Raw genomic sequence first — 126,712 nt, forward strand, 5'->3', positions numbered from 1 at the left:
TAGTCATATAACGCCACTCCTGCGATCGCTCTAAAAACAGACTTGCGGTTGCCATAAAAGACTTAATTAAAGCCCTCCGTATATAACACCGAATTGATTTCAGGAGAGACGGTGGAAAAGCGGTCCGACAGTAATCAAGCCCCGGCCCACTGCGATTTTTCAGTGGGTTTACTCGATCTTTTGTTAATTTCAAAGGCACAATAGTGTAGTGTAGTAGATATAATCTATATCTAATAATGATAATAAAAACGCGTGATCGAAGGATTAATTAATTGCAATGAATGGTTCTTCCAATTGACTATCACTACCTCTTAGAGTCTTGTCTTTCCAAGTAGACCATTATGGTAATGTTGAATTTTATAGTAACTAAACTTGAAAACTTCTTCTTTTCTTTGGAATGTTCATATCGATTGGTTTCGGTTTTGAAAACTGGACTACTTGGTACGTCTTGCGTTCGAGTTCTTTTGATTAAGCACGCAACTTTGAAAGATCCTAAAAACCAACCGTAAAGAGATTGCTTCGAATTCTTGGCGTTTTTGATACATACTTGTAACGCTCGCGCGTGCTTGGTTAAGGGCATAGAAGTAGTATCTAAAGAAGGGGTCCTTGCATTAGCGATTGGCCCGATACCAGACCCGATGCCCACTGTCAACTACTACTTCTCAACCATCTACTGATCTACGTACGTACTATCCATTTGATCTGAAGGCATTATTCCAAAGCTGATAAAAAGCAACCAACTTGTCTCCCGTCAACTGAAAAATTTTACAACTCGAAGTGGAGCCTTGCTTTTGCCTCCATTTGTTTCCGAAATTTATGACTTCGTAGGGTCAATAACAGTAACGCAATCGTTATCTTCTACAAAACGGTAAAGATTTTAGTAAGTTCTAAAGTTTGCGAAGTACTTTTTTTCCCTTTCTTGTATGAAAAAATGTGGAACAAATTATCTGCAAAGAATAAGAGAGGAAAGTTGTACCAACAAGAAGACTTACAAGCTGACAATTTATTGTCAGAGGTAACAAATCAATGGAATCAGACCAAATTGGCGAGTCATTTGTTATCACACACATGTGTAACCAAAAAGGCTTTCGGGAAGACCACATGAAGCCCGAAAACTGTTCTATCCTAAACAAAATTGGCTGCAAACCAGATATATGAAATAGCAATCACTGTGACTCGAAACGATTGAAAAAAAAGGGGAATTTACGGGTATTTCCTAAATGTCTATCTTCTCTATCTTTGTATTTGAATATGTATTGCCTATTTACACCGATGACCTCCATATTCTTCCTTCAAAAGAAATAATTATTATTGATACATCATCATGGTATCTACGCCGGTCTCCTTGTGGGATGTCAAGTAACTCGTGGAAGTCCATACCTGCAAGTTCCCATACCAATTTCATTAGAAATAGTTCATCTAACTGCTAAGTTAATAATGCTTACGATTCAATTTTAGGCTATGTTTGAATCATGACTTTTGTAGATTGATTTAGTAAAGCAAAGGAAAAAGTTAGGAAAACCGAACACTTCACTATCCTGTTATCCCTTGCGTTTTCCTTTGCCTTAACGAATCAACAATTCAAACAAAGTATTACGATGAAGGCAATTGTCATACCAGCTCTTTTTGCAGCTCGGAATAGTACTTCTTCAACAAGATGTTGCGCGGGATCCCCCTCAGGAAACGAAGAAATGAACATCTCAACTTCAGATGTAGCTTCTTCGTTGGTGAAGTACTGATAGAGTCCATCAGAAGATAGTATCAAAAACCTGTCTTTCGGGCTGAGTCTGTGGTGGTAGAGCGACGGGGAGCAGGTGATGTATGGGGAGTTTCCGACGTAATCGACTCTGAACACCTCTAGAAGTGCATTGTTCCATTTGGGCTGCAAAATGACCAGAGGTATACATTAACAACAGGATTTTGAATCAGAAGAGAGAATTAACATAGAAGGCATATCTATTCACTACTCATATTATCATGCGAGATTTCCCTTTTCTATTGATTCTTACTAATTGGATGAACACAATTACTTTATGAGGGCATTCAACAACGCGATCCAATCGAATAGTCAGCAAATAACATTTTTATCCAAGGATCAAACTAAATAGTTCTAAATGACTTTTCATAGTAATGATCGAAATCTGTGGTGTTGCTCTATTTTCTTATTTCAACCAAGCTACATCTAGCATACACACAATCTCCGAAAATGATCAGAGGGGGTGCTTGAAAATAGATTTTCAACTTAACAAATTGGGTAATCGTAACGAAAAGAAGTAAGCAGAAGCAGTCCTCATATGGTATCCATGTCTATCTACAAGTAATTTGAATAAATTTAGAGTTCAGAAAGCACAAGTACCTGCTTGAGATATCCAGCCCCAAAAGCTCTGGTCACCTTCAATGAACCTTTCACCCTTTCATTTGTTACTGCAGAAGCATCATCCTGGTGTTGCTTCTTAATCCTCTTCACTTCCTGAAATTTCACAAAGTCCCAAATCATGTTAAGTCACTACTGTTACAAAACAGAAATTTCGCGAACAACAATCGGCTAACTAAAAAACGAAAAGAATTAGTGTTCACCGCTGCCACAGACGTGCTATGATCCGTTGTGAGCTGAATAGAAGCTAAATTCGCACCACCGTCATCAAGTCCATTGCAATCAAACGTCGGAAGATCTTCGTTCAAAGTTTCCTCGTTGATCCTCTCCAAATCCTTGCGCGCCTTGCCAATCCCAAGATCAGCCTCGGCCTTCCTCGCCAGAACAGCCCGGCTATCCCCCACATTCATCAAGTACACATCCTCCCCTTTCATCAACATCACCAAAACGCAAGAGCCCATCAGAGACAACTCGGGATTCTCCTTCAGCATAAGATCTGCAATCTCCAAAAACGATGCCTCTGTCTTCCTCATGGCTTCGGAGAGCGCTTTCAAAACTTCAGAGTGGTTCACTCCAGCCGCCCCGTCGTCCTTCAGCATCCCATCGAGCTCCAGTCTTTCCCCATCGCATTCGCACTCCCATTTCCACTTATTACTCTCCTCCCACTTCTTCCCTGCCCCTCCGGTCCTGTTCCTCGACTTCCTCCGCCTCTTCCTCCTCGAATCGAAATCCTCATTCGATCCCTCAACAACACTACGCGGGTAATCCTCTCCTGGCAAACTTTTGTCGACCGCATGGTGGTGCCCGATCAACTCATCACCCTCCAACATCAATTCCCTTTCGTGTTCCGATTCGGTCTTACTGTTATTAGTAAGCAATTCCTGGAGCTCCTTGTGAACGTTAGCATAGAGATTATTAAGCAAGAAATCAGTCGCATCCGGGCCGTTAAACCCGTCATAGATCCCAACAAAAACCCATCCGCTCTCCTCCGAAATAGCGATGTGAACCCGGTCCTCACCGGCCTTCCCCTGTGCCCACTGCACATTAGTATTCTCCAAAGACTCATCACAACAATCATCAACCAAACTCCCCTCAATACTCAACCTATTGTTATTATCACAACCCACCTTAGTATTTTCCTTTTTGTTCAGAGGCAGAGATTTTCTAAGGGCCTTTTTTAGATTTTTCATCAAACCCCATTTCTTGGAGTTAGGTTTATACCTCTGGATTTGGTCGTACTGGTTCTCGAACGGGCCCGAGACGAAGCTCCGCTCGATTGGGCCCGACAGGAACCCCCGCTCAATCGGGCCCGACCCGAACCCTAGCCCGGGGGTTCTGAGGATCGGGCCGGACCGGACGGCGGGGCTCGAGTTGCGAGGGATGGGCTGGAGGGGGATGGATGCGAAGGATTCTGAGCTGTCAAAGGACGACGCTTTGTCCACAGAGGAGTTTGGTTGGAACGGCGCAGTGGAGAGAGGCGTGGAGGTGTTGGCGCTGAGGGATGCGCCGGAGATGGACTTGAACGGCGTCGTTTTGTCGGGGAAGGAGCGGGCAGGGTCGGAGCGGAAGTAGCAGAAGGAGTGGCCCAGGCCCTCGTCGAGCGGGTCGGAGAGGTAGATGGAGAAGTCGTGGCGGCGTGAGATCACGCCGGCGTCGCAGGCGAAGCAGAGGTTTAGTTTCCCGACGCCGTTTCCCATTTTGCCGGCGAGTGAGAGTCTGTATAGAGAGAGAAGGGTGATGGGTTTACACTTGGTTGATCATGGAAGATTCGTGGCTGAGTTTTTACTTTTTAGAGAGAGAGAGGAGGGAGATGGGGAGAGGGAGATTTAGAGGGGGGACGAGGGGACAAATGTATGTATAGAGAGCGAATATAGGGGAGAGAGGGGGGGAGTTGACTTTGTATTGTGAATTGGGTATATAGTGCTGGTTGCTTTTGTTGATATTATTTTAATGACTTTTGTTCGAATGATTCGATTGGTGGGAGGAGGAGAAAAGGGAGAAAATACTAGGTGCACAAATTCTTTTGCACAAGTTATGCACAACACAAGGGATGCTGCAAAGCACCTTATCAAGTGGGGTGTCGAACAGTCTCCGGCCGTCTATCTTAGTACCAACGGCTTGGATTGAATTTCAGCGCATACAGATTTGAATTGTTTATTATTCGGTCAAGATTCAAGCCATCGATTCTTAAGATGAATGGTCGAATCGGCCTTTACAACGTTGCCAAACACCCTCACTTGGCAGCATATTGATATTAACAATGATTTTTTGAGCAATTATGAAAAATTCAGTTAAATACAATAACTGTAAGTTCCTAATATAGCATAAATTTTTTATTTTTTATTCAAAATTAAAGATCTTAAAATTTGAAAAAAAAAAATTAGACAATCGGTTAAATACTTACAATCCAATTGAATGGATTATTTTTTTTACGGTTTCGCACATGAAAATATTTAAAAAAAAATAAAAGAAATTTAATCACTTGTATTGGACTCTAAAATGAGTACTTAGAAGCCATATATACACAATTTATGCACCAGGATAAGGGAGTATTTTTCACTATTCAACAGTTGTAGCTTACGAACTTTTTAGTTTGTACTTACTCTAATTTTCCGGTGTTCATGTTCATTAATTTTGCATGAAACTTGTACATATTATTGTGGATTAATAGAAAGGAATACAGCTAAAAGTGTATCAGGGGGAGTTGACTTTTGAGGGCATCGTTCCGATTGTGGATTAGTATATAGAAACACACCCCCTAAAAGCGTACACGGTCGAATCCGGGGGAGTTGACTTTTGAGGGCATCGTTCCAAAAGCGAAGCGTGTGAAGAGCCTAGGAGAAACAATGGAGCAGCTTCTACTACTTTTTTGGAATATATATAGTAAATAAAGAGGGGGAAATTTCGGAAAGTCAAAAGGCACAGGATATTGGGTTAATGCGTGGGTGAGTAGCTATTCGATGCGGTTGACACGTGGCAGATTTCTGGTGGTGGATTCCGTTGACTTTGAATTATTATTATTTTTTAATTTCGAATGAACCACAAAAACTTTTTTTTGTTCTCACTTCCCAGTCTAGTGTCAGGAAAGCACATTCTGTTTTTTCAGTCTTTCTTTATTTCCATAAGCCAAACAGGCCTCAGCCGGTTGTATGCCCTTCTAGAATTTTTGACTCGTTAAAAACTTTTTACAGTCAACTGAATGGTAATGTGCTCGAACGAGTTGAGTGTGTGCGTTGAGGATATGAAGAGGTATTGGATTTGATTTTTCGATTTATCCCAATTCAAGAAACGGAATATGGAACAAAAAATCGTTTATTTTTTGGAGCACATACACAAATAAATTCAACCAATAGAATTCTTGCATCTCATTATTAGGTCAGGATTTTAAATCTCTTCACCTTCGTGTGAGTATTTTTTTCGTTTATTTTTTCTTCTTCGTAATAACCGCCTATTTTCAGCAAAAGTGGAGTTCAAAATATATATACATGTACTCCTACTAGTCTCCAAAATCTAAAAAAATGCATGCGTCCCAAGCTTTTAATGGAAGAGAATACTAAAAGAATAACTTACAACTCTCAAAATTTATATATTCTATCGATTTACGTAACATCATGTTCTTTTCCAATCGCATTTTTTTTAGAATCTTAAATCCTTGCTTTTTACTAATCAAATTTTAGTAAATTGTAGTAATTCAAGTACCCCGGCCCGACGTACGTACATGAGTACATCCACCCTTGGTCCTTTCGTACACTAGTTTTGATTATCTCGCTAATTAAACTTCTCCGTTTCAATCGAGAGTAGCTTTAAATCATCCATGGTTAAAAAAAAAAAACGCAATCGATCACAAACGGCCAGAACATTTTTAGAATACATATATATATATATATATATATATATATATATATATATATATATATTGCCCCGATATAGGGGGCGGGTCAAGAGACGCCTAAAAAAAAACCTAAAAAAATACTCAAAATTTCAATCTTATAATTCCGATCAAATTTTTATGATCAGAACCGTTCCATATGTGCAGAATGTGATTTAAGGGTGCCTGCGAGAAATTAGCAACAAATATGACTGGTTGTTTTGTATAGTTTTTAATTGAACTGTTCATCAAATCAGAGCTAAAAACTGCTCAAATCAAACTCTTTCAGGTCATTTTTTTTTGCTGATTTCTAGCGAATATCTTTGAAATCACGTTCTGATCATATTGACCAGCTCGGATCATTAAAATTTGATCGAAAACTAGAAGATATTTTTTTAAGTGTTTAATTAGTTGTTTTCGGAACCGTCCGGATATAATATCCTTATTGAACCGACTTTTGAGTAATTGCAGTTGAGGAGGAAGGCACTTGAAACGAGTTGAAAATGACAGGAGCTTTGAATACCTTTTATTACTAGCTAGCTCGTATACTTTATTTGACTTGTTTTGTCAATTTTCTCCTCCGTTAAGTAATTGACTTTGCATGCATTTTCGCACAGCTGTGTTTGTCAATTCCATGTGGTCAAACCACATCAAGTACTTTGAACGAACCGAAATTGCACCACCATTTCCAAACCCTCGTTAATTCGCCTTCCCACTCTCTGTTTACACCATAAAATGTGAATGGTGGTCTAGGGGGCTGTAAACGATCCAAATTGAGTCGAGTTTTGTCGAGCTCGACTTCGGCTCGTTTATTAAACAAGCCAAAAATTTGAATTCAAGCTGAGCTTAACCTTTAACGAGCTGAGCTTAGGCATCTACTAAACGAATCTTTTTAATCGCACCGAACCTCCCTTAAACGAGCTGAGCCCTCATAGAGCCGAGCTAAGTCATTTACTAAACGAGCATTTTTAATCTCATCAAGCCTCCATTAACGAGCCGAACTCGAGTTTTGGGTTTGTTTAATAAACGAGTCAAAAACTCGAACTCGGCTCATTTAAACGAGCGTTAATAAGCCAAGCCTAACTTGTGAGCTGCTCGATGCTCGTAAAGCTCGTTGAGTTGAACAACCACATAGAAAAACAAATTGATCAGATACCAATCAATAACTGAACTGGGTGATGTCGAGACTACGGTCATTGACGGTGGTCTTGGATTCTTGGTTCTCAAATTTCCAGTCGTTTAGGAGGATTAAATCGATGGTTTCTCGGTGACTTGGGGTTCAAGAGCTCGATGGGATCGAACGGCGTGGGTCATCGTCCGTCTTGATGTCTGGTGGTTTGGGTTCTTGGCCTTGCGGGTGGTGTATGGTGGTGGTGGGCTACTTTGTGGGGGATCGAGGTGGTTGGCGGTGGGGTTTGCGACGGCGAGTGCAATCTATCTAGGGCTGGGGTTAGGGGTGTGGGCGTGTCCTGGTCCGTTTGGGCTGGTCTTGATCCGTTTGGGCTAGGCCTGGCCCTTATGAGCTATATTGTCTTATTTGGGCTTAGGCCCTTGGGGTTTTTCTAGGCTTGGCTCAATAGGTGTGGGCTTGTCTCAATAAGTGCTTCCTTGATTGATATCTTGCCAATTTTGAATTTGGGTATTGGGAAGGCACATGATTATTTCTAGATTTAGAAATTTTTCTTAGAGGTTTGGGGATATGATGTCATCATCCCTTTTCTTTTAATCTCTGTAACAATTTCAAAGATTATAAAATTTCTTTGCCTTTCAAAAAAAAAAAAGTACAAATTTTAAATTGAAAAATGAATAAATCTTAGCCATTAGATCAAAACCAGTAAAAAAAAAAAAACAATGTGATTTTATGATTTTTCCACAGGCCACGCTTAGCACTATGTATGACTATATTACTACAACGTATGATCACATTTACTACAATGGATGACCACACTTATTATAATATATGGCCACAATCTATACTCATACATACCACAATATATTACTATCGTGTTTACCACAATATATTACTATCGTGTTTACCACAATATATGACCACAATTTATACTCCAACAGTTGAGGGAAAATGGGGCATGGATGCCCCAAAATCAGATTGGGGTATCATAGTTGGATTCGTGTCAACTCATTCTTGTACAAGATAACTATACTACAATCAGGTATCGATAGTATCCGAATAATATGATTTTTTTCACGTGATTGTTCTACTCGACGAGCTTGACGCCACAAGCAAGTCCTGTCATCAAAGTGAATTCAAACTTATTACGTAGACAATCTGTCTCGAATAAAAAAAGAACCCGAAAACAACGCGCGAAACGTGGAAACCCCGTAACCCAAACCCTTCCGATGGGAGAAAAAAGGGAAGTAAATTTAACCCCGTCGTCGAAGAAAACAAAGGTAAAATAAACCCAAAGTCAAATACTCCCTAGTTAAAAACAAACCGAATCAAAAGCTATACATCATACTCAAAAAAGTAGTACTCCCTCCGTCCCTTATTTTGTGTCCAGTATTTCATTTTGGGTTGTCCTTTAATAAGTGTCCATTTTGTAAAGTTAGTGGGTAAAAGTTGGTGAATTGTCTATTTTGTCCCTAAAAGTAAATTCTATTTTGAAAAGTAAGTGAATAAAAGTGTAATGATGATGGGTAAATAGAGAAAGTGGAGGAAAAAGTTGATGTGAAAGGTATAATGATGATGTTTTTTTAATAAGTTGGAGTTACGAAGCAGGACACTTAAAAAGGGACGGAGGGAGTAGTAAACAAGATAATAGATCTTTTCATTGTTACGACTCAATTTCTATGCATGCGTTTCTACCTATGTCACATTAATTTTAATTTAATTTGTTTCTAATGGTATTATGGTCAATGTTTTAAAAGTCGGCAGGCGCTAGTCGGTTGGTCGGCCACTTTTGAGCTTCGAGGCCTAATAATCGACAATTAATTAATTGGCTCATAACAATTAGTAATCGACGATTAATCAATGCATACCAATTAGTCGGATCGAATCGGATAGCCCCTTATCAGCGATTAATCTTAAATTAACTCCGATTTTCAGAACATTGACTATGGTACTAGTAAATGCTTAAATTTAGGATGTGGTTTTGGTGGATGACATCATTTTTGGGGATTATCCATCACAATGACAAGAAGTTCAGTTGAGATGTTGTTGTTGTAATTGATTAGGTTAGATCAAGCTGGAAAAGATGTCACTGCTCGTTGACGTTTCATTTTCTCGAATTCTGCACGTGCATTATACTACTATCTGATATATATGAGTTCCATTTACACCGGAAAAACACGTTAAAACTATGTCGGCAGTCGCACCCCCGTCGCCCAACAATCATCAATAAAGCTATAGGGACCGACGGTTTTCATACCAAAACTATACCGATAGCCGCACCGGGCTATCTCCGGCCACCGGACGGCCGATTCAAGCCGTCCAAAAATTCTATTAAAAAAAACGAGGGGACTTGCGCGGGAATCAACGGCATCCGATGTCACCTATGATTTTGTTTCTAATGGTACTATGGTCAATGTTCTAGAAGGCGCTAGGCACTAGTCGGACGGTCAGCCACTTTCGAGCTTCGAGGCTTAGTAATCGGGGATTAATCGGCCCGCTAGCGATTAATTCCGATTCTTAGAACACTGACTATGGTAGTAAAATGCTTTAAATTTTAGGATGTGGTTTGGTGGATGACATCAATTTTAGGGAGTAACCATCACAATGACAAGAAGTTCAGTTGAGACGCGGTTGTAATTGATACTCCTAAATCAAGCTGGAAAAGATGTCATTAATTGTTCATTGACGTTTCATTTTTCTCTACCAATTCAGCACATGCATGCATGCATTATAAGTTAGTTTATCTGATGATATTAGTTCTATTTTCACTAAAAATATAAAAAAGATTAGTCTTCCGGTCAGACCAATAAATCAATTCGGACTGAACCAAACCGGCCCCATGTGGAAGAAGATATCGGAATTGGCACTCAAAAGCAAAACATTCGTATACTTGTGTGTAGTTTACCCCCATTCATAGGATTTGTACTGGAAGGCCTCATCCGACATAAGGTGTAGATTTCATTTAACTATATTTTGATCAAGAAAAGGGGCTTTATTATTATTAAAGATTAAAATTGATCAAGAGCATGACGGCATCACAACGGGGAAAACGCATCCAAACTATGTTGGCAGCCGCACCCCGTTGAGAATCATCGTGGCGAAAGGCCCGCGAGAGGGCACATCCATGGATTTCTCGCACGAGTCCAGGATCGAAATAGGGCGAGGGAAAAACTAAAGGATTCTACAACAACATAATTTGCATCAGTGATTCCCCCAAAAAACTTAATTCCTCAAAATCCAAAACAAACATGGTCCGAAGACTTGAGCTCCTTAAAAGACACCGTTTTGTTCATAGGGAATAGAAGATTTCGGATCCGAGGAAGGACGACTGTGAACAGTTAAGCTGCTGCTCTTCCTAATCCCATCAAACAAACGGATCATCATAAAGGAGTAGCAGTACATAAGAGCAAACTGAATAGTTTTCAGTTGTTTTATGATCATGATCAAAGTTGACGCCGCGCGCACACCAATGGGTTTTGTTTCAAATGTGTTATTGGGGTAGTTTTTGTTTTATGGAATTAAAAGTCAACTAGCTGACCCATTCGAATATACCTACCTAGGACACAGTACTCTAATCGATTGAGGCAACAAGTGGGGAGAGTCAAACCTTCTACACTCTCGATCGAATAGGATTGAGGAATAGTGATGCCATGCCTCGCCTCACCCTTCCAATTATTAGCACATGCTTGTGCTAAATCAAATCCGGCTACAAGTCTCAATTAATCGGGATCGGCTATGTGAATTTGTTTTCTTCATTGAATTTTGAGTCGAGGAAATCATGCTTCGTGTAGAATGTCCAGAAAATATAGATCCTTCTTTCGCTACCGCTTCTAAAGCCAGTTCTGATCTCTCTCTCCCCTTGGTATATATTTACCTCCTGCTTTAACCACATTGCTTTAACCACATTACGCCGGTGGTGGTGGCATGGTGGCTGTAGTTTGGCTAGGATTAGGGTTTCTTTTTTCCTTTTTGTTGGTTAGGTGTTTCGTTTGGGTTGCTGTTTTTTTTTTTTTCCTTTTCTTTTGCTATCATGTTTGGGTGTTTGGGCCTAGTCCACTTGTTCGGACTGGGCTCTTTTTTGGTGTTTGTTGGCACCTTACCAACTCTTGGGTCTTTTCTTTTCTGTTTTCAAAAAAAAATATGTAAGATGAGGTATAGTGATAGATAAGGTGATACCGTCGTGCATAATGCTCCCTGGTGTATCACTACACGATTTCTGTTTTGTATCATTTTGATTAATGATATGAAGACACTTTTTTGCTAATAAAAAAAAGTACTGCATTGAGCGATCTACAATTGATCATCCATCCAAATCACTTAATCACTTTCCTCATTGCATCAAAGATTTTGGTTATAGTCTTTGGGACTCATTTGCAGCATTCTGATCTTGTCAATCGTTGATCTAAAAAAATTTGTCATAAAAATGTCGTTGTGCAGAATATTTGCCCCCATTGCAACACAAGTTTTTGGGAATTATACCCAAAAACTCAAGTAGCTAGCGAGTTTTTGGGTCTCTTGTTGGTTTTTAGTTATATTTGCTTGTGTTATGTTCTGGTTTCTGCACACCCAATTTCCACACTACCCACATTGTGCTCTGTTCTTTAGGCCTCTTGTTGGCCTTCGCACGCCATCGGTGTTCCTAGGCTTTTCGTTAGCCTTTATCTTTGGGGATAGCATAGTTTTAGTATATTTTGTGTTCTGCAGGGTAGTACTTTGTGTTATATTCCTTAGGCTCTTGTTTGGCCTTTGCTTATCGCTGGCGTGTCTTAATTATTGTAACGGCGATAGCACATTGTACCATGATTATTCATCAATGTATTTCTAACGTGTTCCAAAAAAAAAAAAAAAAGTAGCTAGCAAGGAAACTCATGTACCCTCAATGTGGTCTTTATCATAGTTGTCAATATCACTTTTTACTCATAAATAGCAAATATTTTTGGTGGTTCAATTTTTTCTACTACTTGGAAAAAAAAATTCTACTATCTCTGATTCTCTGTATAGGTGAAATCATCAACTCTCTGCTAATGGGCTCCTGTTTCAGTCGGTAACTCCTCTACTCCCCATGCGGAAGGTCAGAATTCGAGCCCCGTAATGAGCGTTTGAGATTCAGGGTTATGAATAACCTACTGTGGATTAGCTTACTTACACCTCGCTGATGTATACAATATTGAAGAGAAAAACATCAAAACTCCCTCTTTCATATTTATTGAATTGGGAAAATGACGGCCAAGGACGTGTTTGATAATTAATACCCTCCAAGGACATTTTCAGCATTAACAAATGTACTCAAATGTTCTCAGCATGTCCTTGGCGGGTATTAATTATCAAAACACGTCCTGGGCCGTCATTTTCCCTATTGAATTAATGGCAGAATTGTGGTGGGCCCAATAGATATAACCAAAATCAAAACCAGCAAGGAAGATCATGAAAGCCCCTAAATTAGGATGGAGGACCCCTAATTTTTTTTGTTCCATAGATGGATTTTCCCATTGGTCATCACGGGTAAGGGAATTGCTTGTGGGTGCGCTAGCCTGGCATGCACTTATGGCCCATCATCCTGGCAAATGTAATCCATGGGCCCAATGAAATTTTTTTTTTCTCCCCATGCAATCAAAATTCTTCGGGACGATCCGTCGAATACAGTCGGGTGTCTGGGAGTCAATTATTTTTTAGACTCCAAATTCTAAACCGTTGTGCTAGCAATTTTTGAATTTATAATGAAATTCTTTAAAAATGCGTGGATATTACAAGAACAATATATTTTGCAAAAATAAAAAATTGACTACAAGTACTAGTATAAACAGAATATAAAAAGCTCTTCCATAGATATTTTTTGGATTTGCATTCTTAAGTTTATTTTTCAGTATGTATTTTGATAGAATGCATTTTAGGATTAGCTTCTATAGGTAAGCAAAATTCATCAGGCATAATGAGAAGTTTTATAAGAGGGGACTATTTGTCCGACTCCGGCGTCTCGGCTCCAGGCGGTTTTTCTTTTTGTTTTCTTTTGTTTGTTTGTTATATTTTATTTTTGTTTTCTGTATTTTCGGACATGTAGTGTCCGCTTTTATTGTACTGTGTTTTTTTTATATAATATCTGGGATGATCTGGTTTGTCAAAAAAAATAGGGGACGATTTTGAATACGTTAGTACTTTTAAATATATTTAGCTAGAAAGTGAAAACTATGTAACTATTATATACCTAAAAGGGTTGTATAAGAAAATTCACTTTATTGCAATTTATGCTATTTTTATTGTAATCAAACACTAGAAAGTCCCCCGGCCTCTTTTTCTTGGATTGTCTACCATTTTTACTCTAATCCAAGCTTTTGAATCTTGTATCAATCAGTACCTATAGGTATTGACCCAATCTGATACCCTATACCTTTAATTTCTTTCAACTCAAATATCGGTCGGTACTAGCTATTACCGTCAATACCGAACTATGTACTTTTAAATTGTGTTTTTCTTTTTCATTACCTGTCAATACCAGACTAGCTACTTTTAAATTTATTTTTCTCTTCAAGTACTGGTCAAATACCGAACAGTACCGATCAATACAACTAATAGCGATAAGGCTCGATTTGGATGGTGGAAATCTTGAGAAGGAATGAGAATATGATGCCTTATTTCCATGATTCCGACTTTCGAAAGAGACATGAACGAAAATGTGATTCAATATTTTCATGATTCCTATGGTTGGAAGAGGCAATAATATGAGTATAATTCCTAATGACACATTTAATCAAGAATCATTTTTTCAGATTGTTGTTCTTTGCTCTCTCTGTGCTCTTAAAATGTTAAATAATCATTATTTCAGTTATCAAACGAACTTATTTTATTTTTATATAACCTATTCAAATTTTTTAAGTGTTGAATTGTGTTATCAAGTGTGAATTAATCCCTCTCATACCCCATAGTAATTTGAGATTCCTGGCTCATTTGTTTAAAAAAAGAAAATAAATTTTGACTTGATAAGTTTCAAAAATAATTGTTTCCTGCTCAAGATTACTAAATTAATTCAAGTACCAAAATGAAATTACTCCAAATTTAAAATTCATAAAAATTTGATTTATAGTAATCAATTTCCTATTCCTACCCAAGAAAATTTCTGAAAATTAGATTCTCAATAATCATATTCTCATTTGTGTTCAAGATTCCAATCATTCAAACATAGCCCAAATATATAGTAAATTATACTAAATTCTTTGATATGACAAAATAAAACTAATATTGATAGATTTGAAACGGTACCGGTATTTCACCGGTACCTATTTGTACCATACCAATAGAAAAATTGATAACTTAGTCGGTACGGTGTCTGAGAACTTTGAGTGTGGGTCCATTTGTGTTGTGACTGTGTGCATAAACATTTGCATGAACAATATTATTTTTTTTAATGTAAATGCAGGTACCATGACTTGAACCCTTAACATGTGGAATGGCACCATAGGGAAACCAAGCTTTGGTGAACAACATTGTTGTACGAACGTGTTTGTGGTGGTGGACCTTTTGCAAACCAGAGACCGAATTGTTCGGTGTTCCACGAGCCTGTGATTACTCGCACCAATCAGTGGAAAAAATGGACCAGACACTCATTAATCTTCCAGCCAAAAGAGAGCCCACCAATCACAAAGCAAAATGGTACAGGTCCGAAAACTACGGCTTTATGTCTGGTTCTTTCATCAATTCCGGTCTACTGGAGAAACGAACATAACGCCCTTTTCATCTCTCTCTCTCTCTCCATGGAATCATCTCTCTCTCCCCATGGTACACAAGCAGCGCAAGAACTTTCTTTCAGCAACTTGTTCTGCCCCCAAAGCTATCAAAGGTAAAATCTCCCTCAAATTTACTTGAAATTCACATCTAATTAACCCAAACCCAATGGAGACCTTAAAGTTTGCATGTTTTGCAGGAATGATTAGCTTCTGTAATCCTCATTTTGCAAAACTCAATTCCTTTTGGCTGCATGCTAGTATCAATTTGGAAAATATGATTATGTGAAGTACCTTTTTGGTTTGTAAGAAAATGAAGGAAAACAATTTTTAATTTGTTTACATGTTGCTGACTCTGTTCGGTAAAGTTGTCAGTTTTAGTGTTTTTGTTTATTTATTAAAAAATAAAAATAAAAATAAAAAACACGTTTGGTCATGACCATAATAGTTTGTATTTATTTATTTTTTGGACTGCCGAGAGGATTTTCAAAACAAATGAAAACGCATTTTTTGTGTTTCTAGATTTCCATAAATTAGTGGAATTGATTATGCATTTTGTAAAAAAAAAAAACAATAACACAAATATGTTTATGGTGCATGTTTCAAAAAATATCGAAAACAAAAACAAAAAACTGGAAATAAAAACTTTTACAAACAGAGTAAAGTTTTGTTGTTTCTGGGTTTTTTAATCAATCAAAAGTTTAGCACTTCCGTGACCAAGTTGAGGGAAGGGGTTTGATCTGTAAGGTTTCCAAATATGAAAAATATCACCTTTTTGGTTGTGTCTTTTAATTTCTTTGAAATTTTCCAAATTTTATTGCAGCCCCAATGTAATTTACTTTGGTCAATCAAAGACCTGATCACTTGTTTGCTTTTGGTAGGAATAATGCTTTCTTCCTTCAAGTTGATAGCCATCGAATTCCCCTCGTTATGTGTCCATTAGGTTGTGTGCGGATCATGTATTTTGCAGAGAGATTTACGGTCCGTAAATCCCTCTACAAAATGACAGGGGCCTAAAGAAATAAATTTGGCCTTTTTACATCATCAAACATCTTGTTTGTTCCTTTCCTTCCATAAGTTATTTGAAAAGTAAATTATCCAGAACACAATGTGAGTGCAAGAAAGATTTTTGGACTCAATTGCGTTGCAAGCATTAGCCAATTCTTGAATTTGCAACCTTAACATTACATCCCATTTACTTTGTTGATAATCGATCAACGCATGTCGATACTTTGTTTTCAGCGAATTGTAGATTATACAATTGAGGCATTAGATCTGGAGAAACACTCACATGCTAAGGGCCTTTTTGGACACTTGGTAAATGTGAATTGTCAAATTCAAGTTTATGATGTAGCCATCTAGAAAACACAGGACATTGCCATATATCTTCATAGGTCATTTGTCTCTTCATAATGTCTTGCTCTCCCCAAGCATCTAGCAATTGATATCTCATATACGATGTGTTGTTCTGATTTGGTTTTTCGCATGGTACTTAACCATATACAACTATCTATGGGTGCTGAATCCTGATCATTACTAACTCAATATGGATCAATTGTCCATTTGGTGTGGTGCTTAGTTTTTGGCTTCATGTTTCAAATCAGGTCAGGACAATTGGAAGCTTGAAGCTAGACGCAACTGCTTCTGATTACTGAAGTGGGGATTCCTAAGGTTGGCAGGTTTTCATTGCGACAAATGGGGAAGGAGCTGCAGCACCAAGAGTCTGGAATTACAATAAAGAGCAGTAATCCTGGATGCATGTGGGGCATTCTTCATGTTCTTCACCACCATCGTTGGCATCATGCGAGGAGGAAAATGCTACCGCTCAAAAGGCATGGAGGAGGAAAGCATGGTATGGGTAAGCAGTATTTTGTGTTTAGTTCCCCTATTCTATCCATGGTAATCAAATATATCTGGCACAATCTACTCTCCAAAAAAATTATGGCACTATGTCCTAATGCACTTTCCAGCTGCACAATACTGAAGAAATCTCGAATGCATGAACAATTGTACGGCTGGGAGTTCATTGGAATTGGGACAGGATTTCAGGGCTAGAGGATCTCATGCCACCTAACACCTGTACCCGACTTCATATAATGTTCCTATGATAAATGCGTTTTTCATTATTCTTATTTTCCTTCGAGGGAATTTTTTGTGTTCTTCATTGATAGTCATCTTTGTTATAGGGGTTGGAAATCCAGGAAACAAAATTAACGACACCAATGCCAGTGAAATGCAAGAATCCATTGCTGCTGAAATGAATGCCCCCTTCGTAAGTTTGTGCAAGATGATTGTTGTAGCATGCTTTTCATTTTTAGTACAATTAAAAACTTCACCGTTGGTTTTCCCTGCAAAACTTGTCAAATTGTTGCCATTATAAAATGATACCAATACTTGTAGAAAATTCATCAGGTTGGAGAAAAGGTGGCAGAGCCTGTTTCAGTTGCAAAAAGCTCCATGAAATCTCGAATAAAAGCTTTGATTGTTGAGGAAGTGTCCAAGAGAAGGGGCCGGCATCGCAGAAGTTCTTCGTACCCCGCACGAATTCAACTCACACGAACCGATTCCATCCATCATCTAGAGCCTTCAGATTATAATCCCCTTACTGAAGTTGCTTTGAATGATGATAGTCAAAGACTAGTTATTCACCAAGAAAACGAAGAAAAGCCTTCTGCTTCAAGCTCTTTGGACCGACTGCAATCAAAGGGCTGTGAGGAACCAGTAACTAGCAACACAAAGTGTGAGTTTTGCGAGTTAAACATAACAAGGGAAGATTTACTATTAGCACAGACACTGGGAAATGCAAAGGAGGATGAAGGTGTTTCACTCCACGAGTCGAAACAGTTTCTTGATGTTCTTGATGCTTTCAACATGAACAAGGAGTTATTCATGAAAGTGCTACAAGAACCAAACCGTCCCCTGGATCACTACTATTACAGTCGAAGGGCATTCAACTCAAAGATGGGATTCACCAAGTCAATTTCATTTCCTTTTGCCAAAGAGGAAGAGAATACACAAGTTGGCATTCAATTTCGAAAGTCAGCTGAATTTCATTTTTCTGAATTTATAAGCGAATTGAAAGGAAATTCTTCGATGGGCTCACCCACAGCAACGGAAAATCAGCCGGAGAATAAAGGTGGTATTAAGGGTTTCAAGAATCTCAAACAAAGAATAAAACGAGCAATGAGAGAGAGCAGGAAAGAGGGGCACCGGATTACCATGGATGCAGTCCTTCACAAAATCCCTTATGGCCGGAAATTCTCCAAGGATGTGGGTACTGCTGATCTAGGTAGTAAATCTAGCCATCAAATTGGTGAAAAAGTTGGATCACGACAGATGAAAAGATTATCGTCATTCGATGAGTCAATGGATAGATATCGCCGGTTATACGAGTCCAGTTTCAACACACAAGCCAAACAGCATATATCTGAGAGACTAAAGTTGACAGCAGAAGAGACACCTTCCCCTCGTAATATTTGTCCAAAACCATTGGGAAGGATTCTTTCAATGCCTGATATCAGATCAAACTGTTATTTCCAAAGTGAGGACTCTCCGGATGCTAATTCTATTGGAATGCCAACTAGGAATGATTTCAACAGCTTTGCAGGTGTAGATACTAATCGATTTGATGAAAACAAGACATCATGCCTTTCTCTAGGCTTAGAAAATGAGAATCGGTTAGATGCTTATGTTGAAAAGGGTAGTCAGGAAAAATCGGTCGAAATTGGTGCATCAGATATTGTTACCGAAGATGAGGTGGGATCAAGATCATTATCGTATGAGGAAACAGAAGTTAAAGGGGGTTTCGCTTTTGATGACTTGGGAAAGTTGAATACAACAGAACGCGATGACCAAAACGAGAATGAAATCGAGGATATGTTAAGTCCCGATGGTAAGGGGGCGGAACCAAGTCCGATTTCTGTGCTTGAATCTTCTCAAGAGGATATAACCAGCCCAACAAAGTTCTCCTGGTCTGAAGGTAACATATCCACTTCTAGTTTCATCATCTTCTCTTCTTCTTTTTTGCCTTCTGCTGAATCTTCATCGTTTTCTTACCTCACTGGGCACATCTCTCTCTGTCTCCCAAAAGTTAGTATCAGTTTACCATAAAATGGTAAAGATTTGAAGTCATATCTTTCGTATTGTTTGATTGATATCCCTTCATCTGGCACAAGAGGAGCAAATTTTTAGAAATCGTCCCTTGTTTAATCTACGTAGCGATCTATTTTGTTGTTGTTGATGAGTTATAAATATGGTGTGTCCAATTACTAGCATTCAACCCATCAATTTGGAACAAAATCTTTAAAATCGTCCTTTGTTCGTTTATGAGGTTCTTTTTGTTGTTGTTGTTGTTAATGAGTTGGTTGGAGGTATTCTTGTGTTGAAAGAGTTATGATAACTAGCATTCAGTCCATCAATTTCTACCACTCTAGTTAACAAGATATAGCTCTTGGCATGGTTGTTTTTTTTTTTTTTTTTTTTGATCAGCATATAGTTCTTGGTATGTTGGTCATATTGCGAAGTATCCCAATTGTCCTCACTCTGCGTTATATGGCTTAAAACGGAGCTTTCATAAAATTTTGTGCAGAAACAGACTCCAGACTGGAACCAAGGAGCCTCTTTTCTGATGAATCTGAGACTATGAATTCCTTGACCAATGAAGCGAGGATGGATTCCCCTAATCTGTCTGAAAGCATAATAGTCCCTGAGAATATAGAAACCTCTATTGAGCAATTAACCAGTGAATGCTTGCGCGTTCTAGTTAACCCAAAAGATGCAGCTGAATTCAACTACGTAAAACACGTTCTGGAGCTATCTGGCTTCAGCCGGGATGAGCTACTAGGGACATGGCATTCCCCTGGCCAGCCGGTGGACCCCACCCTATTTGAAGAAGTAGAAAGCTGTATGGTTCTGGAACCCCACTATCCTGAAAACGAAGAAGGTGAAAACTGCGATCATCTCCTCTTATTTGATCTGATCAATGAAGTGTTATTGGAGATTTACGAGAGGTCATTCACATACTGGCCAAAGCCATTGTCTTCAAATTCTCACATGCGTCCAATCCCAGTGGGATACCATGTACTTGAAGAGGTTTGGGCTAATATAAGCTGGTACTTGAGTTGGAAACCGGAGGTTGACCTATTGTTAGACGATTCTGTGACGAGGGATTTAGCAAAGGGTGATGGATGGATGAACCTCCAATTTGAAGCCGAATGTGTGGGTCTAGAGATCGAAGATTTGATATTCGATGATCTTTTAGAGGAACTTGTGTGGACTTGAGCTTCTTGCAGCTAAATCAGGTGCACTTCCCGTGTTTCCCTCTTCATGGGCTAGCTTATACATGATGATATTTGCTTTTTGGTTGATTATCTATATGTATTTACCGCATGAAATCGTACATATTGTACATTGATGTAAGAAGTAGGTTTGATGTGCAAATGGAAAGTTGAAAATTTTGTGCAGAATTGCTCAGTTAGAGTGCTGAACCATAGTTTAGTTGAGAGTCTACAGCACTTTGTAGCTGTACCAGCACATGACTTTTATGTATCATCTGTACATACTGTGTGGTAATAAGAAGAAAGTTTTCTTTGATCTGTATCAATAAAACCTGTGTTCTAGTTGGTTTGTATGTACATGATGAATTAATCTTTATGTTTCTCAAGGACGTCGCTTGTAAATCTTGTGAGTTCTAACCTTTTGAGAGCCTTCGATTAGATTGGATAAGCAGGACACAATAAAAATACTGAAAAGATCAGATTCGATAAGCGAATTTCTCCAGGAATTCTGAAACCTTCTGTCTTTGAGTCAGTCCGCCCTACTTTTTTTTTTCTTCCCCAGTCGAATGAAAAGGAATAATATGGCTCTATGCGCACGTGGACTCTCAATAGAATTCAAGCATTTGGAATTGAAAATAGTAATACTGAAAAGATCAGATTGGCTAAGCAAAAGCTGTTGGATTTTTTTTGGGTCAAAAAAGCTTTTGGACTTGAAAGAAGATAAATGAGAAATGGTTAAAGTGATTTCTGAAGAATGATATTTATGAGGAAAAACCCGAAGAACGGTTCATATCCATTTGCTGGCATGCTGTTTGTTCCCTTTAGGTTATGTTCGAATAACGATTTGTCGAGGGTAAGTGAAGAAACTATTCATTTTAACGGAATGCTTGCAGACTTTTGAATCTGTAAATGACACTATGCAACAATGTTGGACCCTTAACCTGCAGGATTTTATCATCTGCAGATTTCATTGTGTAAATGACACTAAGGCTCTGTTTGTTTGGACGTAAAATATTTTCCGGTAAAATGTTTTACCTATTTTTCGGTGTTTGGTTGTGTAAAAAATGAGAAAAATATTTTATATGTAAAACATTTTCCATCAATTGGATGAAAATGACTTACCCTTAAATCTTCCGTAAGTTATTTTCCGAAATGAATCCATTGCCTTCTACTGCAATTCTCATTGCTCAGTTTTCTCGATCGTCAATCTTGACTCACGTTCAATTCCAATAATCTCATATCTCTCCACCGTTTAAGCTCACCATCTCTCTCTACACTATTTTGTTGATTTCTGAAAATATTTTCAAGTGTCAACCAAATACCAAAAAATAAAAGTTTGAAGTTTATTTTTTAAAAAAACATTTTACATGGAAAATATGGAAAATATTTTACATTGTAAAACATCGAAACAAACGAGCCTAATATGCAACAATGCGATATGTGCTTTGAGTAAAGCAGCAAGTTAAAGCTGGTGGACTCAGTACAACTACAGTTCATTTTAGGTGAAATGGTTCATGTGTTCTAGTACTTGCTAAAGTTGTGTTTGGCTCTTGGATATGGAGAGGAGTTTTTTTTAGAGGAAAAAAAGGGAGCAAGGCGATTTAGCTTTGCCAATTTATTTCTTTTCCCACCACAAAATCCAAGATCCAAACACGTTATACAGGGATTAAATGCTTTATTCTAACAGATGCTGCCATCGATGGGTACCTAAAATTGGCTAGTCTAAAAAATAAAATCATGTCAATCACGAATCAGTTCTCGTGGCTGGATTATTATTATTTTTTTCCCGGTCAACTTAAAGAGATAATGGAATTGAGTTCAAGACGAGCTTGGAGAAATATTGCCTTTGAAAATGATCTTAACTTGTTTATGTCATGAGCCGTCAGTTAAAAAAAAAAAACATACTCCATGTGAAAGTACACTACACATTGGAGATAATACTAATAAGCAAAAATAACACATCATTCAGTGATTCTATTCTAATGGGGTAGTTTGATTGATTTCTAGACTCCATTTATTTTGGAGTATTTGTTTGTACTTCAGCATTTGTGGGTGAAGGAAGCAAGTACTAGATTTTGTGTTTCTTGTAGTACTGCACGTGGTAGTACTGGTAGTATTGGTCGTACAAGAGTACTACACCTCTCTCTCTCTCTCTCTCTCTAGAAATTAAGATCATCTTATGGGACACGTAAAATTCACCCCGGCCTTTTTGATGATCCAAATTGTTTCTTTTTGGAGTATGAATCAATTCATAAATTATGTATTAACAAATCCGAATTGATAGTTGAATATTTGAACATAGGAGTACCTGTTTTGAGCAAAACGTAATGTCGAAAAGACAAATGTAATTCAGCCAAGCCATTTACTGATTTTTTGAATGCTTTAATTTGGAGTAAATCCAAGTGGTGCGCCAAATGTTATGTGGTTGGTGTATTTTGTGGGGTTCATGTATATTGTGGTAATGATTTAGAAGACAAAATGACAAATGACATATTGTGTGAATGATGCATAGCAATGCTCCAAAACCAACAAAAAAATCTCTCTAAATGCATAATTTTTGCATGAATGATTGAAAAATTGAACCCTACCAAATGAACAATACAAATCATTCATTAAAAGTTCTATTTTATGTCACAAGAGCGACCTCTTTTTGTCTTTAAACCAAGTGACAAAACCACTCATGCAAAAAAAGTGTAGAGGGTTGCATAATGGCATGTAACACCTCCCATTGATAATGAATGAAAGAAGGCCTAGAAGTGGAGGAAAAACGATTCACTTTGCGGTAGTAGGGCTGCAAATGAACCAAAATGTTTGTGAGCAACTCGTAGTTTAGCTCATTAAGGCTTGACTCGTTTAGTAATTGGATTGGGCTCAGCTCGAGTTTTTGGCACATTTGGTAAAGTAGCCGAGCTCAACACTCAAAAGCTCGACTCGCTAACAAAAGTTCAGATCGTTTGTATAGGCTCTTTAGATAATTTAATCGACCTCGTCTCATTTACAACTGATCCGAATTCGAGCTTGAACTTTAAGATCTTTAATAAAAGAGCCGAGCTGAAACATTACTCTGCTCGGGTTGTTTGCACCCCTGCTTTGTGGCCACATCAAAAGAGGATTCCCTAACCACAACAAAGGGACAAAGCTCACTTAGGGCCTACCACAAGTCAAGGGGGACTTTGGGGCTGAGTGGAGCCCAACTGCTGCTATGTAGTTCATCAATAGTGGGTCATCCATTTGGAATAGTGTTGAAAAGGAAAAGCAACCCCAGCTGTGAACAGTCCAATGTGCTGTGGGGAATTGGGGAAAGAGTGTTTTTAGACTAAAATTTAATAGGTTATTGAGAATGCAATCAAATGAGATTTGCTAGGGAAGAGGGGAACCATTCTTTTTCGATAGTCCAGTACTGTGGAGAATCCATTAGATATCCACGAATTTCTCATTGAGTTGGGTGGTATGATATGCTTTTTCTTTTCTAATAATAATGATGATTTTAAAATGTAAGGTTGATAACATAATTAAGCTTCTTTACCAAATATTGTTGTTTATTTAGTTGTTGGAATATTTAACCAGCAACGACGCGACAATCACCATATTCTTTTAAAAATTATACACTACCCTAAGGGATAAGTCGATATTTATTGGAGTCAAATCAAATAAATTATGATGAAAGTTGATTCTACATAAAGCGCTAGCCAAATGCAAAAAAGTGAAAGCTTTGAGAAATGAATTCTTTTGCACCATAAACAGAAGTTGAAAGGTTGAAATTATATACCCTAAGGGCATGTTTGATTGCAGATTTCGTTTTAGAGAATTCGTAATAAGGTGGGATTAGAATTGGGATTGAGAATGAGGTGAGATTATTAATGAGGGAATGAATCATTTATTCATGTTTGTTTTGCATAGGATTCGATTGTAGGATTGTAAATAACATGTTTGTTTTTTGCTAGGATTGGGATTGAGATTGGGATTGAAGTGGGTTTTTAGACTGGTCTTGCTCAATCCCATGGGAATGGGATTCATAGTAACACCCCCCATGGTATTGCTAATACCCCCATTTTGGAGGATTAACAATCCCATGGGACAACTAGTCCCTCCCGCAAAAGCCTAACCAAACAAGGTATTAGGAGCCCCGTAGGATTATTAATCCAATCCTCCCTCCCAAACCTCCTATCAAACATGGCCTAAAATTGTACCACTAGATAACCATTAGAAGATGGCGGGATTAGACTCACCGGTCTACAAATTAAAATCTCGTAATTGTTTCTCATCTGCATGCTTCCTCTGCTACAAATGTATGTATTAAGGGTCCGTTTCGAATGGTCAGGAATTTCAAAGAATCAAGTTTGATAAAAATAAGAGCTTTCATTAGTTGTTAGTATTTCACTAGGTAGAATCCTTTGAATTAATGAAGGATTTCAAATGCGTCATATCAACCCAAGTTTGAGCTATTCTTACCGAATAGCATTGTCAGATTCCTTGATTTGGAATCCAAACTGTTGAATAGTTTCTCCTATTTAACGAAAAAAATCTTCAATACAACGGTTATTTGTAACGTCCTCTTACATTGCACAATTTACTATTTTTTTCCCCTAAAACAAAGTTGACAATACACTTGGGAAATTGGGAGCCACTGCAGCCTGCTGTGAGCTCCATATAGGGTCCCGTTTTGGCCTCATTAGTTTGATATAAGCCGCGGGTTCAGCTAACCTCCAGTATGCTTGTGTCCAGTAACAGTCAGTGTGTGGCTGAGATGTATTCAATACATCCACTTACATATCAATGGCTACACTTTTGCCATATGGACCGCTTCATTTCCCACCGCAAAAGCCCACTGTTTTGGCTCCCGCCAATACACACTTCCATTCCAAAAAAAAATTAATTTGGGACCCTGTAGAGCAGAAACCTGATTATGGATGTCCTAAAGATAAAAATTAATTATAACTCTTTAAGGCAAAATGATCAGAAAAATAACATCTATCTTCACATAAGTTCAAACGGATTGAAAATTGGAGCACATATAAACCGTCTAAAAAAATTAATTGCTCCAATTTTAAATCCATTTAAATCTGTGCGAAGATTTTATTTTTTTGATTATATTATTTTAAAAGGTCATAATTAATTTTTGTCTCTAAAACTTTCATAATTACGTATTTGTTCTTTATTTGGAACTTTGTAGAATAGAAACTTGATTATGGAAGGCCTAAAAAAAAAAAAAATTTTGCCTTTAGGATAAAATGATAAAAAAAAAAAAAGATTTTCGCACAGTTACAAATGGATTTATTAATTAATTAATTTTTGATCATTTTATTCTATAGAGTCATAATTAATTTTTGTCTTTAGGACTCTTTTAATTAGATTTCTGCTGTATAGGATCTCAAATTAATTTTCTTTGGAATGGAAGTGTATATTGGCGAGTGCCAAAACAGTGGGCTTTTAGGGTGGGAAATGAGGTGGCCCATGTGGCAAAAGTATAGACATGGATATATGTAAATGGATGTATTGAATACATCTAAGCCGGACATTGGCTGGTACTGGACACAAGCATAGTAGAGGTGAGCCGAACCCTATATGCCGCTCATTTTGTTCGTTTTATCGGGAAGATATAACATGCGAAAAAAAATCATACCGATCAACTACTGTTGTCGCATGATCAGGACACGTTTATCATTAAGCTTGTTCTCGAAATCCATTGCCAGTAAACTTTTTTTTCAAGGAAAAAAACCGGTTTCGTCCGTGTTAGTAAACCGATTTCGATCTGTTTAACTTTTAAAAATTATTAAAATTAACGACAAACTCGACGAGACCAACAAAATAGACAACTTGTAACAAATGGATGGGTAATAGTAGTAATACCCACAATCTGTAACAAGTCCGCAACAGGGGCACCCTGTATGAGGTTGCCCATGGAAGACGGGGCAGGGCAAGAATTGGTACCATGACGTCATATCACGACACGTGTTTGGTTCTCAAGCCTCCGCACTCTCTCCCTCCCCAGTATAAATTGGAGTCCTGGGCTTTACCTCTTTCGGCAATTTGAAAGCATTTCTCTCAATTTCTCATACCATCAATCATCATCAATTCTCTTAATCTCTCTCTGTTTCTTAACTTTTAATTAGTAATAAGCTTTCTCTCTCTCTAGAAAAATGTCTTGCTGCGGAGGAAACTGTGGGTGCGGATCTGACTGCAAGTGCGGCAGCGGCTGTGGAGGGTATGCCATCCACTTCCTATTTCTTGTTTTGGAGTAATTTCTTTTGGGCTCGTTAATTATTTTGGGATTAGTCTGCTAACGATACCCTGCATTATCAAAAAAATCAAAACTTTACGTGCCTCTAAATTTTATAACTTCATGCAAAATGGCGAGGCCGGCTTAATAGGTCGAGGAGATGCTTGGTAGAGGTTCGAGCGGCCGATCCAGCCGGTCATCTCGGCACGGACGGCCGGATCTATTCCGAGCGCATAAAATTCTAAATTGTCCGTTGCTCGGATTAAGAATCAAGCCATTGATTGTTGAGATGAACGATTGAATCAGGCGCTTGGCACCGTTGCCAAGCAGGAGTGCTTGGCAGCATCATTGGGTCCGGCTTAATAGCATCATTGGGTCCGGCTTAATAGAAATATTTTTATTGGAACACATACTAGTTATATCATAGAGTTTTCGTTTTTTTACATTGAGATAATTCTGGCTTAATGCAGTTAAAGTACATCAATCAATTTTTTTTAGGCTACTTCAAGTCTTCAACAGCCATATGCTTATTTTTAATTTACGAAAGAAATTAAGAAATGCGAATGTAAAATAACCGATCTTCTATAAAATCAAACCAAAATGATTTTTGAGATTATAAGTAGCTATACATTAATAATTATTGATAATATTCAAAATTAGGTATCATATAACATAAAAAATTTAAAACTAAGGGGGTGGGCCCCACATAGCTCCGCCATTTCTTTTTTGGTTTGGTGAATTACCTAAATAGTGTGATGAAAATCTAAAGACTTGTCGTTGAGGTTTATTCAATACAGATAGTATATATTTAACACCTTTTGTAGCATTACAAGAATGTATACTATATAACATTCATCATTTGATACATTTGTTTTTTAAAAGTCAATTCCTCTGGCCTCTGGGATTAGCATTTTCGAATGTTTAGAGCTGAAATTATGTCGTAAAAGTTTGCGTTTTGCGAAGAACGTGAGAATTGATTTTTTGGAAAATGGAAAATTTGTCTTCGTGGTCATCGTAACCTATACTATATGATTCTATATCATTGTTGTCTTCAAAATTTTCCTTGGGAAAAACTCTTTCTGAACTCCAGTTAATATTGAAATAATTAGGATGCTGATTTTGGAGTGCATGCGTTCAAATGTGGAGCGCCAAAATCAATTTTAATTAGTAGTATATGATTAAAGCTGTAAACATAATCGTTTTTTTAAAAGTGTATCAAATTAAGGCATGCTGATGTATTTAACAAATGATTGATGGCAGATGCAAGATGTACCCTGACTCCGAGCAGACCACCACTCAGACCCTTATTGTTGGTGTTGCACCCCACAAGACGTATGTATCCTTCTCTCTATGTATATAAATGCGAATTGGGGGATTTGTGCCCCATCTCGGCCGTCCGTTCGGCCATCCAACGATCTGAATCTCATTTTGGCAACGAATGACCGAGAGCCGTTCATTGGTGAGATGACTGTGGAACGGACGGCCCAAATTGTGCACAACACGCATGTCGTGCACAGGTGCATGACACGCATCTGATTTTAGAGCTAACCAATGCAAACTGCTAGTTTAGCCTGGACGGGCTGATGAAAAAAAGCACCGGGGCAATAATTGGAACATAGTCAATCTGATCATACAGCTATCAGTCTTTGATGAACTTGATTTTTAGATGGATATTTCGATGGTGATTCTAATAAAATGAGTGGTGCGAATCACATCAGCAAGTCATGCCCATCAAGGCTGCACAACACTGTGTCGTGCATTGGCCCGTTCACCACTCCACAAGCTTCGTTTGCCCATAAAAGAATCTAAACTATTACACGCTACAGTATTCCGTATTTCATATATTGGAATTTCTGCAAAATATGTAAAACAAAAATAACAAATTTGGCCAAACCACGATCTAATGAATCAGAAACGACTCCTCTAATGGGTGTTGCAATGGCCGTGGCTAGTTGAGTAGCTCTTGAAGCATATGTGCAAGCTCATAATTGATGAATTTCTCTTGAATTGGTAATCTTTGGGCTCACATACGTTTCTATGGGTATTATTCATCAAAATTTGAAAACTTCTTCGGATTGATCTGAATTTGGACAACATGGTTTGCACTTTATCAGTTTATCCTACAGAAAAGCGGCAAGCCAGCAGTTATCCCAATTTTGGCCCAACGACCTTATCTTGAATTTGGCAAGCCAAAGGTTATCCCAATTTTGGCACAACGACCTTATTTTGAATTTGGCAAGCCAACGGTTAACCCAATTTTGGCACGACGACCTTATCTTATACAGTACTAGAGATCAAGCTACAAAATGGAAATTAGAAGTATATCGATCAGCAAAAGCTTTTTATGTAGCACTTTTTTCCTCATATATTTGTTCATGTATGCAGACACTTTGAGGAATTTGAGATGGGAGCCGAGAACGATGGCTGCAAGTGCGGAGCCAATTGCACCTGTGATCCTTGCACCTGCAAATGAGAGTCTCTCTCCAAGTACCAGACTTCAGCAGAGATAATCATCGACGACGATGATCTAGTCGCATATATGTCCTACATATGTGTTGTAGTTGTATGTTTACGCTTCTTAGCAGTATATCTATGAAGCTTTTAATCACTGAGAATAAAGTGGCCATGGTTTCATGGTCACTTGTTGTTTAGGTTCTTACTATGTTCGAGTTTGAATGACTACATGAAAACTACTTATTTATGGGAGTGAATTCTAAATGAGAATAGAGTACTTGACACCGTTGTGTCGACCAACATCCCTTCGATGCCTAAGTTAGATAAAGTCCGATGCCTAAGTCAGAACTTTGTCGAAAGAAAATAAATGAATATGAATACTGGGAGAATTGAGTGTAAGCGTGTGTGTACCTTCTGCTTCTCTTGTTTGAGAGGTCTATTTATAAGTGCCTGGTAAGGCTGAGTTGTGAAAATAAATGAATATGAATATGATCATGACATGTTTTATCAATAAGTTTGTTCTCGAAATCATTGCCAGTAAACCATTTCAAGAAAAAAAAAAAAACGCATTTCGTTCATGAAAGTATCGATTTCGATCCATTTAATTTTCCGAGCCCTTGGAAGATTCATCGAAATCTTGTTTCTAAAAATGACCTTTAGAAAGCTCTGTGTAACTTATTATTCTGCTTACCAAACTCGTTTGAGACCAACCCTCCTTCGAAGAGGGCAGCCGAAATAGAAGCTAAACAGACAATAAGTGAGAGATCAGATCCAACATTTCAATGACAGTTACGTTCTCAAAGGTTAAAGGGACAGCACCGTGCTGTCCCGGCCGAGCGCGGTTTGCTCTGGTCTTGCTCCGATGATCGGAAACGTTCACTTCATAGAGAAACACCCATACCTTGTGTCGATATTTTGCTTCTGACTCAGTAATACGTTCCAGCTTCCAAGGCGCGCCATTGCAATAAGATCACAATTGGTAATCTTGCATATGTATTATTTCCTAGAATATTCCCCAAAGAATATAAAATTGTGTCAAAATGGTAGGAGATATTATTGATACAATGAAAGACCAATTACATCAAAAAAGACGATTAGGTTCACCAACTCGAGCACAAATATTTTTCTCCAAAAATCTAAGTTACTAAACCTAGAAGCTACCATCCAAGTTCTTATACCCTAATGATCTCATGTAATCTGTATGAAATCAAGCACAGAAAGCCCAAAACCTGAGTGATTTTTCAGTGTTGAGCGGGTATATACTACGTGGTACCCGTTTGGCGCATCCGACCCGTCCAATACACTTTTGGACGGCTCGGATTGAAACCCTCTCTCTCCTCTCACCCAACACTTTCTCTTTTCTTTTTCTTTTTTCTCTCCAAATCTGAGCCGTTCAAACACGCAATGAACGGCTCAGATGTGCGAACGGGCACCACGTGGTACCCGCTCAGCACTGAAATTTTTTCCCCAAAACCTACCTGAATCATCTTTCTACCCAAACACAACTATCCTAACACAAATGCCTAAACAGTTTTTTTTTTGGGTAGATTGCCATTATCCTCCTGCTTATATTAGCTCAATCGCATAATTATAAATAATGGATTCAATCTGCAAGTATTTCATTTAAATTTTAGGATCCTAAGTACATAATGAATGTTAGACAATTGTGTGAACCACTGATTTCAATATCCCTGTGATCGGAACCGTTGATATTGTAGGACTCGTCGAGACGATCAATCAATTAAAAAATTATCTAGATGGAACATCGATAGGTATCCAAACGCAAAGATTATTTCAAAATATGAACTATTTCGATACATATCAATGTCTGATCAAGATAATTTTTTTAATAACTTCTTGTCTCAGAAGTCCTACAATATCAGCGGTTCAAATCACAAGGATGCTGAGCACATTATTGTCTAACATTTCTTTTAACATTTATTCAGTACCGAGGATCCTAAAATCTAAATGAAATACTTAAGATTGGATTAATTATCTATAATTTTTTGATTGAGCTAATTTTTCTACAAAATCTTTCAAAAAATTATTCTAAAATTATTAAACGACTCGAGTCATTTGTGTGGAATTCTGAAGTAGGCCCCACACAGTTAAAGATATCCTATGAGAGAGATGAGCATGAGTAGGGGTGATTTCGGTTCGGTCTATTCGGTTTCTGGGGGATTTTAACAACCGAAAAATCGGTTTGGTTTTCCTTTTTCTTTTCCTTTTCCATATGTAGCTACCGAAATCGACCAAAGAGGTGACCAGTTTTTTTGGTTTCGGTTCAATCGATTTCGATCGATTTTTTAAATTTGTTTCGGTTTTGTACTATTGGGCCATTGGCCTTGTTTGGGCATTAGAGAATGAATGAAAGGAACAAGGGAGCGCGGGGGGAAATTAAACAACATATTTATTGGGCCTCATTTGGGCCAAAAAACTAACAAACAAATTCCATAATTGAGGTCCAAAATGCAGAATTTGTAAACCAAAAATATGAACTGTTTTGATACCTATTGATGTTTGATGAAGATAATTTTTTTACTAAATGCTTTTCTCAACAAGCCCTACGATTTCTACGGTTCAGATCAAGGGGATGTTGAGCATACAATCGTCTAATTTTTTTCAAGATTCTTTTGAAGTTTAGAGTCCTAAATTCTGAGAGAAAAATTGAACGAATTAGATTAATTATTTTAAAAAATCCAAGTGGGCTAAATTTTTTTGAGATAAATTGAATAATTATTTTTAAATTTTTGAACAGTTTAGATTATTTGTGCAGAACTCTTAAATGGGCCCTATACAAACACGTATAGTCTTGGGAGTCTTGGATTACAAAGTGAACAATGACTTTGCCAAAAAATTACGTCGTTTTGAGGGCCGCTGGTTGGAGAGTTTAGCTCACGGCAGGGACTCGGCGTTCCGTTTACCCACAGGCCACAGCCTTCACCTCCACTCTCCTCTCTCCTCTCTCAAGCAGTTGGAACCCTAGTTTCTCTCTCTCTCTCTCTCTCTCTGGTTTCTCATTGAAGAAGATCAGAAACCCTAGTTTCTGTGACTATCTCTCTCCCGCTTCGTTTGTTCAGCGTCTCAATCGCTAATTCACCAGGGCACTACTCAGTCGATTCGGTAAGAGGAAAGACTAGAAATCCCTTTATATATGTACTTAAAATCGTTATTGATATCATTTCATCTGGATTGCGGATTGCGATTTTTGTTCATCTTGCAAAATTAGGGCGCACTCTTATGCTTTTGTTTGCAAAGCAAAAACTCTTGTTTCGGAGATTGTTGAAAGTTATGTTAATTTGAATGCGTTCAGTATGTTTTTGTGTCAATGTTGACAATTTGTTTCTTCTCCTTGTATTTATTGATTTTTTCTATGGGTTTGGCATAGTACAATAGTCTCATGAAAAGCTTTTCATGATTTGTTGCTCTTCAACCATCACTGTGTTTAAGTTGCAAGTGATTGTATTTGAACCCATATAAATTCTTTCTAGCCCCAATATTCTCCCACACCCATATATAGCAAATTGAATTTAATCCTAAAACACCCTCGAACTCATCAAACTCTATACCAAGATTTTTTGTGCTCTCATCTCCCAGCCACAACGATCAAGGACTACCTCATCCCTCCCCCTGCCTGCCCCTCCACCTCCATAACAACCAACCTCCATTCAAGCAAGCAAGAATCTTCGGCAAGTTTCTCGCTGTACTAATTATACAACTTACTCATTTAGGATTTATTAGGATGAGAATGTAATCCAATCAGGTAAGTTATGCAAATGTGCTAAATCTAGTGTTAGGATTGGCTAATTTACAGTCGAAAAACAATATATAATCACTCAGGTTTATGAAGGTATCTCCCTTCTTGTAATGGGACTGTATAGGTTCTTGGTGGTGGGCCTATGGCGGTGAGGGCTGAGGCCACAGCTTATTGTGGTGGCTTTTAAGTTTGCGGACAACAAAATCAGGTTTAAAGTTTAGTGATGATGACATTCCGGACTTAAATAAATTATCATATAAGGGTGCGAAAGAGAAATAGGGATAGAAAGATTTTTGGGGGGTTAAAATAAAATCACTTAAGTTGTCAGTGCCTTTTAAGTTTTAATTTCTGTCAGATTTATCTGTTCTTCTATTTAGATATTTTGGTACAATTACCAATGCCCTTGATATGTATAAGCACTAGATGCTCGGGCACATGTGATGCTTGTACGAATAGTGTTACGCAAATATGGAAAAGAAGAAAATCTTCAATAGAGATTAATCTGTAATGAAATCTGAGATGTAAAAATACGAAAGAGGGAGAAGAAAATAAGGGCTAGAGTTTTTTTCCTTTCTTCTTGGCAGTTTTTTTTAGGCAGATAGAGGGGGGTAGTTTAGGAAATTAAAATGTTAGCCAGCCTCAAAACTGATGTTCACACCAAAATGGGTGTTCCTCTATAATAGTAATTGATAGATGACAGATGTGGATGAGTCTAATGGCGAAGAAGGAGCTTCACAAGGACCCAAAGTGAGCACCAAATCTAATATTGGAAAGCGTGGTAAGGTCTATTGTTTGGAACCATTTCACCAAATTGAAAAGTGAATCAGGTTCAAAAAGCGCTGAACTGCTTGCAATTGGTGTGATATGGATCCAAAGGTTGATGGAGCAAAATAAAAGTGTCCATTGGGTAATTTGGATTAGAAGCAAAATTTAGGCTTTAAATGCACTAAAGATGTGGCAAGGGAGAACGTTGAAAATATTGTGGCGGTAAGTTTTTAGTGTGGAATTGTCGATTAATGAAGAAAGGCCCTTTAGTGAACGGACCTTGAAGGATTTAAATACTTTAAGCATTTGGCACGGGCTAAGTGGATAATTATCCCACGTAGAATTAGTTGCAAAGTTTTTTTTCCAGATATTTGATAGAGAAGAAAGTTTTGAAGAGCGCACTTTGTCATCAACAAATATGCCTTACCAGGGATAATTGAACATCTTTGAAAATTTTGAATTGAAGGTTCTCACAGGTTTTTTTTTTGTGTGATTGTGATCAGAAACTCCACAGGAAACTTACAAAGGTGGTAGTCTCGGACACTGGCGGATCCAGGAATTTCCTTTAGAGGGGTCATCCATTTAGGACTGGTCATATATTTTTGAAAGTCGTAGGCGAACTCACATCAAATTTTATTATCGAATTCGAAAATGAGTATATAGGTATATCATTTATTTTTCTGGTTATTGTTAGTTAATTTTGAGCTTGTAGGAAAAATAAATAAAATGTAAACTACTAAAGAAAATATGGGTATTTTTTTATTTTTACATGGAATTTATATTTTATTGTTATAGTAATTGATTTGTGTAGCAAGTGACATTATTGTAAATGGCTTTGTGTTACCAATGCTACATGAATTGGTTTTAAGGGGGGGTTCAAGTCTCAAACCAACTAAAAAATTCATGGATAGGTTTTTTCCTAACTATTGACAGACAAAAGAAGAGAGAATGTTGGCGCCAGAATTTAACCCTCTGTCATTTATTCGGAGGCGCAATGCCTTTCCACTGGAACAATTGCAATGCTTCATTAGTTTTCGGGGATGTTATATGTAAATTATTTAGACTTAGGGGCCCTCCTTTGGGGCCCAATTTTCACTGGGGTCACGTAACCCCTCTGTGAACCTACACTGGATCTGCCCATGGGACTCTCGGTAAGGTGTTTGAGCAGTGTTTGTTAGATCGAAAGATTGAGAAGTTTATAACAACTACTGTTCTCTAGGAAAAAATGCAAAATTATTATACTCCACAGTCTATAATAAGAACGAGGTAATCAAACATTCGACATTTAGATCTGTTCAGATCCTGGTTTGCAAAACCCATATACTCATGTGTACAACAGAACAAGATAATGCATTTGAACCAGAAAGTGGTTCGTCTTGTCAATGGATACAAGATAATGTTTCAGTGATTTTGCATATTTGATTATTGTCAGTGAGGCAAGTTAGTTTTTGCAACATAAGCTCTTATTGAGTTGCATTAATCATACACGTCTATGAAGCACACGACTCTATTTTGGCATCCGTACGTGTATCAGATACAGGTACACTCAGATGTGCTCCAGATACGTGGACGATGCATTTTTTAAAGTATCTTGTTTTCAAAATATTTTTTGGTATCCCGATACGTTTTGGATACGCTCGAATACGTGTTGGATACGCTAGGATACGTTTTGGATATGCGCGGGTTAAATATGTTATTACTTAAATATATGGGTTAAGAGCGATGAGACGAAAGGCAGAAACATAGAAGACAGAAGGCAGAAACATTTCTGTTTTAGTTACCCAAAAAAAAAGCCAGAAACAGAGAAGACGATCGATATCTCGCACTCGTCTCGCATCTCTCTCTCGACGACTGCAAGTCTCTTCTCTCTCGTCTCTCTCTTTCTCTCGTCTTCTTCTCTCTTGTCTCTCGTCTCTCTCTCTCTCTCTCTCTCTCTCTCTCTCTCTCTCTCTCTCTCTCTCTCTCTCTCTCTCTCTCTCTCTCTGTATCAGTGTGTGTGTGTGTATCCTGATTTTAGGGTTTTTTCTTGTCTGTCATCTCTCTCTTGTCTGATTTTAGGGGTTTTTTTAACAGTTCAATGGATTCTGCTGGTACTGGTAGTTCTGTTTCCTCATCCATCAACCTAATGAAGGGGATACAAGTAATCCTCTTTGGAGTTACATTACAAAATTAGAGGAATTGAGTGATGCAGGGGGAAATAGTTTGTGGTGGTGCAATTTTTGTAGTGTTGTCAAAAAGAGTTCATACACTAGGGTTAGGGGCCATTTGTTGAAGTTGTCCAATGGAATTTGGACCTTGTAATGAAAAAATTAATTATTAATTGAATTTTATTGTTATTTATTTTTATATTCAATGTATCCCCAATGTATCGTATCCTACTTTTTGGAAAAATCATGTATCCGTATCGTATCCGTGCTGCTTTGGATGACATACTGGGCCAACTAGCTGTCAGTAGACTGTAGTATATATTATGATGATACATGCATAGACTCTGAGGCTCCATCAAGGCAACCAATGTTGGGATATACGATATTTGTTCTCTACTTTCGTTCTTTTTATGTTTTGTTTTTGTTTTAGGTGAATCAAAAGTTCTAAAGCTTTCTCAAAGAGAATTGCTCTAGAAGGTTGATGGATCGACAGGCTCATGATTATGCTGCTGCAATGGCATTTGCTCAGCAGCAGCAGCAAGCAGCTAATATTCAACAGCAGCAGCAATTCGGTTTCCATCCACAACACCAACAGTTTCCTCCATCAGTTCATGGCCCTCCTTTTCTATCCCCACATCCTTCTCTCCAGCAATATCCTTTCCCTCGTCACTTACAACAGCCACACCAACTCCACCCTCATCCTCCCCCCCACCCTCACCACCTTCATCTTCAGCAGCAACAGCCACCACCTTCTTTTCCTCCTCATATGCCCCCTCATCTTGGTCCATCACCTTTACTGGGTCCATATGATTCTCCGCCGCCCCCTGTGGCTCCCCCATCTGATCCTGAAATCCAGAAGTGTATCGATAAGCTTGTTGAATATATTGCCAAAAATGGACCTGAATTTGAAGCCCTGATCCGTGAAAAACAACAAGACAATCCTGCTTACATTTTCCTATTTGGTGGTGAAGGGCATAATTACTACCGCTACAAGCTTTGGTTATCATCTCGGCCCCTTGGTGGGCCCTTCAACCCACCTTTCCCCTCATCTTCTATGATGCATCCTCCAAATCCTATGATGAGCCCATCGCCTTTGAATGCTCCCCTTCTGGGTGGGCCCCAGCTACACCAACCTCCTTTTACACCACCACTTTATGAGCAACAGCCTTTTGTTGGTCATGGTCGACTAGATTATGATCAATCTTCTAGGCCATTCAAAGGTCTCTCTGGACCTCTTCCTTCTGATGTTGCAATGGAACTGAATAATGTGCTTAACAGTCTCAGCGGAACCAAAGAGTCAATCAAAGGTGCCAAGATTTGGTTTATGCAGAGGTCTCCTTTTGCACCAGCACTGGCTGAGGCACTTAGGGACAGGGTGTTTGTCGTGGATGACTCGGAGAGACAATTGCACATAATTTACCTTGCCAATGACATTCTATTTGACAGGTATATTTCCAGTGCTCTTGCCAACTCCAGTAAATAAATTTGGGTGCTTATGAAACTAACTGTATTCTTTTTTGGTGAATAAGAAATACATTAAGAGAAAACAGGCTTACAATAGTTGAGGAAGGCAAACCTTCCAAAACAACAAGGCGAGGAAACTAACTCAGCTAAGAAGCTGAAGAAAAAATCGTATAGGGTATTTGCCAATGGCTACAAATCATGTATTTTAATGGAGTTTGTTTTACAGAAGAGAATTGGGAACTCCTAACACGTACATCAAAACAATCTTCTCTAGGACTTTTAGATAGGGCCTGTTCTGAAGTTCGTTTCTTGCCCATAGCAGCCCAAGCAAGTCTCCTAACTGTGCTGCTGAAAGAATTACCGCTAAATTTCGCAATGAACCATGAGATCTCGGCTTCCCAATTATGTTGTGCTAAATTTCCCAAACGAGCCATAAGATTATTCCTTTCTTTGCTATACCGCTTAACTGTATTTTGGCTTCTTTGCTGGAGTCTTACCTATTGCTTCAACATCTGTTCTTTTATTCTTCTTTTTTTATTTTACTGTGTGATCTTTGTTCGTCCTTCTAATTTAATTGAACAGTTGATAACTAGAGATCTTCCTCACTTTCTCTAATGGTATCTTCCCAAATTTAGTATGTTAGTCCATATGGTAATTGATGACCGAGTGAAGAATATGCTAAGAATCTGGTGAAACATATGTGGTGTGTACTGTCATCTGACGCATAGAAGGAAAGCGGGTTTCAGACAATTGAAACTCCGAATGAATGGAAGTTTATTTCATGAGAGGAGATAAATGTCATAGGCTGTTGGATGGAGTTAGCCCACAAATGAACTTGTTTCTCCATCGCTATAAAATTAAGACCGGGACACAACCTAAGGGCCCACTAAGACATGCCAAGAAGGCAATAAAACTCCTTGAAACTAGATTCTCCTAATGGCCGGACCTCGCGTAATAGAAAACAATACAGCAGACGATCAAACAAAGCAATCTAACCGACAACAAAGCACAACTTGGTTGGCGAGAGGAAAGGGCACGTTTACCTTTCACAACCTTAGAGCGTAGGCTTAAATGAATGCAAGATACTGCACAATTAGTCCCCAAGTCCTTGCCCTTGGGCTTTCCATCCTTGATATGGGTTAAAGGGAGAATCTCTGGATTGAAAGATTAACAGCTTTTCTCCATTGCAGCCTTTAGCTTGTGAATTTGATTCTTAAACCTCCTATTGCTCAAATTTTAAAAGCCTGTTCTCTCCTCTAGGAGAAAGAGTGGAGTCCTTATGTTTAATTCCATCATCTTATTCCATCTACCTAGGAGTAATAAACATAATGGGGGCACAAAAACTTCTTGCTTGCTTCCCCTTCTTTGATTCGTCCACCTTCTTTGGATCACACAATGCTAAAATGTAAAAAATGTAAGTTGAATATGCATGGGGGAAGTTAGATTCCCATTTACATCTAGGTAGGATTTCTTGATAAAATGTCTGTGAGAACCCCACGTCCATCCTGTGGAAAGATCTTTCTTTTACTTGCCTACGCAGTAGAGTGAACCTGCAGTTGTCTGTACTTAGATAGATTATCTGCCTCTTAAATGCCTGCACTAACTCATACTTTTTGGTTCCCACTGGCTATGCATCCATGTCAGTAAGAATATTACACAAGGTAATGTTGGGATTAAGCGCGGTAATCCCACCCACAATGGAAGCGCAACAAACAAAAAACAAATCACATAGCAAGAGAACACACACAACCAAAATACGTGATTCCTCAAACTCGGATACGTCCACAGGAGAGATATTTCACTATATGGAAAAATAGACGATTACAACGTGAGATGAAAAACCCTCTCGAGCTCCTAACACACGGCTCTATACATTGTTTTTACACTCACCCCCAACATCTCTATTTTCCCTCTCATCTATTCTCTCTCACACACACAATCTCACAGTGGGAGAGATGCCAAAGGGGCTCCCAATCTTTCTGCCTTCTCTGCTCTCTACCACACTTCACACACGGCACAAATCTCCCTTAAATACATGGCAGCAAAAGCCTCTAAATTTGCCAAGAATATTCTAGAGCTCATCACCACATTTAATGCTCCATGCCAGCCCACTTAATTTCCTTAAACATTTAATTAACTTAACCAACACCAAACAAACCACTATGGCCTTTTCTTTTTCCAAGTAGCATTCACACCACATGGGCAAAACCCAACAGGTAAGTTATTCATTGATTTAGCGGCGTAGTAATGCGAATTAAGATGTAGTTGGCTGTTGGCCCCATATTATTACCCCTGACTACTATTGCCTGTTGTCATGTTTTCGGAGCGAGTTCTATTTAAATATGCAATAAGTAAATGCCACAGATGAACAAGAAGGAAGGCTTTAGACTAGAAGGCCCTATAAACTTGCATGTGCATCAAAAAGGCACTCCCTCCATTCCTGATTGTTGTTCCCTTTTGGGAGTTCCAACTTTTTAAGGAGACATGTAATGATTACACTTACATTCAAATTTGATGACATCGTTCCACCATTGCCCCTATATTCAACACTTATATTCACTTATGAGGGACACTTTTGGAAAATCATAATTTTTTACTTCCACTTTTTGAAAAGGACCAACATTTTGGAACATCACAAAATGGAATAATGGACTAACAATTAGGAACGTAGCTAGTATTCTAGTAAGATTGCATAACTTAGAATCCCACTATTGTGTTTGAGATGCAAAAGATTGTGTTCTTAAACGCTTCTTTTTTTAGCATTCCGTCTTGTTGAGAATATAAATAACAAAGTTGCCTCTCTCTCTAACAACTTAAGCTTTTAGATGAGTTGGTGGTTAACAATCTAATACGTCTCGGATGTGTGAGTTGATGCTAGGTTGCTAGCATATTTAACTTGGGCTTTTTCTGTCTCTCTGTTGTGTGAGTTGATGCTAGGTTGCTAGCATATTTGACTTTGGCTTATTCTTTAATGCGCAGCTTGCAGCGTAGGATCAACCCTCATGAGCTTGATAATGAAGCACTTGCATTTAAGCCTGTTTTAGGGTCCATGCTTGCAAGGATTTTCCACAACCCTCACAACAAGGAGGAAAATCAGTCACGGTTACAGAAAATCTTGCAGTTCTGGGCTTCTAAGGAAGTCTATGATCATAGCACTATTTGTGCGTTGGAGAATGAGATGATTGGTGGACCGCCGAAGAATTTTCTTCCAGGGCCTCCGAAGGATTTATCTGCTGCTTCGACTGATCCCTCAACTGCAGGTAACTATCCCTCACCCCCATCTGGGCCACCTCTCTCTCTCCATTGAAACTCGCACAGTTTGAAGGCAAATATGATTTCCATGGTAGTAGTTCTTGTTGCTGCGAAAACTAGAGGTCTATCTTACTCTGCTCATTGTTTTTGTTTAGCTCACACTGTCTAAATTAAGTTTTAAGATTATATATGCTACAATCAGGTATGGATCCAGAAATTTTATTTGGAAAAAATGCATAGCACTTTCACCTGTTTTTGAACGAGACAGTTACAATTTACAACAAAAAATTTAGAGTCTTTAGAATATGTAATTGATTAGGTTGCAATGCAGTTTAATTTTGTTGGTTGTAATATAAATGAAGTTGACTGTATCACGTAATTTAGGTGGTAGTATTTTCTTGTGGTTAAATGCATCTTATGTAACATTGTAGAAACACACACAAACAAATGTAGGGGGATCGTAACAGAGAGTAGTAGGGAAATTTTGGAAAAAGTTGGGAGGTACATGGCACCCTTGGCAACTTGGTCATTACATGCCTCCGTCCTAGCTATAATTAAGTTCCATACTCTGCGTATATCATGTTTTCCTCCGCCTATATGAAATGTTTAGACTTTCTGCTACAGCTACGTTTCTTTCCATGCAGGAGTGCCGCTGCAGGGGCCGGTCCCACATTTACTCGATAAGGAACATCCTGGTAAACAAATTCCCTCTATAGGAGCCGTGCCATCATCCCAGCAATTTCTTCCAAATCTGGTCCCAACTGGTACTTTTGCCGGGTCCCTGCCCATGTCATCAACTCAACCACCAAATCAACAGGCTTCTGCTAATGCTGGCGAAAAATTACCCCCATACCCTTTATTCCCACCCGGGCTGATTCCCGGAATGGTTAGAAAGATGCAAATTGGCAGTGGGGTCCCTTACTCTCCCATGAGCCCTCTGGATATCCCAACTATGATACCACCTTCCAATGTATCTCCATCTGAAGTTCTTGAAAGGGTATCAAAATTCTTTAAGGAGATTGGTGAGATCAACCCTTCTGAGGGTCCCATGAAAACATCCGATTCAGACGACGATTACTATGAAGAGAGAGAACCTCCAGTTCGAAAGGGAGGAGCGTGCATACCTCCGCCGCCTAATCTACAAGTGGACCCAGAAACTGGGACTTATGCTGATGGAAGTGTTGATCGGAAACCTGGGTCCACTGCTTCCGGGAGGTTGGGACTGGGGGCCACAGCTGATCCGAATGAGATTAGTCAGTATGACGATGTTTATTCTTCTTATAGGAAACAGAGAAGCACAAATTATCATACGTCTATGAGCGCGAGAGCTGCTACTACGACTACTACTACTAGGTAAGAATCAGTTTGTTGTATCCCTATTTGTAGTCTTAAAGGAAAACTGGTCCTTTAATTTTGTGTCGGAGTTGGAACATTTTGCAAGTTTAATGCATAGGAGCATGTTGGCATTTTTCAATTTCTGGCCCAAATGGTAGTTTTATTTTTATGCATATTCTGTGTGAATGTATATCCCTACTATTACATCACTTGTCAAAAAAGAAGAAAGATCTTTACTATTGGCTTAAGGCAACACCCCATTTTGCTGATCTCGGAGTCCTTGAAGCTTCATCTTCAAAAAAAGACTCCTTGAAGCTTTCTTTATCGTTTTCGTGTTCAAAACACAAACCCAATTCGACTAATGATGGAATCAGATCCGTTTGGAAGAAACAGTTTGTGAAAACTGAATCCAAATAGTTTCAAACCTCATAAGCAATCTCACACATAATGAAGAGGTGGTCTCCTCGTCTCAAGTTTGGAACCTGAGATTTAAGAATTTGGTGCATCTTAGGTCTCAGATTTGAAGTCTCCAAGTGTTATCAATTATCGATTCTTATAGGGCCAATAATTTCAAAGCTTTATAGGGCCAATCGCCAATACTTTCAAAGCGCCCCCTACTAATAATTGGTATGGTCTTCCGTCTATTAGTTGAGGTGCACATAAAATAACCTTAAAACCATCCACCAATGGATGGTAAGGTTTTAAGAATTAGTCAAGAGGCATGTAAACTAATCCAAACATTGTGAAGTTATGAAAAAAAAAACACGAGATAGTCTCAGGTTTAAGATCTAAGTCACACAATGCATGCGCTTGTGCATTAGGATGAGCGTGAAATTCGCAAGAGGAAGTATTAAGAGTGCGAACATTGAGTGAAGTTTGAGAGCGGAAGCAAAGTCTAGGATAGGTCTGAGATTAAGACCTTCAGCAAATTGCGAAAGCATATCAAAGCTCGCACCCACACCACTCCAACTTGAATGTAATTGGTTCATAAACTAAGATTAACTACTTATATTTGGTGTTTTGCCCAGCGACGGTGTATCGCATATTGATCTGTGTAAAACAAACCCCACGAACAAAGCACTAATTCCCACCATTTGTTTTGGTTTCAACTGTATCTCGGACCCATTGCATCCACTACATCTGCCCTTCGGACATCTCCTTGCCTGAGAGATCTTCAGTTTTTCAAATGTACGGACGTTGAAAAAACTGACTACAAGGCCTAAAAGTTAAAAAAAAAAACTACTACTTTCCCAGTTTGTCAGTCTATGGATCTCCCTTGCATTCTGGTTGAACACAAAAGCGGAGGAGGTTGGCAAAAACGAGCAATAAAAATCAAATCTTGAAAGACACAGACAAAGGACGACTAAAAATTCCACAAGTAATGCCAACAGATTACACAAGCGGTCCATGCCACAAACATGCAGAACTCCACTAACATCCCACCGTCCAATATGGAGGTAAAATCAAAAAATTGTCCAGTTGTATATATAGATATGCAACAAGATACAAACTGTCTTAAAGAGTGGCATTTTGCGTATACATATTACAATCCTGGAAAACGTCGGACTGGGATACAATGCTCTCTCCTGGATTGAAGAAAATTCGAGAAACCAAGCGAATGTCACACATCCGTTTCCTCCTTCAGAGTACAGCATCAGTTGATGTGTAAGCATCATCAGCTCCAGAGGTGTCAATATCATTCAGACCCAACTCCTCATTCTGCTCCCACGACCTCTCGTATTCCTCAACTGGCCATTGCCCAACAAAAAAACACAGTAAACAGTTGCAAATGTGCAATTACTAGGAGGAGAAACTCATCAGCAACAAAGAAAGTACAATAAGGTCCTTGTTAGACTAGACTGCATAGGATAGATAAACCAAACATGTTGTATCTCCCATCTTTTGTAGGATACATCCACAGATATTTAGCCCTAGCCGCAAAATTTCTAACCAAAGGTGAGATGTGTCTCCCCTTAAATTTATAGTCACAATCCGATGTTTGAATCCGGAAAAAACACACGGGGCTTACAAAACAAAACAAGATTGTTTCAAAAAACTTGATTACAGGGAATTTCGGATTGACTGTTGACTTAATTCCACATTCCGTGGTGCTCGATAAAGCAGTCAATGTCAACATCTTTGTCCATGACAAGTATATGTATGGCGTCTGTCAAAAAGTCCAGCCATTTGTCTACCTTAAAGAAACCAGGGAACCATTTGAGGTACTTACAGGTTAGTTGATGGTCATCTTGAATATCATCAGTTGCTGGTGCGACAAAAGAATTTGCCAGGGCATCATCAAGTATCAAAGTCCACGGCTCTTCCAAGCTCAGAAGCTGCAGTACCAGTCAGACAGTCGAACGAGCAAACAGGCAGACCCAATAATTTAGACTTTTTACCCAAAGCATACATTTGATGCCCAGACGGAAAAGGTAGAGAAAACCATAATTTGAAAATGAAGTTAAGAAACAAATAGGCATTGTGTATGCAAATAGAAATCAGTCAAATCACATCATCCGCCAACTGGAGCTGCCACGATGCTCTAAATAGATGAATGCATTTTTTCAGACCATGGTCTCTGATAGTAACGGTTGGAAGTATTTTAGTGAGGATTTTAATTACCAGAAAATGAAGAAACGGGGTATGAGATGATTTGTGGAATTTATCTGATAATAACAGAGCAAAAGTTCAGCAAATAAGTAAATCCTATCGTCAAATGGCAGATGTTGGCGCCCTGCCTTTTGGGTTTTGTCCTTTCATTTCCACCTTTTTTTGACAATGATAGCAGTGAGTTAGCACAACTGAAGGCATCATAGTTTAGAGCTTTACTACCTTGTTAAGCCTTGTACTGAAGTCTTGCCACCTGTTTTTCTTATTATCATCGAGACTATCTCCAAAAGTAAATCCCTGTACTCTCTCAAGATCTGCAAATCAACCATGTAATATAAAATTCTATCTGACAATAGAGGTGCTAGTGTATATGGTACAGAAAAAAAATGGAAAATTTTGAAAGCATAACTGAAAACAAAGCAAAGATATGAATATAACAAAAAAAAAAAATCCAAAGTTAGACAATGTGAAGATGCCCGTCTCAACAGTAGTTAAAATAAACAACACCATATTGATCAGATCTGATCGGCCCCAATGTGGGGGGCAAAACTCACATAAAAACGTATGGAGGGAAAAAAAAAAACATGAAACACTTGTTTGAGAGAAATAACCCATATCCAGACATAATGCAATTTCTGAATTCACAAATCTATATCACCCATAAGTGTTTATAGTTTATACCACGTGTGAATGTCAGGATGCAACAACAATTTTTTTTTGTAAACATAAGATCCTAAGTTCTTTTAAAAATGATGATGAAAAACAAAGATATTGTCAAGGAAATTTTGCAGCTTGGAGGATAGAACTACACATCGAATAAAAAAGAAAGGGAACAAAGGGTACTCACTCTCACTGATTTGCATAATCAAGCCTTCAACAGTTGTCACCAGTCCACCCAATGTTCCACTGGCAAGCTCCAAGTCAAGTTCTGGGACTTTTACACTTGCAGTATCTGACTGATATTATGTCCAATGATGTTTTTGTCAGCACATGCCTTTAAGTCTTATGAACATCATTTGTTTTTGTCAGCATATTAACGAGTTCTTGCTCAGCTAGTTGACGGTAGTTTTCATAAAGGTATTACATATACTTAAGAATGCACAACGCGAAACTAATGTCATAGATGCAGCTAGAAGAGAAGGAACTAGAGAAAATTTCAAAAGATATCAAAACTATAATTAATTGATAGTCACGATAACATTTATTATCGGAGCTGGCATACATACACTGCGTCAAACAACTAAATTTCTGAAAATATGAATATAGTAGAAGATGCAAGAGGACATTCCCAACCACATTCTTTTCCAAGCCCTCGGAAGATTCATCTAAATCTTGCCTCTAAAAATGACCTTTAGAAAGCTTTGTATAACATATTATTCTGCATTTCAATGACAGTTACGTTCTCAAGGTTACTAAACGGAGAATGAAGAAAAAGAGGAAAACAAACAAAAGAAGGCTATTGTGGTGAGTGGTGAGTGGTGACTGAAGGGGAACACCCATGCCTTGTGTCAATATTGCTTCTGACTCAGTAATACGTTCCAGCTTCCAAGGTGCCATTGCAACAAGATCACAATTGGTAATCTTGCATGTATTATTTCCAGGCCAAGGGTAAGGAAGCTACTAAAAAAGCTAGAATATTCCCCACATAATATAAAATTGTCCGTAATGCTTTTAGGATCACCAACTCGAGCACAAATATTTTTCTCCAAATATCTAAGTTATTAAACCTAAAAGCTACCATCCAAGTTCTTAAGATACGCAAATGATCTCATGTAATCTGTATGAAATCAAGCACAGACTAAGCCCACAACCTACCTGAACCAACTTTCTAACTGAACACTACTATCCTAACACAACTGGTATCTCCATTTACATACAGAGAGTGTAACAAAAGATCTCATCATAATTTTAACAACTATGCTACTGGGATCGTAGCCCAACATAGTTTACAGCTGTGCAAGAGTTAAAAATTTGGATCTGCCATATAGAAGAGTGCAACATGCTTAACGGTTGCAGAAAAGTGTAAAGGTTGGGATAATTTCCTAAATGCCTCCACTTATTTCAAAGAGCCAAGAGAGTTTGTTACCACGGCCTTGATGGAATCCCCAAGAAAACCCAAACCTCTGCTACAACATCGTTGTCCTTTATAGTTTTTTGTTGTAGATTACCATTCTCTTCCTGCTTATATCAGCTGGATGACTCCAATAAGACGTGAAATATGTTTGCAAATATCATTGACAGCGGGCAAGGAGAAAAAAGTCCTTACACGTAACCCCAAAAATGTCTCACAACAGAAGTTGAGCACCAAGGATAGACTTGTTAGTTGGGGTATGATGGTGGATGATAACTGCTTGCTTTGTTCTAATGGTAAGGAGTCTTACCAAAACTTTGTTTTCCAGTGCCATTTCTCTTAGGCTCTCTAGATTGCTGAAAGGGATAGGATCCCTTATTCCAGAATTTCATGTAGACTAACGGAAGTTATGGATTGGTTTCATCGGAATGTTAAAGGTAAGGGATTTAAATGTCTGATAATGAGGTGTGTAATTGCTGCTACCGAGTACTCTATATGGATGAAGAGGAATCTCTGGGTGTTTCAGAATAAGGCTGCTGTAGATGAGTTGGCTCTTAAGCTTTTCAACTCTATTAGGGAATTTTTTTTTTTTGTGTGTGTTCTAGAAGGGGTGAGAAACCATCCCCATTGAATAAGTCTTTGGGCAGCAGTTGGAGCTTATCTGAGCACATATTTTTAGCAGTTTCCGGTTTGCTTGTTTTGGCTTGTCTTGGGTCCGTTTCTGTATACAAGATTAGCGCAGGAGTTTCTTCTGGCCGGAATGGCCATGGCTGTTTTACTGGGGCCCCTTTGAGGTTGTATTATGTTTGAGCTTAACAAAATGGAGTACTTATCCAAAAAAAAAGTAAAAAATTGTCCTGGTACTCTTATAGTCCTACTTCCTCACACATGAAATTCCATACAAACTCTTGCCCAGCTTGACTTAAATGTCTAGACAAATGTGCAACACTTGAGCATGTAATCTATACAAGAGAAATGGTTTCTCCATGACTAGAACTGATAATCTAGAATTTGACAAGCAAAATACGGGACCGTAAATAGAACTTTTATTAAGTTTAAATGACTTAAATGCCGGAAAAAGAAAAGCAGATTGACATAAATGCCCAGGTACATGAGCATCAATCGGGCTTGGGCAGGTAAAATGCACAAGAGAAATGGTTTTCCCAAGACTAATAACTGATGCATTAGAATTTTTGAGAAGCAAAAGAACGGGTCGTATACAGACCCCTCCTTTGCCAAACTTTCAACTCTTAAGTTCAGCCCATCTATGTCTATTTTGCATCTGTTTTTAGCCAGCTACAAATGTTGCTACCTATTCATTGTGTCTTTGTCTATTTGACTTAGCCTCAATAATTCTCAGTCATGATTGCAGTCCCATCTATACAAACATGACTATTTACTATAGCCTTACTAAATGTTCGAATCACTCAGTTGTAATCATATGACTAAACAACCCACAAATAATATGAATTGAAAAAAATAATATTTCAAAGCTTTGGCACTCTTACCTTGTTCTGCTTTCCCTATAGGGCATGCCTGCTAATTTTCTAGTCTTTACTTACCCAAAAAAAGAGACTGTTATAGTTCATAACTGGTACATGAATTTGTAATACATTACCCCAGAACCTCAGATTTTCCCACTGCAACACAAATACAGTCTATGGCTTTGGGTCTATGACTACACATGGAGAATAACATTGATGCTATGCCCTTGGAAAAAGCAAACTTAATGAAGCTGCTACCTCTAAGCTTAACACAAGAAATGCCCACAGGTCTTACAATGTGTATTCAAGCACATCCTTAACTAGTTAATATCTCTTGCAATAATTTTATGCATGCTCCTCCATGCTTAAAGTAACATACTCATCCAATAAGATAAAAAAGAACATCTTGCAACTCTTAGCAAAAGGATGTTGCTACGAAGCTTGAAAAAAGAAACAACCAAATGCAGCTTCTTTTTTTCCTTACAATCCAAAGATGAGGAAAGATGGCATACCTTTATCACATCTCGGCTTAGATCTTTAATGTTCTTCACAAGAACGATAATTTTCTTTCCTTTCTCAGGAATACGACCACCGGGCTTCAACTGCAAATGTAAAGCATATATTAGCATGTATTAGAGGGGGGGGGGGGGTGTTAATAAGAATGCAAATGTAAGTACAAACCTCAGAACTTCGGTAACCACAAGCATCACAAGTGGATGCCATCACAATCACTTCTTGGAAATATGGAATATCTATCGCTTGTTAAGCTCAACAAACCACGTGCCTAACTGTTTTAGTTACAATGACCCAAGGAAAAAATAGTTCCCACAATCCTCCTTATTGGTTCACCCACAAGAAAATACAACCTCCACAACATAGTGATTTATACACCTAGTACTTTTCTCGTTCTCCAAATTTCTCAAGAACTACTCCCTCCATTCCCAATCGTTGGTCCCTTCTCAGCATTCCAACTTATTGGAAATATCACCATTGCACACTTAAATTATCCTTGAGCTTTAAAGGAACATCCCTATTGCCTTTTTCTTAATTGTTGTCAACAATTCGAAAAGGGAAGGTTAAAAAAGAAAGTGTTGTATTGTAGTCACGAGGGGGAGTAGATCTCGAAGATGTTTTTTAAAATTGAAACTTTAAGTCTAGTTAGTGTTGTATTGTAGTGACCTAATCTATTTTGAAGTTCGTTCCTCAATTAGGCCGTTATTTGTCACCAAATTATTCATATCTCCTCACTTAACACAAGAAACCTCCTCCATTTCCAAGGATACAAAATAAAAAGCTTCTATTTTCCCTTTTTTTTTTATATTGGCAACAAGAAGAAAATTTTGTTTAATTCGAACCACAAAACTTATAGCACTAGCAACTATCATGCATTCGCAAAACACAAAATCCATTGACAATAAACTCTACCATTCGAGGAACACCACCGAGTGTGGTTGGTTCCTTGCTCTCTCTCTCTCTCTCTCTCAAGGGAGAGGTCTTGAGTTCGAATTCTCATGGAGGAGGTGCTAGACTCCTGTTGTAACTACTAACAACTAATTCCTAACATCCTACCGTATGGCAAAAAAAAAAAACTCCACCATTCTCGTCTAAGGACTTCTTCTTCCTCAACCTCAAGAACTCAACACTCATTCCATCCATTTACTTGTCCCCACTACATTTTATCTCAACCCCAGAAGTTTAAAGTTGAAAAGATCATCACATTGATGACTTATGGCCTTGAGTGTCTTCAAAGTTTAACAAAATCAAGGAAGTAAAGAAAATCAATCAAGCTTGGCTTAATTTAGGTTTCCAAAAAAACCGCACCTCTTCTATTGTTGCATGACCTCTCACCATTCATGGACTCTCACAGGAGATAATGTTAAGACCTCTATATTGAAGTGTGCTCCGGAATTAGATACTTAAGGAACATGACAAGGTAACAAGTACCTCACAGATATGCATAAGTAAAACTAATGACAATAAAAAAACGTGGCGCACATAAAGACAGAAAGACTAAGTGGCAAGAAGAAGGTGGTAAGCAGCAAAGTACTTGGGAGAGTTGTTCAAAATGGACTGCAGAGGTAATCTTAAAAAAAAAAATGACGTTTTGAAAAATAGCAACATATCTGCAGCATAATATCTTGCGTGTATTCAGTGGTCAATCTTGTTATTCCCAATGAGAAAGATCCAAAGGATACTGGTCACAAACATCCGAGTCTCACACTTGGCTGCACAAGACCCACATGTTGATGGAAAAGTCATCACCTGTCAGGCAAAATAAAGAAAAAAAATAAATTTCCAATTCTTCGAAACAGTTTACTTAAAATACAAAAGGCACGAAGTATACATGCCGTTCTGCCACACAAAAAAGAAAGAAAGAAAGAAAGAGGATATGTGAGATTTCTTAACAGCGGCATGCTCTATTCATGCTCATTCTGCAAGAAAGTAGCCTCTGTGGTAAATATCCTTCATTTTCACAGAAATAAAAGAAGAGAAAGAGCAAGAAGAGGAATTAACTCCTGAAAAGATTGTACCTCTTCTGGTGCAGAGTACCGAAACAAAGCCTCAGCCATTTCAGCACTATTACCCTGTGCAATAGCCCGATGGCTAGCTGTTGACCCGATGGATCCATGCGGCTCTCTCCTAGTTTCATCAGCAGTAGTGTTTATTTCTTGTGATAATAATTCATCACCAAGTTCTCCCCCTTGTGATGGGTCAACTAGATACCCAAGTATTGCTTGTTGCTCAGGAGTTCGCTCATAAAATTTAATAGTCAGTGATGGATCTGGAGATGGAGCAAACCTGTAAGAGGTAAGCCAAATTCCTTCAGATTACAGGCCCCAACATTTGCAAGTGAGAGCCTCATAAAGAGACCCGACTATACCAGAAACTCCACAATGAAGATCAACAATATTAAATGCTCGTGGTAGAAAAGTAGACATGAATACTATCTTCTAAGGCGATTTTCTTATAACGTCAAGAGTATTAACAGTATAGAGGGCCTGCGATCAACAATTCAAATACTATTCCACTATCGTAATCATCGGATTAAAGCAACCCAATGTATATAAAGTTCTTAATATCACCATGTTCACAGAAGGTCACTTACGGGTTCTCAATGAAGCTGTTGCCAGCAGGATCATCAAGAATCAAGGTAAAGGGAGACTCTGCATTAGCATAAGCTTTTAATTTTAGCAAGAAGTGGCCTATTGCTTCAGCAGTTTCAGGATTGACTTTCTGAAAAACAGAGATAGTGTAAGGAATATCATGGAGAAAAGGGGAGGACAACGAAAAACGACTCGTGAATTCCATTAATGCACCTTTCGTGTTTCTTGAAGGGCCCCCAATTCATCCGCAGCCCGTACCAAAATTCCTTCCACCTAGAACACGGACAACAAGATTAAAAGAGTGCAGACATCAGCACCCAAGTTGCAAACATATTTACCAGTAAAAAGAATATCAAATCAAAGGTCTAAATGAAACAAAAGCTCTGACACAAAAGTGCAAGGGGGAAAAAAGTTTCTTTTTTTTTGGTACTAAATGGTCGCATAATCAACAATAAAACAGAGTGGATAAACTGACTTTTTACCCAACAAATTCAACCATTCCCGATGAAATTTATAATTCTGCCCAATTCACATATTAACAGTTCAACATGACAGCAGATAATTTTTATATAAATAAACATAGAATAAGGTTTTAATGGCCAAGGTGGGAAAAAGCAAAGAGGAATACAACACTCAATATTGCACAGAGAGCAGAACTATTTATTGAAGAGCTTCTACAATATATAGTCACATGAAGGAGCAGAATTCTCTCTTTATCTGACAAAAATTCTCATCTCCGCAAATACAATTCCATAGAATTTTCCCCATCACATTTAATTCAAAACACGCAACTATCCCCATCACATTTAATTCAAAACACGCAACTATGCAAGGAACACTAAACATCTAAACCATAGTAAAATCATAGAGGCACCAGGATGTAAGTTTAAATCATTAATCAGAGAATGTTCTAAAGCAATTCCAATGATCAGATGTGCTAATTATAGTTTGACCACAAGTTGGTCGCTGAGCCTGCTCTTCATGTGAAGCACCCAAACAAAACCAATAAATGGAAAAGCCATAGATGCCAAACATTGTCAATCCACTCCATGTACCCCAAAACATACAAGAGAATAGAATTGGAAAACATGAGGACACAAGCATCACCACATAAAATTGCATGAATACTCAAAGAGGAACCCCTTCCGACGGCGACGAGTCATATTGCTAAAAATAAGTGCAGCCGTCATGGGAAGTCTTAAGCAAAATGAGACAATAGAACTGCAAGAGCAGGAAAGAATACAAAATTATGAGGGTATAGGGCCATACTGTTGAGAGAGAGCCACGCTGAGCCTCTGGAGGGATCTCGAAATCCAGTTCAGGAATCTGCGAAAACAGAAGATTAAGATAAAATGCAGAACTCTTCAATTATAATAACTCTTCAAAAATGATATATACATATGTATATCTCATAGGGAGGTCACACAGACGAGCTGGTCATCTTCTAACATGTGTAACATCAGTATCAGTGACAGTAAGACCAAACACAAAAAAAGTGGAACCAAATTTGTATTAGGGCTGCCTATAGTCAGCACACATCAATAGCAGAGCAACAATGTGCCAAAAGGGGGCAGCAGCCACCCCTTCTGAACTTATTAAACATTTTGGTATAAGAACAAAGAAATACCACAAAGGCAAATGGTTCAACACCGGGCTAGGCAAGGCATGTCACTACTTTTGCTAGGTCGTTTGGCTTCAAAGCCTCGTGCTAGCACATCCTACAAATAAATGGCCGGAAATATGACACACCCATAGGCGACAAAGCACACTTATTTAGAGGAACAAACCAAAAGTCAAGCAAATTCTCAGACCAAATTGAATATGTAACATTCACTACCAACATTATGAACAGGGAATTACCTGCAAAGTACATACATTTAGATATATCGAATATGCAACACAGGAAATGCGGGGCTCACAAAAAGGCATTTTATAAGAATGACAAAGATTGCTTTGATCCAATGATTGTGGTGGTAGTGCCTTTGGGGGCGGATTATAACTACCATATATATGAAAATGTATTGCTGCAATGGAACCAAGTCACATCAGGAAGTACCAAGACCCATGAGCACAGACCTCTAAACTGCAGGCAACTCATCCAATCAAACATAGAATATAGTCTATTGTAAAACAAAGTATCAGAACTTCAGTTGTATCAAAAGATGAACGAATTCAACAAATCTCTGAAAGCAGAAATGTCAATACTTTGAGGTGTCTGAACCCAAGAATATACCTTAATAGTAGCTGTCTCAGATTTCACTACTTGCCGATTGAGCATCTGCATAGAAGAACTCCATAAGTAAAGAACTTTAAAGATATTTTTTCCACAAAACTTCAGAAAAAAAAAAAATCAAGCCATTAGTAGGATGTGAGATCTGGATGAGCTTAGTTGGAATGGGTGAGGCCGCCACTGTATCAGCAAAGAGCGCATAGCTATCTCCAATAAAAAACTTAAAGATGAGAGAAGACTCCACGAATGAAAAGTACAATCATGTACGGATAAAACTGCAATCTCACTATGGTTACAGACTTACCTTTTTCCATGTGACTTGAAATATAAACTCAAAATTGTCATTGTTTTTTTTTTATTAAGAAAAATAGTCATTGTTTCCGCAAAGGTAAACAAAAAAACAAAAGAAAAAAAGTGCAAACATTCTTCTACAAACCAAAAGCTATAAAAACATGTAAATGAAGTCAAATATAGTACATAACAACTAAACTCATGCACTTTCAAATTGAATAAAACTGGGCCAACATTCAGTCTTAACCTATAAGGAGAGTATCTTCAAGTAAGTACTTCAAATACAAAATAGGCAACTTTTCAGAAGCACCAAACCCATGAAGATGGACAAAACAACTAGGAATGAAGAAATTAAGTTGAACTTATCTGATGAAGAAAGTCGGTTTTTGTGTTTTGATAGACAGCGACTGTTATAACTTAAGAAGGCATTCTTTTCATTCCAAACACAAAAAAATATTTCCACAGAAATGCGCATTCCACACGAGACAACCTTTCGATCACCTGATGGAAAGTGCAATTGGAAATGACATCCTCGGGGTTGGATCTCACCAGACTGCACTTCGTTGTTCCTACAAAAAGAGCAGGCACAAAATAAATTGATAGAGCAACTAACCTTACCACAATTAACATCCTCATGCCCATAGGTGTGTAGAATAGCTACCTCTCATTACAATGTGGACACTCAAATGCTGATAGCAGAATCTGCAAGTAAAGATATTTTTTACAAGAGAGATAAGACCTTCGCAAAATATTACAACAATTCAATACATGAAACCTTTCAAACGAAAATAAAATCAACTGTCACATGTCGTGAGCAATAGAAACGTCAACCCATCTGGATTGATTGCCAAAGCTTAGCCCTTCATAAAACCATCTACCTTTGCAAATAATTTTACAACTAAGATACTAGTAGTGACAATCATAAAGACATCAAATCTCCCAACTGGACAATATCATAAAGTTCAAAAAACTTACCTTTCTAAAGTATGGAATTGATGTTAATAAGAACCTTGTTATCCCCTGTTAACACCACCACGCCAGAAAAATTCAATCAATCACAATCCCTAGAAGAAAACTGAATGCATATACAAAAGCTATATTTTCACTTGAGCATCTCAACTCCGTAATGGTACATTTGTATTGCATATGTGCCCAGCAGATAACACAACACTTAAAAAATACACCAAGCCCAGTTACGAAAACGTCAAAATGATAGCCAATACACAACCAACGTGCAACAATACATCTGAGGACATAGACAGAAAATGCACCACAGAAAGAGAACATTACTGTTGAGTTTCACGCACACTATATTTCTATGATCTCCCTCTTGGCCTCTTCTAATATCACTAGACAAATGCATACTATGTAATGATGAATGGTCGTGTTTAGCAAAGTGCCCTAAACAAGGACAAACATTTTTTGTCAAATGACCAAACTACTCCAGTTCTTATAAACAAACAACATTGCAATTGGATGAGAATTAAACTAAACTAAAAATACAAATGTTCTACAAATTTCAGAATCAAACTGTTAAAAATTGGATAAAATGTCATTAACTAGAACGAACAAAAAACGTTCCGTCAAATGCCAGAACCAAAACATTCACATCATGAATCGCAGTTGCATATACTTACGTCCGTTGTGGCGAAAACAGCTTCCCCACACATACAACTGAAAAAAAAATCACATCATGAACCGCACTTGCATATACGTACGTACGTTGTACCCGTCTTCGAGGAAAAACTCCTTGTATATATTTACACATATACAACTGAAAAAATCTCACCGGACAGCCACAAACCGGCTTCCCCAGTCCTCTCTCTCTCCCTCACTCTGGTTGTTTTGCATTCGCTGGCCATTTTCGCCGCAAATTAATTCGCCACAACAACCTGCGAATGCAAAACAACTTGCACGTTGCGGCAAAAACGGACGTAGCCTCTGACACTGGTCACATTAGAGAAGAGAACAAGAGAGTATACGTACGTTTTCGCCGCAACGCATACAGAGGCTTTCCGCCTGGTAAAGAGGAGCATCACCGATGTCATCTGCGGATATAGCTTCCACGACCGATCTCACGTCCACGACGGAGTCTTTATTCTTGGTTTCCATCTTTTGGAGCTTCACTGAGAACTGGCAAAGGGTAGGGGTTTAAGATTAGCTAGGGTTTACCGATGGGTGACGAGAGGAGATGCGTGTGTATATGTAATGAGAATAAATTCTTTGCTCACAGCCGACGTAAACATTTGTTTTTTTCAAATTAATTGCATTGCGCTACGTCATTATGTTTTATCAATTGAGATCACTGTTTTGACACGTGTTGAGATACAATTGATTTGAAAGAAACAAATGTTTACGCTTACGCCGGCTTTATAAAAAATCTATTCTCGTATGTAATTATGTATGTATTGGTGTATGTAATGTATGTATCGTCCTCGTCCAGGAAGGAGAGAGAAACTTATTTCTCTGCAAACAGGGAGCGGCGTTCCGGCGAACAATCGTCCGAATTTTAAAATAACTATTTACACAAATAATTCTTTTAAAATTCAAACATTTTGAATGCTTGAGATTGAACTCGTAAACATTTGACTGAAAACAAGATTTTCTCCGGGAAGAAAGGTGAAGTTTCGAGATGCCGCTGTGAATGCGCGAGAAGGGGGTGAAATCGGTCCGGTTGAACCGAAGGTCTATTTGGGGAACCAAACCGGGAATTCCGGTTTCAAGATAATTAATCCAAGCCCGACCATCTATTAAGAGACGGTTCAAAATAAAATACTAGATTCTAAAAAAAAAAATGAAGGGAAAATGACGGCTAATGATGTGTTTTGATAATTAATACTTGTCAATAACATACTAAGAACATTTGTTAATGCTAAAAATATCCTTGACAGATATTAATTATTAAAACACGTCACGAGCGTTTATTTTCCCAAAAAATGAAGAAGAGACTGCCCAAATGGAATAATAGATTGTTACAAAATGAAGGAGGAAGCATTTAATAGATGGTCTGGCTTGGTTGTTGTGAAGTTTAAGTGGATAAAAGTTGGTATATATTTCATTTTGCTCCTAAAAGTAGATTTCATTTTAAAAAATTAGTGAATAAAAATATAATGATGATGTCTTCATAGAGGGTAAATAAGAAAATTGAAGGTAAAAATTAATGTGAACGGTGATAATGATGATGCATTCTTGATAAGTTGGGATTACGAAGTTGAACACTTAAAAAAGGACAGATTGTTTTTGTGTTTTTGTTTTCTTTGGAAACTAATTTTGGCCTCAAATCACTTACTATTTTTTTTCCTTTATTCAACTTTTTTTGTATTTGCTAATTTTTCGTCGATTTTTTTAGGAATTATTAGTTCGTTAGGAATCTAAAAAGTAACAAATTACAATCGAAACCCAATTTTTTTCAATAAAGACGAAAAAATTATTGGTTTGGTTTTTTGTTTATTTAAAAAAATTAAGTTTTGATTATAATTTTTTACTTTTTAGATTCCTTCATGATGAAATATTAATCCACAAAAAAATTGTCAAAGGAGTAGTGAATACTATGAAAAAATACGAATAAAGACAAAAAAAAAAAAAAAACCATTTGACCACCAAAATAGGCTTATGGTGGTATTTCGGTTTACCCCATTAAACAATAATAAGCACTTATTTCGGGGGTCTAATTCTGAAAAGTTCAAAAAGTATAAGGAAAAAAGGAAATTTACCAAACAAAACCCTTGTTGCAATTAGAATATTTAAAAGGGCGCTGCTATTCGCAGCCCTCTATTTACTCCCATAGCCCGTTAAAAATTTCCAATTATACTCGACAGTTAGTTACCGAAATTGAGATATATTTTCAGCGTCCAATTACCGAAATATAATATTTTTTTCAACAGATGTTTACCGAAAATGCATGTTCGGCAGTTGTTTACCGAAAGTTGAACATATTTTCGACATGTAGTTATCGAAATATAATCTTGTTTTCAACAGCAATTTACCGAAATGTTATTTATGATTTTCAACAATCATTTACCAAAATTTAGTGGGCTACGGGAGTAAATAAAGGGATGCGAATAGCGGCGCCCTATTTAAAAAAAACAAAGTGAATATTTTGATACCCAAAAGAGATTGTCAAGATACTACAGTATTAGTTTGGGGGGTTTCCGAATGGAATGCTCATATGAATTACACTGGAATATCTATCCTACAACATGCGCACATATTTTTACAAGTGTCTCCATTTATTTAGAACTGCAATGACGCCATGCCCAAATTTGTGTTAGTGTTAGTATCTGTATCTGTATTTAGTGCTAGTGTTCGTATCCATATCTATATTAGTGTTAGTGGTTCATGTCTGTATTCATATTAGTGTTCATATCCGTATCCCGTATCCGTGCTTCTTAGGGTATGATTTGCGGCGTGGAGAATAGTTGTGTTTCTGTCTTCGCATGATGAATGAAAAATGAAGGGAAATACTACAATACACATCCCTTATTTTGGTGTGTATCATATGCACCCCCCAAAATGTTATGAATTGTAGAGAAAATGTTACGAATCGTATTGCTAAAAAGTTACGAGATACACCAAAATGTTATGAATCATAATGAAAATGTTATGAATCGTATTGCTGAAAGGTTATGAATTATAGAATAAAAGTTACGAAACACATTAAAATGTTATGAATGAATCATAAAATAGGTGCATATGGTACACCATTTTAAGGAGTGTGTATTGTAGACTTTCCCATGAAAAATTACCAGTACTTTAAATGATATCTAGTGAGAACTGCTATATGTACCGATTGATTTGTAGGGAAATCGTACCGACCGGCGGCGCTGGGCCGTCTCCGGCCACCGGACGGCCGATCCGAGCCGTCCAAATTTTTTTTTAAAAAAAACCCGAGGGGACCGCGTAGGAATCAACGGCATCCGATGTGTGAAGGGTACTTGATCTAAACACCCTATTTTCGTGTATATGACGGCTCAGATCGGCCGTCCGGTGGCCGGAGACGGCCCAGCGCCGCCGGTCGGTACGATTTCCCTGCAAATCAATCGGTATACATATCATTTCTCATATCTAGTTCTCCTTATTTTACTAGAACTACGAGTTACGAGCTTTTGAAAACCATGGCATGTCACCGGCCAAGGCATCACGGCGTGCCATCTATGGATTCGATTTTTTTGGCCATGGGCTGTTTAGAAAATAAAACCACATTTGATTATCCGATACGATAACTATCATAAGAGTGAGGGAAAATGACGGTCAATAACGTGTTTTGATAATTAATACCCGTCGAAGACATGCTGAGAACATTTGTTAATGCTGAAAAATGTCATTGACGGGTATTAATTATCAAAACACGTCCCGAGCCGTCATTTTCTCTGAGAGTGAAGATTGTTTACGGTTGACCTTTATAACCCACATCCAACAATTTATAGAAATTGCCTTGTTATCTTATTAGTTACTAATAATAGTAAATAACAGCCGACAAAAATTTTCAGCAGCTTTCTAACCGATATATAAAATACACAAGAAGAAAACTCAAATTAACGGTCGGCATATATTTGAGTTCGTAGCCGTGCTCGATGCAACATCTCATATTCCCGTGTTGTCTTATTTGCTTGTTTTCCATAAATATCTAATTGACTGCATTCTCTCAGTTTACTTCACTGCAAATTTCTTTAATCTGGGAATTATGATTTCTAACTGTTCCTTCGTGTAAGCAATAGGTCCAATCTAGCACCGACGTACATGGACATGACACTAAAATTTCGATAGGCAAATTTTCGGAACTTGGAAGACACTTTATGTTGGGGACATTTGCAAATGAAATATCTAAGACGAAAAAATTGGCTTATTGGCTTGTTTTTGTGTTTATTAAAAAAAATTAGGTTTCGATTGTAATTTTTTACTTTTTAGATTCCTCTTATCACAATGATGCAATAATCCTCAAAAAATTGATGAAATTCTAACAAATACGAAAAAAAATTAAATAAGGACAAAAAATAAGTCAGTTGGCTTATTTAGCCGAACGAGGCAATATAGCTAAGAAATAAAAGAGTATGAACCCTTTTTTTTTTTTACTGACATTTTATATGGAAAAATACATTCTTCTTCTTCTTTTTTTAATCTTCTGGAAAAATACCTTTTCATACACCACTTTCTTACATATGCAATTCATAAAGTATCTTTTACTGTGTACTGAAAACTGTTATATGATGAGTACTTTGAAGCATTAAAAGACATTTTCATAAATAAAAAAAAGTGACATGTAATAATAATTTTTGTATGATAATTTTTGACAGAAAATAAAGATGGTCGGTCATATTTAAGAAGTAAAATTCTTATCTACACAAAATGTGTGGACAAATTTTTTTTTCACAAATGGTAAGAAGAACACAAGAAGAACATCCGATTACTATTAATTGATGGACCTACAAACCTAATGTGTTATGTGTTACATTAAATGTATGAATGAATGTGCTCTGACTCAAACCCATAACAACCTATAGGTTGCTATGCTGAATTTTTTGACAACTGATCTAGTACCCCTAAAGATACATAATCAACTTTTACGGTTATTTTAAAAATATATATTTACATGGTTGCTATATTAAAAAAATAACCATACTTACAGAGAAATTGAGGTGGATGGCCCCTCAAAAAATGAGGTGGAAAGCTTGGGAGAATAGAGAAAGTAATTATGTCTTCAAATCTTATATTCAATGAATCAATATCAATAGACATATTTTCAAAATAATGAAGTAATATTTTTTTCTAATTAAAACTAACTAAATCTAACAGCGAGGGGAAATTGACACTTGACCGAAAATTGTGAGGGCTTAACAAGTGAAAGAGAAAGTAATTATGTCTTCAAATCTTATATTCAATGAATCGATATCAATAGACATGTTTTCAAGATAATGGAGCAATAATATTTTCTTCTGACTAAAACTAACCAATCTAACAGCGAGGGGAAATTGACACTACCGGAAATGTGAGGGCTCAACAAGTGAAAATGAAAGTATAAGGGGCAAAGTAACACTAGGTTTAATAAAGCAAAGGATGAAAAGTGTACTTTAGCCCTTTCTAACCCACCAACGCTAGGTTTAATAACGGCACCAAACGGACAAGTCGTTGGCCCTATTTCCACCTTCCCCTTCCTCTCCAGCTCTCAACGGGAAGGTTTATTTCGAGCGAAAAGTTTCTCTCTCTAAGCGTTTCTTGGGCTTGAAGGAGCTGAAACTGCCGCGTACCCAACAACCTCGACTTCAACTTCCGCAAGCACAGGTAGTTTGCTTTCGATTCCTTTGAAACAAAATCAATTCTCGTTCGTGCGTTTCTCATCTTATACCCTAACTGCTGCGCATAATTTAAATTCCTTATGTATGTATTGGGCAGTGCAAATTTAGAACTATTGTTTCGTAAAACTAGGGTTTTTGTTAGGATAGTTGAATGTGTTGGATCTGGTAGTTAATTTCAGTGTGCGGGTTTGACTTTTTCAGTTGGTATCAATCACTGGAAAATAATTAGGTAATGGAAGGGTTAGGGTTAGGGTGGGTAATATGCTTCTTCTGGTGTTATTTCTCCGGCCCGAGGCAAGTGTACTTTATTGTTGGAAGGTGATTATGTGAAAACTTTATATCCAACTCAAAACCAATTGGCAATGAGTGGAGAGGTCCCTCATGTTATTAAGTGATCACCCACTCCACTCCCAAGCAATGTCGGACTATATTGAAATCACCGTTGATGACGTGGAATCACCGTTGTGTTGAAATTTCTCTCGTTATACAGGTCCGTAATTCATTGGAACAGTGATATGACGCGTGGTGTCACCGTCCAATTATTAGCCACTGTGTACGCATTACCGAATCCCACAGTGCAAATGTTATGTTTTGTGGAAGGCATTGGATCGGGTAGTTAATTACTCAATTTCAGTTTTCGGACTTCAATTTTTGCTTGGTATCAATCACTAAGAATAAATCAGTAACGGGAGGGTTGGTGTGGGTAATAATGCTTCATCTGGCGTTATTTTTCCGGCTCCAAGCAAGTGTACTTTATGATTGGAGGGTGATAACACGTCTCAATGATGAGGTAGATTCACCGTGGTATTGAATTTGCACTTGGTATATTGGTTGGCCTTTGTTTATGGGATTGGTGAGGTGGTGCTTCTGATGAGATTCAGAAATTAGTTTTCAGCATCGAATGTTGATTAAGGTGATTGTCCAGGTGATGTTAGAAAGGAGATGGCTGAGGTGAGAATACAAGAGATTTGTCTCGAGAACAAACAATCAGAAGCTACACCAAGCTCTTCTGTTTCTGAAGGCAGTGGCAGTCCTATACTCAAGTCACCAGGGATATCCAGCCCCACCACTAGCTCGACAGCTCATCGGTAATGTGATATACTCAAATAGCTCCTTTGCCTCTGCATTTTGAACTGTAGCTGCCTTTGGTATTGACTTTTAAGAATTGCATCTGAAAAAATTGCGGATACTGAATTGGATAGTTTGTACTGAATTCTTTTTCTTTTAGACTTATTGGTACACAAACATATAGAAATCTTTCTATCTCATTCAATGATGATAGTGGCTACACATAATTTGCATGTGGTATGATTCATAGTCATCAAAAGTAAGGTTGGGAGTTGGAACTTGTTTCATTGTTACTGAGCTTGAAAGTTTTATTAAACCTAATAATCTCTTAGGCTAAACATATGGTTGTTACGAGTTGTTCGCTAACCAAACCAAGCATTAAGTTCCAATCAATTGGGATCGGCAACATGAATTTGTTTTATCCATTGAACTTTCTTGAGAGCATTGTGTTCCGTGATATCTGAGAAACCTAGGTCTTTTTGACTACCCCTTAGTTAGGGCTGCAAACGAGCCAAGCCGCTCGCGAGTGGCTCATGGCTCGATTCGGTAAGAGCTCATTCAAGCTCGGTTCAGTACACTAACGAACAAGCTCAAGCCATAATATTTGGCTTGTTTTGTTAATGAGGTGAGCTCGAGCTGTAGAATGCTTGGGTCGAGCCGGCTCGTAAGCCTATATTTTATATATATATATATATAGGTTTATAAATATATTATATGTTTATATTCATATAGCATTTAATATAAACTTGTTCCACGTGTCAACCATCGGCTGGGGCAGCACACATCGAAGGGATGTTGTGTCCATAGCTTAGCTTTATACAAAGGAATGCGTGGTTTGCTTCCCTTTAGTCCCTCATCGGGGATTCACCAAATTTAATAGTCATGGATGCTCTATGAAAAAGAACCCAGGCTCCCTCCTTTCAAAGTTCAAAGCTGAGGGTTCTTAGCCCATTGGATTGCCGAGCTTCACGAGCCGAGCTCAAGCTTGCACATTACTAAGTGAGCCGAGCTCGAGCCAAAAAATTCCAGCTCTAATCGAGCTCAAGCCCTTTAAAAATAGGGTGAGCCGAGCTCAAGCAATGTGAAGCTCGGCTCAACTCAGCTCGTTTGTAGCCCTACCCTTAGTGTTACCATCTACTGTAGCCATATCAGTCCTCCTAGCTACTACATTGACCGATCTACGGTAGACATGTCCAAATCACTTTAATCCATTCTCTTTCATCTTAGCTTCCATAAGTACTACCCCTACCACCCCACGAAGGTTTTTGTTTCTAATTCCATCTCACAAAATCTTACCATATATCGTTCTTAATATTCTCTTTTCAGCTACACTCATTGTACTCGCATGCTGTTTCTTAGTAGCCCAACACTCCGTACTATATAACATGGCAAGTCTTAAAGCAGTCCTAGAATTTCCCCTTCAACTTTGTAAGTATCCTGTGGTCATGACACTCCCGAAGCAATCTTCCTCTTGACCCATCCACTTGTACTATATGCGTGACATCCTTTGTAATCTGTCCATCCGTACTAACTACTAACAGTTGAGCCAAGATACTTCAAAAGCTCTGTTCTTGGTAACTCTTGATATTAGAGGGTCACTCTGTCAACACTCATACTTTTACTACCACTAAAATTGCATTCCACGTAGTCTGGTTTATTCATACTAATCCAAAATCCTTTTCATGGCAATGCTTCTCTCCAAGCTTCTAATTTAGCATTAATTTCACTTGTAGTTTCATCTGCTAAGACAATATCATCCGCAAACAACATACACCATGGGTAGCATCTCGAATATGTCTAGTTAATTCATAAATTACGAAGGCAAAGAGGTAAGGACACAAAGTGGACCCTTTGTGTAGTCCTACTGTGATTGGAATTCGCTTGTTTCTTCCATGTACTTAACCACATCAATATACTCTATTGTCAAACCATTTGTTTTCAAGAACCACCTTAGAAATAACGTGCTAATTGGTATAGACACTGGTAACATAATTTATAAAAGATGGTACCTAGTGCAAAAGGCTCTTGGTTACAACAAGGCTACTGATTTGAAATCTGAAGATAAGTTAAGCCAAACCCTTGTGGGATACTCCCTCCATCCAATAGTCATGTTCCTTTTCAGGAATTCCTTTCTAAAGGAGACATGTAGTTATTTTTGCTGTCCCAATTTATCCCCAGTTTTATAGCTTTCGAATGCATTTATAGCTAGTTTCAAAAAAGGATGCTTATAGCTATTCATCTTTAGTTCATCCAGCATTATGTCTTGATTCCCCTAGAGAAAAGCACAACAAGAATGAATTCTTGATGTTTCTTTCCCGTTTTGTATAAATAGTTAGATACTTGGATGACACCATTATTCAGTCTTAAGAAAATGGAAAAATTATTGGGAGTCCTTGTAGGGTAAATAATCGCCTTATTGTTTAAGACTTATGCAGATTACCTCCCTAACGTTTCAACGTGACCACCTAACCCCATGTAGTTTCTAGACTAAAATGCACTGTCACAATTTTTGGTCTAATTAACCGAATGTGCAGTGCACACAATTTTGTTTAGAATGGGCTTTGAGACTAAAACACCCTTGCTAATTCTTCAAAAGTACAAAAGTGATATTTTCTCTTATTCTCTCTCTAGCATTCTCTTCACTTCTTCCCCTTCCCCCTTCCCCGCGCAGCATATGCATGAGCAGATGAGTAGTATCTAATTTCCTCCAATTTTCTAGTTGTTTAGTATCATATAATATTTACTAAATTTGTAATCACGCATTCCACGCCATGCCTAGAAACCAAAAAAGTAAGAGGCTATTATCCTCCATATTTATCAAATCTGTTCCTGACCATTAGGGAGTTGAAAACTAAATGGGGTCCATAAGGCAGTTGTGCCCACTTATGTCATATGGGGAGTGTAAGGTGTGAAATCTGATAAAGGATATCAACTCCATCTTGACGATCAAGCTAAGCTTCTGCCCATACTCTACATACTCATGGGTCACGGCATCCTCATCAAGCTTGTTGATTATAGCCACAGGACGACGATGGTTGCTTATTGGGTCCCAGTGAGGAAGTTCCAGTAGCCGAAAACTTTAACTAGTGGGGCCTAGACTCGGCCTCTATATATGTAGTATATGTCTACTTTGCATACTCGTCTAACAAGATGAAAGGGAAATCCTTCATACATAGTTCTATTGTTTTTCTGTTATTCTGGTGGTGGAGAGTGGTGGAGTAGGGAGTTGTAGGAAATGGGGCTGGACTCACCGGAGGCCATTACAGTGGCAAAGAAGAATTGAAGGTCATTTTCTTTAATCTGTCAACAACGTGCTTTCTACATAAACTACATGGGGTTATGTGGTCATTGTCAGGGAGGTGATTCGCACAAGCCTCAAACCACATGTGGTAAAATGGACTTCACCCTCTTTAATTTAATACACAGAACATTTAGGGTGTGTTTGGACGGAATTATTCAGGATTATTGTCCCTTTCTTTTCGGTCATTCTTTTTTTTTCCCCCTAGATTCACATCAATTTGTTTGAATCAATCATTTGTCTTAACGAACAAAATTTATAAAGTAAAAAATTATGACTAAAAGCCCCAAAAGTACACTAGTGAAGCGAACAAATAAAAAATTAATGACCGTTTTTCACTGTCTTAGGGTTGTATTATTTGGTCTTTTTCCAATTTTGGTCCATAATTTATGCTTTTCAGATTCCTCACGTCGAGACAAATGGTTTATCCCAAAGATTAAGACGAAAAGCTAAATAAAAAATATTAAACATTAATAATTTCCACTGATTTTAGAAAAATATAATTTGCCCAATCAAATGTACATAAGCATGCACAATTGATCACAGGCAAGCCAATTAAGAAAAATAGTGAAGAGGGCCTCTTTTGGTTTATTGTCTAATTAGAAACATAAAGAGGATGAGTATGTTTTGAACAAGGGATATTAGGGATTTGATCTAGGAATGATGCGTAGCCAGGTAGGGACCTTGGGGCTGCATTCTTTAAGAACAGAAATGTCCCTCACCATCAAGACAGTGAAAAACTTTGAAGAATTCTTCAGCGGGTCAAAATTGGAAAGTTATGGATTAGGAATAGTTATGCAACAAAATTTCAGCTCCCTTCCTGTTTTGGGAATCTTGTGGCATTTTTGTTTTCTTTTCACTTATCCATAAAGCCTTGTACTTCATTTTGCATGGTATAGATTCCTCTTGGGTTGGAAAATAATATAGAATGGTAAGTAGGTCATATGATCGTATTTAAGTTTTTTTTGCATATTCTTGTGATCAGTGTTCTAGCTATTAGCTTTAATAAAATGAATCTACTTTGTAGGAGGAAAGGAGGACCTATTAGGCGGGCAAAGGGGGGTTGGACTCCAGAGGAGGTAAGCAGTTTATTTTAAGAATTTAGTTGCATTACAAGCTGGAAGCCTATGGGTATTTGGATTCATTGTGTAGATTCTCACAAGCTCAGTAGGTCCAGATTAGATGTTTTGTCAGAAAACTGGAAAGTTATGCAACGATGTTGGTTTATGGAACATCTGGTTTTACCTTTGATGCATCATGCATCAAACTAAGTTTAGAGATACCACTCATTTTTTTAGGTTTCACTCACATTGGTGCTTTCTTTATCATTTCGTCTCTACAGTAGATGGTAATCGTGCTCTGTTTTTATCATTTCGTCTCCCTTGATATACTCATAAGCCGTTTAATTTCCATAGGATGATACATTGAAAAGAGCTGTTGCAGTTTTCAAGGGGAGATCTTGGAAGAAAATAGGTTCCTCTCTTCTCTGTAGTTCCTCAAGTATCTGTTTACTAATTTTCTAAATGTAATCCAGTGGCTAGCGTCGCATCACTCACCTCTACTGGATGGCCTGCTGTTGTGATTTTTAACACTCCTCTTTATGGACCTTTCGGTTAAAATTCCAAATTTTGCCGATAAAAATAGTTAGCAAGAATATGAATTTATGTTAAACAAATTCCATGTATTTTATTTTATTCGTGCAATAGGAAAAGAAGAGGTTTCGGAAATGTCATAAAAGGTTTGGATTCAATCCATGTTTAGCTGGTAAGTGGTAACAAATCCAAATTCCGGGATGGTCAAAACTTGCTTCATGTTCCAGAATATATGTAAATAGAGGATACTAGTTTTAATAATCAATTCTGCTTTTACCGGTTTGTCTCTTACATCGTATCTTCCAACATTCAACTTCCTTGGGGGAGAGACAGTATCGGTTGGATGACATGTGGAGAACCTTTGGAATGCAAGGAATCTAAGCTTTGGTCTATTTTGTAAAATTCTATTACAAAGAACACTTATATGTTAATGTTTTGGTGATGGGGCTATGATCCCTGTAACCTGTATGAACTATGAAGGATCCTTTTGGGTCACTGAAAATCTAGGGTATTGGGGCCAGTACATGTTGGGAAATTGGCCAAATCACAACACACACGTCATGTGAAGATCAGTCAAGTAAAGAATGTAAACATGAAAGACAGATTTTTACGTGGTTCCTCAATTGTGTAGTTGAATACTGGTTCACACGAGTTTTCACTATGCATTGAATGAAGAGAACACAAGAGTCACATTGGTTGCGACGTATAGAAAGTATTTATGACCTAATGGCTAACAGTACAATGTTACCTAAGCGCAAACCAAACCAATCAGGCTTCACAAACCCAATAGTTCAATATTGAGATGTCAGGTTCTTAAGTTGAGAATGATGGTTGTGACTAGGCAACCACTTCGTGGAAGAAAATCTGAAGTTTATGCTGCTGTCCTGTGCGCAGCATTGGCAACAGCCACAACATATAATGATCTAATAAGGGGGTTTTCAATATTTTTTATGTTGTCCAACCATTTCTTGATTACTAGTTCGAATGCTTCTTATTTTGTCTCGCCTTTGCGAATGTCATATCTCTGCCCACTTGGTCAGTATTCAATTTTGTCCTCTGGTTAGCTTATACACATCTAAAGTGCACTGCACAGGAACAAAGCTATATTAACCAGGTTTGGATGCTCTTGTAATTGATATAGGTATCTACCCATCTCTCACCTTCTCATAAGTGGACATGGCTGCTACACTGGTACTCCTTAAGGACAGCAAAGCGTCCTCATTCCAATACAACTCCTCATATCCTGATAGCTGTTGCATAGTATTGTCCCCTTTATGCCCTTAGGGTTCGTCCTATGGCGAGCCCATGCACCAAAATCATGCTACATAGAAAGAGGGGGCAGATTTATATTAGCCAAAGTTCATGTATTTTCCTCACTATGTGCGACTCTATCCATCCCTCAGCTGCCCGTAAATAGACACTACAGTAGCCTCTATCCTCTTTGAGTGCTGAGAATAAGCAGCAAAATAAGTAATAACCACAGGTCTCACCAAAAAGAGCTAGCCAAGGAGATGACAGTTGTTTGCAAAAGGGAAGAGGAAAAGAGAAAAAGATAAATTGAGTAATTGTACTCGGCTAATGCTAATTCCACCAAGGAGTTAGATGCTTAATTGATTTAGTTCAGTAATTGCAATAAAACCGTACGAAAGCTAGATATTTTCCTCTCTGGCATCCTATCAAATGAAACTGCATTGCATAGGCTCCGGCTTTTAAAATGCTTGGATGAAATTTTTTTCCATTCTTCTTCGCATTCTGAGGAAGCACCGTTTAGTGACTGTGAAACTTCCTGTATCACGAAAATAGCCCGTCCAAAAAAATTCAGATATTTTAAGTTTTAAGCTACATTAGGGTAAGTATTGGCTCAGCATTGCCAACAGCTTAAAAGAAGATATATAGAGCTTTAGGAATTACAAGAACTTTGCTTAGTTTACATGACGAGAAGGTTGATGCTATTAGATACAGTTTCAAGTTCCTAATATTTTATTTCCTTTAAACTTCAGCAAGTTACTTCCCTCATGAGCACCTATTCTCCTAGAACAATTGAATCATATTTTACTAATCTAGGGAGTTCCCTTGTGCACATGATCCTGGTAATTCATCACCCATCAATGTGCTGAGCATTAGATCATTGTTTGCATAGTTTAAGATAATTCACGTTCTATCCTTGTAGAACTTAAACCTTACCATCCAGTACACCGTTTGCTGTCATAGAACCTTTGGCCACATCATTTTATCGTCCAAAAAATTTGAGGCTAATACGAAGAAACATGAATACACATTATTCTGTCGCATTTTACTTAATTACTTCATGATTGAACTGGAAGGTGGGCTAATTTCAGAAATTGATCTCTATACAGCTGAGTTCTTTCCTGATAGATCAGACGTGCAATGTCTCCATCGATGGCAGAAGGTTCTCCATCCTGAACTTGTCAAGGGGCCTTGGACACAGGAGGTTGGCAACCGGCTTCTTCCTCTCTTTACTAGTTTTGCATTTGTGAGTTAGAAACATTTTTTGTTGCGAGAATTGTAACGTGAAATTTGTTCTTACTGCTCCTTCTGGTCATAGGAGGATGATAAAATCATTGAACTGGTATCCGAGTTTGGACCTGCAAAATGGTCTCTCATAGCACAGTCTTTGCCAGGTCGTATAGGGAAACAATGCCGTGAGAGGTGATATTCTGGAACATTTATCAATTTTCTTTTGGTTTTGCACCGAACAGCCAATCATTGCACTTAATTGTAGCTTGATTATGGTGGCAGAACTCTTCTACATGTCTTTCCTGAATTATTTTAATGAGAAATTTGTACTATGTGTTTATATAGTTTCTTTCTCAGTTTTCTGGTCCATTCAGACATCGACGGTTAGAATTGCTTTGATTTATTTATTGACCTTGGATGTTATCTTGAATATTTTTAGGTGGCACAATCATCTTAATCCAGATATAAAAAAAGATGCCTGGACCACGGAGGAGGAACTTGCTCTCATGAATGCCCAACGTGTGCATGGGAACAAATGGGCTGAAATAGCTAAGGATCTACCTGGAAGGTATTATTCATGTAAATATAGGCCTTGTTCGTTTTGGGGTCTTAAAACCCCTGGACACAGTCTCCAATAAATTTTCTCTATCTCTCTCTCTCTCCACTCATTACTCTAAAAAATCTCCGTCAAAACCCAAACCCAACAGGGCCATAATGTTTCTGGAAGGAAATGAAGGTTCTAATTTAAGTAGACCAATATCGAATTCACCATCCGGAGACCTTGTAGAGAGATGTTTTGTTCTCGGTTTGGTAGCTTGCATCTTCTAGAGGATCTCTTGAAAATGGGAAAAATGGGGCAAGGCATGTTAATGCGATTGAGATATAAAGACCTTCCTTGTCATGTCTACATATGCTTTATCACTACAGCCCTAACGTTATAGGGTGGTATTCAACCCTTCTTTGCATATAACAAATGAGGCTTGTTTCTAGCCATATAATGATAGTAGCCCTGCTAGAAATCTATGATATTTTGGTTTGTAAAGCCTTGAAAAGTGGTATGATAGACCTAGTATTATGTAATAATACTTGCTCATTTAAGTTTCATTTATGCAGGACTGATAATGCAATCAAGAATCATTGGTATAGTTCCTTAAGGAAGAAGTTAGATTTCTACTTGGCTACTGGGGACCTTCCACCAGTTGCAAAAGATGGCATTCAAAATGGCATAAAAGACACGAACAGAACTGCTTCAACTAGCAAACTGTTTGAGCTTTCAAATAAGACATCGGCTTTAACTGCCAAAACTTCATCGGTAAATACAGATATATGTAGAATAGAAGATGATAGGAAAAATTTAGAGTCTTCAACACCATTCCAACATGTTGGTCCTTCCTCAAGTTTTCCAGCAAATGAGTCTGTTGATTCTGTAGTTGTAAACTCCGATCTGCAGTCATCTGATCGAAATCTTCAAAGTAGTTGTTCAAATATAGAGCTTGAGGTCTGTAGAACATATTGTGATTTTAGCCAAGAAAAAGTGATTGGAGTATTATCACAATTTGATATTCCAGTGTATGGTTCAGTGTACAGTGGGCCACCACAACTGAAGAGGTGTGTACCGTCAGATTCGGATCTTTTAGATATGTCATGGATGCAGAAAGAGTTCGACCCTAGTCCAAACACTTCACCTATGAACTTCTACACTCCACCTTGTGTCAAGGACTACGGCTTCTTTCGGCAAAGCCCAGAAGCAATATTAAAAACTGCTGCCAAGAGTTTTCCCAATACACCTTCCATATTAAGGAAGAGAAAAAAAGAATTTGCAGCACCTCTGCAGTCGAATAAGCTTGGGAAGGCCAATGGGGAAGCGGTCGAAAGCAGATTAAATACTTCTGATGAACAAGATAAGGCAACAGGTAATTCTGGGTTGAAAGATGGAAGTTTGTGTGGAACTACTTGTCTGGGTAATGGCAACATTGAGATATCGGATGGAAAGACTTTCGATTCATCTCCTTATCATTTGAGATCCAATAGAACAATTGTGTTCACTTATCAGAGAAGAAAAGGAACTGCTGTGGTCAAGTCTGTGGAAAAGCGACTGAACTTCAGTTTTGACAAAGAACCTCAAGCTGACGACTACAGAAATGTAGCTTCCATCGTGAAAGTAAATCCTCCGATGACTGATGATTGTTCCAGTACATCAAAGATGTGCGTCACCTAGAATGTAAAACGGTAAGTTCATTATAGCCTAATTCTGGTTGGATTGGCTGGTTTTTATGCATTCTTCTGATTTTATTGTTTTTGTTTTGTCTTTTCAACATGGGTTGCATGACTGCATGAGGACTAAACTAGGTCAAAAATTGTCCTCTTTCTACTACAAAAATTACCAGTTCCATTTGCTGAGCCCGGTTACTTATTTATGATATTTACAATGTTTATTGACGAGTTAAATAAAGAGTCAGTGTTGTACTAACATTTTGGGCAGAACAAAATGTCTTGATTGACTCGTGTGTGTTTCAGAGGGTAATAAGTATGGACATGGATAGAAATTCGCTTATAGAAATTCGCTTATATGTGGGCAGAATTTCTTTAAAAGAGCATAGTTAGGTATCGTACTGATAAATAGAACTGCAAGATCACCTTTGATGGTGCTGATGGAGACTTACAGATTATTCCCTTCCTTGTAGTTTAGAAAAAAAAAATTCACCATTATTTTTGTTATTGCCTTCTTTCTGGTTTAAGCAAGAGTAAAAACAAAGTGTCCTATGTAAATTAATCAATCTCACCCTGAGCAGTGGCAGAGGGAGCACCTGGGGGCACATGCCCCCTTTTTTTAATACTTCAACTAATTTGCACCTCTAGTTAATTTGTACTTATGTCACTTTTCGAGTCTTAGAAATATTAGCTTTTCTTCTTCGAAGCGTATCAGGTTGGTAATCCAAGAGAAGCTACAATAATTGAGGGCTTGTGTGCTTATTATTTGTTCTTTGTCAATGTCTCAGATTCATAACTTTTCTCATTCTCTTCATCTCAGAAGTAAAAATAATTTTTCTGAGCTAAATACGCAATAGAATCACTTAAGATGAGTTTTTATTCAACGACTAAATAAATTGACAAGAGAACAAAATGGTGATATTTGGTTTGTTCTTGATTGAGTGTAAATTTCTTTTCTCATCTTATTGTTTTCTATTGTGAATTTTTTAAATATAAGTTGCGTTCAATAATTGCCTCCACTAATGTTGATTTCTGGCTGCGCAGTTGAACTTGACCCTGAGGTTCAGTTTCACATCTATGCATAATGCATGTTACATATTCCTTTTTTCAGCCTTGACCCATCACTCCTTTATGTTACAAGTCTTACGACACTAATAAAATCTTTCATGCATCATTTTTCTCCAAATTAATGTTCTACATTGATCTATCCTAAAATATTACTTAATTCACACTTTGAAGGAACCTTTGTATGATACTATGATAATCATTTCTCGTAGCCTAGCAGCTTGGCTTGGTGTCAATGTAGATTTTGCTATGGTTTTGGCTTGACATTTTTTGTCACAAATTTGAGGGGCCCTCTGCTGAAATATTTTGTACGAGTCAAATTGAGTCAGCTTGCTATTTCGCCAAGTTGGACGATGCTGTTTTCCTGAGATTGCATATATTCCAACGAGTTACACAATCTCAGGTGCACGATGGACATGTCTACAACGTGCCCTTCTTAATAGGACTGTCATACATTTAAGACATTCTCCCTTGCGGTAGAATCAACTACGTAGTAGAGGTACCAACCGATGTATACACAACCGGACTGCTATGGGAATAACCTTGATATTTGTTGCCTCTGCAGTGAACACCTGGGACGGCTTAGAAAATTTGAACAAAAGAATAGAATAACTTGGTTCAACAAATGCCTGAAAAAGCAATAATCTACTAATCTAGTGAATCCTTGTAGATTAATAATGGGTCAAAATACGTTGGGGTATTAGAGCTCAGAGGAGTTGGGGCGGATGTATAACTTTCGTATTTTATGGTGTGCATTTTTTAAGTTTGGCTCTTCGGTAGTAAACTATAGTAACCGCTCCATTTTGTGTACTGCTTTTGGTGTTAGGATTCTTGGAATTTGGATATCACCTTCTTCGTATTTGATGACAGGATTGACGGGAACAGATCACGCATTCATTTATTTCCCCCCTGGGGATAGATCATGCTTTCATGTTTCCCATGAATGATTTATACATTTCATGCAACCCAAAACATTACTGCAAATGGGAAAATCCATATGCTCTTACATTTTCATGTGTGGCCTACTATTACTATGTTATTGTTTGTTACTGGTATTTTGTCCTTGCTATCTAGTATTAGGCAAGAGAGATAATTGACTGCTTTTACTGATTAATGTTTCCATATTTATGCTTTGTTATTTTGATGTAGGTTGAGGATGTGGGATACTTATACGGTTGGCTGGTTTGAAGCGGATTAATACATAGAGACTGTTCAAAATCCAGTGTGATTGGTGAATCAATTCTCTTGCAGATACGCGGTGAATCAGTTCATCCGCCAATTGCAATCTGTGCGCGGACTTCTTGACATTTTTACTACATGAAAAATTTCTGCGACGGGAGGTTCCTTTTCATCACTGTGAACAATGTGAACGATGAGCCCATATTCGGCTTGCGAAACGAAATCCAATCTACATGGGTTTGTTTGTACAAACACCCCGTAAGAGAAGGGGTTGATAGAACATCTCTGTTCAAAGTGTACTTGTTTTTCCAGTTCATTTCTTTTTTCTGTGTCTTCTAAACCAAGTTCATGATCACAATTTAACTGCTAATTTCAGACAAAGTTACTCACGAACCAACATACTTAGCATAGGCCCGTTCGATAAGGGTCAAAGCCATGGGATATAGCATAGGCCCAGATATAATTATTGAAAAAGAAATGAGAAACATAACCCGTATGGCAATTTGGTCCACCCATAACCGGGGTTTGGTTGCATTCCCACGGCCCAGACATCAGGGGCTTGTTCGTTTTTGGCACCTGCATATGGTCCCCAATAAATTTTTTTCTATCTATTTCTTTTCACTTATTCCTCTTAAAAACATCCCTCAAAATCCAAAACAAACAAGGTCCAGGAGACTTATAAATAGTCCCCTTTTTTTTATCCGCCTTTTACTTATGAAAATGCCATTATTAATTACGAAAATTCACTATTTTTTTCTTCAAAAATGTCATTATCCATCCATAGCATTCTATTCCGAACAAATCTCTATACGGTCCCAATATAATAAGGCTCCGTTCCGCTAAGAGAAAATGACTTGTCTCGTAAAACGGAAAATAAGTTTTTTAAAAATAAGAACCTTAACGGAACGAGGCCTAATTAGGGTGTGCTGCTGGGCGACCTGTGTAGCGTGCTGTTTAGGGTGGCACATGGACCGTCGATCTCGACAATCAATGATTGAGATATGTTTTTAAACTTTGATCGGTAATAAATAACTTTGACCGATAATAATTTATTTTTAATCTGGACTGTTGATTGATGAGATTGACGTTTGGTTGACTCACATTTGATATGGAAGAGAAATGCATTGTCGCTCTTGTAATAAATATGCTTCGTTTGAATGAATACCTATGTCCGATAACCTTATTTTTATATTAAATATAAAAAACACATTCAAATGTTTAAAATAAACAACTTGGATCGTCAGAGGAAACGGTGATGAATATTGGTTGTACACATGAGATCATGAAAATGATCTTCCAACTTTCAAGGTGCGTGCTTTTGGTGAGTTATCTCTCATTTTCATTTAATCAAGATTCACTTAATGTCCCTTTTCTTTAAAGAATCAATCATTATTTGCAGATAGCCTAAAACCAAGAAGGGTCAAATGTCGGAAAAAGATACTCCTATCAAACCACCACGAGAACAACCACATGGATAAGCCTTTTCTTTACGTAACATGATTAATTACTAGTATTGAAAGCGACCAAATGATTTTAGGAGTTCTACCACCTCACATCATCCGAATTTTTTTCTTGTTTTTTTAATAATCGAATATCCGGGTCAATTTGGGTACACATTGACTAATTTTGGAGGCCAAAAGTTAAAGACCAGGCAAACCCTTCACTAACTCTGAAGTTCTAAATATTTTATCTCCGTGAAGTTCAAACATACAATAAATTAGCTACATATTCCTTTCTTCATATATTTAGATGAAGAGAGAGTTTGAAATATCAAACATGCTACTCACACAACAATCTAAACACAACAACTTACACAACCTCTCACATATATGTGGGGCCCACACATAGTAATGTGTGTGGAGCCCACATGCATGTGAGAGGTTGTGTAAGTTGTTGTGTTTGGATTGTTATGTGAGTATCATTTTTGTTGAAATATTTGGCCTCCGTAAAATTTAGACATAAATTAGCACCACATTCATGAGTACTTCTTTTGTTCTATTTTGTTTGTCCATTTTTGGAGTTTGTGTCAATTTTCAATTGTTTATATCTTTCAATCTGGATAAATAAATAAAATATAAATTTTATTTAATAGTTGCCGATAATTCTATTATACAAAATTCTCATCATCATAAAAATCATCATAAATTAAAAAATATAAATAATTGAAAGAAATGACACGAATATAGGAAATGAATGAGAAAATCTTAAAATGACACCTGAACTTTCACTCCAATGTCACCGAAACACCTGAACTTCATTTTATTTTAATTAAACACCTGAACTTTCAAAATCTCCAAATTGAGGCACTTGTCGTTTGTCTCCATCCATTTCCTTCACAAATCGGTTGATGTGGCTCATTTTTAGCGTTAAAGAGCCTCACTAAACATGTTAGGAAGTGAGCTCAATGCACACAATCACAACCCATGCCAACCCTACTTCATTTTTAAAGTTTAGGTATGAATTAGTGTACCAGTTGGAATTAGCTATTATTCATTGATTGTGTGCATTGAGTTCACTTCCTAACATGTATAGTGGGGCCCTTTAACGTCAGAAATGAGCTACATCAGTCGATTTGTGAAGGAAATGGATGAAAGCTAACAGCAGGTGCCTCAATTTGGAAATTTTGAAAGTCCAAGCGTTTAATTAAAATAAAGTAAAGTTCAGATGTTTCAATAACATTAGAGTGAAAATTCAGGTGCCATTTTGAAATTTTCTCTAAATCAGTACTAGTAAAACAAAATGGCACGGGAAGCATCTTGTTACGCAGAAGAGACAAACCAATGAGCTAAGAAAGAAAAGAAAAGTCGTAGTACTGTATATGATTCTCGAAGGTCCAAAAAAGGCTTCTCTGCATAAAATCTTTATATGTAACCCAACAAACAACAAAGCCTGCTGTTTTCCCAACTTTTCCTTGATTTCCTCATCCAAAATCCCAAATACATAAAAAGTGAAGAACCAGATCATTACTCCGTGACGCTTCTCTCCTTTTTCCCAAGAATTTACCCGTCAAACCAAACTAGTTGCCATAGAAAGTTTTTGAAAAAGAGAGGAGGGGGCAGTTGGCGGCTGCCACCTAACTCTGGAGAGAGAAAAATCAGGGGTTTCACATTAGATCTGATTATTTTTCTCTTTCTGGGTTTTTTTTTTCCTCTTTCCTTTCACGGGTCTTGTTGGGTTGCATCGAAAGTTCCTTGAACCTGAGCAAGTTTTGTTTCTTCAAGTTGTTGGTTGAGGAACTGAGACTTTTCCATTTTCTTTATTCTTTGCTAAATTGTTGAGTGGTTTTTTGTGAGAGATTTTGAGGCTTCCATGGGGGCTTGCTGGAGCAAGCGAATCAAGGCTGAGAGCCCATTTCATACAGGTATTCTTGCTTACATTTTGCCTGCGTTTATATTCATGTGTGTGTGTGGAGCTTTGGAGAATTCCTATGTAGCAGTGAACAAGGTAAATCTGGTATTAATGTGTCCTACTTTTGATTTCTTGATTTCTGGAATTCTTATCCCCTAGATCTTAGAGTTTCACCAATCCCACGACAGATACATGTTTTGTGCTAAAATGTACTCCAGTAGCTATCAGTTCCGGTTTGTTGTGATATCTGTTTGAGTTATCTAGCAGTTTCTTTGTAGATTGGAAAAGTAAAAGAATACATAAATCTACTGTGAATTTTGGATATCTGTAGTTTACAATTTTAGTGAAAATCGAATAACGAACACTCAGCTTACTTTGCTGTAGAATTGTATTGATCCTAATTCAATATTGCTCTTCATTTGGATCCTCAATTAGAACTGCCAAACCGAAAAGGAAAGAATTAATTATTTGAGTGATTGCTAAATATTCATATGATTCCAATTTCCAAATCTGAGTTTATTTACCGGGATTTCCTTGACTTGTAGAGTTTGAACTGATGCTTCTTCAAAGAGGTCGCTATTTAAAGCTTATTAATTATGGTTACTCTTGTGCAATTGTTATGTTTATGTCAATGTTTGATGTTTCATATTTTTCCTAATTGGACTTTTACTTATTGGAATTTTCCTTGCTTGTGCAATTTCAAATTCATTTTTCTCTAAAGGGGGCTCTACTGAATATACTCCAAGCTTAATACATAATGGGCTCTTTTGTGTGAAAACATTGTGATTATAGCCTTATTGGATGATTAATGGTGGAGATTTAAGTTTGCTTATGCTCATCTTTGGAAACATGTGTTATTGTTTTTTGTAGGTGTGAATTCAGGGAATTCAAGTAGCAAGTCGTCTACTGTACCTGCAGCATGTCGGAGTGAGGGAGAGATCTTGGAATCCTCCAACTTAAAGAGTTTCACTTTTAGCGAACTCAAAAACGCCACCAGAAACTTCCGTCCGGATAGTGTATTAGGAGAAGGCGGATTTGGTTCAGTTTTCAAGGGTTGGATCGATGAGCGTTCATTCATTGCTGCAAAGCCTGGGACTGGATTGGTGATTGCTGTGAAGAGGCTTAATCAAGAAGGTTTTCAAGGTCATAAGGAATGGTTGGTGAGTATAAATTTCACCTCGTCAGTAGTCTTTTTTCCAGTTGCCCTGAGGTATGATACTTTGAAGGCCATAATTATGAACTTCTTGGTATAGGACGATTTAGATGTAGAAGGTACTTGTGGATTAGTTCCCATTTTTTCTTACTAAGCTAGACAGCAAGTCTATTACGATTGAAAATGAAGTGACTCGAGCTTGGGTTATGTTCAGCTTGTAAAAATTAATTATGTCACGACTGGCTCGTGAACATACCAAGCTTAAACACTTTTTGAATGTTATTAATTCGTGAATGTGTGTCCTGATTGGCTGGATTGAAACTCATTTGAGATTGAATAGAAAAATAAACAAGCCAAGTTTGAACTATTTGGAGCTGAATTATTTTGTTTCGCCAAGCTTGAAAAACCCATTATTTAGCTCAACTCTGTCGTTTTCTTTGAGGGCCTTTGAAACCCTACCCCCTGTTTCCGTTGATCTATTTGTTGTTTTGGTGGGGGGAAAAAGAGAGAAAAAAATTGCAATACTCTGGTTTCCAATTTCTTCTTTGGATATGCAGGCAGAAATTAACTATCTTGGGCAGCTTCATCACCCTAATCTTGTCAAGTTAATCGGATACTGTTTTGAGGATGATCAGAGGCTCTTGGTTTACGAGTTCATGCCCAAGGGAAGCATGGAAAACCACTTATTCAGGAGTGAGTTCTTTACATAGTTCTTTTAACTGCCATTTCAAATTGCTATCGTGCTATGATGTCAATAACATAAGTTAAGCTTTCCTACGATAAAATTTGTGTAATTAGCATAACCCCAATACCGTGGAAAACAGGGGGCTCTTATTTCCAACCACTTTCTTGGAGCATTCGTATGAAAGTCGCTCTTGGTGCGGCAAAGGGACTTGCTTTTCTTCACAATGCTGAGACAAAAGTAATATATAGGGATTTCAAGACGTCTAATATCTTGCTCGACTCGGTAATGTAACTGAGCATGCATCACTTGACTTCATATAAGAAATATGGCAATTTTTGACTCGTTGCTGACTTAGTGACCATCCTTGTGCTATAATTTTGCAGGACTACACTGCAAAACTTTCTGATTTTGGGTTGGCCAGAGACGGGCCAACTGGTGATAAGAGCTATGTTTCCACTAGGGTCATGGGTACTTTTGGATATGCTGCACCAGAGTATCTATCAACAGGTATATTCTCATCTGCTGTTTGTACAATATGTTACGTGGTAAATTCAACTCATTCGTTTACCCATCAAATTCCTCCAGCTGTCCTATTATCTCTCTCATCTTGTGGAAATTTGCATAGTCTACTTCGTAGTCACTTTCATTTTCCAGTTAAATGGTCCCTTTTGTATTATTGTATATCTCTGATCCAGATCAGATTATTACGTTGTATATAAGAAAAAGTAGATGGCCATAGAGACGAATTAGCAATCCTACAAAGGATCGGAGTGATGATATGTAGAAGATCTCACTCCTCGGTGAAGATGCTATGTAGTTGGTTCAGTTTCTCATCCTCTAGAGATTAAGTAGTCTTTGGAAATGCTTGAGCTATCCATAAGATCGTCAATCAGTGTTATGGGATTTGTCACTTAAATAATCTTCTTTTCTACCTAAAACTATATTCCACCCTGGGAAAAATTACAAAATCTGTATTTACAATTGCTGTTTCAGTCCTCTATTCAACCTGACCAGCCTTGAGCTATTGTTTAGTTGGTCTTCCGAATACCACCTTTCATGTTTCACATTCTCACTATCTGGATTCATCTAGGTTGTTTTTCGACCTGATATTTATGGAGGCAATTTTGAGAGAAAAGGGAAGAAAATGAGTTTGTGAATCTATTTTTCCTATGTTCTTTTCTCCCTTTGCTTGTCTTTTCGCTCTGCAAATTCTTCCACAAATGTAATAGCCAGACATACCCCTTACGAACTTGGTAATCAATTGCAAGTCATTTCTGTATTATTCCCTCCTATTAGCAATGTGCCAATTCAACGACATTAAAGTAATACTCCCTCCGTCCCGCAAAGTTTGACACTTTTGGGAATTCCAACTTTTAAGAAAGGAAATTTGATGTACAATGGAAATTGAAACCTTCCAAAAATACCCGTGTACTATGACCAGTACTTGAATATTTGAAATTTGGTGGCCCAAATTTTGGCTCTGGCGCAAATGGTTTGGCGCTAAACAGCTTGCATCAGTCTGAGAAGTGTACTTTATCTATTTGAATTGGTTGTTTCACGTGCAAAAGGAAAGGGTAAAATGGGACATTCACCAAATTTTGCTATTGACTATTCAAAGTAGGCAAATTTTATGGGACAAGAAAAAGCACCAAAGTGCCTAACTTTTAGGGACGGAGGGAGTATGTCATTTTGTCTAATTATTGACTGCATTTCTCTCCTTTGGAAGGTCATTTAACTGCCAAGAGCGATGTATTCAGCTTTGGAGTTGTCCTATTAGAAATGTTAACTGGTAAACGGGCAATAGACAAGAACCGGCCATCCGGAGAGCACAACTTGGTGGAGTGGGCGAAACCGTATCTTACAAATAAGCGAAGAATTCTTCGAGTTATTGATGTCCGTCTAGAAGGTCACTATCCACTGGGCCAGGCCCTAAAGGCCGGTAACCTCGCACTTCAATGCCTATCTTCGGAGCCCAAGCTAAGGCCCAGAATGGATGAGGTGGTAACCTTTTTAGAGAAGCTTCAGGACACAGGGAAAGTTGCACAAAAAGAGCACGCTTCTAATCATGACAGCCATAGCACTGATGGAAAAGCCTCTGGAAGGATTGCCTATCCCAGACCTTCTGCTTCCCCTCTCTACGCATAGAAATTCTTATGTCATGATAATATTTATTCGTTCATATGTGTCTGGGTGAGGAGGGAGGGAGGGAATGCAGGAGAAGTCAGACTGTACCTGTGTTTTGTTAGAGCAGTGTATAGTTTTTTGTCATGTTTTCGTTTTTCTTTTTTTTTCCTCTTTGGTTGATGTACTTAATTTCTACTGTGTGGTAACCTTTGGAATGATGGAGCATTCGTGAATATTCAGTGACTTGGGAAATGTATATACTGCTTGAAAAGATGGAATTTTGTTTCTACGTGCAGGCAAAGAATTGGGCTTTCTCGGTTATGTTTCTGCTTCTGGTTCAAACAAGCTAGAGTATTTAGAAAGGAGGCTATTGCCGAGTAGGTTTGGCTCTAGCCCCAAAACCGTGGAATAATAGTTATGTATTGTGGATTTTTCTCCAAGCAATACTTTGACAGCATGCAGGACTCTATAGTTGTCTCCAGAACTATCTGATGCGCATGAGCTCCTCGTTATTTTATAGGATCGGATATATTGGATGGTTTCTATATGCAGTATCGCTCAAAGGACAAGTAGGGAGTCCCTGCTGTTTGGAGCAACTTTCGAAGGTAATTATGTATGTCCTTTTCATCTTGAGAGTTTCTCTTTTCCATATTACTAAGACTTTGTGCCATGGTTTCTTGTTTTGTAGCTATGTTGCTCTTTAGGCACAAATGTTCTTTAGTATGGGGTGTTTGGCCGCCTCCGAATTTCATTCTGCATTGGGCAGAATAGCATTCTAGGTGCTTGGCGATGGATTTTAAAATGCATTATCAGAAATGAACCGGAGAATTTAGAATCCAAAAATTACAGATGGGGAAGCTTTTTGGCTTCTTATTATACTTTTCCTATCCAAACCAAATCTATTTTGCACGTTATCAGAACACTTTTGTAAATTTTCTCATGATAATTCCATGATCTACAATTCGCAATCCAAAATTTAAGCATCAATCCACCTTGGACATTCCTATAAAATAAACTCAACCACAACCAAGTTTGAACGCGGCCAAGTCCGGTACCACTACTCATGTTCTGAACATCACTATAAATTTAACCCAACCACAACCAAGGTTGAACTTGGCCAAGTCCTGTACCGCTGCTCATGTTCTTTAATTTTGTCAATTGTTCAAGATTTGCAAAGCATATGATACGTAATCCTCCACTGTCTGTTTGTTCTTGAACGAAGTATTTGGGTGATTCAGCAACATTACCTCCACCCACCCCAACTTCACAACTATGGCTCCTTCTGTTTTTCATTATCAAAAGAAGCAAAGAATGTGATCAAGAATTGACACACCAGCAGCAGCAGCAAGGTGAAATTCACCCGAGCGGTAATTGTTTTGTGAAGGCGAGTCTAGCTTAATGTGAACATGAGTGGTAGCCTAGTCGGTAAGGGAGCCCATACTCCTCAGTCTATGAGGTGGTTGTTTCGGGCCCCACTTGCCCCTCCCCTTCCAATTAGGTTAGAGTAAAGAGTTTTCCAATGTAAAAAGAGAGAGGAGTATTTAGATCCAGGGATCCTGCAGGGCGGATCCCAGCAGGGCTCCCTGTAGGGCAAATCTCAGCCATCCATTAGTGTTTTTAATAGTTCAGATTCAAATGAAACTTTTTCAGGGAAAAGTTTAACTTTTCTCCGGAAAAATTTCATTTAAATCTAGACCGTTACAAACACTCATGGACGGTTATGATGCGCCCTACACGCTCTGTAATGCATCCTGCACTATAGGATTTCCGGAAGATGATTGGAAAGTTTTAAAAAAATCTGGCTCTCCAAATCTAGTATAAACCAATGGTTTCGCAACGCAAGTGGGAAGAAGGCAGTGAAAAGAAAAAGGCCACTGTATGGCAGACAAGGGCAATTGATAATGTGTTGAAGATCGTATATTTCGAATCTAGAGAGAGGATCATGATGCAATTGATTTGGGATAATTGCAGAGTTTTTTTCTTTTTTTGTTAAACTCTGGCTCTCCAAATCTTCTTACGTGCACTTTCATTGACGTTTGGAGATCAATCTCACCATTCACCAGGAGGATCTATTTAAGACCGTGGAACAAACGCCATATAAACTGGCCATAAAAAAATGAATAACATTTAAGACATTTTGGACCTACGACCTACGAGCGAACAATTCTTTTAAGTCCTAAAAGCTTGACTATCATGCTTACATGCCAATCGTTGAGGTTAATTGCAGGGGCATTTGATTTTGACCTTCTCTTAGAGGATTTTTTCTTTATTTCTTTGTCTCTACCCTATAATGAGTTTATTTCTTGTACTAGTATTGGTTGAGTTGTTGAGCTTGGTTGTCTCGTGAACTCTCATAAGTGATATAGTGTCCCAAGTTTGAACTGTGTACCTCATATTTGATGTAAAATGATCTCTTCTATCGATTGAAAAAAAAAAACTAACTCCCAGAAGCATTTGCGTCATCTTTTGCCTTTCAACTTGTTTTTTTCGTAAAAACAGGAGGCAAAAAAAAGAAAAAAAAAGAAAGCTAGTTGCATGAAGATATGGTGAAAAAAGCTATATAAACCTTTGTTGAATCGTTATTCTCCATTAGTTTTTTTTAGGTGCTGGAGTGGTTTTACTTCCATATGTGATTGTTTAGTTACTTTTGCAAGTTTAGTGGGAGTAGCTTTTCTTGCTTCTGTTTTGCGCTAGTCATCTCCCCATAAGGTTTTCGTTCCTTGTACTTCATCTTTATTATCAATGAATTTCTTACTCTTTCAAAAAATAAAAAATAAATAAACCTTTGTTGAAATCCTTAACCCACTATAGCCAAACAAAATATAATTGATTCCATTTTTTTTTCTCCTATAATTGAGATGTCTGGATCAGCTTACACGCATCTCGACTATCAATTTCATGTTCCATAACTCACCTATAAAATCTTGCACCCAGACCCCTCAATTCCCCTCTTTTCTAATATGATATGATATGAAATCCCATATCTGTACAAACCGACTTTTCTTGACTAAGATTTGAAGTAGTAAAAAATAGTTTTCAATATGGAGGATCCATTTTCTAATGCGTCAAACGAGGGAAAATATAGATCTCCAACTAATTAATAAAGATTGCTTAAATCACATGGTGGCCAACTCATACGTACATTCAGTTTATTCTGAAAATTTCATTGCAAGACAGAAAAATTAATGTGAAGCGTATAGGAATGGGAAGCAAAGAGATGCATCAAGCAATCTAATTAATGTCCGCAGTTTTATGCTTGTTTTGCGGTTGCACTCCACAGTCACTCACCTAAAAAACGGAGCGATTTTACGTAGATATATTGTACGCGTGTGGTTGTAGTAAAATTGTTTCGGCAATCGTAACCGATCACTCATAAAAAAATTGTGCGGAGCGATTTTATGTAGTGATTGATCAAAGAAGTGGTGTCCGGACGATATCAACCTATCAAGAATGCCAAAATCCTCGCCACTGTCCCCTGTGCCAAATTAAATGCTAAATATTACATTCCTGGTATCAAATTTGGCAATTGCTAAATTTATTACATCATTTGATTAACATAAAATAAAAATTTGAAATTCATTTAATTCAATGATTTGGATTTGGGCAAAATGACACCCAACCGATGCAATTCCATTTCTACTTTTGACTTCTTGACATTATAGGGAGCTAAAAATGACTTAGCAAAGTCATTTTGACATCCATGGTTTCACATCTCCAATCTTGGTTTCAAAAATGGGAATTTCAATTTTTTTTGAAAGGCTTATGTGATAATTTTGCATGTGACATCCTCAAAAGCACACTCTAACCAATATGTCAAACCTATTTTTTCTATAAAGTTTTGGCCAAGATTGAGGGTTTCACTCAACAACGTAATACAAAAATTGAAATCATATGCCACACATTTAACATGAGATAGAAGTATCAAATGCCATCACTCACGCATTTGACATGCACCTCGGTCGGAATTGTATCACATGCCAATTCGTCCACTTAGCATGCCATGTCACATTTTACACATTTGGTTGGACACGAGGAGGAATGCATGTTAACATGCATGTCTTTACCCTTATCAAATACTTGTTGTGAGATTAGACGGCTTTATTCTTTTGTCTTCCATGTCAAGCATATGAACCCAAGTTTGTTAATTTTACTCCCTTCGTTCTTTAATAAATGTCCATGTTATTATTCCAGACATTTAATTTTAAAAATCATTTATATCTTTCAAAGTATATTATTTTTTATATGCAATATGGATCTTATTTGACAGATCTCAATTAGTTTGTTAGACAAAGTTTTGAAAATTATGAACAACGGTATATATTGAAAGATATAATTAATTTAAGAATAATTTGAAAAAGTGAAACTGGACACTTATTTAAAGACAGTGGGAGTAAAATAAGTACATTCAAATTTTTTATATATGCCGCATGACTTCTTAAGAAACGTTAACATGGTCCATCATATCAGGTAGTTAAATGGTCACAAGAAATTGTTTGCAATTTTTTGATAGGTCCAATTAGGGGATTGGATTAAGTGGCCGACCTAACATTATAGCTGATGACTCACCTCACCTGTGTCGTCATTTGATGTGGAAATCTATGGATGTTATTTTTTTTTAATCAACGAAAGTCAGTACGTATTAGTATAGTTAGATTAAGAAGAGGAGTTGATCAAACTCCCGACCTATTTTCTCCGGGCACTTAAATGCATTTCGGAACGCGTCGGGCCAAAGGCTCTTGGCTTCTTTTAACGGAAATTCAACGCAGACTTGCATGTGATGTGGAAAAGACTAGGTTGCCCCTTGCTACAGCCCATAATTGGCAGCCTTGATAGACTTGAAAAGAGAGAAACATAGGGAATCCAAGCTCATTATTGTACATGAATTATAAACAAGGCAACTTGCTACAGTTATGAAAGTATTCCCATGGATCTACCACCACTCACAATAAACTTTTCTTCAAATTATATAATAAGTACATACATTCGAGTCTTCTCCTCCTTAACCCGAGAGAGAGAGAGAGAGAGAGAGAGAGAGAGAGAGAGAGAGATGGCAAAAGGAAAGCTAGAGGTTTTGCTGGTTGATGCTCAAGGCATAAAAGACAGGGAAAGTCAATTTCTGGGTAGGTTTTCAAATTTATTTTCTTTATCTTTACAAACTAAATTCAAAGGTTTAATAAATCATGGGAAAAAAAATCTCCATCTGATTTATAGAAACATATTTTTGCCAATATTTTCAATTCAGGTTGTTTATTTTGTCTTAATCCAAGCAATACAATTAAGATGTGTCCGTACGTTGTGATTCATTATGGAGACCAAGAATCTACCAGTCGTGTGGCGGATCATAAGAAAGGTAATGAAGTAATGCGAAATTTTGTAAAGGAGTTGTTCTTACGTACTAAATCGGACCTGAGGATGCTGCAAAGTAGCTTCCCGTAAAGTGCCTTGCAGGACGCATTCGAACCGTCCATCTCGACAATCAAATATCCAGATTGAAAACAAACTCTTCTTAAATCTTCCCGTGGAGAGTTTGTTTTTAATCTGGACCGCTGAAAACACTTTTAGACGGTCAAGGTGCACCCTGCATGAGCGCTTATCTACTGAGAGTTACCTTGCAGCATCTCCGGTTTAGAAACTAGCAATGATTGAGAAATTCTCGCATTCTACATTTGCATCTCTTGATATGGTCTTCGTGGTTAAATGCTGGATATATATATAGTGAATATTTATTTGTAGCTTTTATTTATATCGGAAATTTGGAAATGCAGGAGAGGAAAAGAAATTGGAATGGAATGAAACAATCACCTTCGATGTTGAGTATGATCCGGACGCTGAAGATCAACCATATAAGCTTGTTCTTCAGATCTTCGACAAGCACAAGATCTCCGAAGATAACCTGGTTGGCGAATCAACGTAAGAAGAATAACAACTAGCTAGCTAGTATTAATTCCATTACTAGTTTAGTAGTACAAGTTTATGTTTGTTGGCGGATGGTCTTATAAGCTCTGTTGTTGATATGGGGAACCTCTGCCTGCATGTGCGTTGTGCAGGATCTACGTAAAAGACGTTCTATCGTTAGGTGCGGAGAAGGGAAAGGAAGAACTTCGAGCTCAAAAATATAGGGTTGTTCTCCCGGATAACACCTACTCCGGCGAGATTTCCGTTGCTGTTACTTTCACTCTCAATGTCATGTAGATATGTCTATTATATGGAATACTACAATGGAATTAAACAATCACGTACGTACAAGGTTTGGTTAGGGTTCATTTCTTTAGTGTTCATGTTTTGGGGTATGTGTTTAAAGGTAAAAGTTACATGTATGATATTAGAGCCTTTTTGGAATTGTCACCGACACCGTACCAAACGTAAATTAATGAAGTGAGAGGTCTTATGTTCATTGCCCCCTTGCAACAACACTTTATAATCCCCATTTGCATAGAGATATAGTTTGTTGGTGATTGCAAGTATTTCGATCGCTAATTTCATTCCGTATATATGGAGGCTAATTAATCAGGTCAATGTACCAATGAGTGTCTGACTGTCTGTACCTTTGTTCCCGTGCAATTTCAATCGCAGAAGTGCATAAAAGTATCTTCTGCACTTTTTTGGTACAAAAGATGACCTCATATGGAGGAGTCCAAATAACTCGGTTTCAAAAGAGTCCCTCGTAGCTCAATGAAAAGAACAAAAAAACATGAGGCCAACATATCTTTCACTCTCGTTTAGGATTGCAGTATCCACAAATGGTATTAATCTAGCTAGCATGCATCAGGCAAGTGAACTTCGTGATAGGCTCCTCACTTCACCACCATCTCCACGAGGCCTAACTTAAAAGGATCGCTTATTTGACAGGACCAATAGTAAATTATTACTATAATTTGTAACTTCGTCAAATTAATATTAGTGCTCAGACTAATAATACTGCACACTTCATGCATGGTATTATATATCTCGGTGATGTATATCTTACGAACAAGAGTGTCTAGTAGCTCAAATGGGTCGGACAGTAACCCTCAGTTCACATCGAAAAGGATCCAATTCGTGGAGGAGTTAGATTTAATTTGAGCCAACCACCTAAAAAATGGGTGAACTTACTCACCTCCTTATTACTTAGGGGTAAATTGAGTAGGAGGACATACTATAAGGATTTTTGCCATGATAAGGATATAAATATTTTCCTCTAAAGTTTAAAGGACATTCTGTCCAAGATTTACAAATAACCCCTACCAAAGTTGACCGGCGTTGACCAAGGTTGACCGGTGTTGAAAGTGCCTAAAACCCTAGGGTACCCTATGAAAGTGCCTAAAATCTTAGGGTACTCTATATATGAAAGTGCCTAAAACCCTAAGGTACCCTATGAAAGTGCCTAAACCGCTAAAACCCTATAATAGGAAAATGAACCCTAAAACCCTATAAAAGTGCCTAAAACCTTAGGGTACCCTATAAAAGCGCCTAAAATCCTAGGGTATCTTATGAAAGTGCAACAAGATCGAAAAACACGAAAAAGACATATTTTGTGTTAGCCAAACAAGGCCCTTGTCTCATTTAAGATCATTTAAATTAAAAAAGACATTTTTTGTGTTAGCCAAACAAGGCTCTTGTCTCATTAAAGGCAATTTGGTCTTTTCACAGACCTTAAACTCTAAAATATTTTCATTAATGGACTTTACACATCACTGAAACTTAAGCTGGACTAAATCTAGTTTGGGACCTCTTCTTTTGGACTTTAGACCAATTTGCTGTATTAGTTAATACTAATAAGTCATAAGCTTACTTTCTCTTAACTCTAATAAATGGTTATGTTTTAAAATAAAATCAAACTTACCTATTTACATTTGAGTCACTTCCCACTTACCTTTACTATTGACAGTACTAGTCACTAGTAGTATGATGATTGAGGGTGTTCTCTTGTAAACTTTTTTGTCTATAATTTTTTTCGGTACTTTTTTATTTTTCGTAACTTTTTACCATAATTTTTGAAAGTAATCATGAAAGTATAAAAATGTGAGTTGATGTTTGAAAAAATTCATAGAAAACTACACTTTAGACAAAAAAAAAAAAAGAAGTTGTTTTGTATTTTTTTTCCGTCTTTAGTGAACTTTTTATTTTTATTTTTGGTCATAATTTTTTCTTTTTAGACTTTTCTCATCGAGACGGATGATTAATCCAAACAATATAATGCAAATCTAACAAAAATTCAGAAATGTCGAATAAAACATACAAAACGAATAAGGAAAAAAAGTTAATAGGAATGGAGCCTGAGTAATCATTTGGGGGTCTTGGGGCAACCACCGCCCCTCGGTGCCCCAACCATTTTTGCCAAACATTTCTATGGGGTCGATGTAGTAACTTTGCTCCAAACTCCCAAATAATTTTTCCTGATGAAGCACATTTTGTTTATTCAGAAAAGAAAAAACGAAAATGTCGCTCTATTTATATCCAATTAAGCAATCTAGGGTTTTCCATGTAATCAGCAGCAATCAGGTATCCATCTCTCTCTCTCTCTCTCTGCCAAAGTTTAGGATAGTTCCATTGTTAGGAAAAGAAAACAGTACATCATGCGCCATCACAGAATCGCTAATCATGAGTCGTTGTTAGTTGTTACTGTTATTTTGACGTGGCTGAAGAAAACAACTTTATTTTGTTTTTCATGATCACAGTAGTCTATTGTTTGTCTGTTTCATGAATACCCGTGCTTGATATTTACAGTTGATGAAGGAAATTCGTGATCACAATACTTGTGACATAATTAAGCTGCATCTTGATGGTTTGGAAGTTTTGTTACATCACGCTAGGGGTGAAAATATAACCAACAAAACCAAACCGACCGGAAAATTCGGGGTTTGGTCCGGTCGGTCTAGGGTTGGTCCCAGTCAGTTTCGGTTTTTGAAGAGTTAATTTTTAATTCAGTTTAGGCTCGAGTACCTGTTAGTACTAACGAACCGAACTGTAATATACATATAGGACCTATTGACGATGGGGGTTTCGATATTATAATACTAGTCTTAGATAGGGGTTATGATATTTTTTAGTAATCTTGCCTGGGGTTTTGATATTTTAGAAGTCTTCAAGCTCAACCAGAAAAAAACCAAAAAAAAAAAAAAACTGAACCACTCCAAACCGATTTCGCTCCGCCGAATATTTTGACCGGAATCGGTTTCCGTCATTTCTAGACTGAACCGATCGGTTCGGTACGCCATGTTCGAAATCCCCGGCCGAGCCGAACCTATCTCATCCCTACGTGCTTGGGTGATTGTCCAACTTATCTAATCAGCTGCCAGTTTCCAAATTTTGCATGCCATGATCAACGAGCAGAGTTAATCCGGTACCGCCTTGTGTGTATGTAATTTTGAGATTTTTCAGTCATTGATTTCCTTTTCTCTGTTTTGGATAGAAACTATAGATGCCGTATGACTTTATTGAATGCAAAATTGCGTTTCGGATATTAAAAAAAAAAAAAAGAATTACTGCTTACGGAGTTATCTCGTTCGATGTTCTTTTCATGTGAATGTTCCTTTGCTGCAATCACTGGTTTTCAAAAGCATTGTTGTCTGGTGTGCTCACCTTGGCAAAGTGCAGCTGATGTAACCACGGACCACCCCTGCCTCTTTTCTAATGCTGTAGATCCATTTTTGTTGATATTTGGTGAATGTCAAGGGCTAAAGTCCGGGCCAGCATGGGTTTCGATAACTCTCGCATAGTTAACATTCAGTCTCTTCATGGGGAGTATTTGCCCTGTCTGTCGTCTACTTGTCTACCCGAACGAAGCGCTTCAGTCGCAGTGCACCCATCTATTTTGCAAACCTTGTTTGGCACATGTTGCGGGCACTTCCCGGGCCTGCCCCTATTGTGGATACTTGGTGACGGAAGCAGATTCGAAGGTTAACTTTTCGCATCATTGTTTTATCTTTGTATTCTGCTGTTACTTACCGGCGCTCTCTCTCTTTCTCTCCCTCTCTCTTTCCTTCCAGCCTCTCGTAGAATCAAACAAATCGCTGGCGGAAACAATAGGCAAAATAGCAGTTCAATGCCTCTATCACATGTCGGGATGCAAATGGCAGGGTCCTTTATCCGAGTGCAGTTCCCATTGTTCCGGGTGTGGGTTTGGAAATTCCCCGGTCGTATGCAACTGGTGTGATATCGATATCGTGCATCGTCAAGTCCGGGAGCATGCACAGAACTGTCCCGTGAGTGCATTAAGGCCTGTCATTTCGTCTTTGCACAATGTGTTCAGTGTATTTTACTTTACTAATCAGTTCTCATTTGATTCTTTGAACCACAGGGTGTGCATTCTCAAACACAACGGGCAGAGGGTGTTCGGGATGCTGCTGCAGCCCCAGCCGCATCATCGTCTAATCCTCAACAAACGCAGACGGCTAATCAGCCCGGGGCATCAAATTCTCAGGCCCCGACTTCGCAAACCGCGGCTGCCATGAAGTTTTTGAGAATTTAGATTTAAGAGTTGGGGTGTGTTTATATTTTATCCAGTGGGTTAATGTGTTTCTTATCAAGTACTGCATTGCCTTCGTTAAGTGTCACTTGAATTTCTAAGTGGGGAAAAAAAAAAAAAGGGTTCTACAGACCTTTGTTATTTAGTTCGATTCTTCCTATTTGTTTCATAGTAGTAGTAATTTTTAAGCTAGCTCCTGAAGTTCTTTGATACTCTCAGATCCTTATTTTTTCGAACCTATACCTTTCATTCTTTTAGATTGAATGGACCTTATCGTTACGCTAATACTCAAAAAAATTGAAGAATGTAGGGGCAAGGACGGAGCTAGATTTGTGTAGAGGTATAGAACTTAGAATTCCACGTATTCACATGGTCGTTAGATTTTTAAGTTTTCCTTGCATGTAGTTAGGAATTCAAGCATGATTTCTACGGAATGATGTTCTTCAGGAAAAACCTTTATGATAATGTTTTGAAAAGTTTCATTCATAAAGGAAAGAAAAAGGTACAAAAAAAAAAAAAGAAAGTTTCTAGACATTTGAAAAGTTCAAAGGGACAAATGAAAAACATTGGAATAGGGGGGAAAAGGAATTTGAAGGGATTGGAGTAGAGGGTTAGATGGATTTATTAAATTATTTATATTTTCTCTCCAAAAATGAGAAAATATTTGGTTCAAAGTTCCAAATATCAACACAAAAACTCTTTTAACATACAAATAATATGAATTCAAAGTTGATGTTATGAATTTACATGCAAATGTTGTAAAATTTTATGCAAAAGGCATGAACTCGATTTCAAGGTGATTAAGGAGGTGCATACCATGTTGGACTCAAGAATGGGTTCTTACTAATAAAAAAAAGGGAAAAAAATTGAAATAGTTTATGTAGTTAAGTATTTGTGTCAATTTGGTCCCTGTAATTTTAATTGACTCGATTTACACTATGTACTTTTCATTTTGCTTCAATTTGGTCCAAATACTAACTTCCGTTAGTCCACCGTTAGTTCTTTAAACAACAAAATCATATGGCCCCTTTTTTTGGGGTTAAAATAGACTTGTTCGGCTAAATATATCCTTATTGAATTTTTTTTCGTATTTGTTAGATTTTCGTCAATTTTTTTTGGGGTTATTGCATCGTCATGACGAGAGGAATCTAAAAAGTATAAAATTTTGATCGAAATCCAATTTTTTTTGAATAAAGACGAAAAAATTGGCTTATTGGCCTATTTTTGTCTTTATTCAAAAAAATTAGATTTCGATCGTAATCTTTTACTTTTTAGATTCCTCTTGTTATGACGATGCAATAATTTCCAAAAAAATGACGAAAAACTAACAAATACGAAAAAAAATTTGAATAAGGACAAAAAAATAGGCCAGTTGGCTTATTTAGCTGAATAGGGTTACTCATTCCCCTCTTGCCCTAATATATCTCTGAACCAAAACACAGCTCGTTCTTCTATTCTCCATTGATAAAGAGGCACTTGGGAAGAAATTTGGTTATAATTTTCTACAAAAAGTGGCCATCGAATTCAACAGTTTTATGATCAGCCATGAGGCATCATAACCACTGATATTGTCTACATGTTCAACTTGTGGACAAATACTGAGATGCCTTATTGTTCTGAATAGTACTGAAAATGCATATAGAACCATGTCCAAAAGTCACAACATGATATAGATCCAAAAGTCACAACATGCTAAATAACCATGTCCAAAAGTCAGAATATTATATAAACTCAATTCCAAATTTACCATGTCATAACCTAATACATAGACATAACAAACCACTCAACTATGTTACAATAAACCTAACTTAACAGCCCAAGTAGTTACAAAAAATAGTGCCCTGTCATTCCATTCATTTTCCTACACTTGGCCCATGCATTGATTCCTGACTAGGAATGTTGAAAAATAAAGGGAAAATGACGGCCAATGACGTGTTTTGATAATTAATACCAGCCAAAGACATTTTGTTCATTAACAAATGTTCTTAGCATGTCCTTGGCTGGGATTAATTATCAAATCACGACCTGGGCCGTCATTTTTCCAAAAATAAATCTAAGCCAATTTTTTCGTCTTTATTCAAAAAAAAATGAATTTCAATAATAATTTTTTACTTTTTAGATTCTTCTCGTCATGACGATGCAATAACCTCCAAAAAATTGACGAAAAACTAACAAATACGAAAAAAAATTTGAATAAGGACAAAAAATAAAAAAGTTGACTTATTTAGTCGAACGGGTCTGTTTTAACCCCCAAAAAAAGGGCCATATGATTTTGCTATTTAAAGGACTGACGGCGGACTAACGGAAGTTAGTAATTGGACCGAATTGAAACAAAATGGAAAGTACATAGTGTAAATCAAGCTAATTATAACTACATGGACCAAATTGACACGAACACTTAACTACAAGAACTATTACAGTTTTTTTCCCTAAAAAAAAGGTGCATAACACGTCCAAATGAAATTCGAAAGCTACTCTGTGCCCCTATCTCTAGAGGGCGAGGGTGGCGGCTTTGATATGGTGGAAGCCCCTCTAAGAAACCCGATAAACTCGGGCTTTGGGGGGCCTTTGCCTTCATTTCAACCACCACTACGGGCTACACTTTTTACATGCATTAGTAGAATGACAAAAATGACTACGTCATACACTATGAGCAGAAACTTTCCAAACCACATCGAGCCAAAGAATGAGGGATTACTACCATACAAGTGTCAATTTACAAAATCGAATCAGAAATCCAGGAAAACAATGGATAACGTTTCTGCATACTCAGCCCTGTGACTTTATACATCAACTGACCTATAACAGCTCCATGAGATTTGTATTAGTTAGCTGCAAAGCTGAGTACATAAGCCCTGTATCTGAGAATTGGTTGCATTTGCCAATGTGTATGTGCTGTTTTTGCCATTGTTTGAGCATGTTAAGGTTAGCTGGTCACCCAGTTGATCGGACTGCAAGAATAAAATTGAATTCATGCACAGCAATTTCATGTGCATATAACAATATATATAGATTAAAAGGGGCCAAGGGGGCCTTCGCAATGTAAGAAAATTAGCGGGAAAACATAACTAAAGATTAGGTTTCCAATTGTTCCATTCTGAACAAACACAACTTGTCAAAACAGCACAAGTAAATCAGACTCCAGATAAGTGGAAGTGCCCAAAACAATACTTTCAGCCAGGTAATAGGCGTATATACCCTTCTTCTAATAAGAAAGGAAGGTACTAGTATTACCCCTGTCCACTTTCTTTATCTTCCCATTTTTGTCAACTTTCTCTTTTCTTGAATAGTTAACATGTCATTGCTTGGATAGTTTGATTCAGACATATAGAGTCCGTGGTCACACAAGGCTCAAAAAACATGGTTTATCTTCTAAGATATCGATTAGGATTCACCGTATTGAAATGAACAGATAGGAAAATTGGAGGGAGACAAAGAAAGGGCAAGTGTTGCCACTACTTACCAGACAGGACAAAGGCTGCGTGTTGCAGCTCCACCTCGAAGTAGGAATGCAACTCAAATAATGGCACCATGAACAGTGATCATTTGCATCAACCCCGCGGAAAAGCATAACCAGGCCGACTGTAAACCTGAAATTTGCATGACTCTGATAATTAGGCATATGTCACAATTTAAAGGAGAGAGACCGTCTTAGACATTTAGTTATGCTTGATTTGCCGGACAACTAATGAGGCCATGTTAGGGATTACATATCTTGGATCATATAATCCCAGCGGAATGGTTGTCCAATTGATATGTTATTTCTACGCTAATTATTCCATTCCTGCAATGTGTTCCACAGCGTTCCTTGACTTGGTAGGATAAATATGGGCATGTGTCCAACAGGTGTTGAGAACTGTCTGATGAGTTTTGGGTCGTGTCAACAACACCACGATACACGCCACCTTCTTAGAAAAACGTGCTTCTAAGTGTCCTATTGTACCATTAAAAACAAGACGGATTCAGCAATAGCCTTTCCATGTGCTTCTCACTGTTATCATCTTTACTTAACCATTAACTTAATGCCCATTAGCCAACCAAAAAAAACTTGATTGCTCATTAGTGTCGAAAAGAATTTCAAGACAAAAATTGGACGGGTTAGAGAGATTTCAACAGAGCCATGTCTCACAAACTACTGGACACACATGATGGATATGATTCATACGAACAATCAAACAAGATACAGGAATCACTGAGTGACGCAACTGACTGTTAAGCCCAGTACTTATCGACAGTAGACAGTCGTACACAATAAGTTCAGCTATTGTACAGGATTCAAGTAAAACAAAACAAGATGACGGGCACAAACAGGTTTCCAGGCTTACCCAACAATCAGAAGGATCAGAGAAACAACCCACAATATGCACTGATACACCTTGAATTTAGGTGTACTTGTTGAAGCAGAGGGAGATCCACGAGGAGCATATCTTTGGCTAACCCATCCAAACTGGGGACGAATCAAAAACACAAACCCAAGGAGAACTCCAGAAAGAAATCCTCCAATATGAGCAAAGTTGTCAACATGTGGGAGGATTCCCACTGCTAGATTGATTGCAATGATGACCACAAGGGTCAACAATGCCGATACCTAGACATTCAAACAGGGAAGGGTAAGACGATAGGACCGAACAAGGTTATAATTAACCAAACACACTATTCATACATAAGCCTATAGTTAACAGTAGACAGATAGAAACCTTATTTGCGTATATAGTCCAGTTAGTGATGAGTTCTGAAAGCATGCCTCCAAGTAATCCGAAAAGTGCACCAGAAGCACCAACAGAGATATTAGACTGGATAAAAAGAGACGACAACAAACTCCCACCGAGTCCAGAGATGAGATATAGCAATCCGATCCGCACTAAAAAAGGCCAAGAAATAATGAAGTTAAAAAGAATTATTGATGTAAAGTGCACAACTTCGATCATAGTTGGAGTTGGTGACAATATTTGAAAGAAGAACCCCGTTCCACTAAGGTTCTTATTTTCTAAGTACTTATTTTTCGCTTTACGAGATAGGTCATTCTCTCACAATACATCACCTTTAATTCAATAAATAAGTAGTACTCATTTCCCTTAGCGGAGGGATATTATCCTGAGCCATGATGTGAAACAGAAAGAAAATTAGAAACAACAGAAAGGGTGAATTCTGGCTCCTATAAATGACTTTTAGACTACCCCACAAAGATTGTGAAGAGATGAATGTGCATGGAAATACTAAAAGTTACATGAAGCTGATACATTGATACATACCAAAACCAAACTCTTGCTCAAGTCGAATGCCAATAACCAAAAGACTCAACATATTGGCCAGTAGATGAAAAACACCACCATGTAGCCACATACAAGTGAAAAGGCGCCACCACTGGTGTTTGTGGACCACTTTACTCACATCTAATGCTCCCATCTTCTCTAGCCTGAAGAAAAAAACATTGAAAACTACTCAGATATCAAAGGAATCATTCTCTTCATCTCACTTACAAGTAAGGTCACATGTAGCACCTTACTTTACTTAAATATCATGCTCTTCAGTACAACACATTATTAGTAACCTATGTAAAACAGCTCAGCCGCATCCAAACCATTTGACAAGATGGAACAAGTAACTATATCCGTACACAAAATGTAATATGAGAAAAAAACCTGTGCAACGATAACTCAAAATCACACAAAGAGTAATGTTGACTACAACACAGATTGACAACCACGGTAGAGAAGAGGTTGTGAGAAAACTCAAAATAGCACGTAATTTAAGTGAAATTGTGAAAATAGAGGAACCAAAAAAACAAACAAACATGTCATATGGAATTGGTATAACAGTTAACTAGTGCAAATTTGTTCCATGTGGTGATTATCATTCTTCATTGTGACATTGTGAATGTTTCATTTTAGACAACCTTAGTTGCAGAAAAAATGGTACATTTGTGAAGAGGAAAAACAAAGAAAAGACCATGTTTCAGGTTACTTAATTCTAGCAGTGCTTTACGTTCCTCAACTAACATAGTAGAAAATGGATTCCACAAAGGAATCGACTTCCGTCTCCTAGAACTATCAACCCCCAAACCTAGACCATTGAGCGGAGGCAGGGGTATGTCTATCATGCTAAGTGTGATGAATAAGGCTTCATACCATCATGTGTCACATCTCGCTATCTAAATGTGCACAAAATCCATTCTTCCAGACACTCTACATTTGTGACCATGTCTTAGTGTCGCTCCAACCCCTACAGCAATGCTAGCTTGAACTTAAATTCAAGTAAAAGCACATCAAAACTCCCTCCACTCCTTTTCATTTACAGAACTTGCTATCCAGCTAGCAACATTTATCAAAACTTATCACTCCTCAGACTCCTCTCCTCTACTCCAACTCATAGACTCCACTCAAACCTGAAACTTACAAATCTTACTGAAATTCTGAGTTCCTCAATTACAGAGTTCCAAATGAAATAAAGCATTTTCACTCAAACTTCTGTGCAACTAACATGGAATTATAATTATAGCATCGAAGAAGGCCTTAACATTGTGAATGGCAAAGTCCCTTAACCAATTCTCCTTTCAAAACCACAGCATTGCTGCACTTAAAGCTAAAATGTGTAATTGAAGCCAAAACTTTTCCGTTAGTACAATTCACGCACACACACTTATACATACTAAAAGCCAGGCACACGTGGTGCATGTGCAAATCGTGTTATGCAAAAGATGAGAGAAAATCTTGGGTTGAGGTTAATCTATGATAAAATCTGGAATGTAAACCTAGAATGGGGGTAGAAATTTCAGGATGGCAGTTTTTTTTCCGCAATTCCTTTAGGTAGTTAAAGGGGTACCTTGGGAAAAAAATGGTGAGACAGTACACCAAAAAAGGGGCCTCCGCTTCCCTTGAAAATAGTAATAGATTTTCTTTTCTAAAAACCTCATATATGTATCCAGACAAGCTTACTTGCACCTCTACTAATCCGGTAACCATTCCCATCGTCCACCCAATGTATGGACGGTCCCAGAGAGTTGATATTTCAAAACCTCATACCTCCAAGCAAACCTAAGCACAATAGTAAACAGTAATAGACGTATGGATGTATGTATATCAGAAGAGCAGGCTTACGTAGATGAAGAAGGCCCGAGGAGAGGATTCTCTTTAAACGGCTGAAACGAGAACCTCCCCAAAAACCCAGCGACGCACGAAACGGAGTTTTTAGGGCAGTCGTTGACGTACATGGTTATAATCAACATCACGACGCAAGCCACGACGAAGGTGGGGATCAACCACGGGAACCACTTCTTGAAGTGCTTCACTTCTCTACTACACATAGCAGACGGACTCCGAGCCGTCGCGGCGGCGGCGGGTGGAGCCGGGGCGGGAGACGGCGGCGGCGGGGTTTCGACGTCTACTGGGTGGATCATGGATGTCTGATGGCGGGAGGGAACCCTGATGTGGATGTCTGACGGGCGTTTTGGATCCGCCATCGGTGGTTATAAATGTAGACTGTGTCTGTGTGTTTGTGTGTGTGTGTGTGTGTGAGAGAGAGAGAGAGAGAGAGAGAGAGAGAGAGAGGTGGGTAGATGAAAAGGAGAGGGGGTGGGGTTAAGGTCAAAGGAACAACTGATAACTGGTGAGCAACCACACCAAACACAGTGACAGTGTGACGGCCCTCCAGTTGCCGGTGAATGGAAGCAAGATCATTTCTTTTGTTTATTACCTCAGGTGTCCGAGTCGGACTAAGGGCTCGTTTGGTGTGCTGTCTAATTTGTTTTTGGGAAAAAGAACGTTTGGATATGTTAAACCCTTTTTTTTTTTTTTTGGAAAATGACGGCTCAGAACGTGTTTTTATAATTAATACCCGTTAAGAACATTTTCAGCATTAACAATATTCATTGCTTGTCTTTGGCGAGTATTAATTATCAAAACACGTCATTGGCCGTGTCACGCCCTCGATTTTCAACATAATAAAGTAATACATTTCAATAAAAGAGAAACCTCGCATATCATATACGTTACCCAAATGAGTTTCCCACCTGTTTAATTTACAAACAAGTCCTTAAGTTTAGATAATTACAACTTTAGTCAAAAGAAAATTCAGTAATAATTAGTTACAAAACCACCTTTAACAAAATGAGATCTTCACAAAGATGACGAAATAACCAGTGAAGTCAGCTTCCAAAAGTCTTTTACTGTCAAGCACACAATGCATGCAATAATTTGCCCGGCATCAGAACCTGAAAAGAAAGATTTGGTTGAGCTACACTAGCCCAGTAGAAAATTCTAAACTCAAGCTATATGTAATTTGAATGAACCATGCACCGAGAATGGATGAGTACTGACAGATACGCCTATACCACAAATGACTACCAACAAGCTGCGAATTATCGCCTAAGAGTCCTAGACTTCACATCAATGTCACTAGCCGTTTACTTCTTTAACTAGTTACATTATTAAACTCATGTCATCTCACACTTATCTATAATCAAATCAAAACATCTTATTATTCTCCGTATGATAGTACAATCTTTCTCGTGTCCACATTGATCTTCATTAAATCCCTTAATTGCAAAACCTTTCTTTTCCTTTAATCCGGTATTTCCCATCAAATAATCACTAGGGTCACCTCGGGTCTAGTTCCCTCGAGCGCAGGGTCACCCCGAGTCTTTTCCCTCAATAACAATAATCGGGTGAGGTCACCTTGGGTCTAGTTCCCTCGAGCGCAGGGTCACCCCAAGTCTTTTCCTCCAATAATATGAATCAGTTGGGTCACCTCGGGTCTAGTTCCCTCGAGCGCAGGGTCACCCCGAGTCTTTTCCCTCAATAACGACCACTTGGGTCACCTTTCACACTTTTCACAATCGACATCATTTCATAATCAATTTCATCATCCCTTTAACGGTTATACCACTGAATTTTAATTAGTCATTATGTGACTCCACAAATATACATGTTCATGCCTCCTCTTTTGTTTACATACCCGCATCTTACATGACGTACTAAGCCCATACATAAATTCCTACAATACTCTGTCCATTAGTTATTCACTTTCATTCCGCTTCCCATTTCACAAACATCCATTCATTCAATTAAATCCAAAGACCATTTAATCAATCGCATGGTATTATAAGACCAACAATCTACCATATCGCATATACTCAAATACACACGTCCTCACCGTACCCCTAAGTACACCCCCGTACCTTCGCATACCACATATCAACCCACGACTAGACTCTACGATGCCCGATTATCTAGTTTCTATACTCGGAGTCTGTAAAAGCATGCACTGTGGGAATCTAAGAATCTTACGAGTTAAGAGAGAAAACGGATTGCAAAACTACTCATCAAATCCCTAGACATGATCACTCTAGTCCATTGAATGCCACTCTAAGTGAGGAACGAGTAATACTCACCAAAACACTTGGAATGATGCGTAAACAAACTCATAAGAGTCAAAGAAAAGCTTCGACATACGAGTTGAAGGATATAGGGAAGCAGCTGAAAGATACTGCAGCAGCTCAAGAAAGCAGCTGAAAGCAGCTCAAACTCCTAATCTCCTACCGGTAGGCAGGCAAGTCCTACCGGTAGAACTTGAAAACAAAAGGGCCAACATCTGAACAAAGCCGCTTGACCTACCGGTAGGTAAAAAGTTCCTACCGGTAGAAGCACTTGACCTACCGGTAGGTGAGAAGTTCCTACCGGTAGAAATTGGGAACAGAAAGGTCAACAGTTGAACGAAATAATTTTTGTACTTGACCTACCGGTAGGTAAGGAATTCCTACCGGTAGGAATCGAATTCGTTGAGCAGCTTTTGAGCTGCTGCTGTACGTTTGAGCTGGTTACGAAGGAATTTCTCAATCGTTCTACCGGTAGGTGAAGAGTTCCTACCGGTAGGGAATCGATTTTCTGGTAAATTAACAACGTTCTACCGGTAGAAAGGACGGGCCTACCGGTAGGAATCCAGGAAAAATAGACAATTCTGACAGCGACTACGAATTTTCAATCCAAACTTAAACACGACATTACAAGCACGATTCATGCACCAAATCACTCATAAAACATATAAAGAGAGGTAGAATTCCCTACCTCAAGTGATTCGATCGAAACCCAAGCGATTGATCAAGCCCTAGACTCCGAAAACTTCAAAATCAACCGAATCTCCTCCTCCGAGCGAAACCCACGAAATTTCAAGCTCAACAACGTGAATGGATGAAGGTTTGGAGGTTATTTACCATGGGTTTTGAGTCCGGGTTGGAGAGGGAAAAAGAGAGTGTGTGTGTGTCGAGAGAGAGGGAGAGCCGAGAGAGAGACAGCCGAGAGAAAGAAGAAAAAAAAATGAAAAGGGGAAAGATGTTCCCTGGGAATAATAGAGGTGAGGGAAATAATCCCATGCCCTCACACCACACACTCACACATGCAACTCTCATCTATTTACCTTTATATCCTTCCACAAATACGCCATTCCATATATCCACACCGTTTATCTCGACAAGCCGTACAGTTATATAAAAAAAAATATAGGCCTAAAATACGGGTCTCTACACCCTACCCTCCTTAAAAAAAAATTTCGTCCTCGAAATTAGATAAGGCAAGCCTAATCATGCCAAGCATCACATCAACATACTCCAACTGTAACACTATCCATTATACAACAATTCAATTACCATCAAAGTCTATGTCTAGATTCACATCAAGCAAACCACAACAAACACGCGTATATCTTTCGAACTTCGTACCCCCATTTCCACGTAACCATGCACTAACAACATCGGCTTACCTTTCAACAATGGACTACGCGAGTCTAAGGTACGCATCGGTTTCTCATCATAGGACACTTAAGCTCCTAATTCAATTTCGGACCTTTCTAACACATGCAAAGGATTTATTTCATACCTCCTCAATCTCCGTATACATAATGCGTCATATATTTTGAAAAAGTTAGGCGGCAACGTCAAACGGTTCACAGTTTCTAAACTTTTCTTTATTATACAAATCCCATACACAATTATCTATCTCACCATTGAGATCTTACCTCCTAAGTATAACCAGATAATCCAATTGACTTCCCGAGACTTCCATCTAGAATGGGCGGTGATCAAGCGCCTCTTCCAAGTGGATTTCACCGGTTGTCGCCTGGGTATCCCCAAAACATGCACATAGTGTCCGACACTTAAACTATCTTTCTTACGGTGAACGCTTCCTTTCTACCAGAACGAGACAAACCCCAACGCAACTATGCTTTACGAAATTCATGATTTCCCTTCTTCAAATAACATTGGGTGACGTTGACAGTCAACACAATCCTTTGGTCGGCCGTCCGCAGTGAGCAATCTCTGACGATCTTTACCTTTCTCTTTTCGATCATTCTCCCTCGAGCTTCCAAATATCGTTGGCGAATCGAATTAATTATTTTAGCGGGTCCATAATACAAGCCAATTCTTCTAAAAGCCGCACCAAATTTTCATTCTAGGTTGGGTGATTCTATATCATGAGAAGGATTCGATTTGTCATCTCAAACGAAACGAATAAGCTACAAAACTCAAGTAGTGTCAATCAAGAATTGGAAGAATGGTAACGAGGCATCCGAAATTCAAAGAACACGTACAATCTTCAGGGTGGTTTGGCAACAATTCAAAATACCTTTTTATGACAACCCAAGAAATTTGAAATGACTAATCATGACTTTCTTATTGCTTTTCGAGTCAACAGAGTCAGTGAATAACCTTTAGCAACTGAACGATGTCGATACTAAGGATAAATACAAGAAGTGAAACAAATCTCTAGTAAGTTAACTGATACAAGATCAAAAATTTGTCCAATACCGGGAATGGTAAGACCTTCCAACAAGTTAAGGCTGAGTGTTACAGAATGAGTCATGTGCCTCCAAAGTCAAGGAACCACGACAGAGTAAAATAACACTTAAAGTAATTTCCACAATTGAATTTGTATTGAACGGTGTCAATGAATAGACATCAATAGGTATGTCACCACAAGATTGACTCCAACCATGGAAATTCGAACCAACCGAATAGGCAAGGGCAAACAAATAGATACAAAGCGGATGTGAGTTCAAATCATATGACTTCTTAGTCATGGGACCAAAATGGATGATGGCCTAAGCAGGCAATAATGGGAACAAGGTCTAAATTTTGATAATGCTAACAAATTTGTATTTCATACGGTACATAGCCAAAGGTTGGGTTCAATAGATTGATGTTGCAAATTAAATACTTATATGGAATAACGGTTACAAGCAAACGACGAAAATGGTAATCGCATCAAGGAAATCCAAACTGACCAATGAAAATTTATCTCAAGCAGGGTAATGTCAAAATAAGACCTTGAATAGGGAACGAGGAACATTTGTCAAATTTGATAGCAACAGTGTCATAAGATACTTCGCTACGAGAATTTAAATATGCCCAAGAAAAGTTAGGAAGGGATCGCATGACAATTGACTCAAATACTGAGAATTATAACGGGTCATCCACCCACTGGATTTCATGGAAGAATAAATTACGATACAATTCTGGCAATATTCAGCTCGGCCAATGAAAGATGGTAATAAAAGAAACAACTCTTCTAAACTCACATTTGAGATGTCACCAATCATCATGGATACAAACAATCCCTGTCCAAATCAGACCAAATCTCGATATAAGCAATTTAAAGAGGTCAAAGACAACACTTCAATACGGAATGATTAACCTCTAATCTCGGCAAATATGATCTATCGATATTTCTCAACACGCGTGGACTAAGATTTCTTATTTTCTATTCCAAACATGGACAAGAATAGGATTCTCAATGAGTGAAATGCTTCCAAATCAAAGGTATTGTAGAGAATGAGTAGCACAACTAGGAATAAATGATACCTCAAACAAGTGACGCTTCTAAGAGCTAGAGAATAAGGGGGGGTGGTAGTTTAGCGGCGGAACTGCATCTGTTACTGTTTCGACGTATGTGTTTCCTGCTGCATCGAGCTCGACTCACCATGTACTCCCAATTCCCGAAGACAATTCCTTGCCATGTGGCCACGTTCACCGCAAGTATAACAAGATCCCCCACGCCATGGGCATTGAGAACGAATATGACCAAGCTGACGACATCGATAACACACAGTCTGACACTTGAGAAGAGCTCTTGGAGTCCCGATATAAAAAGGTGGCTTAAAGCCCTGCTGGTCCTGAGTAAAGTGATTTAATACTCTAGGTTTCTGCCTTCCTGAACTCTCAACACTCTTAGAAGATGATTTTGTGCTAACGACTCGATGCCTAATTTCTCCCACATTCACACCACCTTGCGCACCTTCCAGTGTCTCGACACCTTTTCCGCACTCAGCAATCTCAGGAAACATCGCTTCATCCCTGGTACATTGACTCACTTCATTCTCCCCGTTTGCACTACAGCCCTGGTGCTCACGATCCCCAGTCTCACCACACCTATCTCCACGTCTCGAAGACATCCTACTATGGAAGCATAAGAAATGAAATCATCAACATTAGCCACCTAATTATGTGCTACAGGTCTCCAACCTTTCCAACCGAAGTCAACAACTTTGTGCCACTCTATGTGATATATATATGCAATGTCACATCGACATACTGACTCTTCATGCAAGCACACATGTGATTTTGTAAAAAGATGCAGCAATTTTTTTTTTTTGAACCCATGAGACCAAAAGTCTCCCCACGGTCTCAAGGTATTCTAAACTTACGCTCTGATACCAAGTTGTCACGCCCTCGATTTTCAACATAATAAAGTAATACATTTCAATAAAAGAGAAACCTCGCATATCATATACGTTACCCAAATGAGTTTCCCACCTGTTTAATTTACAAACAAGTCCTTAAGTTTAGATAATTACAACTTTAGTCAAAAGAAAATTCAGTAATAATTAGTTACAAAACCACCTTTAACAAAATGAGATCTTCACAAAGATGACGAAATAACCAGTGAAGTCAGCTTCCAAAAGTCTTTTACTGTCAAGCACACAATGCATGCAATAATTTGCCCGGCATCAGAACCTGAAAAGAAAGATTTGGTTGAGCTACACTAGCCCAGTAGAAAATTCTAAACTCAAGCTATATGTAATTTGAATGAACCATGCACCGAGAATGGATGAGTACTGACAGATACGCCTATACCACAAATGACTACCAACAAGCTGCGAATTATCGCCTAAGAGTCCTAGACTTCACATCAATGTCACTAGCCGTTTACTTCTTTAACTAGTTACATTATTAAACTCATGTCATCTCACACTTATCTATAATCAAATCAAAACATCTTATTATTCTCCGTATGATAGTACAATCTTTCTCGTGTCCACATTGATCTTCATTAAATCCCTTAATTGCAAAACCTTTCTTTTCCTTTAATCCGGTATTTCCCATCAAATAATCACTAGGGTCACCTCGGGTCTAGTTCCCTCGAGCGCAGGGTCACCCCGAGTCTTTTCCCTCAATAACAATAATCGGGTGGGGTCACCTTGGGTCTAGTTCCCTCGAGCGCAGGGTCACCCCAAGTCTTTTCCTCCAATAATATGAATCAGTTGGGTCACCTCGGGTCTAGTTCCCTCGAGCGCAGGGTCACCCCGAGTCTTTTCCCTCAATAACGACCACTTGGGTCACCTTTCACACTTTTCACAATCGACATCATTTCATAATCAATTTCATCATCCCTTTAACGGTTATACCACTGAATTTTAATTAGTCATTATGTGACTCCACAAATATACATGTTCATGCCTCCTCTTTTGTTTACATACCCGCATCTTACATGACGTACTAAGCCCATACATAAATTCCTACAATACTCTGTCCATTAGTTATTCACTTTCATTCCGCTTCCCATTTCACAAACATCCATTCATTCAATTAAATCCAAAGACCATTTAATCAATCGCATGGTATTATAAGACCAACAATCTACCATATCGCATATACTCAAATACACACGTCCTCACCGTACCCCTAAGTACACCCCCGTACCTTCGCATACCACATATCAACCCACGACTAGACTCTACGATGCCCGATTATCTAGTTTCTATACTCGGAGTCTGTAAAAGCATGCACTGTGGGAATCTAAGAATCTTACGAGTTAAGAGAGAAAACGGATTGCAAAACTACTCATCAAATCCCTAGACATGATCACTCTAGTCCATTGAATGCCACTCTAAGTGAGGAACGAGTAATACTCACCAAAACACTTGGAATGATGCGTAAACAAACTCATAAGAGTCAAAGAAAAGCTTCGACATACGAGTTGAAGGATATAGGGAAGCAGCTGAAAGATACTGCAGCAGCTCAAGAAAGCAGCTGAAAGCAGCTCAAACTCCTAATCTCCTACCGGTAGGCAGGCAAGTCCTACCGGTAGAACTTGAAAACAAAAGGGCCAACATCTGAACAAAGCCGCTTGACCTACCGGTAGGTAAAAAGTTCCTACCGGTAGAAGCACTTGACCTACCGGTAGGTGAGAAGTTCCTACCGGTAGAAATTGGGAACAGAAAGGTCAACAGTTGAACGAAATAATTTTTGTACTTGACCTACCGGTAGGTAAGGAATTCCTACCGGTAGGAATCGAATTCGTTGAGCAGCTTTTGAGCTGCTGCTGTACGTTTGAGCTGGTTACGAAGGAATTTCTCAATCGTTCTACCGGTAGGTGAAGAGTTCCTACCGGTAGGGAATCGATTTTCTGGTAAATTAACAACGTTCTACCGGTAGAAAGGACGGGCCTACCGGTAGGAATCCAGGAAAAATAGACAATTCTGACAGCGACTACGAATTTTCAATCCAAACTTAAACACGACATTACAAGCACGATTCATGCACCAAATCACTCATAAAACATATAAAGAGAGGTAGAATTCCCTACCTCAAGTGATTCGATCGAAACCCAAGCGATTGATCAAGCCCTAGACTCCGAAAACTTCAAAATCAACCGAATCTCCTCCTCCGAGCGAAACCCACGAAATTTCAAGCTCAACAATGTGAATGGATGAAGGTTTGGAGGTTATTTACCATGGGTTTTGAGTCCGGGTTGGAGAGGGAAAAAGAGAGTGTGTGTGTGTCGAGAGAGAGGGAGAGCCGAGAGAGAGACAGCCGAGAGAAAGAAGAAAAAAAAATGAAAAGGGGAAAGATGTTCCCTGGGAATAATAGAGGTGAGGGAAATAATCCCATGCCCTCACACCACACACTCACACATGCAACTCTCATCTATTTACCTTTATATCCTTCCACAAATACGCCATTCCATATATCCACACCGTTTATCTCGACAAGCCGTACAGTTATATAAAAAAAAATATAGGCCTAAAATACGGGTCTCTACAGGCCGTCATTTTCCCTTCTTTTTTTTTAGTGTGTGTGGGCCTGGGGGGACAGGATATATTGTCTTGGTCAGGGCCGCAAATGAGTCGAACAGATCCGAGTCTTAGAAATGCTCGGTCTTGTTTGTTAAGTTGTTAGCGAACACGGGTTCGAGCTCGAACTCAATAACAATTGACGAGCCGACCTGGCCTAGATTTGAGCCGAACTCGAATTTGTTCATAGCCTTAACAAGAAAAAAAATTCATATAATATACTGGCGTGTCTAGAGCCACAAGTAAAAATTTTATTATGCACATAAATAATGTCACGTATATAAAAATTATTTCAATATATATATATATAACACTGCAAAATGGGATATATTTTCGATACTCAAAATTTTGTTCCAATAGAATGACTATAAATTTGGCCCGCATATGCAATTAGACTCTAAACAACTAAAGTAACGTGGGCAACCACTAAGAAATTGGCTTAGTGGACATGAGAAAGTAATAAGAGTTTATCTTTTATGAAGTTGCACGTTCGAATCTCATGGAGGCCAAACATTCCAAAGGGTCACTGAAGGATTCATCCTATCGTTAACTTCAGAATCCCAAAATTAATTGAAGTGCACTCAAGTTATCCCGAATATGCAGTTTTATAGAAGTCCTAAAGTAATGTGGGCAATGGACACAATTTGCTCCCGAAAGAATGCAAAATGTGCGGAGCCAATTCCAAATTACTTAGGCCTTGTTCGTTTAGCATATTTAGGTATTTTAGTTTTGGTAATAGGTGGAAAGAGAAATAGGGTAATGATTGGAGAGATGGGTAATGAGTGGAGAGAGATAGATAGAAAAATGAAATTAATAATTGAAGAAATAAGATAATGATTGAAAAACAAAATTAAAACAAAATAAATATGCTAAACGAACAAGGCCTTAGCTTTTTTTCTAATTGGTTACCCTATCTCTATCAACGTGTGGTAGGACTTCAACTTTTTTGAAAAAACAATGGGGATGGTTGCAACTAATCAACGGATTGCGGTTGACATTCCAGATGTTGGTTGTTTCTAGTTAAATCTGGTAACCGTTCTTCAAATCTATGAAACGTAGAGGATTACTATTACACATTGTTTTCGGGATTTGTGTGGGTCGAGACTCAGGTTCGTCTTGCCTATCTCGGGGTAGACTTTGAGAAAAATAAAGGCAGTAATTTTGTCACACCTTTTTTTGATAATGCCACATCCTGCAAGTGTATTTTTTGATGCAAAAATACACTTATAGAGTATGACATTATCAAAAAATGGTGTAGCAAAATCATTTCTAAAAAATAAAAGAGAAAATGTTATGAACGCGTTCAAATTTACATCTATTTATAAATCCTCTCTTGCAAGCGAAGTTTGTGGGTATTTCCATCATTAACAAAACTCGAGCGAGTGCTGTTTAGTAGATACATGAGTGTCATGGCACCTTGAGCCGTAGGTCTGCCGCTGCTTCCTGTGCTCTCTTTGTGATTATTCTTTTTCCTTTGGTTGGTCATGGGTTTTTTTTTTTTGGGGGGGGGGCAGGGGGGCGGCAAATTACCAGTGGCTGAAGCGAGCCTACCCATAGGGACAAAAATGTACAATATTCGACAACTCTTTGATTCTCTCTTTGGCCATCGCAACTGTGACCTTGGCAGTTGCAACCACTTCGAACACCAACTTGAGGTTGTCCCCCCTCCCTCCTTCTCCCTCTCCAATTTCTCTCGATGTTTTGTTAATTAGGATGTCATTTTGCCCGACTCTGTGTGTGTGTGTGTGTTTTTTTTTTTTTTTTGTATTTTTCCCTCTTTGGTAGGCTAAAGATATTACGTTTACGAAATTACCAATCGGTGGGAGTTTGTGGCAATATTCACCACTTCGATGGTGTGAAGTTCTGAAATTCCCAAAAATATTTCCAGCAAATACTCATTTCGTCCGAATTAATAGTATCCCGGGGGCGATTGTTTAGCTAAAAAAATTTGATACTGTACTACTCGTGCCGTCTGCCGACTAGCTGGCACATGGTGTCAGCCGCCGCTACAGTTCCACGCTCTTCCTTAAACGCGTAGCACTTGCCTTTCCATACTAGTCAAGTCATATTTAGACAGACAGAGAGGGAGACAGAAATTATACGGAGTAGTTGTTTTCTGACTTCAAACAAAAGAACCCGCCAACACGCCTCCTCCTCACATCCTCTCTCTATCTCTCTCTATCTCTCTCCAATTGTAACCATACGTCTCGCGTCGTAAATTCGGATCGTTTAAAGCTTTCCACAGAGTCGATTGAACGAGGGATTTTTGGGTTTAGGGTTTCAGAGAGATGGCTCCCGAGGATAAAAAACAAGGAGGCGGTTTCTTCGCCTCGATCACTTCCAGCCTCTCCAATTTCGGCAAAACCGTCAATGGGTATGCATCGAATTCATTCCTATCCTCCTACTTTTGTTCCCTTGTCGCCTAAGAGATAATTTTTGTTATCATTTTTTTTTCCCGGTTTTGAAATTGCAAATATACTTTTGTCATGTTTGATTGGTCGGAATTTGTCGCGGTTCGGGTGTATCGGTCGTAGCGTAACGGTATCCGGAGATGTGAATTTTTAAGAATTTCGCGTGACATATCACCGATACGGCGATACCACCGTTACGTATTGGCCGTAATTTTGACCGAAACGGACCGATACCATTGTTACGTATCGAGTACCATTATGTAACACGATACATATGCGATTTTCCTTTACACTGCAATATCGGTCGTATTGGGACTCAGACGTACCGGTACTGATACATATCGGCATACACCAATACGGATACGTATCACCGATATTTCAAACCGTGTGTCTATACGATAATTAGGGATTAATAGTTGCATAACCATGACAACAGGTCAGTTTGCCCGGGAAATTTGTAACCGAAACCAACGGGTTTTCTATCACCTAAACCGATGGGTTTTCTATCACCTAGACCGTAACCATACTCGACTGTAACCACACAATTACAGGTTCGGTTTGGGTATGGTTCGGATTCAAAAACCGAGCCGTTTGTTTCAAATTAAAAATGAAAACCAAATCCTCAGTTCAAAAGTCGGATAAAAGTATTGTATATCTTATGTTTTGTGGTAGTCCAAGAAAGTTATCCCTCCTCTAGTTGTTACAATCAACGGTAGTTATACTGTGCCCCAGAATTTGTAGTGCAATCTAGTTCTATCCGGCCAATCAAATATGACCACAAGCCCCTTGTGTATTTTGGTTTTATGGTAAAAGCCCTCTTCTATCCTTTAGGGCTCATGCATGATGCTGCAAATGTTAATCATTATCTTTTTTGTTCTATTACCTCTATTAACACAAACAACGCAACAGCAATTTGTACGTGTACCTCCTGAGACCATTTAGTTGGAAATATAATCAACATATGCACAAGATGGGTAGCCTGGTTTAAGCAAAATGTTTACTTGAAGGTTATGTTTGATTGGCCGGAATGGTTGAGAATTCCATAGGACCAGTTAGCAATACCTCATCTTCGGAGGTAGTGGATATCCCAATTGTAGGATTTGTTGGTCAACAACTATGTAATCACCTCATAAATTATTGCATTCAAACAATGAAATGGCCTTATACGGGTTTTGTAACCCCAAGTTTATCCTGGTAACAAAACAGGTCCAAAAAAAAGTAAAGGAAAAGCCATATTGGATCTAGTAGGTATCTATATTTCCAGTAAGTTCTGAAGGAAGGTTCATCAAATAGTTAAGTGAGTCAATGACTAGTTTGGGGTAGAGGGAGAGAGACTATAGTAAAAGGAACTCCTTTGACCAAACTAAGTATTGATACTTGACCTTCATTTAGGAGACAATAATATTTTACAATTTTGTTTCTGATGCTCTTTTCCAATTTTAGGAATGTTTTTGTGCTTGATGAAAGGTATGCATGAATATTCATGTTCGTCGGTTCGAGTTTCACGCATAGTGCTAGTTGTTATGCTTATCATTCACTAGACAGATAAAAACATTAATTGAAGCCTCAGTGGTTTGAATATTTTGTCATGATTGCCGTCGTCCTTTCGTTAAAGTAAATGCGTGTGATTAATGTGAAGCGAAATCCCACATTGCCTGGGTACCAATGTAATAATATAAGCGTGAGGGCATTCTCACTTCAATAGCTAACTTTTGAGGTTGAGTTCTACCCAAGAGTCAAGACCGTGTAAAATGGTATCAGAGCTAGATACCAGAGATGGGTAGGATGTGTGTCCTTGCCCTGCACGTGGTAAGTGCTGCCCAGTGAGCACGCTGCGCGTGAGGGGGAGGGTGTGAAGCGAAGTCCCACATCGCCTGGGTACCAATACAATACAATATTACAATGTACGTAAGCATGATGACACCCTCACTTCAAGATAGCTTTTGGGGTTGAGTTCTATCCAAAACCGTGTAACATTAAATATTAAATGCTTGCCGAATATTCTATTTGTTGTGCGTGTAACTATGTCACAGTCTTATACCATCCGTCATCTGATGTTTCTTGCATATTGTCACATCAAATAGCAGCTTTTGTAGTGATATCTCGATCCGAAGTACATTACAATGCTAGATAGAATTTCATGAAATACTAGACAGTGACTTTTGACCTTCTTGGTAAAATTTGTAGTCATTGACCTCCAGCCCCTATTTTACCTCGTCACTTGCCTCAACAATATCTTCTTCTTTCTTGATGGTCGAGGCTGGAGTTCCATTGTCATGGTTGGTCGATACTCGATACCATCGATTGATAGTGTTCAGGGTGTTTATTGTCCATTTAACTTTCATGTGCTGAAGAATCTGGTCCTAACTAAGTTACTATCCTGTTGTGTTATTCTTGTCCAGTATGTTAGGTTATGAAGGCCTGGAAGTTGTAAATCCTGAAGGGGGAACTGAAGATGCTGAAGCCGAAGCACAAAGAGGAAGATGGAAACAAGAGGTGCATATATGTTTTTTTCCCAGCTTCTTTTTATTTTTTTGCATTCCATAATTTTTGGCTTCCTTTTTAGCCATGTCCTGGGGATTTTCTATTTGTGTAGTCTTATATTATATCAATTGAGAAGATTCAACAAGACCATTATGCATCTATTTTCTATTTGGTGAAGATCATTATGCATCTACTGTAGAATGTACGGATTTATTAGGTCTCGGGTTCATGTTGCAATTCCATCTCCAACTGAGACCACTCGACCGATATCTTTCATGTGGTGCATGAGTCCATGACACGGACAATTAATCATTTTTTTAAGGGGTACAAGGGTCAATTTCTTCCTTCTGTTTCGCCTCTCTTCTTTTGAACTCTCCACACCACAACTGCCATCTCACTGTAGCATTGCTCACATCTCTTTTACTCTCTTCTTCCTCTATTTCCCTCATTGTGGACCAACCACTATAAAAACCCACCACCGCATCCAATTCCAAACCCACTGTTGCCCTCCCACCATCACATGCACCCACAACCGGACATCCAATCCACCACTTATCCCAACTCTGCCATTTTCAAAGAGAGAGGGGGCACCATGGTGACCCCAAGATTCACCATTGCTGAACCTCAATATCAGTTTTAGTTAGTAATATGCACCCATTGCACACAGTATTGGTGGTGGATGCTATCCCACTTCTGTTTTGAGGTTTGAGTTATTGAGGCAAAGGTCAGGTCTTTGGTTTGTGGGAGGAGTTGAACGCGATGAGGAGAATAGAAGAGATCAATGTGTGGTTTCAGATTGCATGATCCACCACCCCAAACTCACCTTCAGTCTCCACGATTGTGGCTCATGGCCATAGTTATCGGAATCTTACAATCCTGATTCGATTTGCCATTCATGCATAAAATTGTTGTGAAGTTGTTAGTGATTCTAAGTGGCTAGGAATCGTACCATGGACCGTTTGGACTAGAGTGATTTCTGAAATTGTAAATCCCTTTTCATCTGTTGGTTGTGAAATTCCAAAATACATTATCAGGGATAAGCCCTGAACATCCTTCTCAGGAAAAAATAACTTTTAGCCATGCATAGTTTTTTTTATCTGTTATATTAGATAATAAAATGATCGAACCAGAACACATATTTTTTTATTTAACATAAATATACGTCTGCTCATGAATTTTGCCCTGCTATTTTGGCGTAGCAAATATCATAAAGTTGAGTTCACTCTGGTGGCACAACTTTTTTTCCCCATTGTAAGCTATTAATCACTGGATACACCTTTCAGCTTATTTTATGTTGATTAAAGGTTTCCCTCCCACATTTTTATTTTTTAAGAAATTGTATGGTTACATGAGGCGCACATGACCAATTTTTCCATCCAAAATGATGACAGTTGCAGTCAATTGGACCAAATTGGCACAAATGAAAATTATAGACAAAACTTGTGGCAAGTGGAACTTTTGCGATGAAATTGAAACAGGCTGTAAAGTATAGGGGATCACTGGTGTACTTCGCCCTTTTGTTGATAACTTGCGTGCTTCTTTTCTTTTTCGCTTTCCAAACTACTGAAGTTTTCATTAAACATGTGTGGAGTTACTGGAATCTACTAACATTTAAGCTGTCTATTCTACATATTCTTCTTCCCTATTCAATCTCATTTTAGTTCTTGATTTTCTCAGGATCGGGACAGCTATTGGAAGATGATGCAGAAATATGTAGGCTCTGACATCACATCAATGGTCACACTCCCAGTTCTCATTTTTGAGCCAATGTCTATGCTTCAGAAAATGGCAGAGGTTTGTGGTATTTTAAACCTACTGATGCCTGTGTTACATTTAATGCTCTCTTGCTCCTTGAATCTCTAAATGCATAATGTTTGTAACAGTTGATGGAGTACTCCTACCTTTTAGATTTAGCAGATGAATGTGAGGATCCCTATATGCGATTGGTGTATGCTTGTAAGTGTTCTTTGCCTCTCTCTCTCTCTCTCTCTCTCTCTCTCTCTCTCTCTCTCTCTCTCTCTCTCTCTCTTGTGGCACTCATGGTTCGTCATTGCAGCATCTTTCTTCATATCAGTCTACTATGCCATCCAACGAACCTGGAAACCATTTAATCCGATTCTTGGTGAAACTTATGAAATGGTCAATCATGGAGGCATTACGTTTATTGCAGAACAGGTGGGCTTGAGCAAATTCTCCACATGATTTATTTTTCTTGCTTTTCTATAGTTTGTTGGTATTTTGGTAAGGATCCTTTTTCTGCCTGTATTTTAGCCTAGTCTTTGGGGGATTGGGTCTCACTCACTTGGATAGGGTCTGGCTTGGTTTTTTGCCATTTGTTTTTTTTTGTTTTTTTTTTGTTTGTGCATCGTTCTACTGAGCTTATTGATTCATTCCTTCCTCAGGTTAGCCATCACCCTCCGGTGGGTGCTGGACATGCTGAAAATGACCATTTTGTATATGACATAACTTCAAAGGTGAAGACCAAATTATTAGGAAACTCAGTTGAAGTCTATCCTCTTGGAAGGTAATAAGTTATTCTTGGTTTGCTAGTCTTAGGTACCGTGCTGGCGTGCTTTTTTGTTCTTTAATATTGGGAATCTGCACCAGTTGGGGGATTTGTTGGGTTTTGGACTTCTCTCCGTACAACTTTGGTAACAACAAATAAGAGATGCTGATAAAAAAAAAAACAACAAATAAGAGACATTAGCATCACCTCCTCCTTGTGTGCACAGACGCTTCACTTTTGGTGAAGTACCCGTGTCAACCCTGCAAGACTAGGGTCACTGGGCTGCCATATGATATGGATCCACGTCTCCTGTTTAGAAACAGATGCTTCTGATTTTTCTGTTGCTATCGTTTAGGGGAAAAAAATACATTCGCACTTTTGCAGTAAAATCATTGCAAATGTGTTGAAATGGGTGTAAGATCATTTGAGTTTTTCATATTTTCTATTGCGAAGATACTGTAATTTAACAAAATCGTTTTATACTATGCCTTACTATCATGGATAATCTAATAGTCAGCGGTGATTTGTCATACAGAACAAATGATGTTATCGGGTAATTATTTTTACATGTTTTATAAGGATAACTGGATAAGTTCCAAAAGTCAGACAATGTCCAAATAGGAGGTCAAAATGTTCCAACTTTCACCTGGTTTGGACCTGAAATTTTTTGATCGGATTCTTTTGTTAATCGGGTTTTGACCTGAAATTGCAGCTGACTTGTCTCCAAATACATGCGCAGGACACGAGTGACCCTTAAAAGGGATGGTGTAATCCTAGATTTGGTGCCTCCTCCCACAAAAGTTAGCAACCTGATATTTGGACGAACTTGGATTGATTCACCCGGTGAGATGATCTTGACAAACCTGACCACGGGGGACAAAGTAGTGATGTATTTTCAACCTTGCGGCTGGTTTGGGTATGATGCTAGCTATTATTTTTGTGGTTATATTTGTTGTACTGTTTTATTTTTAACATACTGGGTTTCTGCTGTATTTCAATTGCATACATGTTTGCTGCTTTTAATGAATGCAACTGGTTGCATGGCATAGTATTTTGGTTTTTGGTGAGAGGTTGCAACACATAGCAGAACTGCCAGAGCATCTGTTATTTATTTAGTTAGTCATCCAGTCTCCCAGTTCCCTTTTTAGGGTGGGTACGTGTGTTGTGCGTGCGTGTTCAAAAACTCGTTCAAACAACTTATTTGTGCCTGCTTCGACTCTGAGATAGGTTGTATTCAGATAAAGTTGGAGTTTTGTATCTGAACCGATAGTCAATCTAGACCAGGATGTACCCTTTAGCTTTCTAGTGCATTTCCTATCACTGCTACTAGTAGTAAATTTTTGGCGGTGCTTTTGGGGAGGACTATCTTGTGTCTTATGTTGGTGAATGAGTAATAGGGAGTCAGGAAAAAGCAATATGTTTGAGTGGTATTGGTTACGAGTGCCAAAATTTGATGCTAGAAGGTGTAGTCTTCTTGGAGGGACTTTCAGCTCAGCTCAGAGTTGCTTTCTTAACTCTTTCAACACTGAAACTGTTAGTAAGAAGCGGTTGTTTTTACTGCAGTCAATATCAAGATTAATACTTGATACCGTCATTTTTATTTTTGCAAACTTCAGTGACATATCATTGAACTTCATTCAATTTTTCTTTAGAGTAGACCACATTGTGTAGTTCCTTACATAAGGTGGAGGTCAAGACCTAATAAGAAACCTCTATTGATGTTAATTTGTCTTTTTTTTTGGAATATTCTTCATATTTTGGGATCTCTTTGTTTACTTCCCCTAGCATCATCTTTTTGTGGTTGCAGTGCTGGTCGCTTTGAAGTGGATGGATATGTCTATAATGCAGCTGAAGAACCCAAAATGTTGATAACTGGTAAATGGAATGAGTCAATGAGTTATCAACCTTGTGACGTAGAGGGGGAACCTCTGCCAGGCACTAAACTGAAAGAGGTTTGGCTTCATTAACTTTCTTTATCTTCCTTCTTCCTCCTTATCTTTCTGGTGGAAACATTTCGCTTCAATTTCAAGGACTATCCATAGATCTTCAAAGTTCAAACCACAATGTTGCTATGAAGTCGTGGAAATCTTTTCACTTTCTTTGCCCACACCAAAAAATGGGGTTGCTATGATATCATAAATCTGCAGCCTTCACCTCTTGAAACAGGGGGAAATATAACTTCTTGTTGGGCGACAACAATTCAGATTTATATGCCGTGTTCTTCACTTTTTGAGTTTTTCCTTCTCTTAGTCCAGTTGATACGAGAGGTTTAAGCCAACAAACAAAGGCATCTAAGTTTTGGTAGATCACAGTGAGATTCCCTGATGACTCCATGGAGTTGTGTAGGTTGTATCCCCTTACATATCCCTTCTTTATTAAGTAGTACCTATTGGTAAGGAGAGAGAGAGATATGGAACTATTGTTTATAGTTCCGAATTTTTGAAGGAACATCATGCCTTTTTCTAAAACCTAGATCCGTGAACTAACACTCTGACTTTATAGTCCATCCTCACATCCACCCCAACTTGCGTAGTTATCCTGGTAACAAAGAAAAGACTGAGGAAAATAAAACTCTCTCGACACATGGAACTTCCGTGACACTCACTATACAAAACAAAAATGCATACCTTTTACATAAAAACATGGCTTTGTATGTCCAAGTGAAATGTCATGGGCCTTCGTGTTGTTTTCCTTGGTATTTGTGCTGGTACTCAAACTACTTACCAACTAAACTGGCAATTGTTCTGATGCCGTGGCGAAGCAGGTCTGGAGAGTTGCTGAAGCTCCTAAAGATGACAAATTTCAGTACACATATTTTGCACACAAGATAAATAGCTTGGACACTGCGCCTAAGAAGTTACTGGCATCAGATTCTCGCTTGCGTCCTGACAGATATGCACTTGAGAAGGGTGATTTGTCCAGAGCTGGTTCAGAAAAGAGCAGGTCTCTCACTCTCTCTCTCTCTCTCTCTCTCTCTCTCTCTCTCTCTCTCTCTCTCTGTGAACTTTGCCAAAAAGGGCTACCTTTCAAGTTTCAGCTCCAAAAGGCAAAGCCATCCCTGAATGACCCTTGATAATACCAACCCTTCTCCTACCTCATGGCCATTAATTCCAAAACCCTAATCACTACATATAGCCACCAAGAATTCCAGCTCATTTTGAATATCCATCAAGCTCACTCTTGAAATTTAAAACCAAAATTTCAATTTACTCATGTAGGAACCTCCAGTCCTCTACTTCATATACAACCCTACCCCTGTTAATTTTTTTAAACAACTTGTGCATGTAAATTACCGGACAAATTACCTATCCTTCTTGTTCGTGTATGTTGTGTGGTCTAAGGGTTCGTGTATGTTGTATGTTCGTGGTATGTTGTGTCATTGTGTGGTCTAAGGGTTTGTATATGTTCGTGCCCGTGTGTGTTTTATGATGTAATTCTCTCTTGGCTGAATTGTTTATTATTTCTCTGATTCTTTGGAAGTCGAATGGAGCTCATTTTCATTGCGTGCTCTTCAAATTTGGAGTTGTCACTTTGTTTGGGCTGGCAAGTGATGATGAAACTACAGTTTTGAATTTGATTGTGTCCTTGTGTTTGTAGACTGGAGGAGAGACAGAGAGCTGAAAAAAGAATTAAAGAGACGAAGGGCCTGCAACATACTCCAAGATGGTTCGACCTGACCAGTGAAATTGCTCCTACACCTTGGGGTGAATTGGAAGTATATCATTACAATGGCAAGTATGATGAACATCGGGCTGCCATGGATGGCTCAGGCGACATTGAGGAGATTGACATCAGATCGACAGAGTTCAATCCCTGGCAGTTTGGAAACTTGGCTACAGAATGAGAGATGCATCTTGTGTTTGCCTGTATAATTTTCTTATAGCTTTTTTATTTTATGCCAATTGGCTCTGATTTTTTTCAGTTGGTGTGTTTGAATTTTTCTGAAGCAACCTTGCAACAAGATACATATTCCTTAACGTCGGTTAAAGAAGATTACATGCGTTTGTGGTTTAAACAAGTCAGAGTTAAATAGAAGGGTACATGAACTTTCATAGTGGCTTAATTTTTAGTTTGATGACTTAGGCGTCCGAGCTAGCTTACACGCATTTTCACTAATTCTGGAGCCCAATTCCACTATCTACTTGCGGGAGTCCAATTAAAACTGAAGCAATTGCTTTGTAGGACTGACCCTACACTAGTGAGGTTTCGAATCTGAGATTTTAGGAGGGAGCAAACTCCTAAATCTCAAGCCTAGACCACCAGGCCAACCATGTAAAAATTATAACTGAAAGAGTGCATCTGATTTTTCTAATTATGGTTTGCTAACCGCAACTCACTAGGCAATGAATAATGCACACAAAATGACAAAAAGTTAAAGTTTCAATACACTTTATACAAATATCAATACACTTTCATGGATATTCATATACTTTTTACATATATTGATTCACTTTTTACACATTAACCACTGTCTACTAGGCTGTGATTAGGGGTAGTTTTCCAAAATTGCTAAAAGTTTTATTAGTATTTTGTGAAGGAAAAAAACTCCTCAAGTGATGAAAAAAACAATTTTAGTACTTTTATTACTTTTGATATGATCTTCATATCCAATCAAACCCCAATGAGGGGCTTTGAGAATTTGAACCTAGACTTTGTCCAACCAAGTCCAAATTCTTAACCGCTCAACCAACCCTTCATTGGTACTTTGGTAGTTACAAGTTTATAACTCTTGCAAAATCTGTCTTGATTGCTATTGGTAGTTGTTTAGCTAGTCAATCAGTTTTGGGTAGCTTTAGAATTACTTTTGGGGAGTACTTTTATGTCCTCTCCTGACTCCTCAATGTATTTAAGAAACTTGTTGCTATTGCTAATGATCTCGTAGTAAAGAAAAATGTAGGTGTTCTATAGTGGCTTCGGTTAATGGGTTCGGTCATCCCACCTAGCCATCGTGAACCGAGGTCTTATAAGTGCACCAGCCCATGACTTGGCAAAGGCTTGGGAAGGGTCTGGTACTCTATTCGGTTAAACGATCAGGAAGGAGACTCCGGTAGAGACTTCGGCGAGGTCTACGGGCGTTGAGTGTACTCGGTCCAAAACTCCCGAAGCCACCTAAAGGAAAGTAGTTATGTCAGGAGGGACCCATTAGGATCGTGCAGCAAGCTTAATCATTGGGGATTTGACTTGGCCATGTGCTCCATAACCACCTTATCCCTTACGTCATGTATGATGTCACCCAAGACGGTTACCCAAGCGTTCCCTCTAAGCGCTAGTTTGGAGGCCAAGCAAACCAAGGTCTATAAATATAAAGGGATAATGACCAAGAGAGGTATGTCATTCTATCATAACCCTAGACCTTAACACTTCTCCCTACGTCTAACTTGATCGTTGGAGAGTCACTGGGCAACTATCGCCCTAGTGACTTGTTGCAGGTCCGGCGGAGGGAGCACCGAGCTGCGGAGGAAGGATCCTGACTCGAACCACGGTCAAGATCCCGCCAAATCGAACCCCCACATGTTCTAAACTTCCCCCAGCCCTGTATTAAAGTCAAGGCACTTTGTTAGCAGTGGAAGTTTGTTGAAGCCGTTTTAGCAGTTGAAGTTTGTTGAAGCCAAAATGCCCACAACCATGCATGATATATACATTGGTCAATTTTCAATAGACAAGTCGCATGCGCTTCGTTAAATTAGGTGGGTCATGTCTTGGAAGATTCTTTCTTAGTATGCTGCCTGTTAACATGTTCTGCACTGAATTCTCTTTGTTTTTTGTCCAATGGGTTACTATAGTCAAGGAAAATTTCATGTTTTAACTTCATTTTCTACAGGATGATCCTCGAAATGGATGGCAATGTTATTGCTGGAAAAGTGGCAACCCACAGCGTGGATGACGGTGCACCCCTGTCTGAGCAGGTAACCTGAGCTTTCCTCCTTGTATCTTTATTAGTAGGTTTTACCTAATCAACAAAATGTAGGGTGGACATATTTACCTTAAATTGTTATGTCTTTTGCATTATTTTTTCATTCACCTAATTAGATTGAGCTTCCAAATCCACAAAGATTGCATTTCTGGCAGTTGAATGCAACAATTAGTAGAATAATTGCATTTCTGTTGGACAGTAAATTGCATGATCATGTGCTCCATATTTGGAGACGTGGTATTAATAATCTCATGATCACTCGGTGGAATCGTGTGGTATGATTGTATGCTCCATGTTAGAATAATCGCAACCCTAATTAACTTGTGTGTTCATCATCTGCAGACTATAAGTCAAGCTTTGGCTACCGCACGTGACCACTTGGCAAGAGCTCTTCTGAGATGAAAAATCTGAGGGTACGTAACTAGAGAAAACAAATTGGCCTTCATTCTTTGAGTAAATTCACAAATAAGACAACAGCTTGGAAGTTGTTTCGTTGATTCTCTGACGGTTAAACATCACGGCAGTCAGCTGCTTATTGCTAGCATCTTTACATTCCCAAGTCAATAAGTAATTCAGCGAGTCGGATATATTGCTTTCTGGGTGAAGGAATAATCTGAGCATATGGTGTGCAAGTTTAGTGGTACCAGCAGTGTGCATAAAGAAATAGTGGTGATTCAAGACCAGACGATATCAAAGGGTGATCATTTTAGGTACTTTGGCTCAATTATTAGTTGAGATGGAGAGATTGCCGATGATGTGACTCATAGAATCCAAGTGGAGTGGCTCAAGTAGAGGAGCGCTATTGGTGTTCTATGCGACAAGAATGTACTCACAAAATTGAAAGGAAGATTCTATGGAACTGCCATCAAACCATCAATGCTTTACGAGACAGAATGTTGGCCTATTAAGAAACAACATGTGAGCAAGATAAGTTCAAACAAGTAATTTACATCGTTCATTTCGTAGACCTCAACTCGTAGAGCATCCTTACAAAAGATCAAGGTGATCAGACATGGATAATCTAATTTTGAGGGCAATCATCCTGATGGGCCTCAGGTACAACACAGGCCCCCGTTTTCCGCTTTTAGAGCTTGATATGACAGTTAACTCTAAAATGTAGTATTAGATAAGGGCAAATGCTAATCGATGCCGCTGGGGCACAAGTTTCAGTGTATTAATTGAGTTTAGAACTTAGCAAATGAGTTAGTTCCCATGCAATGAGTTATTAGCCCCACTGACTTTCATTAACTACCACAGTAGGAATAATTAAATATCAACTACACCCTTGCTAAAGGAATAATTTAATTATCAACTACACCCTTGCTAAAGGTTTTTTTTTTTTCCTTTTATGAAACTGAATGCTCTACATTTTTATTTCAAATAAAACGCCATGCAACATATCACATAATGCAGTAACAATAAACCTAGACCTTTTTTTAGGAAATAAACCTAACCATTTGCCTAAGTTGGGAGGAAAAAAGAAAAGAAGAGATAGGACTGGTCTTGACGTGTAAATAACTTACCACCTCTATTCCATACATCTTATAGATCAAAATTTGGAACAAAAGTGTTAGTTTTGGAAGAAAAAATTTAAAAATTCAAATTTAAAAATTTTTGGAAGAAAAGTGTTGATTTTGGAAGAAAATTTTAAAATTAATTTTTTTAAAGGGATTCTAAATTAATTTTGAAAAGTTAATTTTTTTTTCAATACTAATATTATTCAACTTGTTGCCTGTTTGAAAGGGATCCTTGTTCAACTAAGAAACCCTTGTTTAATTTTTAGGCCCAACTGTGTAACTCAACAAAGAATTGTCGAATATTGATAGGCATTTGAGCAAATTATATTGATGTACTGTCAAAATTCTTATTGTTCAATTTTTTTCACAAATTTAATTCGACCAAGCAGTTATCGGCATTCAATCAACCTAATTTTCTCTTTGCATTAATGATTTACACATTGAAGTCTGTAGAATTAACGGTTCGAATTATCAACATGGGAGCCATGGTGGGCCTCGTTTTGCATTAGAGAGAGAGAGAATTCTCATTCGAAGTCACACTATATAGGATTCAGAAGCAAAGTTTTATGGTAACATAATATCATGCATGTATATACTTGTTCGGCTTAGACATATGGATGTCCGTGTTGTTCGAGGTACTTGAACTTGTTAAGGTGTTGTAATTCAATCGAATGAATATGTGGAAGAGAGAGAGAGAGAGAGAGAGAGAGAGAGAGGGAGAGAGAGAGAGAGAGAGATGATGATGATTTGGGTTGTTTTCATTCCTTACCGGGTGCAAATTTGGTGCACTTTTAATTCTTTCGTATAAGTGAAAGCACATCTACCGGTGGCGGCAAAGACAACACTACCGCCGCCCTCTTTGTTCTTTGCAATCATATTCACAACTTTGGTTACATCCATATGGGTCGATAATACTAATGCATTTGAAAAAACATTTCCATTCACATGATATTGCATGAACCTCCCCCACAACTAGGCATAGTATCATCAATACCATCCAAATTCCAACAACAGATGTTTTATCATTTCCTGACATCTCTTTATGCGTGAAGATTATTAGTGTTTGAGATAATCTTTTTTGCATAGATTGATATCCTTATTTATAGGCTCTATGCCCTTGTTTAAGCAAATGAGCATTAATTATAGACAATTTTGGAACATTACATGAATGGATTAATTGAGTTAAGAGCTTAGCAACCACCCCTTTTAACTTCGAAGGTGGCTTTTTGACCTTTTTGGTCCCCAAAGTATTTCCGCCGTGCCACTTTGGTCCCCAATATTCCAATTGCTAACATTACATCCCCAAAGTATCAATTTTGTGTTTAAATGGTCCCTGCGGCTAACACCGTTCCTTCCCTCCGTAAAAAACCAAGGGCAAAGTTGGTATTTCACCTAAAAAAAGGTGTCGTTTGGTTGGAAACGGCTTTTTTGGTCCCCAAAGTATTTCCGCCATGCCAATTTGGTCCCCAAAGTATTTCCGTCATGCCAATTTGGTCCCCAATATTTCAATTGCCAACATAGCATCTCCAAAGTATCAATTTTGTGTTTAAATGCTCTCTGCGGCTCACGCCGTTCTTTCCCTCCGTCAAAACCAAGGGCAAGGTTGGTATTTTACCTCAAAACGGTGTCGTTTTGTTGGAAACATAGATTTTTCTTATTCATAATTCTCTTAAGGTTCTCATTGAAAACTTTAAAGTCAAAAAAATAATTATGAATCTTTAGGATAAAATGATCAAAAAATTAAGATCTTCGCACAAGTTCAAACAGATTGAAAATTTGAACACTTAATTTTTTTTACCATATTTTTTAATATATAAACAACCTCAAAAAATCAAGTGTTTCAATTTTCAACCCGTTTGAACCGGTGCGAAATTTTAATTTTCTGATCATTTTATTCTAGAGGGTCATAAAAACCAAAACCCCAGAACCCAGAGGACTAAATTGACGGAGGGAAAGAACGGCGTGAGCCGCAGGGAGCATTTAAACACAAAATTGATACTTTGGAGATGAAATGTTGGCAATTTGAATATTGGGGACCAAATTGGCATGACGAAAATATTTTGGGGACCAAATTGGCATGGAGGAAATACTTTGGGGACCAAAAAAGTCAAAATGCCGTTTCTAACCAAACGACACCGTTTTGAGGTGAAATACCAACTTTGCCCTTGGTTTTGACGGAGGGAATGAACGGCGTGAGCCGTAGGGACCATTTAAATACAAAATTGATACTTTGGGGATGCAATGTTAGCAATTGGAATATTGAGAATCAAAGTGGCACAACGAACATACTTTGGGGACCAAAAAAGTCAAAAAGCCCTTCGAAGGTTAATTAATACCATTAGTAAACGAGGGGCTCTTAATTATTGCTATTAATTGTACTAGTACCAAATATTTATTGTGTCAAATCTGCCCTTGTTCTTTGTTAGTATTTGTTTGGTTTTAATAATTTTAAAGTCAAGGATTGTGTCTGCTTTACACGAGATATAATGAATAAATTTATCATGTCAACTTCCTAAAACTTCGTACTTTTTGGTTTGTTTTTTTTTTTTGTTCGCATTGTTTGAATTTTTATTACATTCATGTTATATTTTCTGGATTAACATTCATCTTAAAAAGAGGAGTCTAATAAGTAAAACAATTATTATAAAAACAAAATAATTGCAATACAGACTAACAAATAGGTGATTTTTGTAGCTATACTATAGACTTACATAAGCTTTTATCCACATTTCTATATGTTATTTATTTTTCTCATTGAGACAAATGAATTCAGCAAATTACACTTGAAAAGCTAAATAAACAATTTTAAAAAATAAAAAATATTAAAAAAATACAAGTTAAAAATTTGGAGAGAATGACTAAGAACAAGTCTATACTATAGGCTACCAATTGCGTGAAACGATAGCTTGTCTAAGAACATAAATTTTATTTGTGTGGAGGGATACTATTGAAAATATCAAATCATCAATCACTGATGCATTTAATGTTGTTTACCTCCCCAAAACTAATGGTTTTTGTTGGTTACAGAATAATTAATGGGGGCTATAATAAATATAAATTTACTGCATTTATTATGGTTAAACTAATGCCCAGGGGCATTATTAGCATGACCGTTTTTCAAATGCATTTGTATTTTCGACCCATATGAATGCAACGAAAGTTGTTACTACGATTGCGAAGAACAAAGAGGGTGGCTGTAGTGTTGTCTTTGCTGCTGCTGGTAGATGTGCTTTCACTTATACGAAAGAATTAAAAGTGCGCCAAATTTGTACCCGGTAAGGAATGGAAACAACATAAATCATCATCTCTCTCTTATCCACATATTCATTCGATTGAATTACAGCACCTTCACAAGTCCAAGTACCTCGAACAACACGGACATCCATATGTCTAAGCCGAACAAGTATATACATGCATGATATTATGTTACCATAAAACTTTGCTTCTGAATCCTATATAGTGTGACTTCGAATGAGAATTCCCTCTCTCTAATGCAAAACGAGGCCCACCATGGGTCCCATGTTGATAGCTTTCTTTATCTTCCTTCTTCCTCCTTATCTTTCTGGTGGTAACATTTCGCTTCAATTTCAAGGACTATGCATAGATCTTCACAGTTCAAATCACAATGTTGCTATGAAGTCGTGGAAATCTTTCACTCTCTTTGCCCACACCAAAAGATGAGGTTGTTATGATATCATAAATCTGCAGCCTTCACCGCTTGAAACAGGAGGAAATATAACTTTTTGTTGGGTGACAACAATTCAGATTTATATGCTATGTTTTTCAGTTTTTGAGTTTTTCCTTCTCTTAGTCCAGTTGATACGAGAAGTTTAAGCCAACAAACAAAGGCATCTAAGTTTTGGTAGATCACAGTGAGATTCCCTGATGACTCCATGGAGTTTTGTAGGTTGCATCCCCTTACATATCCCTTCTTTATTAAGTAGTACCTACTGGTAAGGGGAGAGAGAGAGAGAGAGAGAGAGAGAGAGAGAGAGAGAGAGAGAGAGAGAGAGAGAGAGAGAGGTTCCGAATTTTTGAAGGGCCATCATGCCT

At 38.2% G+C, this 126,712-nt stretch overlaps 11 protein-coding genes and 1 long non-coding RNA gene across 25 annotated transcripts; 9 read left to right on the forward strand and 3 right to left on the reverse strand.

Moving 5' to 3' along the window:
* Positions 1 to 988: 988 nt before the first annotated feature.
* Positions 989 to 4,202, reverse strand: LOC131322011 (probable protein phosphatase 2C 23). The gene is made up of 4 exons (XM_058353093.1): positions 2,578 to 4,202; positions 2,357 to 2,470; positions 1,618 to 1,882; positions 989 to 1,380 (listed from the first exon to the last, which is right to left on the reverse strand). The coding sequence occupies exons 1-4, from the start codon at positions 4,069 to 4,071 to the stop codon at positions 1,265 to 1,267; spliced, it is 1,989 nt and encodes a 662-aa protein (XP_058209076.1). The 5' UTR covers positions 4,072 to 4,202; the 3' UTR covers positions 989 to 1,264.
* Positions 4,203 to 14,914: 10,712 nt separating this feature from the next.
* On the forward strand, positions 14,915 to 20,693 carry LOC131322012 (uncharacterized). 8 transcript variants are annotated; one of them, XM_058353095.1, is made up of 6 exons: positions 14,924 to 15,202; positions 16,329 to 16,403; positions 16,691 to 16,944; positions 17,273 to 17,358; positions 17,487 to 19,065; positions 19,675 to 20,693. In XM_058353095.1, exons 3-6 carry the CDS (start codon positions 16,782 to 16,784, stop codon positions 20,364 to 20,366), a joined length of 2,520 nt encoding a protein of 839 aa, XP_058209078.1. In that variant the 5' UTR covers positions 14,924 to 15,202; positions 16,329 to 16,403; positions 16,691 to 16,781; the 3' UTR covers positions 20,367 to 20,693. The 8 variants fall into 8 exon arrangements, with proteins under 8 accessions (XP_058209080.1, XP_058209081.1, XP_058209078.1 ...); XM_058353097.1 differs by lacking the exon at positions 16,329 to 16,403 and having other exon boundaries at positions 14,915 to 15,202; positions 19,681 to 20,693; XM_058353098.1 differs by lacking the exon at positions 16,329 to 16,403 and having other exon boundaries at positions 14,917 to 15,202; positions 17,499 to 19,065.
* A 5,481-nt stretch (positions 20,694 to 26,174) lies between these two features.
* Positions 26,175 to 29,283, forward strand: LOC131322016 (metallothionein-like protein 2). Its single transcript, XM_058353108.1, has 3 exons — positions 26,175 to 26,567; positions 27,843 to 27,914; positions 28,968 to 29,283. Exons 1-3 carry the CDS (start codon positions 26,503 to 26,505, stop codon positions 29,053 to 29,055), a joined length of 225 nt encoding a protein of 74 aa, XP_058209091.1. The 5' UTR covers positions 26,175 to 26,502; the 3' UTR covers positions 29,056 to 29,283.
* A 2,567-nt stretch (positions 29,284 to 31,850) lies between these two features.
* On the forward strand, positions 31,851 to 41,895 carry LOC131322014 (uncharacterized). Of its 3 annotated transcripts, none has more exons than XM_058353104.1 (5): positions 31,941 to 32,159; positions 35,632 to 35,698; positions 36,136 to 37,151; positions 40,149 to 40,429; positions 41,066 to 41,895. In XM_058353104.1, exons 3-5 carry the CDS (start codon positions 36,187 to 36,189, stop codon positions 41,776 to 41,778), a joined length of 1,959 nt encoding a protein of 652 aa, XP_058209087.1. In that variant the 5' UTR covers positions 31,941 to 32,159; positions 35,632 to 35,698; positions 36,136 to 36,186; the 3' UTR covers positions 41,779 to 41,895. The 3 variants fall into 3 exon arrangements, with proteins under 3 accessions (XP_058209086.1, XP_058209087.1, XP_058209088.1); XM_058353105.1 differs by having other exon boundaries at positions 35,632 to 35,654; XM_058353103.1 differs by lacking the exon at positions 35,632 to 35,698 and having other exon boundaries at positions 31,851 to 32,159.
* A 1,219-nt stretch (positions 41,896 to 43,114) lies between these two features.
* LOC131322015 (uncharacterized) lies at positions 43,115 to 56,021 on the reverse strand. Of its 2 annotated transcripts, XM_058353106.1 has the most exons (17): positions 55,945 to 56,021; positions 55,533 to 55,748; positions 54,522 to 54,566; positions 54,208 to 54,248; positions 54,037 to 54,115; positions 53,259 to 53,303; positions 52,295 to 52,351; positions 51,239 to 51,298; positions 51,028 to 51,155; positions 50,453 to 50,720; positions 50,117 to 50,183; positions 48,603 to 48,673; positions 48,434 to 48,523; positions 45,214 to 45,322; positions 44,589 to 44,680; positions 43,987 to 44,092; positions 43,115 to 43,504 (listed from the first exon to the last, which is right to left on the reverse strand). In XM_058353106.1, the coding sequence occupies exons 2-17, from the start codon at positions 55,656 to 55,658 to the stop codon at positions 43,398 to 43,400; spliced, it is 1,491 nt and encodes a 496-aa protein (XP_058209089.1). In that variant the 5' UTR covers positions 55,659 to 55,748; positions 55,945 to 56,021; the 3' UTR covers positions 43,115 to 43,397. The 2 variants fall into 2 exon arrangements, with proteins under 2 accessions (XP_058209089.1, XP_058209090.1); XM_058353107.1 differs by lacking the exon at positions 55,945 to 56,021 and having other exon boundaries at positions 43,115 to 44,092; positions 54,048 to 54,115; positions 55,533 to 55,596.
* Positions 56,022 to 60,662: 4,641 nt separating this feature from the next.
* LOC131322017 (transcription factor MYB3R-3-like) lies at positions 60,663 to 74,118 on the forward strand. Of its 2 annotated transcripts, none has more exons than XM_058353109.1 (9): positions 60,663 to 60,824; positions 61,764 to 61,926; positions 66,232 to 66,283; positions 66,620 to 66,677; positions 69,154 to 69,248; positions 69,363 to 69,466; positions 69,714 to 69,842; positions 70,388 to 71,503; positions 73,700 to 74,118. In XM_058353109.1, the coding sequence occupies exons 2-8, from the start codon at positions 61,781 to 61,783 to the stop codon at positions 71,490 to 71,492; spliced, it is 1,689 nt and encodes a 562-aa protein (XP_058209092.1). In that variant the 5' UTR covers positions 60,663 to 60,824; positions 61,764 to 61,780; the 3' UTR covers positions 71,493 to 71,503; positions 73,700 to 74,118. The 2 variants fall into 2 exon arrangements, with proteins under 2 accessions (XP_058209092.1, XP_058209093.1); XM_058353110.1 differs by having other exon boundaries at positions 60,668 to 60,824; positions 61,774 to 61,926.
* Positions 74,119 to 76,582: 2,464 nt separating this feature from the next.
* LOC131322019 (receptor-like cytoplasmic kinase 176) lies at positions 76,583 to 81,312 on the forward strand. Its single transcript, XM_058353111.1, has 6 exons — positions 76,583 to 77,090; positions 77,948 to 78,237; positions 78,788 to 78,923; positions 79,055 to 79,197; positions 79,299 to 79,422; positions 80,642 to 81,312. Exons 1-6 carry the CDS (start codon positions 77,039 to 77,041, stop codon positions 81,058 to 81,060), a joined length of 1,164 nt encoding a protein of 387 aa, XP_058209094.1. The 5' UTR covers positions 76,583 to 77,038; the 3' UTR covers positions 81,061 to 81,312.
* A 4,610-nt stretch (positions 81,313 to 85,922) lies between these two features.
* Positions 85,923 to 87,433, forward strand: LOC131322020 (elicitor-responsive protein 1-like). Of its 2 annotated transcripts, XM_058353112.1 has the most exons (4): positions 85,927 to 86,159; positions 86,282 to 86,389; positions 86,805 to 86,949; positions 87,087 to 87,433. In XM_058353112.1, the coding sequence occupies exons 1-4, from the start codon at positions 85,964 to 85,966 to the stop codon at positions 87,229 to 87,231; spliced, it is 594 nt and encodes a 197-aa protein (XP_058209095.1). In that variant the 5' UTR covers positions 85,927 to 85,963; the 3' UTR covers positions 87,232 to 87,433. The 2 variants fall into 2 exon arrangements, with proteins under 2 accessions (XP_058209096.1, XP_058209095.1); XM_058353113.1 differs by lacking the exon at positions 86,282 to 86,389 and having other exon boundaries at positions 85,923 to 86,159.
* A 1,962-nt stretch (positions 87,434 to 89,395) lies between these two features.
* On the forward strand, positions 89,396 to 91,631 carry LOC131322021 (uncharacterized). 2 transcript variants are annotated; one of them, XM_058353116.1, is made up of 3 exons: positions 89,410 to 90,917; positions 91,008 to 91,223; positions 91,319 to 91,631. In XM_058353116.1, exons 1-3 carry the CDS (start codon positions 90,756 to 90,758, stop codon positions 91,487 to 91,489), a joined length of 549 nt encoding a protein of 182 aa, XP_058209099.1. In that variant the 5' UTR covers positions 89,410 to 90,755; the 3' UTR covers positions 91,490 to 91,631. The 2 variants fall into 2 exon arrangements, with proteins under 2 accessions (XP_058209098.1, XP_058209099.1); XM_058353115.1 differs by having other exon boundaries at positions 89,396 to 91,223.
* Positions 91,632 to 94,142: 2,511 nt separating this feature from the next.
* Positions 94,143 to 99,188, reverse strand: LOC131322022 (RHOMBOID-like protein 1). Its single transcript, XM_058353117.1, has 6 exons — positions 98,584 to 99,188; positions 96,739 to 96,902; positions 96,184 to 96,347; positions 95,812 to 96,074; positions 94,950 to 95,076; positions 94,143 to 94,437 (listed from the first exon to the last, which is right to left on the reverse strand). The coding sequence occupies exons 1-6, from the start codon at positions 98,943 to 98,945 to the stop codon at positions 94,315 to 94,317; spliced, it is 1,203 nt and encodes a 400-aa protein (XP_058209100.1). The 5' UTR covers positions 98,946 to 99,188; the 3' UTR covers positions 94,143 to 94,314.
* Positions 99,189 to 109,645: 10,457 nt separating this feature from the next.
* Positions 109,646 to 119,278, forward strand: LOC131322023 (oxysterol-binding protein-related protein 3C-like). The gene is made up of 10 exons (XM_058353118.1): positions 109,646 to 110,201; positions 112,641 to 112,734; positions 114,400 to 114,516; positions 114,606 to 114,678; positions 114,779 to 114,897; positions 115,125 to 115,246; positions 115,968 to 116,144; positions 117,036 to 117,180; positions 117,993 to 118,171; positions 118,826 to 119,278. The coding sequence occupies exons 1-10, from the start codon at positions 110,116 to 110,118 to the stop codon at positions 119,070 to 119,072; spliced, it is 1,359 nt and encodes a 452-aa protein (XP_058209101.1). The 5' UTR covers positions 109,646 to 110,115; the 3' UTR covers positions 119,073 to 119,278.
* A 1,227-nt stretch (positions 119,279 to 120,505) lies between these two features.
* Positions 120,506 to 121,563, forward strand: LOC131322024 (uncharacterized). Its single transcript, XR_009198676.1, has 2 exons — positions 120,506 to 121,134; positions 121,485 to 121,563. It is a non-coding gene; the product is annotated as an uncharacterized LOC131322024 (long non-coding RNA).
* Positions 121,564 to 126,712: the final 5,149 nt, after the last annotated feature.

This window comes from Rhododendron vialii, chromosome 4a (genome assembly GCF_030253575.1).
Source record: "Rhododendron vialii isolate Sample 1 chromosome 4a, ASM3025357v1".
Taxonomy (NCBI): domain Eukaryota; kingdom Viridiplantae; phylum Streptophyta; class Magnoliopsida; order Ericales; family Ericaceae; genus Rhododendron; species Rhododendron vialii.

Excerpts from the sequence above, each read along its gene's own strand:
- LOC131322014 (XM_058353103.1), top strand. The coding sequence starts at position 36,187 with ATGGATCGACAGGCTCATGATTATGCTGCTGCAATGGCATTTGCTCAG. Across the intron at positions 37,152-40,148 it reads AATGACATTCTATTTGACAG|CTTGCAGCGTAGGATCAACC; the intron begins GTATATTTCCAG and ends TTTAATGCGCAG. Across the intron at positions 40,430-41,065 it reads GACTGATCCCTCAACTGCAG|GAGTGCCGCTGCAGGGGCCG; the intron begins GTAACTATCCCT and ends CTTTCCATGCAG.
- LOC131322012 (XM_058353095.1), top strand. The coding sequence starts at position 16,782 with ATGGGGAAGGAGCTGCAGCACCAAGAGTCTGGAATTACAATAAAGAGC. Across the intron at positions 17,359-17,486 it reads CTGAAATGAATGCCCCCTTC|AAAATTCATCAGGTTGGAGA; the intron begins GTAAGTTTGTGC and ends CAATACTTGTAG. Across the intron at positions 19,066-19,674 it reads AAAGTTCTCCTGGTCTGAAG|AAACAGACTCCAGACTGGAA; the intron begins GTAACATATCCA and ends AATTTTGTGCAG.
- LOC131322015 (XM_058353106.1), bottom strand. The coding sequence starts at position 55,658 with ATGGAAACCAAGAATAAAGACTCCGTCGTGGACGTGAGATCGGTCGTG. Across the intron at positions 51,156-51,238 it reads CCCTTCAAGAAACACGAAAG|AAAGTCAATCCTGAAACTGC; the intron begins GTGCATTAATGG and ends TCTGTTTTTCAG. Across the intron at positions 48,524-48,602 it reads GTGGTTACCGAAGTTCTGAG|TTGAAGCCCGGTGGTCGTAT; the intron begins GTTTGTACTTAC and ends TTACATTTGCAG.
- LOC131322011 (XM_058353093.1), bottom strand. The coding sequence starts at position 4,071 with ATGGGAAACGGCGTCGGGAAACTAAACCTCTGCTTCGCCTGCGACGCC. Across the intron at positions 1,883-2,356 it reads GGGCTGGATATCTCAAGCAG|CCCAAATGGAACAATGCACT; the intron begins GTACTTGTGCTT and ends GTCATTTTGCAG. Across the intron at positions 1,381-1,617 it reads CCGAGCTGCAAAAAGAGCTG|GTATGGACTTCCACGAGTTA; the intron begins GTATGACAATTG and ends GGGAACTTGCAG.
- LOC131322017 (XM_058353109.1), top strand. The coding sequence starts at position 61,781 with ATGGCTGAGGTGAGAATACAAGAGATTTGTCTCGAGAACAAACAATCA. Across the intron at positions 66,678-69,153 it reads GAGATCTTGGAAGAAAATAG|CTGAGTTCTTTCCTGATAGA; the intron begins GTTCCTCTCTTC and ends ATCTCTATACAG. Across the intron at positions 69,467-69,713 it reads GGGAAACAATGCCGTGAGAG|GTGGCACAATCATCTTAATC; the intron begins GTGATATTCTGG and ends GAATATTTTTAG.
- LOC131322021 (XM_058353115.1), top strand. The coding sequence starts at position 90,756 with ATGGGGAGTATTTGCCCTGTCTGTCGTCTACTTGTCTACCCGAACGAA. Across the intron at positions 91,224-91,318 it reads AGCATGCACAGAACTGTCCC|GGTGTGCATTCTCAAACACA; the intron begins GTGAGTGCATTA and ends TTTGAACCACAG.
- LOC131322020 (XM_058353112.1), top strand. The coding sequence starts at position 85,964 with ATGGATCTACCACCACTCACAATAAACTTTTCTTCAAATTATATAATA. Across the intron at positions 86,160-86,281 it reads CAGGGAAAGTCAATTTCTGG|GTTGTTTATTTTGTCTTAAT; the intron begins GTAGGTTTTCAA and ends TTTTCAATTCAG. Across the intron at positions 86,950-87,086 it reads AACCTGGTTGGCGAATCAAC|GATCTACGTAAAAGACGTTC; the intron begins GTAAGAAGAATA and ends TGCGTTGTGCAG.
- LOC131322016 (XM_058353108.1), top strand. The coding sequence starts at position 26,503 with ATGTCTTGCTGCGGAGGAAACTGTGGGTGCGGATCTGACTGCAAGTGC. Across the intron at positions 26,568-27,842 it reads TGCGGCAGCGGCTGTGGAGG|ATGCAAGATGTACCCTGACT; the intron begins GTATGCCATCCA and ends GATTGATGGCAG. Across the intron at positions 27,915-28,967 it reads GGTGTTGCACCCCACAAGAC|ACACTTTGAGGAATTTGAGA; the intron begins GTATGTATCCTT and ends TCATGTATGCAG.
- LOC131322022 (XM_058353117.1), bottom strand. The coding sequence starts at position 98,945 with ATGGCGGATCCAAAACGCCCGTCAGACATCCACATCAGGGTTCCCTCC. Across the intron at positions 96,903-98,583 it reads CTCGGGCCTTCTTCATCTAC|GCTAGAGAAGATGGGAGCAT; the intron begins GTAAGCCTGCTC and ends TTTTTTCTTCAG. Across the intron at positions 94,438-94,949 it reads CGCAGCCTTTGTCCTGTCTG|TCCGATCAACTGGGTGACCA; the intron begins GTAAGTAGTGGC and ends TTATTCTTGCAG.
- LOC131322023 (XM_058353118.1), top strand. The coding sequence starts at position 110,116 with ATGGCTCCCGAGGATAAAAAACAAGGAGGCGGTTTCTTCGCCTCGATC. Across the intron at positions 110,202-112,640 it reads TTCGGCAAAACCGTCAATGG|TATGTTAGGTTATGAAGGCC; the intron begins GTATGCATCGAA and ends ATTCTTGTCCAG. Across the intron at positions 116,145-117,035 it reads CAACCTTGCGGCTGGTTTGG|TGCTGGTCGCTTTGAAGTGG; the intron begins GTATGATGCTAG and ends TTGTGGTTGCAG.
- LOC131322019 (XM_058353111.1), top strand. The coding sequence starts at position 77,039 with ATGGGGGCTTGCTGGAGCAAGCGAATCAAGGCTGAGAGCCCATTTCAT. Across the intron at positions 78,238-78,787 it reads AAGGTCATAAGGAATGGTTG|GCAGAAATTAACTATCTTGG; the intron begins GTGAGTATAAAT and ends TTGGATATGCAG. Across the intron at positions 79,423-80,641 it reads ACCAGAGTATCTATCAACAG|GTCATTTAACTGCCAAGAGC; the intron begins GTATATTCTCAT and ends CTCCTTTGGAAG.